This window comes from Oncorhynchus clarkii, chromosome 29 (genome assembly GCF_045791955.1).
Source record: "Oncorhynchus clarkii lewisi isolate Uvic-CL-2024 chromosome 29, UVic_Ocla_1.0, whole genome shotgun sequence".
NCBI lineage: Eukaryota > Metazoa > Chordata > Actinopteri > Salmoniformes > Salmonidae > Oncorhynchus > Oncorhynchus clarkii.
In genome coordinates this window covers 6,584,614-6,707,154 of record NC_092175.1, presented here as the reverse complement: position 1 = coordinate 6,707,154, position 122,541 = coordinate 6,584,614, and the positions used below count along the sequence as shown (strand labels likewise).

The 122,541-nt window shown below is 45.1% G+C and overlaps 2 protein-coding genes and 1 pseudogene across 6 annotated transcripts; 1 reads left to right on the top strand and 2 right to left on the bottom strand.

The window, feature by feature from the left end:
* Window positions 1-1,083: 1,083 nt before the first annotated feature.
* LOC139388467 (secretory carrier-associated membrane protein 1-like) lies at window positions 1,084-20,639 on the bottom strand. Of its 3 annotated transcripts, none has more exons than XM_071135140.1 (9): window positions 20,541-20,639; window positions 10,621-10,698; window positions 8,724-8,834; window positions 7,255-7,366; window positions 6,992-7,120; window positions 5,699-5,858; window positions 5,480-5,581; window positions 5,209-5,326; window positions 1,084-4,921 (listed from the first exon to the last, which is right to left on the bottom strand). In XM_071135140.1, the coding sequence occupies exons 1-9, from the start codon at window positions 20,544-20,546 to the stop codon at window positions 4,772-4,774; spliced, it is 966 nt and encodes a 321-aa protein (XP_070991241.1). In that variant the 5' UTR covers window positions 20,547-20,639; the 3' UTR covers window positions 1,084-4,771. The 3 variants fall into 3 exon arrangements, with proteins under 3 accessions (XP_070991241.1, XP_070991239.1, XP_070991240.1); XM_071135138.1 differs by lacking the exon at window positions 20,541-20,639 and adding an exon at window positions 18,571-18,755; XM_071135139.1 differs by lacking the exon at window positions 20,541-20,639 and adding an exon at window positions 13,272-13,456.
* Window positions 20,640-21,640: 1,001 nt separating this feature from the next.
* LOC139387796 (nuclear factor 7, ovary-like) lies at window positions 21,641-29,686 on the bottom strand (annotated as a pseudogene).
* Window positions 29,687-30,322: 636 nt separating this feature from the next.
* On the top strand, window positions 30,323-91,907 carry LOC139387863 (AP-3 complex subunit beta-1-like). Of its 3 annotated transcripts, none has more exons than XM_071134163.1 (27): window positions 30,323-30,640; window positions 36,186-36,261; window positions 36,536-36,610; window positions 38,209-38,304; window positions 38,843-39,003; window positions 39,117-39,183; window positions 43,600-43,782; window positions 44,437-44,592; window positions 45,869-45,966; window positions 46,091-46,145; window positions 46,625-46,696; window positions 46,791-46,853; window positions 51,181-51,313; window positions 52,160-52,269; window positions 52,392-52,568; window positions 53,423-53,609; window positions 54,939-55,069; window positions 57,323-57,470; window positions 57,580-57,754; window positions 63,876-64,023; window positions 65,635-65,701; window positions 65,857-65,960; window positions 72,417-72,645; window positions 76,988-77,072; window positions 77,469-77,566; window positions 78,490-78,628; window positions 90,941-91,907. In XM_071134163.1, the coding sequence occupies exons 1-27, from the start codon at window positions 30,501-30,503 to the stop codon at window positions 91,092-91,094; spliced, it is 3,327 nt and encodes a 1,108-aa protein (XP_070990264.1). In that variant the 5' UTR covers window positions 30,323-30,500; the 3' UTR covers window positions 91,095-91,907. The 3 variants fall into 3 exon arrangements, 2 of the variants coding, with proteins under 2 accessions (XP_070990264.1, XP_070990265.1); XR_011629228.1 differs by having other exon boundaries at window positions 30,335-30,640; window positions 65,635-65,729; window positions 90,941-91,903; XM_071134164.1 differs by lacking the exon at window positions 30,323-30,640 and adding an exon at window positions 34,091-34,233.
* The last annotated feature ends 30,634 nt before the right edge of the window (window positions 91,908-122,541 follow it).

Below are 122,541 nucleotides of genomic sequence, written 5' to 3'. Positions count from 1 at the left end.
CCACAGGCCACAATCAACAGCCCGGATCAACTATGTGAAGGAAATGTGCGGCGCTGCACGAGGCAAATGGTCACACGCCAGATACCGACTGGTTCTCTGATCCACACCCCTACCTTTCTTCTTTAAAAAAGGTATCTGTGACCGACCAATGCATGTCTGTATTCCCAGTCATGTGAAATCCATAGATTAGGGCCTAATGAATTTAAATTCAGTATATGATAATGGATATTTTTTTCACCTCTACCCTCGTCTGTGGTGGTCTGTAAATCCACAACCTTCTGGCTACTTTGGCTTCTAATGCGTACAAAAGGAATAACAGTTTCTAAAAACGGCATGTCTAAGGCTCTAGTGTCTCTCCTAGGAGTAAAAACGGCATGTCTAAGGCTCTAGTGTCTCTCCTAGGAGTAAAAACGGCATGTCTAAGGCTCTAGTGTCTCTCCTAGGAGTAAAAACGGCATGTCTAAGGCTCTAGTGTCTCTCCTAGGAGTAAAAACGGCATGTCTAAGGCTCTAGTGTCTCTCCTAGGAGTAAAAACGGTAGGTTCTCTGCTATCCACTGTGATTTCATTATTATTTTGGGTTTCGGGGAGGGTCAGGTTAAAATGTATTTTACTGAAGAGAAAATTTATTTTCTCCAGGTATCCATTAAGAAGATAGTTGCCTAGCGAAACTCTATATCTGGTGATCAACTAACGTATTTTGTTATAACGCTTGCCGAGCTGGTGAGTGAGATTGACTCAGCTTTCTGGGTGTTAAGAGAGGTCGCTAACATACAGATGATACTGGTTCAGTCTGCGATCAACTCTGTGGAGGAGTTGAGGCACTTGTCAATCTCTGTCCCAGTCTCGCTCTATCCTGTTGTTTGTTTCCCAAAGTCTGTACCTGTCATCTGTTAAAGACAAAACATTTTATTTCAAAATCAATCAAAAAAGATGTCCATAAAACTCTGGGATTATGAGCCACAACAAGCTGATCAACTACGTTCAGAACTCTCCTCCAGTTCCTTTGATTTCTACTGACCTCTTCTGGTCTACAACTAGTAGTGCAGCTTCAAACACCATTCAGAACAAAGGAGGCTGTGGAGTTGACTTTAGGATTTTATTTAGCGTTAATACAATATACAAAAACAAACTACTCAACATGCAACTTGAAGGAGAGACAGAGCTTCTGTACAGTAAAATTAAATTCAGGGCACCAGCCGACCAGTCGTCAAACTTTACAAAATATACAAACATCATAAAGACTGCTCACTTTCTTTAAATAACTTCAATTTATTCCAGTCAGAAATGAGCAAGACCAATTTCATATTCATTCTCAGTGTTTTCTACCACATACTTGTGTCATTGATTCAAAAAGTACAAGTTAAAGCCACAGTCCATCTCAAGATGCACAGTTCACGTCGCTTACTTCCCCCGACAGACTCTCTCACATTAAGCAGTTGATGCATTTTTTCCCCCCCCCCATTTGTTTTCAAGCCAGCAAATTATTAACAGGAACATTCAGGTGCCATTCGTTTAGATTTTCAAAAGAGGAAGAACAACAATGCAGCTCAGCACACAAACATTCTCTCACGCGCAGGCACACACACTTTCACAGGCATAAACTCAAGACACTAACAAACCTCAGAGAGATGACTATCAGTCTAAAAGGAAAACAGGAAGATCTATATATAGATATTAAAAAAAGGAGCTGAACAACACAAAAGGTATCCAGCAGCAACAGAACGGAAGATCTCAGCATGTCTCTGCCCTGCCCACAATAGCATTCAACTGAACAGCCAGTTATCCTTGTTAAGACTTCACTTTGACTGACACACACACACCACACCAAAATGGTATTACATCACACGCCCCTCCTCTTCATGTCACACTCAAAAAGGTGAAAGTCACAGGCAGGTTCACGGTTTTACACTCAAAACAAGGAAGTTAGAGCTTATGCATGACCTTCTCGACCAACATGATGATGAATAACATACAACTAAGAGGATGACGCACGGAACAAAAAGATAAACAAGCCACTCTCGGATCAGAAGGCCTAAAACACTTGTTGGGGGGGGGGTTGCTCCTTTCACTCAATCATACAATGAATACATGAATACTCAGGCTATCAGCGTCGACACATCCATGCAGCATAGACCAATGATATTACTGGGAGATTTCGCCTGTTCTTGGAGCTTTTGGAGACACAGGGATTACTGGACCGGTTCAGTTTAATGCACAGCATTTTAACTTCAAAACAAGACCGTTTCGTTCACTCACAAACCATAGACTTCTATAATACAGAGAGGCGTAGACCAGAGCAGTGTCCTGTAGATCAGCAAGCTCGGTCATGCACGTAAAGAGCACTGACTGAGGTACTGTATATATCCCCGGGTAGAAAACCTAGGCTAGAGATGAGCCAACTCTCTCTCACTGGAGTCAGTTGTTAGCATACAGCTCAGCTAGCATACATTTGCAGGTCTGAAAGCATCGGGTTTTGGGGGGTGCGTGTGTGATGCGGTGTCTACGTGAAGGGCAACGTTACCACTAAAGCAAGGGACAAGGATAGAGGCTATGACATTTAGGTCGCTGTCATCTGGCTTCTTTGTTTATATTATAAGTGTTATTGAGAACACAAGATGTTATCAAAAGGCAAGACTTAAAAGCTACTACGACATGGCTGTGAGACAAGACAACGTGAGAGGGGGAAAAAAAATCTAACCAAGACACCGAACCTGATTTCTGAGACACTTCCTTGTTTAGAACACGGATGGGTTTACACTCGGATCTTGAGATGAATCAGTCTTGACGATTCCCGAGGTGACAACGTTGGACTGCGCAGCACTCATCAACACTACCAGGTCTCACCACCAGAGGGCAGACTGGTGACCACTGACTGGTGGCCATATCCGCCTGACTGGCGCAAGGTTCAAAACAAGTGTTTTGTTTTCATTAAGTGTTAAACATTTCTAACGGTACTTGGTTAAATCCAGTGACTAAATGAGTCGTGTACGTTTATGGATAGCTACAGCCATTTGAGTCTTGGTGAAGGGAATTGACTTGCATCAGAGGGAGTGACAGAAACTGGATGTGGAACGTACCCAATGTATAGGCCTCGGCATTAACATATAGAGAGATACTAATATTCATATGCACACACACACACACACACACTTCAAGGAAAGTTTGCAAACACTTGTATAGTGACATGACTAAGTGGTGTGGGGTCAGACAGACACAGGACAGGAGTGTTTTAATAAAGCCACTAACACTTGTATAGTGACATGACTAAGTGGTGTGGGGTCAGACAGACACAGGACAGGAGTGTTTTAATAAAGCCACTAGGGTGAGCGGAGTTACAGCCCTCAGGGCAAGATGAGAGGCGGGGGTTGGTGGATGAGACGAAAAGGATAAGACGGTGATGTCCTAAACCTCTAGATTCCACAGGATGTAGATCTGCACTGGGAGCTGGACGGAACTGAACTTAAACACAAGCCTCTCATGTATACTTCCTGCTTTCATCTACTATGACATAATTGGGCTCATCCTTCTAGGTCTCATCCAGAGAGAATGATAGAGGCCTCTATTGGCCAAAAGCCCATTTTAGCATGGGCAGCGCCATTGAGTGCTTCTGCCATTTTAAGCCAGGGGAGGGGGGTTCTACTAAGCTATATGGAATTCTTTTAAGAGGTCATACCAAGGATCACTTTTCTATTTGATTTTGACATTTGAAGACCCCTTTGAAGTATATTTTTTATTACAACATTTTGAGCCTTTGTGCTCTTAGCCCATACAAACTGATTGAATATCATTCACTATATGGAACAGTCGCCCCCCCCAAAAAATCTAAAGGAAGTTTGTGTCTGTCCTATATCAGAAATGAGAAAGAACAAGAAATATGTTGTTGTTTATTACATGCATTAAACCCCTTATTTTTGGCACTAAACAGTCTCCATATATACTTCCATAAATGTTTTAAACTTGTACCGGGGGACCTTTAAGACGAGTCTTGTGAGGCCTGTGGGTGTCCTAGAGCAAAACAACCGACATGTTTGTGATCATGATAGTACCGCTTTTCCACAGAGGGGTATTGTTCGGAAACTGTTCGGAATCTACAGACAGAAGTTGGCAGATCGGCTGTACCGACCTTAGACGAGGCCCAAGATGGTTTGTGGGGGGGGGGGGGGGGGGGGGGGGGGTCGTAGAGCAAAACACCATTGTGTTCGTGAGAGTCCCATCTTTACATAGATTGGTTTGGACTAGAAAACTTTCGGATGCTACGGACGAGTTTGTGAGCAGAACCATTTTCAGGACATCTCTTGGTCGGACAAACGCCGCTCGAGCGCCATCACCTTTCACTGCAGATGCGGAAGTGTGGCATGGGCGCATGCGGTGGACTGAGACGTATCCAATACACCATCTCCCAAGCTTAAACTGACACATTTTTACAGGGATTATTTTATTATGCTTATTATGTTAATGCTAATTAGATTTCCGTGGGGGCGCGGACATCGACATAAGGGGGTTAAAGAAATCAAAAAGTAGTCAACTGGGTCTGTATTATTTTTTTAATGGGTTGTAGCCTCAATGGCGCTGCCCCATGCTGTCACAGACGACTACAACGCCACAGATACAGAGACGAGCCCTCTACCTCGCTCTCTATGGTCTCATCCTAGTCATGCGAGTAGAGCTAGGTTGGGTGGGCAGGGAAGCTTGAGCTCAGCTCGGGAGGGGGGGGGGGGGGGGGGGCTGGATTGGACGGAGTGAAGAAATAGGGCGGGCTCCGAGGGCCAATCAGATCTGTTGCTTGAAGGCTCCGCTGGCGGCGTTGGAGGCGGCGGTGGCAGCGGCGGTCTGGACCGTCTTGTTGGCCATGACGCCCGTGGCGAACTCGGCCTGGGCCTTCTCAAAGCTGGCCCCTGTGGTGCGGTACATGCCATGGACCTGGAGGGATAAGAGGGAGAGGAGGGACAGAGGAGGGGAGAGGGAAAGAGGGAGAGCAACGAAGAGGAGATTATTGAAATGAGGTCTATGAATACCCCAAGTGTTTCTTCATCTCAAAGAACGTGCGGGATGTTCTGATGCCTATGAGTCTAATCTCCACAAACCTGGTGAACAGCCGAGTCACAGTCACCTTATTGATTATGATGACGGATTGTGTGTGTGTGTGTGTGTGTGTGTGTGTGTGTGTGTGTGTGTGTGTGTGTGTGTGTGTGTGTGTAGGGGGGTACCTTTTTGAACATAATGAGCGACATGGCAGCCAGGGCAGTGAAAAGAGCAGCGATGAGGATCATGATGATGCCAACAGGGATGCTCTTATTCAGGCCAGTCAGAGCGGAGATCCACCCGCTGTTGGAGAGAAAGAAGGACAACCAGAGAGAGGATACTAGGTACTGAATCTCTAGCCATAAACAGGGTGAACAACGTAGAGTCTGGGTGATGTCAGAGAACCGTGTCGCCATGTCACTTCCTGTTAAAGTCTGCGACAGTGACTGCCCTCACCTGGCGCCCCAGCCGGAGATGCCGATGGACTGCATCACGTGAACGCCAAACTGACAGATGTACACGAAGAAGAATACAAAGAAACGGAACGAGCTGTCACTCCTGGAGAGAAGAAGACACTGCCGTTTAATGAACAACATCGGAGTGTGTGTGCGCGTGTGGGTATTTTGGGTACATGTGTGTTTGTCTGTGCGCGCGCTCGCTCGTTTCTACACCCACCTGAAAGCTCCGTAGAGGGGTCTGTACCAGCAGACGAAGGAGCAGGGGGTGAAGATCATGAACCAGAGCATGGCCAGACCAAAGTCCACTCCCCTGGTCGCATCCACACAGAACCAGGCCAGACAGCCAAACATGTTGGCGAACAACGTCCCTGTGTGGACTTGAGGGGAACGACAAACACAATACCTCTGATCAGTTTAAATTCAAACGTTGCAGATGGAAATGTAACAGAGCAGATGGAAATGTAACAGAGCAGATGGAAATGTAACAGAGCAGATGGAAATGTAACAGAGCAGATAGAAATGTAACAGAGCAGATGAAATGTAACAGAGCAGATAGAAATGTAACAGAGCAGATAGAAATGCCCGTTGTGTAGAATAGAGATGTGCATCAGCTCTCTAAGTTACATTTCTATGTGAAAGGGAGAGAGAGAGTGCTTGGTACAGGTCCTTTGCCGCATCCCATTCCATCTCTATCTGAAAGGGAGGCCCTGATAGGCTACGTCAGGGTCCTGCCCAGTAACGCTAGCGAAGAACAGGAGGTTAGGAAAAGGAGGACAAGGAAAGATGGCTGCTCAATAATTGAACACCACTGAGCCTGGTGGTGCGCGTACGCAGTCAATTAAATAATTCACACACTGAGCAGAACTCTACCTTGGGGCTATAACAACGGCAGGCCTCTGGGCATTGTGGAGAGTCTGGTGCGCTGCAGTCTACAGACACTTTGGCATATAGCTACAGCGGCAGGACTCTGCACCATACTGAGGCATCTAACACTCACACTCTGGGTGAGAGAGAATACATAACGTGTAGGTAGAGGAGAGTGAGGGGGTGGGTGAGAGCCACAAAGAGGGTAGAGCGAGGACGAGTGAGAGATAAGAGAGTAGGAAGGCACGGCGTCAAGACAGGTTGGAACTCCCCCAGTGCCTCCACCCCCCCACCAGTCACCTGACCTGGTCACATAACCAACCACATGACCTAACCATGTGGGGATGGAATTCCAAGCTGTGCTATTGGCCCATGTCTAATACATTTCCTTTATATTCCCGCTCAATGACCTTTTCATATTTAACAGACTGGCTATATATATATATATATATATAAAAATAAATGGAGATAAGTTTTTTCCCGAAGCTGACGACAAAACTCAGACAGAGGTTCAGGCATATTGAAAGAACAATTCTAAAGAATTCTACATTTACCATACTAGTGTCCGTTTTCCGACGTCACAAGCACTGAGCGGGACGGGTGGGGGGGGAGCAGATGACTTGACAAGAGGGCAGAGGTCACTCACACATCCAGATGTAGTACATGATCTTGACAGTCTTCTGGAACTCCACAGGGATGTCCACAGTGATGTCGTGGTAGAAACAGGGGCCCACGGGGAACTTCTCAGGAAGAGGAGGCCAGTTGTTTTTCCTACCTGAGCCAGAGAGAAAGGGAGCAACGCTTGAATGATTCTGCCAAACATTGCGTGAAGGTTTAGGCCTGACAAAGCTTCTAGGTAGTTTGCACGCAAGACCATTGGTTGAATGTTGTGTGAAGGTTGGTGCCAACCTCCTGATGTGCTGAGCGACTGCATCTCTCTCTCGCGGCGGTCTAGCTCGGCGGCCTTCCTCTCCAGCTCTTCCTGTCTCCTCAGCAGCTCTGTAGCCGCCCACGCCTGCTCCTACACACACACACACACACACACACACTAACATTACACTAAACCAACAAGCGATATACAGTACAGAGAGATGTTATCCAGGCTAGATCACACTCCACATGGCTGACAAGTTGGATTTGACCGAAAACGTTGAACTTCAAGTCAACTTGAAACTGACATTGAGGCAGCTGACTTTTTGTTTTAGTAATGTGTGTGTGTGTGTGTTCGGCAGACTACTGTATCAGCACACAGCACAGTCCCAGTAGTCGTCTCCACCTCCTCTCTTTCCATGCGATTCAGAATAATTTACACTCCGCTTTTAATTCGACTAAAGGCAGATCGCTGTGCAGGCTTCACTAGTGTGTGTGTGTGTGTGCCCCAATTGCAACAACTGCAACAACTGCAGGAAGTAATGGCTGTATTTGATGTTACGAGCCACACTACTGACAAAATGCTGCCCAATGCAACTTTTTTATTTAACTAGGCAAGTCAGCTAAGAACAAATTCTTATTTACACAACGGCCTGGCCAATTGTGCGCCGCCCTATGGGACTCCCAATCACGGCCAGTTGTGATACAACCTGGAATTGAACCAGGGTCTGCAGTGACGCCTCTAGCACTGACCTGCAGTGCCTTAGACCGCTCCGCCACTCGGGAGGCCCCAATCGTTAGAAGGTAGGAAGATTTTTTCAATAGGGCAAGGGACAGGATAGTAGGTCACATGCCTTATTGCCAACTTCCTAGTTGCAGCCTAGGTTGAAGATGACAACGGTTGAGACAACGGGATTCTAATATCCCATATCTCTTTGCAACAATGGAACTAATGCTAGCTCTCAGCAGCGCTGGTAGTTAGCAACGGCGCCGGTCCCAGATTTGTGACGACGTCATCTTAAGCTGTATATCTGATCTGGGTCGCAGCATCCTGATATAATCAATGTGTGTGTGTCAAAACATAAAAGAATGTATATGCGTCAGTAGAGGTAGAAAAAGAGGAAGTAGAATAAGGAATGGTCTTCCTGTGCTACCTGTCTGCTGAGGTCTCTCTATCGCTCTCTTTTCAGCTGCAAACACGAAGTTACACATGTCCCTCAGAAAGCCGAGGCGTAGAGCCCACATTCATGTTTATGAAGCGTCTCTGTGGCTCAGAAGCATCTCCACGCTGTCACAAACAGCTTTTATTAGAGCACGCCACGCTCTGTGGGGAGAGCCTGCTGACAAACCCACCAGAGCATGGTGTGTGTGTGTGTGTGTGTGTGTGTGTGTGCGCGTGCATGGTGTTCCTATGGAAATGCAACGCTACATTGAGCCCTCTTTCTTCAGAGGGGTGGAATAGCACGGAGTGAAAGGGTAGAACAGGATGTGAGGCACGTGTGGGGTACCTGTGACTGCGAGTATGCAGGAGGTTCTTCAGTAGGCTTCATGATGGCTGGTTGTGTGTTGGTGGTGGTGGTGGGGGGGGCCGGCAATTTAGGCGCTGGGCCAGGGTGGACCTGGGAGGGACAAAAAAAATAGCCAGCGTGAGATTGTTAAAATGTAGCTATGTCTCAAACCGTACCCTATTCCCTATGTAGTACAAGCAAACAAGTGTAGCTTGGGTCAAGACAATGTAGTGTACTGAAGGGGGAATAGGGTGTGAACAGCAAAGCAGACACAGTCCGGAATCAGCATCTCCAACCGTTCTTCCGGAACAGAAGCTTTTGAGGAGGGACGAAAAAACATAATTAACACCTGTCATCTGGAACTACGTCACCATCGGTCCTTATCGGTGCTTCTGTTTTGCTCTCAATTCAATTCAAGGGGCTTTATCGGCATGGCAAACATATGTTCACATTGCCAAAGTAAGGGATGTAGATAATATACAAAAGAGAAATAAACATTAAAAATGAACAGTAAACATTGAACTCACAAAAGTTCCACAAGAATAAAGACATTACAAATGTCATATTATGTCTATATACACACGGTGTTGTAACGATGTACAAATGGTTAGAGTACAAATGGGAAAGTTAATAAGCATAAATGGGTTATATTTACATATATTTATTTGTTTGTTCTTCACTGGTTGCCCTTTTCTTGTGGAAACAAGTCACAAATCTTGCTGCTGTGATGGCACACTGGTATTTCACCCGGTACATATGGGAGTTGATCAAAATCAGGTTTGTTTTTTAAATTCTTTGTGGATCTACATAATCTGAGGGAAATATGTGTCTCTAATATGGTCAAACATTTGGCAGGAGGTTATGAAGTGCAGCTCAGTTTCCACCTCATTTTGTGGGCAGTGTGCATATAGCGCGTCTTCTCTTGAGAGCCAGGTCTGCCTATGGCGGCCTTTCTCAATAGCAAGGCTATGCTGACTGAGTCTGTACATAAACTGCTCTCAACAATGGTGTCTCTCACACCTACCCGCCACCTCTCCTCTCACACTGTGCAGTTGTAGGGCAGCCCTCGAAGTGACTTATCAACTGTATGCAGGATTTTCCACTGTGTTGATCTCACCAACCCCCATTGTCTCACCTCTGAGAAGCAGAGGTTACAGCCTGTAGGTCTGATATCTGATTGGAGGTTAACTTTACAGTAATGCTATTGGTCAACAAATCAGATTGAATCCAAACAACTCAGATGCATATAAAAAGGGTCTTAGATTCATTGTTCTTTCTATTACGTGTTCCTGACTTGCTGTGGTGACATCCCCGTCTCTCCCATGAGCAATTTTTAAAACGTTATTAACTAGGCAGGTCAGTTAAGAACAAATTCTTATTTACAATGACGGCCTACCGGGGAACAGTGGGTTAACAGATTTTTACCTTGTCAGCTCGGGGATTCAATCCAGTAACCCTTCGGTTACGGTCGTCCCTCTCATTCCTTCTCTGATCATGCTTAGAATAATGCCTTGTAATCATTTGCAACTTAAGCTTTATGCCTTGTATGTGAATCCATTCATTTAGCAAAGTAATTAAATACACTTGTATTTAGAATTCCATTCTCAGACATTTTTCCCATTGCCTACCTGTTACTGTAACGCGACCCCAGCGCTCCGTTACTGTAACGCAACCCCAGCGTTCCGTTACTGTAACACGACCCCAGCGCTCCGTTACTGTAACGCGACCCCAGCGCTCCGTTACTGTAACGCGACCCTAGCGTTCTTCCATTTTGCTAAAATTAACTTTATGAGTCACATACACATTTTAGTAGGCTAATTACGAGTCGCATGTGAGGTTTTACAGTATCCTATATACACACACACACACACGTCAGATATGACTACACTGTACTCACCGGCTTGGCATCTGTGAAGGGGTTGTACTCTTCCAACCCTGGAGGAGCATTCTGTGTTACTTGGGTCACCGACGGATCCTGCGAGGAGAGGGAACGAGAGAAACTCACTCTTCATTACATATGACACACCGTTCTACAGAATGGATGAGGAGCCTTGAGGGAGTACGTCAACAGGCTACACTCCCCATGTAGTCACCCAAGTCGAAATAATAGACACTCAACTTGACTAGCCTATATGCTGCGTTGCCGCGGTGATGAACGAACTCGGAAGCCAGTCCAGTGTGACCTGAACAGGTCTGTAGTGAATGCTAGCCTAGCCTACATGCATATAGCAAGTTCTTTCAACCCATTCTATGACGTCTGCTTACGAATCAAGCGCAACAAAACTCAAGGGCAGCACCACCACAAGAATCATTTGCCTAACCCGGCCTCTGGTTTTCAACGGCCAACAAGACAGACAAGTACTTTTCATCTGAAGAAGAGAATACAGACAAAAAGACCCTAACAGCAGGCTGACCTTCACGGTCTATAATCTAGGGCCCAATAAAAATACATCTATATATTTTTTTTGGTGTGTTTTTTTTTGCCTAGTTGTGTTTTTTCCCGCTCAATTACGTTTTCCAAGGTTTCTGTTTTTTCAGGTTTTCCCTCTCAAAAACAACTTTTGTATTTTTTTTTTATACCATCAGATTTTTTTTCTTTCAAAACATCCAAACCAAGTTTAAGATCTGGAGAAAAAAAAAAGCTGAACTGAGCACCACCAAGAGACTCCATTTGGTTTGGGGCGTTTCTGTAGCACACATGCAATTGCAGTTTGCTAAACAAATCGCCAATGTATTGACGCAAATAATCATGATATCAGGTAGGCATACTTTGTAGTTAACATTTAATTGAGAATGTTTTTGGGAAAGCTTTTCCACCTATCAGAAGACTTAACATTATTAGCATCCTTTAGGGAGGTCAGAGACCTGGCCGTGTGGTGCTAGGACAACCTCTCCCTCAACGTGATCAAGACAAAGGAGATGATTGTGGACTACAGGAAGACGGAGCACTCTCGTCGACACGGCTGCAGTGGAGCAGGTTGAGAGCTTCAAGTTCCTTAGTGTCCACATCACCAAACTAACATGGTCCAAGCACACAATGACAGTCGTGAAGAGGGCACAACAAAGCCTATTCCCCCTCAGGAGACTGAAAAGATTTGGCATGGGTCCTCAGATACTCAAAAGGTTCTACAGCTGCACCACCGAGAGCATCCTGGTTTCATCACTGCCTGGTATGGCAACTGCTCGGCCTCTGACCGCAAGGCACTACAGAGGGCAGTGCGTAAAACCCAGTACATCACTGGGCCAAGCTTACTTCCATCCAGGAACTCTATACCAGGCGGTGTCAGAGGAAGGCCCTAAAAATTGTCAGACTCCAGCCACTAGTCATAGACTGTTCTCTCTGCTACCGCACGGCGAGTGGCACCGAAGCGCAAAGTCTAGGTCCAAAAGGCTTCTTAACAGCTTCTACCCCCAAGCCATAAGACTCCTGAACAGCTAATCAAAGGGCTACCCAGACCCCTCTTTTACAATGCTGCTACTCTCGATTTATAAATCTATGCATCGTCATTTTAACTCTACCTATATGTACAATTACCTCATTTACCTCGACTAACCCGTGCCCCCGCAAATTGACTCTGCACTGGTACCCCTGTATATAGCCTCACTATTGCTATTTTACTGCTGCTGTTTAATTGTTACTTGTATTTTTAAAATACCTAACACGTTTTTCTTAATGTCTTATAGCATTGTTGGTTAAGGGCTAGTAAGTAAGCTTCTCACTCTAAGGTCGAGCTGTTGTATTCGGCGCATGTGACAAATACCGTTTGATTTGATTATCGCTAATGGCTCCACCGTGATAGACAAACACGCACACAGACAGCGGCTTTCCTGCGTTACAGAGTTGAAGGAAAATATGAATCGCTGATGCATTTTGTTCATGTCTTATGGTAATCTCGGGCATATTAAAACATTTTCTAATCAGTTCAATACATCTAGTTGTTTTCCTACTAAAAGTGCAATACATTTCTTAATGTTGTTCAAATGCGTTTTAATGTCTGGATTCTGTGATTCCGTCCGCGTTCTCTGCTTCGTGGATTTTATTAGGCCCTAATACCCTGAAACTGGCAAAGACGAGATGACTCCAATCATTTTCACCACCACACAGACAGCTTAAATAGGGCAGAGCCCACGAGTTTGTGAACACTTTCCTCTGCTAAGACGAAGGACTCGGTGTGCTGCCGTCACTGGCATGCTGTGCTGTAGTGCAGACACCGACTAGGCTAATTGTTTTATTTAAATCAACCTTTAACCTTCAACCTATGCAGATTCTAGGTTGGTATCAGCGAGTTCAAATTTCAGTTTCATAGGCCACTCCCGTGTGAATCCGGGAGGCTACGACTAAGCTATTTGAAAGTATAGCCCCATAGGTGCACCTCCCGGGACTGCCGCATTGTTTAAGGTGTCTACAGGTTTGTGATGCCGTTCTCTCTGAAACAGAGAATAAAGTAGGGCTTGTAGTGGTGTAGCCCCATCATCTTTGTGTGTGTGCGGTACTGTGCACATGGATACGTGTGTGTGTGTAGGGTGCATTTCAGGTGGCTAGCTCACCATGACAAGTTCACGCATGCAGCATCAATTCAGACGGTACTTCAGTTCAGTGCAGCCCTGTCCAATAACTCCAGTAAAGTAGTCCAGTATAGACCGCTACAGACCAGTATAGTCCAGTTACAGCCAGTACGCTCCAGTATCAGGTCAGTCCGTCCCAGTCCAACCCTTCTCCTCGGCTGTGAGGTTCTGTTCTGACTGAGAGTATCATATCTGTGTGTAACAGGATGCAGGCTGTGCCTTGTCCCGAGGACAGGCATGTATGTCATCAATACTTCAGAGTGCATCGTGATGCATCTTTAATATGGTCCTGATGCACAGCCAGATTGACACACAGTGCTCACGTACAAGCTCGGTACACCCCACGGAACTACACAACTACAGGATAGGCGACTGCTGTTCACAGGCTACATTACAATATAGATTGGGCCAATAATGAACTAGGCCTACCTGTTGGATTTATGTGAACACAACAAAACTCTCTCTGTTAATATTAGAGATAAAAGGAGGGCCTCCACTAGAAGCTGTTAGTATGCCTATTGCTCGAGGGGGAAAAGCGTCTCGCAAAGAGAAAGCAGCAACGTTGACAAACATGCGTGTCTGTGTTAGATAGGCCTACAAGTTCTCTCCCTCCACAACAGTACTGAATGTCCCGTAGGTTTTATGAACGCAATTGATTTGATAAGAGACTACCAGGAAGGAGCAGAAAGTAAGTCAAGGGAAAGCAGCTCATGTAACACTAAGCACCAGCTGTCGCCATGACAGCACCATATGATTTCATGAACTATTGAAGTGAGCCCAGAGTTGCAAGGCATGAATCATTAGGCTTCTGGCCGCAAGGCTGAAACGGGGAGCCAACTAACAATGCCATAACTAGGGCCCTAACAAACAAACAAAAAAAGTTTTTTTTTTTTTTTTTCAGGTTTTCGCTCTCATAAATCACAAAGAAAAACAAGAGTTGGATGTTTTAAGTCCCAAAAATGCTTAAACCACATCAGGAGACCAAGTTTGAGGACTGGGGGGAAAAAATGTAATACATTTTCAGGTGTAGATACCCTTCAATTCACATGAGCACCAGCAAGAGACTTGTTTGGTTAGCACTTAGCAGTGTAGCACACATGTAGCAGTTTGCTTAACAAATTGCCACTGGATTTATGCAAATAATCATGATACCAGGTAGGCATAGGCTACTTTGTGGTTAACATTTAATTAATTTAGAAGGTATTTGGGAAAGCCTTTCCAACTACCAGAAGATGCTTATCATTATTAGCGTCATCGCTAACGGCTAGGTTACACAAAGTGGTAGACAATCGCTCACACAGACATGGGCATTCCTGCGTTGCATCGCCAGAAAGTTTCAGGAAAATACGATTCACTGATGCATTTTGTTAATGTCTTATGATAATCTTGGGCATATTCATTTTCTAATAACTTCAATACATTTCGTTGATTTCCTACTAATAAGTTCAATACATTTTGGAATATTGTTGAAATGTCTGGATTCCGTGATCCCGTCCACATTGCATATTTTATAGGGCTCTACCTAACAGACAGGTTTAGAAATATACATTTTTCCCTGATAGGTTAGCCTAGGCCTAATACAGGTGATACACAGATCCGGTCATTGATCCGGATCTGTGTACCAGTCACTGGTTTTCAAGCCTTTCAATCACTTTCAGAGAAACTGTGTGTGTGCTGTGCACTCTGTAATTTATTGATCCATGAAGTGATAGGGAGAAAAAAAAAAAAAAAAAAAACAGGACAGCAACCCACTAGGCAGACAGGCAGACACCCATGTCCTTTTCCCAAGAGACTGAAGTAACAGACTGAACGACTTGAGATGGTTACACTACAGCCTTCAAGCTCTGAAACCTAACGGTTCTAAAATCTGACCAATCTTGTTTGTTCACACACACGTGGGATTCCCCGGAGACCTGCAGCAGTACAGACGTAACAGAGAGGGACTAATCGTGTATAGCCAGATAAATAATTGACTGTTTTACGTGGTGCGGTGTTCAGCGGCAGCTTTAGTGTCGAGTTACACACACACACACATTTCTATACAGCACAGTTAGGCTAGCTGTGGGAAGTGCACCATTCATTCCTTCACAAACAATAAAACCCATGCTTACGATCAATTATCGATACTCCTTACACATAAGCATCAACCTACAGACCGAGCCACATCATCCAAACAGCAGGGAGGAGGGGACCCATTTTCCCAGAGGGCAACACTGCAGCTTCCTGGAGTGACAGAGCAATGATTAAAGGACCAGAAAGGGCAGTGTGCATGTCAGAGGGCGAGCGCCAGCAAGCAACCTTGCAGTGAGTGAACTATAATTTAATTGATAGAGAGAGAGACAGAGCGAGAAAGGGATGAAGGATAAAGAGAGAATGAAGGATAAAGAGAGAATGAAGGAAGGCAGAAGCTTCTGTCTAAAACAGGGAACACCAACGAGCCAGGAAAGTAGCCTAGCCTAAACAACACAAAGCAAATGGAGTGAGCTGTGCTTATGAGGATCAAAGACCGTTTCTCCCTGGTGAGCCACCGTCTACAAAAAGACACATCTAAGTAATACCATTTTCATAATGAAAGCAAGGCAACATGTCATCTTACAACCGCCACAGCAGCCGGTATCAAAGCGTGATTTCCTGGAAAGAAAATGTAGTGGGATCACAGAAAATGATGTGACATTATAACAGAACATCAAATGACTGTAGGCATCCATGTTGTTTTGAAGAAATGGCTGAGACTGGAATAGAGTATTTCATCTGTCAATCACAATGTGACCTGTCCTGGATTCCAAGACAACAGCTGGAACAATGGATGTCCCAAAGAGTGGGATTATCATTCCCAGAACCACTGACAACAAAAGCCCCCCCCCCCCCCCCCTCCCTCCCCGCAATGCTTCCATTCACCCACTCTTCAAATCCCTTGGATTGTTTATTTCAAATAAATCACACACACATTGCTATATCATGAAGATTGTGCTCGGACTTCTAATCTGTAGCCTTGTATACAGGGTAAATGAACATGGTAAATATAAATCTAGCTGGTTTGTCTATATAAATCGGCAGGACAGAACGGTGGCGGCGGGGATCAAGGACAGGCCACATTGTGAGTGAACTCTAATATTAAGGAAGTCTCGAGGTTCTGCTTGCCCGAGTTAGAATAACTCATGATAAGCTGTAGACCATACTACTTACCAAGAAAGTTATCAACATTTTTCGTAGCAGTCTATTTACTACCACAAACCGATGCTGGCACTGAGGCCGCACTCAACAAGCTGTATAGGGTCACAAGCGACCAAGAAAACACTCACCAAGGTGCAGCGCTCCTAGTGGCCAGTGACTTTAACACAAGAAAATTGAAATCCGTTTTACCTCATTTCTACTGAAACTAGAGGTGAAAAAAACTCTAGACCCAAACACAGAGATGCATACAAAGCTTTCCCTCGCCCGCCATTTGGCAAATCTGACCATAACTCTTACTCTTGCTTATATTCAAAAACTCAAAACAGGAAGTACCAGTGACGTGCTCAACACGGAAGTGGTCCGATGAAGGAGATGCTAAGCTACAGGACTTTTTCGGTAGCACAGACTGGAATATGTTCTGGGATTCATCTGATGGCATTGAGGAGTTTACCACATCAGTCACCGGCAACATTAATAAGTGCATCGTCGACATCGTCCCCACAATGACCCTACGTACATATCCCAACCAGAAGCCATGGATTACAGGCAACATCCTTACTGAACTAAAGGCTAGAGCTTCCGCTTTCAAGGAGCTGGACACTAATCCAGATGCTTATAAGAAATCCAGCTACGCCCTCCGACAAACATGCAAAGCGTCAATACAGGACCAAGAACGCATCCTACACGGGCTCTGGCGCTCTTCAGATGTTGTAAACGTTCACGTATTACAAAGGGAAACCCAGCCGCGAGCTGTCCAGTGTCACTATTTAACTATATTTTGACTCATCACATACAATACTGTTACTGTTTATTATCTATCCTCTTGCCCAGTCACTTTATCCCTACCCATATGCACATATCTACCTCAATTACCTTGTACCCCTGCACATCAACTCAGTACTGGTACACCGTGTTTATAGCCAAGTTATATTTACTCAATGTGTAATAATAATTTTATCTATTTGATGGGAAGGACCCGTAAGTAAGAATTCCACTGTTAGTCTACACCTGTTTACAAAACATGTGACAAAAGTTGATTTTGAAGATTAACCTGCATTGTGTCAGTTGGGAATGGGTGTATTTTGGACATGTATAAAGCTACATTGTTGCCCCATAACTATACAATTTTTCAACAATTCGGGTCTGATGAAGTCTCATCATGTAGGCCCTGGGCTAGCTGCCGACCAACCTCAACGAGTTGTCCTTAAATTGAAAAACTCACATGTAAACATTAGTGAAAGAATCATCAAGAGATGAGGCAACAGTTAATGTTACCTTTGTGTGAATAATGGCAGACCCTATACGCTGCCTCTGTCTACCTAGTTAACTAACTATCAGATGTTAAAACACTTCAGGTGTCAAGACGCACCCCAACAACAGATAGGTGACAAGTCATAAAATAGCTAACGTTTGCTAGAAGTAGCAACTAGAAAAATGATGCCTGGCTGAACAGGACACAAATTGATAACTCCACAATTGAATGGCAATAAGCGACATCATCATCTAGCTTGGTTGCTAGTTAGCTATAGTTTGTAAATAAATTGCTTGATACAACGTTCTCTTTGTTTAAAGTAACGACTTGCTGAGGTTAAATGTTTGTTAGCAAGTGCTACAGTTAAGCAATAAGGCACGAGGGGGTGTGGTATATTGGCCATATACCACCAACCCCGAGGTGCCTTATTGCTATCATAAACCTGTTTCCAACGTAATTAGAGCAGTAAAAATACTTGTCGTCATACCCGTGGTTTACGGATATACCATGACTGTCAGCAAATCAGCATTCAGGGCTCGAACCACCCCGTTTATAATGAACGTTAGCTAGTTAGCTGGGGCGTAAGTTATTCATTACGCAGCTTCTGTTACAAAACGTTTCGAAGCAAACGAAACCGGGAGGGATCTACCTGCATTTGCTCAAAAAAAAAACTCGTTTTAAATGCAAAAGCAACTGTTTAGACTAATGATGGGATAACTGCTGTCATGCCAAAGGAAACGACTTGACTGTCATCGCTAGAAAGCTAGCTAAATTCAATTAAACATAACTGACATTAGCAGGCTAACAAATTAGCATAGCCAAATGACATACCGGCGAGTTAGCTATTTCACTTACCTGAAAAGGGTTATTGAATTCGGGGTCCGCGAACGGGTTGTGGTCGAAATCTGACATTCTACTTTGATGACGTCTTCAATTGTTAAAAACTGATTTAGTCTCGTTAAAAAAAATAATGAGCTGTACTTCAAAACAATGGCTGCAGCCAGCACCAGCTAGTCTGGACGCGGCTTGCTTTGAGCATCAGCAGCAAAATGGCAGGATCTCGGAAGTGATGTCTGCTTTGCTTGCCCCTGTAAAATGTGATCAACATCAATGAGTACGGCTACATGTACAGAATAATATAATTATTGTGGATTGTCAGATTAAAATAATAGTTCGTGTACATGCTTTGCAAGAAGACGGATTTCCCTATTACTAATGCTGTTTACACGGACACATCTGAAATCAGACCACTTGATCAAAATAAACATTCCATGTTATTTTTTGCAAGGCCTATTTGATTCGGAGTTCAGACACCCCTTCAAATTAGTGGATTCGGCTATTTCAGCCACACCCATTGCTGACAGGTGTATAAAATCGAGCACACAGCCATGTAAGTTCCATAGACAAACATTGACAGTAGAATGGCCTTAATGAAGAGCCCCTTAGTTCCAGTGAAGGGACATCTTAACGCTACAGCATACATTCTAGACGATTCTGTGCTTTCAACTTTGTGGCAACAGTTTGGGGAAGGCCCTTTCCAGTTTCAACATGACATGCACAAAACAAGGTCCATACAGAAACAAGTTAATGGTTTGTTCAGATCGGTTTGGAAGAACTTGACTGGCCAGCACAGAGCCCTGACACTTTTTCACATTCATTTTGTGAATTGTTTGCCCTTTAATTGTACTTCTGTATTTTGATCAATTCTTCATTACATACATGGAACAAAAATATAAAAGTGTTAGTTCCATGTTTCATGAGCTGAAATTTTCCCCCATTTTCCATATGCACAAAAAGCTTATTTCTCACAAATTTGTTTACGTCCCTATTAATGAACATTTCTCCTTTGCCAAGATAATCTATCCACCTGACAAATGTGGCATATCAAGAAGCTGATTTAACAGCATGATCATTACACAGGTGCACCTTGTGAAGGGGACAAAAAGCCACTTTAAAATGTGCACTTTCGTCAAACAACACAATGTCACAGACAAAGGGGTGCTGTTTCACACGCTCAATGCTTTATCTTAGATTGATGCATCTTTCTGTCGTTGTGCATCTCGGTCAAATAAATTATAAATACTTCAATATTTTATTTGGACAAGGAGGTAGGGTGGGGGGCGCCCATTACAGCGACACCTATTACCGGCAATAAATCCTAGACAATAGTGCAGCTCTAGCGTCCACTACCGGCAGCTTAGGCTAATAAGAGGGAGGCTTGCGCTACCGGTGCTGGCACATGCGTTCTGCCCCTGAACAGGCAGTTAACCCACTGTTCCCAGGCCGTCATTGAAAATAAGAATTTGTTCTTAACTGACTTGCCTGGCTAAATAAAGGTAAAATAAAAAAATAAATGCGCAGATCAAATACACAGCTAGAATGCTGATTCATCTGTTTACATGTCCTAATAATTCTAAAGATTGCTCAGAAAACCAGGTTGTAATCAGCGTATGCTTGCTTTGTTTCTGACCTTTTACGCCGATTAAGATAAGCAGAGTAAAGTGGTTTAATGACTATTGCCATGCTCTGCCTACTGCCATAATCAGTTTAATATTGAATTATTAGTGCGCATGTAAACATACTCAATCACTGGTCAGCTAATCAATGAATCATCATCATTGTAGGGTTATTTTGAGGGCTACATGGAGTATTCTTCAGGGAATTATTAAATGCATTCGACAGTGGCAATGAAATATAACAAAATAGTAATCTCTATATGAGCAATGTACTGTATCTGATGACGCAATCCCAATAACATTTTTTTCTAATTTCCTTCATCTGCACTGATCTGGAAACATGGGACAGGAAGTCTAATATGAATTTACCTTCATCTGTTCAGTTCTCTCAGAAGGAGACAAGGAAGCGATTTCCAATCTATCTAGATGCAGCCTGGTCACAAGAGAAGGGTGACCACAGGGTATCTCCAAGAAAGTCCTAGCTAGCCTCAAGCAAAAGGAAACTGAAGAGAAAAAAACTGGGTAAATCAATGAGTATCCAAATGTTACAGCACAGAAGATACCGACCCTACCAGTACGCTTGTTTACTGAGCTGCACTGGGTCGTAGCGCAATCCTGGTTACATTAAGACACTGTGGAGCCGGCACCAGATAAATTCAGAAAAAAATATCCCTTTATCCACACTGCTCCATCCAGAAGATTGAAATACTGCTAGCTAGCAGTAGCCACAGCAGCCATTATGAAATAGCACGTCGCAATGAACAATGTTCCAAAATGGTTGAGGTGGCTACTGTTAGCTAGCATGAGGACGAAAAGGGCAGCAGTATTTCAAGCTTCTCGATGTATCAGTGTGGATACAGGTAACATTGAGTACAGAGGCATATCCCATTCCTGCACTGAAGTACGTTTTCCGACCCATATCTCACACCAGGCTTCACAGTGTCTTAATGTAACCATGACTGCATTCTGACCACAGTGCAGCTCACTAAAAAAGTATAACGGTAGGGTCAGTATCTTCTGTTCTCCTTTTGCTGATATTGGTGAACATGGCTGGCTGAATGTGCTTTTATTTCACAGTCAAATTAAGTCAGCAGTTTGCAGTCATGCCTAATCAAATACTGGTCCATTGCTGCCATCTACAGTAACAGACATTCTTCAGGAAACAAACAGTTTCATTGATGAAACAGTATTATGCTGAGCTCAGATCCAGATGGCAGCGTTTAGAGATTTATCAGAATAATAATAATAAAGAGTGACTTGTGTCCGATTAAAAAATTGAATTGTTTTAATCATGTCTTAATGGACTCATTAACCTTTACATAAAACATTCTCTTCTCTCAAGACAAAGAAAATGGCACAATGAATGAAAATATATCTTGGTGACATATCAACATGAAACATCAACTAAAATCCTAATGAACAGAGCATTTTTCTTACAACAAATGCCACTGGTATCAGCTGGTTATGACTGCAGTTCCACTGAAAAACATCAAAAGACACCAGTTTTCGTGATCTGAAAATGACAAAGAAGCATTCTTCTTCAATTCATCTTCATTGTCAGAGTCCGGATCGGCTTTACACTTGACAGGTGATATCACTAAAGTGACCTCTCCAGGTAAGATCGTCAGAGGGTATCAGCTGTTATTACCAAGATGTGGAAAGACTCTCTCAGTAAAAGTGTGTGTGAACGTGTGTATATGTGTGGCATTATCAGGGTTAGAGAATGAGAGTGTTCCTTTGTCCTAGTCCAGGTGCACTCTAATTGTCCTGGTATAGTCTACAGTGAGGAAAATTTGATCATTTGGTGGGGGAAAAGCTTTGCATGTACCATACAAGTGTGTTAAACCCCAGAACTGGTCTCTAGTCTTTATTTCTCCCTTCCTCGGGGCAGACTCTAATAGAACACCCACCATCCACTCTTCATTTTCCCCAACCACAACATCCTAAGTGTGTAAGCCTGAGTCAAAGCCCTCAGAGCCCAGGACTGAGGGCCATTTATCAAACCTCTCTGGGTTGTCAGGAAGCTGCATGCTGCGCTCCAAGTGTGTGCCAATGGTAAGCTCATCAGACAGGACAATTTGTGAGTGTTGGGGTCCAGAATCACAGGATCTGAGTGGAAAGATCAGAGATACTTTAGACTTAAATCAGTGGTTGATTTTTTGTTGTTGTTGGTGTTCTCGTTGTTTGCACCCTCTTCGGTCTTCTTGTTGACCCGACAATGAACAGGTCAAATTCCAAGTAGTTCCCTACTCTCAGTGATGGAGTTAGCTTGTACATTACATAGTAACATTTGTATGCCCTAAGCCTTAGGCAAAGGCACAGAAACCTGTTGGTTAATGTGTACACCTGGGTACCAAGGCACATACCAGTGATAGTATTTTTCAGAAGAAATAAACTTCAGCGGTAAAAGTATTTACGAGTGATATGGAGAAAAAAAAATCAGCTGCATTTTTCCGAGTCGCTATCAAGATCATATCGGTTTGTAGAAAATTAGGGCTGTCGAGTTAATGGCATTAGTTAGTCGCAATTTTAGAATTTGCACAAATTTGGCCCTCATTTTTTATTTTATTTTCCATTTAAAAAAAAGCAGTGCATTGAGTTACAGGCATACTATGTTTTGACTGTAAGGGACGGAACTCAATTATCTACATCTAAATGTTAATGGAATTTTTACCATGAACGACACAAATGTCACTGTAACATACAACTATTAATCCTCCCAATGTTTAAGTAGGCCTACTTTCTCTTATCAGTGCTCTTGAAGTAGTGTGACTATAGGAACAAAAAGAAATTGCTTTATGGATACAAAAGAACGAGGATCTTTTAAACTTGTCCAACAATGTTATGAAAACTCTGTAGCCATCTGTACTGTTCAGATCATTCTAGTCTTCCACTCTCCCTCCCTCCCACACCCGCTCTCTCACTTACTCTTTCACACACACACACACACCCCTCTTGCAAATGCAGCCTAATGTACCTTTGAAGCATCTCTTTGAGTAGCCCAACCTGGTCACCGAGCATTTCATATTATTCTGTACGTAAATCCAAGACACTCCATTTAGTATGATACGTTACATTTCGTATGGTCTGTATTCACTAGTGGTTGTCCATCACCCTTTTAGTATATATAATATGTTACAAATTACAATTCGCATTAGATATATACTTTTCGAATTATATTACAAATATTATGCATTTTCAAAATGTACAATATGTTACGAATTCTAGCTGGGTGGCTAACATTAGCTTGGCTAGGAGTTAGGGTTAAGTTAAGGAGTTAGGTTAAAGGGTTAGGGGAAGGGTTAGCTAACACGCTCAGTGGTAAGTAGTTAAAGTTGCTAATCAGCTAAAATGCTAAAGTTGTCGGTGATGAGATTCGAACTCACAACCTTTGGGTTGCTAGACATTCGCGTTATACATCCACCCCGACAAACCACCCTCCTTTTTGTTGTTGTTGAGTAGCCTATTCCTTTTCAGTTCTTCCTGTGCCATCCAAATTTGTGCATAGCCTAGTCAGTGGTCAAGTTATCAGGTTGCTAGCTAGCTAGGTAACATGACTAGCTGGATAAACAATGTTTATTATCAAACCCCAAAATACCGGCTTGCGACTAGTTTAAAACGGCCCGTGACATGCTCATGAATTCACCACAGAAAGAAGAAAAAAACATCTCGATAATATTGGGCATAACTTTGACATGAGTTTGGCAAGAGGCACATAGTCCTCAGTAACGTAAAGGGGTTGTCACTAGTTACCATAGCCACAAAGTTATAAACACCACCCATTTCAAATGTTTGTTTTCATGAAAGCAAATGTTTATCATACATTTTTACGATATATAGGCTATATCGTAAAAGTGAATGAAAAGAAAATTGTGCTTTTGGTCGTAGTTTAAGGTTAGGCATAAGGTTAGCGGTGTGTTTAATGTTAGGTTTAGCCAATTTTGACTTTGGCTGTGGTAACAATAGACACAATAATGTAAAGGCGCAAGCATTGAATGTAGGCAAAGACTATGGATATATTGACAAGATAAATGTCTCTCCACCCTAACAATGGGAATCGTAGTCCACAAAGCAGAACAGCGGGATGTCTAGCTCCCGGCTATCCTTTCTTTGGATTGGTGGATACATCCCATTATTGTAATCCTTTTTTGAATATTTGATCAGAGGTTGTTGACGTCAACCGCCTGTATTCAATGGCGATAAACGCTATGCTACTAGCCTCATACCACGAATATGCATAGCCACCTCCAATATAAAGTGTTTTATCTCAAAGTTGCCGTGATGTCATGTGTCATATACAGTGCATTCGGAAAGTATTCAGACAACAAAAATGGTCACTCGGACAGAGCTCCAGAGTTCCTCTGTGGATAGGTGAATCTTCCAGAAGGACAACCATCTCTGAAGCATTCTACCAATCAGGCCTTTATGGTAGAGTGGCCAGATGGAAGCCACTCCTCAAATGAAATCACATTTTAATTGTCACATACACATGCTTAGCAGATGTTAAAACGGGTGTAGCGAAATGCTTGTGTTTCTAGCTCCAAAAACAGTGCAGTAATATCTAACAATTCACAACAATACACAACCTAAAAGTAAAAGAATGGAATTAAGGAATACATCAAAATTAGGATGAGCAATGTCGGAGTGGGATAGTGTTCCATTATTAAAGTGGCCAGTGATTTCAAGTCTATGTATATGGGGCAGCAGCCTCTAAGGTGCAGGGTTACATAACCAGGTGGAAGCCGCCTAGTGATGGCTATTTAACAGATGGCCTTGAGATAGAATCTGTTTTTCAGTCTCTCGGTCCCAGCTTTGATGCACCTGTACTGACCTCGCCTTCTGGATGATAGTGGGGTGAACAGGCAGGGACTCGAGTGATTGTTGTCCTTGATGATCTTATTGGCCTTCCTGTGACATCGGGTGCTGTAGGTGTCCTGGAGGGCAGGTAGTTTGTCCCCGGTGATGCGTTGGGCAGACCTCACCAACCTCTGGAGAGCCCTGCGGTTGCGGGTAGTGAAGTTGCCGTACCAGGCGGTGATACAGCCCGACAGGATGCTCTCAATTGTGCATCTGTAAAGGTTTGTGAGGGTTTTAGGGGCCAAACCATATTTATTCAGTCACATGATAGCCCGCTTGGAGTTTTCCAAAAGGCACCTAAAGGACTCACAGACCATGAGAAACAAGATTCTCTGGTCTGATGAAACCAAGATTGAACTCTTTGGCCTGAGTGCCAAGCGTCACATCTGGAGGAAACCTGGCATCATCCCTATGGTGTATGATGGTGGTGGAAGCATCATGCTGTGGGGATGTTTTTCAGAGGAAGGGACTGGGAGACTAGTCAGGATCGAGGGATAGATAAACGGAGCAAAGCACAGAGAGATCCTTGATGAAAACTTGCTCCAGAGTGCTCAGGACCTCAGACTGGATCGAAGAACACAAAGAAGACAACGCAGGACTGGCATCAGGACAAGTCTCTGAATGTCCTTGAGTGACCCAGCCAGAGCTCGGACTTGAACCCGATCTAACATCTATGGAGAGACCTAAAAATGGCTGTGCAGTGATGCTCCCCATCCAACATGACAGAGCTTGAGATGATCTGCAGAGAGGAATGGGAGCAACTCCCCAAATACAGGTGTGCCAAGCTTGTAGCATCATACCCAAGAAGACTCAAGGCTTTAATCGCTGCCAAATGTGCTTCAACAAAGTACTGAGTAAAGGGTCTGAACACTTATTTAAATGTTATCAGTTTTTACTTTGACCGTTTTTGCTTTGAAATTATGGGGTATTGTGTGTAGATTGATGAGGGGAAAAAAACAATTTCATCAATTTTAGTATAAGGCTGTAACGTAACAAATTGTGGAAAAAGTAAAGTGGTCTGAATATTTTCTGAATGCACTGTATATATATATACCAGTCAAAAGATTGGACACACCTACTAGTTCCAGGGATTTTCTTTATTTTGACTATTTTCTACATTGTAGAATAATAGTGAAGACATTAAAACTATGAAATAACACATATGGAATCATGTCGTAAGCAAAAAAAGTGTTAAATAAATAAAAATATATTTTATATATGAGATTCTTCAAAGTAGCCACCTATTGCCTGGATGACAGCTTTGCACACTCTTGGCATTCTCTCAACCAGCTTCATGAGGTAGGCACCTGGAATGCATTTCAATTAACAGTTCTGCCTTGTTAAGATTTAATTTGTGGAATTTCTTTCCTTTTAATGCGTTTGAGCCAATTAGTTGTGTTATGACAAGGTAGGGGTGGTATACAGAAGACTGCCCTATTTGGTAAAAGACCAAGTCCATATTATGGCAAAAACAGATCAAATAAACAAAGAGAAATGTCAGTCGATCATTACTTTAAGATATGAAGGTCAGTTAATGCGGAAAATGTCAAGAACTTTGAAAGTTTCTTCAAGTGCAGTCGCAAAAACCATCAAGCGCTATGATGAAACTGGCTCTCACAAGGACTGCCACAGGAAAGGAAGACCCAGAGTTACCTCTGCTGCAGAGGATAAGTTCATTAGAGTTAACTGCACCTCAGATTGCAGCCCAAATAAATGCTTCACATAGTTCAAGTAACAGACACACCTTCAAGGGAGAATCAGGCCTTCATGGTCAAATTGCTGCAAAGAAAACACTACCAAAGGACCAATAATAAGAAGAGACTTGCTTGGGCCAAGAAACACGAGCAATGGACATTAGAGCGGTGGAAATGTCCTTTGGTCTGATGAGTCCAAATTTTAGATTTTTGGTCCAACTGCCGTGTCTTTGTGAGACGCAGAGTAGGTGAACGGATGATCTCACATATCGCATGTGTGGTTTTCACTGTGAAGCATGGAGGATGAGGTGTGATGGTGCATTTCTGGTGGCGCTTTATTTAGAATTCAAGGCGCACTTAACCAGCACGACAACCACAGTATTCTGCAGCAATACGCCATCCCATCTGGTTTTCGCATAGTGGGACTATCATTTGTTTTTCAACAGGACAATATGACCCAAAACACACCTCCAGGCTGTGTAATGGCTATTTGACCAAGAAGGAGAGTGATGGAGTGCTACATCAGATGACCTGGCCTCCACAATCACCCGACCTCATCCCAATTAAGATGGTTTGGGTTGAGTTGGACCGCAGAGTGAAGGAAAAGCAGCCAACAAGTGCTCAGCATATGTGGGAACTCCTTCAAGACTGTTGGAAAAGCATTCCTCATGAAGCTGGTTGAGAGAATGTCAAAGTTGTAATCAAGGCAGAGGGTAGCTACATTTTTATTTGTTTAACACTTTTTTGGTTACTACATGATTCCTATGTGTTATTCTTGGTTTTGATGTCTTCACTATTATTCTACAATGTAGAAAATAGTAAAAATAAAGAAAAACCCTAGAATGAGTAGGTGTGTCCAAACTTTTGACTGGTACTGCACATACACACATCAGTATTCCATCAAATAAACCTCATGAGGCAAATAAGCCATTCAGGTTTTTGTTGACCAAATTTGACACTCATTGATCTCCATACAAAAACTCCTTACCTGGTGGGCGAAAAAAACAAGAGAAAAAACGCCACCTGTTGGAGGGAAACAGATTTTCCACCGAAAATCTGGTATGAGGATAGTAGCAAAGCACCTCTCCATTGAATACAGGCGGTTGACCTCAACAACCCTCATCGAGTATTCAAAAAAGGATTACAATAATGAGATGTATCCACCAATCCAAAGAAAGGATAGGCAGGGGCTAGACAGCCCGCCGTGACACTTTTTGGACAACGACTCCCATCGTTAGGGCGGAGAGACATGTATCTTGTCAGTACATCCATAATATTTGGCCTCTCTTCCTCTCTGCTGTAGCTGTGCTCCATGTCATATTCTGCTCCTAAAAGGGTCCGTGCGGAAACACGCGCGCTTAAAATGTTCTGTGCAGTGAAGAAATGGAGACGCGATTAATGGCATCAAAAGAAATTTGGTGGCAAAAAAACATGTCACTCTTTAACAGGTTATTAACGTTAACAGCCCTACATAACATTTTCACTTTTCTGTTCACTTCCAAAGCTCTGTGAAGTCCAGACAACTGCTTGCGGATTGCCCATTGGGCCAGGTCAGGTTAACAGGAATAATAAACCTATCACGATATGCCTTGCTCATATCAATATCATATCTAATTATCAATATTGGTGTCCACCACCAGTATTTACTAAGATTTAAAAAATGGATACAAACTGTAAGTGACAATCCCATTCCTCTGCATCTTCTCCCAAGCTTTGAACTGCAGATTGCCCAGATGTTTAGCCACGTCAATCAGTGCTCCTGAGACCAGCTGTGTATCTGGATCAGGCAGTGTGCACTGGGCTCTGGAAGAATATTCAGGAGTCAGTGGCGGTTCAGAACACAGAGAAGAGAGAGACCGGATGCAGCTCACTTACCTTTCCATTATAGTCTTGTAGTTCTGCAGAAGAACAGACTACCAGATTTAATTATGTTATTTATCTATCACTATTTATCAGTATAAATGCACCAAGAAATCATGTTAACTTAGAGCAGTCCTGACCTGAAGGAATGAGGTGTCTTAATCTCATAGCTCATCCTCTATAAGCTTAAATTGTGTTTACAAGTGATGACATCTCTTGTCTCAACTGGTCAATCCTATTAACCATTGCTGAAGTCTTCACAAACTGTTCCTGCCTCAGTGTGTCAAACCTGGCCTTCTCTTAATCTCTAAGAAACTGCGGAAACTCCTTGAATTCATGCTTGATCTCGATCTCTGCGTCTTGGAATTGTCTCTGGAGACAGTGGGAGAACTGTTATTACATTACTGGAATTCTCACATTTCATCCAGAAAACCAATTACCTGGTCTGGTTGACGGACTCTGGTCTGATTTTAGCTAGCCATCGGTACAGTAGTGAATGAATCAGTCCTACTACAGAGTCTAGCTGTGAAAAATTATAATTTAGCCATCTCTATCAAACATTTGGCAACCAAATGCAAACATAATTAAATATTGATCTAATACATTATTGCTGCTTTCTCTGATATTAAACTCAACGTCGTCCTACTGAATGTGAGGCATTGTGGAAGTACAGATTTCTGTAGCTTCTTTGAAATACTTTAGCATCTCCTGCAAGGGTTTTAGTGCTCTCTGGTGTTCACCCTGAAACGAAAGAACACCTTATCTTACAGTAGAATAATCTGTATACAGTATTTAAACACCTCACATAGAAAATGTATTATGTTCAATAAAAACGTGACTCTGTAAAACGCATGTCTTTACGTCGTACCTTCTCCTTGAGGCCCTGAACAGCTTCGTCTATGGGGCAGCGGCCATGACTCTTGTGTTTTCTAGAAGATTGACACACTAAACAGATGGGCTGCTTATCCTCCAGACAATAGTACTTGAATTTCTCACCATGCAGAGCACTTTAGACTCTCCTCAAGGTAGGCCTCACACAGGTTCTATAGAGCCAGGTTACAGGGAGGATTACCCATTGAAAATCTCTTTCTGCAAGCGGAGCATTCCCGAACCCCCTTCAACTCCCAGCATTGCTGCAGATAGACTTTACAAGTAGCTGTGGCTGCTCCATGGTAGGAGGACAGGATTCTTGAAGACGTCACAGCACACAGTACAGGTGAAATCTTCCTCTGGAAGAGATGATCTAGGACTTGAAGCCATTTTCTCAGCCCCTTCCAAGCTCCTAACGTTAGCTACATGTGGAAGAAGATGTGGGTATTTAGACAGACAGCTAACCATCTAGCTCTGAAGTTTACTTCAACTCCAGTTTCTTGCGCCAACTACATTACAAAAATACTGGGCGCTTTCGTTTAGCCCGCACGCACGTCACTGAGTACACCCCTAAACTCATTTGATTGGCTTGCGGCCAACGTTACCACGGCAACGGGGCTACCACAGCTGCAAAGTCAAAATAGGCTATCGTAAAAATGTATGAAAACTACAATTAGCCTTTTGGTTTCATTTACGGTTAGGGTTAGGCATAAGGATAGCAGTGGGGTTAAGTTTATGGTTAGGGTTAGGGTTAAGTTTAAAATACAATTGTAAGAGGTTAATTTAACAAATGGGCGGGGTGTAAGACTTTGTGACTGTGGTAACTATGGAGGACTGATTTCTCTTCCCCCTGTCATGTGACTTTGACACGAACGTACCCAACTCATACTTCCGGTACTGCGTGGATACGAGGAAAAAGTTGCACGTTAAGGACTAAGTTTTATTTTGCGCTTCTAATTGTCATCATCAAACTGTTAACGACTGAGATTTTGTTTCCGATAGTTTTACTTTATACAGTAAATAATTCTGTACATTTGTGAAACGTCAAATGTTGAGCATGTCGACGAACAACTTGTCGTACAACGACCAAGGAGGATCGGATTCAGCGGTGGAGGTTGGTCAGGAGACTACCCCGACCTCCTCCAATGCTGGAGCTGGATTTGGCCTGTTCAGCACCAACTTTAAAAAGTAGGTAAATTAGCTAGCAAGGAAACATTTTATTAACCTACTTGTGTGTAAACTGTGTTTGCAACTTAATTTGATATCTACGATGGATGCTAGTGGTAACTAGTTGGCTAGATAAACAGCTGCATCTCTATGGTAGCTTCACGGTTTAAAACGCGTTTGTTGACAGCAAGCAATGTTGCCCTGTGTTTGGAATACATGTTTACATGAACAAAAAAAGCAACAAGTTGACAAAGACACCACCAGACATTTTCTCTAACATACATATATTTTACATTCAACAATGTTTTTCCACCGCGTCCTTTTATGTTTGTAGAGTTGTGCGAGGTCAATGTATTCTAAAATGAACATCGACTCTGTTGTAGTTAGTCTGGCTACCCAAGTCAATTGATGTGGTTCTCCAAGGTCCTCGGTACAACGCCGGTTTAAAAAAAAATGCCCCATCTTCTTTCCCCTCATTGTCATAAACTCAAGTGATTAGATAAGTGCCAAACAGTAGCATATCATTGAAATATTGTTTAAAATCCTTGTAAACAACCCATTTTAAATACATTGGATAAAGTGAGATGAAAAGGACCCGATTACGTGTAAAATGTGCTCTATGCCATCAATCAACATCACGTGACGATACCACCAGAGGGCAGTTCCATCACTAGGTCGGCCAGCCTCATCCTGCAGTCATGCTGTGTCTTTTACTGTAAATCAGGGCCTGTATTCACGTAGGATCTCAGAGAAAGTGTGCTGACCTAGGATCAGGTCCATATAGCCTTAATCTTCTTCATTATGATCTTGAATACATGCCCAGTAGTTGACTTATTCAGCTGTAGGATTGGGTTTACTGTAAATCAATGTTTCCCAGACCGTGGCCTTGGAGTTGGGATCAGTTATAATTTCACTATCCGTAGGTTAGTCTTTCCCCAGGTGGCTCCAGACAAGGCCTCAAGTCACTGTCTTCTCTGAAGGCCATTTTCTCCCACAAAGTCACTTACTGTTAGTTTGTCTTTCTCTACACCTGGGCATATTTCCCTTGTAGTCCTATAAGTTCTAGCAGTTTTAACCCATAGAAAGGTCTCATTGAAAATGTTTGCGTTGTGCTCATGTCATCGTTATACGGTGGAATGTCTACTGGTATGTCTGTTCCATGGAGTCTAGTGCTGCTCTTCATAGCAGCGGGCAAAATAACACTTTCAACCATCTGTCACCGTCGAGCAGTGACTTGCGTCAGCCTAATATTTGAACGTGGTTTGGCCCTAAGTCAATCTCTTAAGTCCTCTCACATGATCAGATGGTTGGTCTGTTCAGCAGCGAGGCAGGGCCAGTAGGCCAGGTCTGGTAATGGAGACTAGATGACTCTTGGTTGGGCTGCTGGAGCCTGCCGGGCTTGAGGGGTGTGAATGATTCCACTGTCCACACACAAACGATGACACACAATGCCTCTGCTTTACTATGAGATCTAGTAGGGAGTCTGTCCTATCAGTATCACATCTTAACATAATCTAGGCTTTTGTCAGGCATTCATAAATTCACTCGCTCTATATTCACCATGAGCCTAATTCCCTTCATATTATAGTGTTCAAATGAAGAGGTTTTTTTGTTCTGTACTCCCCAAACTCAAGTCTGACTGATAGCGTTGTTTATGAAATCAACCCAGTAGTCCCATATGGCTCGTGTAAGGGTAGGTGGAGTTTTTATCATATTGGTTCAATCCTATTATTTCTTCAGGAATAGCTTGAGGAGGATCATGGGGTTGATTTCTGAGAATATGTTGCTCTGTGTAGTTCTCTATCTGCGCTGTGATTGCACCATGACACTAGATGGCAGACTTGAATGGTAAGTCAGAAAGCAGCGAAACCCTGACGGAGTTTTTATGTTTTTAAATGAAGCTATCGTCAATGTTACGTGCCCTTTGACGTATGTGCATTTTAATGGCCGTAACCTTAACCCTCTCTTGCACTTTATTGCTCCTAAAGATATCAATAGGTGGCCTTTTTATGTTAGTCAGCTTTCTCCAATGAAATGAAACCACAGTCTGTTTGCTGTTTGGATAATGTCATGTGACACAGTCGGGGTCTAAGTCACGTTCCTGTAGATTATCCAGTATTGGCTGGGCTCTTGTTACCTCACGGTCCACTCTACTGCTCTGGCCTTGACAGAAGCACAGCAACATGTGACTGGCTGGTTGTCCCCAAGTGATCAGCTGCTTCCTAAAGCGCCATATTATTTCACTGCGGTTCAGTTTCCCATGTTTTTTATAGGGCCTCCATGTGATGTCAGATTATGTGTTGGGCTATATCAACTGAGCCATGTCCGACAACGTTGTCATCCTGGTTATAAACACTAGAGGACATGGCAGACGGTAGTAGGCTAAATAGAGTCAGCTGATTGGAGCTGTTTACAGTGCTTTATCCTACTGGTCGTTATGTGAATGAATGACCAGGCTGGTTGGTTGTAGACTTGCTTGCCAGTCTTGAAAACCTGGAAAAAGAGACTAGGCTGGTTTTAAACATGAAAAGAGACATGTAGAGTTGTCGGGGTGTCGTTCTAACTCTGTGTGGTTCTTCTGTTGGCCCTTGAAGGGCACTGGGCAGGCGTGAAGCATTGTGCTGTGGACAGAGGTGGTGAAAGCTGCTCACTGTTTACCCCGAGGCCGATAAGGCCCTCCCGTTTCCCCTGGAGGAAGTGGCCACAGGCAGAGAGAACCAAACTACCACCCAGCTACACACAGACGCAGAGAACAAACAGTACGGTCAGAGGAGAGAAGGAGAAAGTAGCCCCTGTCCAAGAGCTACAGATCCATCAGGCAGGAAACCTCAACCCGTCTCTGGATTGCATTTACGAGTCAGTCTACTAGTAGCCATTTAAAAGAGGGCCACTTCATCTTGCCACTCCTGTTATCGTCTTAGAGCTAGGGATGTGGTGGGCTCTTAATTGCTTTAAAGCCTGATACTTGAGATTTAAGGAGAAGGTGCTGTCAGTCACAGCTTCAATTTACAGAGAGGGAGAGAGCATACCATAGAGGGCATGCGTAGTGTCTGTGTGTGTAGCAGAACCACTAATGCTAGATCATTAGCCGGCAGAATGGGTATCCTGTGACCACTACAGTTGGTCGCTGCCTGTGAAGGGCAAAAGCGGGTTGGAGGGAAGTAGCCACAGGGAACGTTACAACCAGCTGACAGTCAGGAAGTGTGTGTGTGGACTCGCGGGTATAACTGGATGGCCAGGGGGAGCTCTGTCTGTGCCAGGGCGAGGGCTGGAGTTTTAGCCAGCGTCGAGGGCATCCTGTGACGACTCTTATCAGCTGAGAGAAGAGCGAGGAAGACGGACAGAGAGAGGAGAGCAACAGACGGGCCTGTAGATGCTGTAGCATTTATGAACGGTCTGTGAAGGGCAAAGGCGGGTTGGAGGGAAGTAGCCACAGCGAACGTTACAGCCAGCTGACAGTCGGGGAAACGTGTGTGTGTGGACTTGCGGGGACTGTGAGGACAGCTCTGCTGTCTGCTGAGAATGTCCAGCTCACCTTAAAGACCAAACTTCGCCAGGAGGAGCAGCACCCTCACGCACGCCAATGGAGGCCCCGACGAGACACCCACCAAACGGTACTCTACAGAAGTATCTGATCACATGCTTTGTGTGTGTCTTTTCAAGTTTACAAACTTGCCTAGTTTCCTCATCTCTCTAGCTGATTATTGATTGTGACATTATCGTGAGTCACAGCGTGACTTTCTTTTCTCTGCGCCTGGCAACAACTCCCAATATGGTTAATTTGTGTTTTTCATTCGCTCTCTACCCGTTCTTCTCATGTTGTTCAATGTGAAACATCTGCCTGGTGTGTTGTTGAACCCAACACACTTTTTTTTTCTCTCTCAATTCAATTCAAGGGGCTTTATTGGCATGGGGAAACATATGTTAACATTGCCAAAGCAAGTGAACTAGATAATAAACAAAAGTGAAATAAACAATAAAATGTAACAGTAAACATTACACTCACAGAAGTTTCAAAACAATAAAGACAATCCAAATGTCATATATATATATATATATATATATACACACACACACACAGTGTTTTAACAATGTACAAATGGTTAAAGGACACAAGATAAAATAAATAAGCATAAATATGGGTTGTATTTACAATCGTGTTTCTTCTTCACTGGTTGCCCTTTTCTCGTGGCAACAGGTCACAAATCTTGCTGCTGTGATGGCACACTGGTATTTCACCCAGTAGATATGGGAGTTTATCAAAATTGGATTTGTTTTCGAATTCTTTGTGGATCTGTGTAATCTGAGGGAAATATGTCTCTCTAAATATGGTCATACATTGGGCAGGAGGTTAGGAAGTGCAACTCAGTTTCCACCTCATTTTGTGGGCAGTGAGCACACAGCCTGTCTTCTCTTAAGAGCCATGTCTGCCTACGGCGGCCTTTCTCAATAGCAAGGCTATGCTCACTGAGTCTGTACATAGTCAAAGCTTTCCTTAATTTTGGATCAGTCACAGTGGTCAGGTATTCTGCCGCTGTGTACTCTCTGTTTAGGGCCAAATAGCATTCTAGTTTGCTCTGTTTTTTTGTTAATTCTTTCCAATGTGTCAAGTAATTATCTTTTTGTTTTCTCATGATTTGGTTGGGTCTAATTGTGCTGCTGTCCTGGGGCTCTGTAGGGTGTGTTTGTGTTTGTGAACAGAGCCCCAGGACCAGCTTGGTTAGGGGACTCTTCTCCAGGTTCATCTCTCTTTCTCTCTAACCGTACCTCTCTCATTGAGTGGCCAGAACACTTTCTCTCTCTCTCTACAATCAATGACCTGCTGTGTGGCTTCACATTCTTCTGTGGAAGGGTAAGGGTCGTGTAGGCCTGGCTGGGTTAACATCATGTGAGATTCTGCTTGTTCTCCGGGTTGAAGGTGTTTCCATAGCAATGCTGTGATATTTTGAATGCGTCCGCTTGAGTGTGGCGGTACAGTAAAGGGATGAATTGTTGAAGCGGTTGTTGATAGAGCACCGTAGACCACGTGGAAGAGTATCCTAAGAAAATAGGTCATCTGAGACCCTGTATTTTTTTCCCCTTGCAGTCGTTTGACGTTGATGAAACTAGAATGGTTCTCCTACCGGTATGTGTAAGCTACTCTCTCTTGAAAATGGCTGTTCTATTGCGGAGAGGTTCTCCACATGACTACCAATTTCTAGCAGGAGCCAAGTTTAATGCAGGACATAATGCTCTCCATAGATCAGTATTAGTCTGGGTCTTGGCAGACCTTTGGCCTGTCTCCCACTAAGGACACGGCTGGAGATCGATCAAGTCTGGCTGCATATCTTCTTTTTTTTGTGCGATAGGATTGTAATTTAATCAAATGACTCAAATCTCTGTTATAAGTGTGCCACAGTTTTCCAGTCCCAATTCGATGACCTTCTTCAACTCATTAGCCTAATGAATTTGACCCCGGCGGACGTGTAGAGTTCTTGGCTACACCAGTGGGAGTTCTCAGGTGTAAAGAAGGCCGTCCACTATACAAAATTAAAAAGCAGTCTGATCTCTTTCTCCTCTCCACCAGGAATGATGACCTTAAAGAGATGCTGGAGAGCAATAAGGACTCACTCAAACTGGACGCCATGAAGAGGATCATTGCGGTGAGCATCACCTGCACACACACACACTTCAAGGCCAAAGGTCTGCCAAGACCCAGACTAATACTGAAGTGCAGTGCATTCTCAGTTCAGAGTGTACTTTGGTGTTCCCGTCTCAATAAAATTAGGCCAATTTGTAAATTCCTAATTTTGAAGAATTGGTGAACAATTTCCAAAGTGCAATTTACAGTGCGGTTCGTTGCTGTGGTATATTGTATGTGCAGTGTTAATAACACATTGAAAACTGTTAAACATGCGAGGGGTGTTGTGTCCACAGCTGATCGCCAAGGGGAAGAATGCCTCCGAGCTGTTCCCAGCTGTGGTGAAGAACGTGGCCAGTAAGAACATAGAGGTATGAGTTCCATTCTGTTTGCATAACGTTTAGTAGATTCTATCAAAGACAAGACGGATGAGGTCCCTCCTTCTGCCAGGAGGAGACCACCGAACCACTGCCTGGTAATATTGATCAGCAGAATAAACAGGCTGTATGAGGGGCAACCTGTGAGGTGTGTGTGTGTGTGTGTGTGGCAGGGCAGCCCATGGTAGGGAACTGGAGCATGTGGGTGGGGGTAATTGGCAGAGGAGAGCCTGTGGCCACGTCTCCTCCCTCTCTCCCTTCACACACACCAGATGCTAGGGTAGTGCTAGGTCCCTCGTTGTGGCTCTCTCACGCTCTCTCTGTCCTCACCTCTCTGCGGGCAGCTCAGTCACTCTGTCTCTCTTGTCGTCCCTCCCCCCACTCTGCTGCTGTGCTGTGTGTTATTGATTGTCTCTAATCAGAAAGCAGCACTGGAGGACACAGAGTATTGACGGACTCGTGTGATTTAATATCAGGATGCTTTGTTTACTTCAACCAGCACTAGCAACAACAACCTGAGACTTGAAAGCCCTGAGGTGTGTGTGTGAGCGGGAAGGTGGGCTATATGGAGTATGGTTATTGGTATTTGATAACTGATCAAATAATGGAAATGAAATCATTAGCATATTTGATTACTATTCCTAATTTTGAGCATCTATTTTCTGCAACGTTTTTGATAAGATGTGATTCCCCTCAGACAAGGCCAGATGGGTTATGTCCCTTCTTAGACTCAGTAATGATGTTAATTCACCCACTAATCACAGCAATGATGATTGAAAACCACAGCTGTACGCCGCATAACACTGAAGTGAACCAGGGCCAACCTTTAAAGGGTTACTTAGAGATTTTGCCGGTGTGGCCCTTTATCTACATCCACCAGAGTCCGATGAACTTGTGGATGCCATTTGTCTGTGACTGTCCAGTACGAAGGAAGTACGAGGTTGTTTCGTGAGCCGACGCTAACTAGCGTCAGCGCAAAGGGCCCGGAAGTGTATGGCGTATCTGGCAAGACACCCATAGACTTCCAGTCGTTCCGCTAATGCTAGTTAGCAGTTGCGCTAGTTAGCAACTTCCTTCATACTGGAGTCTAGACTTAGAGACATAAAAATGGTATCCACAAGTTCATCTGCCTCTGGAAGTAGATGAAGGAGCTGGCAGGAGGAGTGTGGTGGCTGCACTCATTCATACTCATTGCCAAAATCACAAAGTATCCTTTTTAACTCAGTCGGACACTGGACAAATATTAGCTCAGTCTCTGCTACGTGTGAGGAGCGAGGAGGGGGAGGAAGGCAAACAGAAACATTCTGAAGTCAAATAAAACATTTTAGCTCATTCTCTGCTCTCCCCGAAACGACATGCCATCCAGACTAATAATATCCAACAGGAACACTTTCTACCTCCGCTTTCCCCCCCTCTAAAACAACCAGCCCAATAAATACATCCGAGGTCTAGCCAAAGCCTCATTCTCTCCACTGTGTCAAAGAATAGTGTTACCTAAACAATTTGGAATGTGTACTGAGCTCAACCCAAAAGTGAATCTATAGACTTGGGATTTCTTCACTGACTAAATTCAACATGTGTGTGTGTTCCAGCTGAAGAAGTTGGTGTATGTGTACCTGGTGAGGTATGCAGAGGAGCAGCAGGACCTGGCTCTACTGTCCATCAGCACCTTTCAGAGGGCCCTCAAGGTAACACATGTGGTGTGTGTGTGCACAGCAGGCTTTGATGCAGAGCTGTTTTTTTGTAGTTGTGTTTTACCATTTTGAATTCCCACACACTCATACAGGTCTTGAAAGAAAGTGTCATGTTTGGTATGTACGTGTATAAAGGTGTGTGTGTAGGGCTATTGAGCCATTTTAAAGAGAGGCTGTCTGTCTCTCTGTAAGTTCTGTGGACAACAGAGTTGTGTTTTTAGACAGCCCACCCCGTCACCCTGATGTGTCTCAGGACCCAGAGCTGCAAAACCCATTTCAGCCCCTGCTAGCTCTACACCATGCTTCACTTCCTCCGTGTGTGTGTGGTACTGTATCATGTCTTCAGTATCTCTTAACCCAAACCACATGAGAGATTTCTGTCTCCAGTCCTTTTTATTTTTTTCTCTTTTACTCTCCTCACTCTGTCTCATTGTGTACATCTTTGCAGAAGTGTGTGTGTGTGTGTGTGTGCTCGTGAATGTGTGTTAAGATAATCCTTATACCCCCCCCTACCCCATCTGTCCTCTACCAGGACCCTAACCAGCTGATCAGAGCCAGTGCTCTGAGGGTTCTGTCCAGTATCAGAGTCCCCATCATCGTTCCCATCATGATGCTGGCCATCAAGGAGGCTGCCTCCGACATGTCCCCTTACGTCAGGAAAACATCCGCCCACGCCATCCAGAAACTCTACAGGTTGTGTGTGTGTGTGTGTGTGTGTGTGTGTGTGTGTGTGTGTGTGTGTGTGTGTGTGTGTGTAAGTAAAGCAATGGAACTGGGAGTTGACTCAAACCGTTCCTTCTCCTTAGCCTGGATCCGGATCAGAAGGAGCACCTGATAGAAGTCATTGATAAATTGCTGAAGGACAAAAGCACTGTGAGTAAAACCGGCTCCCATTACCAGCTAATCCAAGTAAGTTTTGGGGACGGTCACATGTTTTCATTGAAAACATAAATGACTACAACCAGATTCTAAAGTGTGTAGAAAGATAAGGGAGCTATGAAATGTATATATTTTTTTACAAGATTATCTTTGAGACTAAAGATCACTGTAATAAAAACTAGACGGTCAGGGAGAATCTAAAATTCCCCAAATTTCATTACATCCCGGGGGGCCCTCATTATTTGAGTCACTCAGATGGTGTAAGAACGTGGCATAAGCCATGACAAAATGTTTAGGGGTGCAGGAAACCAATTTTAAAATGGTAAAATGTTCTCTCCGCCCCATGGCAAAATGTTTAGGGGTGCAGGAAACCAATTTTAAAATGGTAAAATGTTCTCTCCGCCCCATGGCAAAATATGTAGAATTGCAGGAAATTAGGTTTAAAACAGCAACATTTTGTCTCTGGTGCCAAGAGGGCCCCCTCCCCGACGCTAACTTTACCACCAGTGTTTCCCCACAGATCATTTTGTCCCAGCAGCGGAGACCGCATGATATGAACAAAGCAGTAATAAGGATGGATTAAATTGGATTCACTCTGAATCAGTTTTCATCTATTTCATTCATTTGATATCAGACGGGTTCAGCAGTCAGTCCTTACTCAATGCATTCATTCAAACCAAATGCATGATGTCACTGGTCTACTAGGTGCAGTACTCCCAACCAGCCACCAGAGGGTAGTCCAGTCCAACAGAAATGTCCCCCCCCCCCACCGCCCCTCTCACTCTCTCTCGTCTCTCTCTCTCAGCTCATTCACCAATGCCATGCTTTGTTAGCGCCCACTTAAATCCACACATCTTCAGATGCTCCTAGTTAACTGTCGATTTAGAAAGGCATTCTCTCACTGATGCTGGTGTCACCTTAATTTGCTTTCTAAGGCCAAGTAATTTTTTTTTCTCCTAGATTAGCCTGATGGCATTCTCCAACTCCAGTGTTTGAAGCACAAATACAGCGTCTCCTTCCACTATTAGGCTAATAGATGGTGCATATTCTCCAGAAGGTCACTATAAATGCGTATGGTCACTATAAATGCATACGCTCCCATAAAGGCTAGTTAAAATAATGTAAATTGTGCACGTGCTGAAGTTAGCATATAGAATGCCCTGTGCATGTTAGTAAATACAAGCCATACACGGCCTCTCTCTCTATCGCAATTAGTTATTCATTGCATGCATCTCTCATTATATAAAATAACCCGTAGCACTAAAGGGGGGGGGGGGGGGCAGGACCAGATGCATAGCATATTTAGCTTCAGTCACTAACGAAGATAGATGATTTCTCCCCATTGAAACACTCTCTCAATGAGGCTGGCTGGCTGGGGGACACCGAGAAAGGGCACAGTCACACAAGTCCGTGCGCTGTGTTTTGGACTGGAAGAAAAAGATTAATAAGACCGGAATGCTAATGTCTTTTTTTAAAAAGGTATTTTTATATATATATTTTTTGTGTGTTATGATTTGTTATTAGAATTTCAGAGAGCTTCTATACCAATTTATTTACTGCCAGTTTTAGCTCTTTGCTTTCTGTCGGTGATCTATCGTGGTGTTTGTCCTGCTATTCAAAGGACATCTGCATTTATATGGATACAATTCACTTTATCTTGACCAGAGCATCATAAGAACCATCTTTGAATGTATTTTACGAATGCCTTGAATTACCTGTTTTATCACCGTTCATCCCACAGTAGTATTTCAAATCAAACTTTATTTGAAGTGCATTTACAAAAGATGTCTTACAATATACACTTGGCAGACTAGGCTTTTTATTTATTTTTGCCTGGAGGAAAAATAAAGCTGTAAGCTTATATTCCCCTTCACTTTGAGATAGGAAGTTGCTATCATTCTGGAGAGTGAGAATCACAGGCTGACCATGTAGATATGGACTGTGCCCACATGAGTGTCTAGGGCAGTATATAAAGCTGAGGTGTCCCAAACATGCGGCCCAGGAGCCAAGTGTGGCCCGCCACCATCCGTGTCCCCTACCTGTGCCCCAAAACTAGCCTCCACGCTTATTAGAAATGATTGTACTTTGTAAGAAATAAGAATTATCACCAATGTGGTGAAGTCAGTTATGTTCGGTATGTTACAATGTAAGTATATTTGGGGGGAGAGAAAATATATTTGACTGTCTCTGTTGTAGCTTTCATGACATTGGCCTGAACGGTGATGGCCCCTTTACGCCAAATGAGTGTGACACCCCTGGTTAAAGACAGGATGGTGGTAAGAGAAGGGCTGTAGAGGGAGGGGGGGGGAGAGAAACACAACACAGGAGGTTGTGCAGCTGTTTTACTGTGATGGATCTATTATCCAGCCATTACAAGATAAATGATCGATCCCTCCCATCCCGCCGCCCTGCCTCTCCCTGCACCTCCTGCAAAATTGAAATGAGAACAGGGAGGAGTGTGTGTGTGGTAGTGTGTGGTATGATTAGAGGCTAGGTGGGATGCCCATTCATTTAAGAGAAAGAGGAGGGAGGAGATGGAAAAGGGGGAGAGGATAGAGCGAAGGCAGGGAGGGTAGGCCGACCGACCCTGCGCCGTGCCATCAATCAAGGCGGCGCGCCGTCTCTGGCGTGATGACCCAGCACTCGCCGCCTCCCTGGCGCCCTAATTAGAATTCATGACAAAATAGATGCAAGGAAATGGTTTGGGCCCTTCATAATTTTATACCAAATTTATTGTTATTAGAGGAACCATTTGCTTAGTGTGATTTTTCCATTACTGGCTTGTCACGTAGTGTAGATAATACGGTGGAAGTGGATGGGGGAGGGGAGGGAGGGAGGGATGGATGGTTGTGGACTCCATAGATTGGGGTGTCAGTTTTGTTGATGGCGCGTGTAGTTTACCTGCGTCTAATGGGGGAAGTTGAGAGGGAGATGGGGGGGGGGGGGGGGGGGGGGGGGGGGGGATAATGCACAAAGAGGCGGAGGCAGGCCCAGAGACACTGTAATAGGCTGAGAGAGAGAGACAGACGTCGAAGGGAACATAACACAGGGCTGAGATACTAGGAACCTCTGTGTGTCCATTGATGCACACAGGCACAATTTTCGCAAAGTTCCTGTTCATTCCTGTCAGTACTTTACTCCAATATAAGGGCTATGCACTAGATGAGGTTTGCGGAGTTGGAACTTTACATCAAGCATCTGTTAGTTCTGAGACCAACCGCGCTGTGCATGACAATTAAAAGCCACACATACATTTCCCAACTAGGCCCCTTTCCAATTATAAACCACACACATCCGTTAAACTCTGCTTATATGAGGTTTCTTAATTGCTTGCTAAACCAAGTGTTTAAACAATGTCTCGGTTTTGATTTGTTTCGCCCATGTTTATTGTTTTTTTTACGAACAGCTTGTTTTTTAATGTATTTTTTTAATGTAATTTTGGTTGCGAAGTTAGGCTAATTCCAAACACGTGTTTCACCTCTCACCTTTTTCTATGGTTTTTACCAGTCGTTTAGAAGCCTACTCCCTAAAGCTGTCCAGATTGTTGAATGATTAGCGCTTCGGGTTCCTAGCTCCCCAGTTGTCAGAGGGCCTCAAACGCATACGCGCACACACCTACGCAATCAATGCAGCTGCACGGCAGGGATGATGGGTAAATGTACAGGGTTTCCACAGGGGCCACCAGGGGCCAGTCTTTTCTAATGGGAGAGACCGGATTCCGCTACCCCTCTCCTCGCCGACTCCTTCCTTGTCCCCCCTCGCCTCTCTGCGTTAATGCTGTTTGCATATTAATACACAGCCATGTCAATCAGTCAGTCTGCCAGCCAGCAGCGCTACAGGAATAGAACACGGACCAGACAAATGGATTTTTCTCCCAATAAAATGTACTTGATTGCCTCCCTTTCCTCCCTCTCTCCCCTCCATTCTCCCATTTCCCCCTTTCTCTTGTCTCATGAATAGAACATTCAATTAGTTATGAGCTGAAGGGAAAAATTAAAAGTCTGTGGTGAAATGTTTTGGCTGTGTGTGGGCGATTTTAGAAGGATGCCTTTTACCATGGTGATGCCAAATTAGATTTGTTCAGTAAAGACTTTAAATGCGGTAATTTTCCACCCAGTTACTCCTCTCCTGTTTGGTGCCTGGCTCTTAGATTATAGCTAACTGTTCATAAACAAAATTCTTGCTCTTAGATCATGAAGTACACTGTCTTTCTAACCAAGACGTAACCAGGCCTTTCGGTAGGCCGTCATTGTAAAATAAGAATTTGTTCTTAACTGACTTGCCTAGTCACATAAATACACAGACAATGGTCTCAGGCTAAAGCAGGGCTGCCCAAGTTGTATCCTGAGAGTTACTGGGTGTGCAGGATTTTACTCTAGCCCTGCAGTAACCCAACGTCTCCCCCTATAGCTGGTAGCGGGCAGCGTGGTGATGGCCTTTGAGGAGGTGTGTCCAGACCGTATTGACCTGATCCATAAGAACTACCGTAAACTCTGCAACCTGCTGGTGGACGTGGAGGAGTGGGGTCAGGTGGTCATCATAACCATGTTGACCCGCTACGCCAGGACGCAGTTCACCAGCCCCTGGAAAGAGGTGAGAGATGGGAGGAAGAAAGATGGCGGCGGGTGGGGGGGGTCAGGTTGACACAGCGCACCAGCCTGTGGAAAGAGGTGCGAGATGGGGAGCGAGGGAGGCGAATAAGTGGTTTGTATCAGAACGGCGTCGTGTGGCGTGAGCTCTAATGAACGTTTTTTCATTTAGATTTGAGATGATTGAGATGTAGTGGCTTCTCTTGAACGTCTCATCAGCGAACAAGGAAAGGGCTCAGTTAGGGACTAAACGCCGGATATCTATCTAATGTCATTATTGCTTCAGTGTGACGAGTGAAATATAGCCTATAGTAAATGAATCAAAAAAGACTAGGGAGTCATTTGTCAGTCAGTGTGTTTTATTTTTTGTTTACTATTAAGTTATTTCAATAATGAACAAAGCAACCCTACGCAAGATGTGCTGTCAGTGTCCATCTGTTTTGTCATTACTTGACGAAGGTCAGAGGAGCAAAATGTTAGCGCGGTTAAAAAAAGTGATAGTTAGCGAGCGCACTTCTCCAACTCACCTGCAAGCAATTTCTAGATGTGCGTATGCATCTGGCAGGCGTTGGCTAGCAGGCGTTGGCTAGCAGGCGTTGGCTAGCAGGCGTTGGCATGTATGCGGTGAATAACAATGAAAGACACGTGTGTGTTTCAGGACGGTCTGTTTGAAGAGAACAGTGAGACGGCGTTCTATGAGTCTGATGAGAAGAAGACGAAAAATGGGGACGAAAAGAAGTCCTACATGATGGACCCCGACCACAGACTGCTTCTGAGGAACACCAAGCCTCTACTACAGAGTAGAAACACTGCCGTGAGTCTCACCACACACACACTGCTCTGAAGCACACTGGTCCGAGACTCTCTCTCACAAACAGATGCATAACCACACACGCATCCAGTGTTGACTGCTGTTGAACCTGCTGGCTGTGAGGGATACAGGCAGCCTTGATGAAGGCGTCTGAGCATGGGGTTCTGTTGTCACTCCTTCCGCACAGCTGTCTCCGGAACCGAGGCTACGCCACGACTGATGCTGCACACACACACACTGAGCAGGTCTCATCACCCAGGAGACTTAAGGTCTGTGCGGCAGTGTAGCAGCGGGAGGAAAAATGGTCCCAAATGAACATGTTGATTTTAAAATGTGACGTGTTGTGTCTTTTTAACAGAGAACGCGATGCGGCCCTCCGCCGAACCGTCACGTCTTCCAGATGTGACTCCTCAGTCCTTACTCTGGCTGTCTGTTACCTTCTAAATGTGACTCCTCAGTCCTTACTCTGGCTGTCTGTTACCTTCTAAATGTGACTCCTCAGTCCTTACTCTGGCTGTCTGTTACCTTCTAAATGTGACTCCTCAGTCCTTACTCTGGCTGTCTGTTACCTTCTAAATGTGACTCCTCAGTCCTTACTCTGGCTGTCTGTTACCTTCTAAATGTGACTCCTCAGTCCTTACTCTGGCTGTCTGTTACCTTCTAAATGTGACTCCTCAGTCCTTACTCTGGCTGTCTGTTACCTTCTAAATGTGACTCCTCAGTCCTTACTCTGGCTGTCTGTTACCTTCTAAATGTGACTCCTCAGTCCTTACTCTGGCTGTCTGTTACCTTCTAAATGTGACTCCTCAGTCCTTACTCTGGCTGTCTGTTACCTTCTAGATGTGACTCCTCAGTCCTTACTCTGGCTGTCTGTTACCTTCCAGATGTGACTCCTCAGTCCTTACTCTGGCTGTCTGTTACCTTCTAAATGACATTCCTCACATTACAAAAAAACGCTTGACTTTGGTGTTGCTATTTGATATATGGAGCTTTTTAAAGAGCTTTGTGTCCTGAGGGAGGATGAAAGACCCGTCCTACACGAGGAGGAGATACACACAGACCTGGGATCAGGCAGCGCTGTATCGTCTTGCCGAATCCTAGGGTCTGTGACGCCAAACAATGGCGTGACAATGACCACAGGACTCGGCAAGACGGCACAAATTCAACTGGGACCAGGCTAGATAGGGGCATGACTGGAGTTGAGAAACAACCTCCTGTATCTGAGGCTAGAAGGGCCATGTTAGAGGGGGAAAAAACAAGTTGACGTCTGTCGTTTCAGGTGGTGGTGTCAGTAGCTCAGCTGTACTGGCACCTGGCTCCTAAACACGAGGTCGGCGTCATCACCAAGTCACTGGTCAGACTGCTCCGAAGCCACAGGTACACCCCAACCCCTCTCTTTCCGTTTTTTTCTTTCTCTTCTCTCTCCCTCTCTGTGTGTCTCTATTGTGAGGACAAAAAAAAGGGCACTCCATAATGTTTCCCCTCTGTCTCTCCCTGTCAGAGAGGTGCAGTACGTTGTGTTACAGAACATAGCCACCATGTCTATCCAGAGGAAGGTAAGGCTCGAAACATGGCTCCTCTCTTCAGTGTCTGCTGCGGGACAGATAATGGTGTGTGTGTGTGTGTGTGTGTGTTACCTGTTACTGTTTTACTAACGGAGTGGCTGCGTGACCGGATTGTCTGGACACCTCTTGCCCGAGAGCTTAACCACCGTACCTTCATCGCCAGACGTACTGTAGCACATGCTCAGAGGAGAGACCATTCTCTCCCGTTGTCTGTGGTTATAAACGGCATGGTCGACCATGTTGCATGCACTTTGTCCGTTGTAAACGTCACGATTGTGACGATGTGGACTGCTGACTTCAGTTGTGACTATAATAAACGACACGTTGGGCGAACTTTTCCGTCGGTTTTGAACGAATAACATTGCAGTATTACAAAGCGGTGGGCGGAGCCGGGCAGTTTAATCCAGTCGCTCGGCCTCTGCCTTTTTTATATTATGAAGTATCATTATGGATTTATGTTCTCTCGCCAGGGCATGTTTGAACCTTACATGAAGAGTTTCTATGTGAGATCCACAGATGCCACTCACATCAAATCGCTCAAGGTAAGCTCCCTCGTGATGACCAAGCTAATGTAAAAGTAAACCATGAGATGAGGTCAGGTGTGTGTGTGTGATCAGACCCATCTTGTCTCCCCAGCTGGAGATCTTGACCAGCCTGGCCAACGAAGCCAACATCTCAACCATCCTTAGAGAGTTCCAGGTAAGTCTCTGTCTCTGTGTCTCTCTCTCTGGGTTACATTCTGTCTCAAATTCAAGCTGCTTTATTGTCATGAAAAACATTGTCAATATTGCCAAAGCAACAATGTATACAATATACACTGCTCAAAAAAATAAAGGGAACACTTAAACAACACAATGTAACTCCAAGTCAATCACACTTCTGTGAAATCAAACTGTCCACTTAGGAAGCAACACTGATTGACAATACATTTCACATGCTTTTGTGCAAATGGAATAGACAACAGGTGGAAATTATAGGCTTTTAGCAAGACACCCCCAATAAAGTAGTGGTTCTGCAGGTGATAACCACAGACCACTTCTCAGTTCCTATGCTTCCTGGCTGATGTTTTGGTCACTTTTTAATGCTGGCGGTGCTTTCACTCTAGTGGTAACATGAGACGGAGTCTACAACCCACACAAGTGGCTCGGGTAGTGCAGCTCATCCAGGATGGCACATCAATGCAAGCTGTGGCAAGAATATTTGCTGTGTCTGTCAGCGTAGAGTCCAGAGCATGGAGGCGCTACCAGGAGACGGGCCAGGACATCAGGAGACGTGGAGGAGGCTGTAGGAGGTTAACAACCCAGCAGCAGGACCGCTACCTCCGCCTTTGTGCAAGGAGGAGCAGGAGGAGCATTGCCAGAGCCCTGCAAAATGACCTCCAGCAGGCCACAAATGTGCATGTGTCTGCTCAAACGGTCAGAAACAGACTCCATGAGGGTGGTATGAGGGCCCGACGTCCACAGGTGGGGGTTGTGCTTACAGCCCAACACCTTGCAGGACGTTTGGCATTTGCCAGAGAACACCAAGATTGGCAAATTCGCCACTGGTGCCCTGTGCTCTTCACAGATGAAAGCAGGTTCACACTGAGCACGTGACAGTCTGGAGACGCCGTGGAGAACGTTCGGCTGCCTGCAACATCCTCCAGCATGACCGGTTTGGCGGTGGGTCAGTCATGGTGTGGGGTGGCATTTCTTTGGGGGGCCTCCATGTGCTCGCCAGAGGTAGCCTGACTGCCATTAGGTACCGAGATGAGATCCTCAGACCCCCTGTGAGACCCTATGCTGGTGCGGTTGGCCCTGGGTTCCTCCTAATGCAAGACAATGCTAGACCTCATGTGGCTGGAGTGTGTCAGCAGTTCCTGCAAGAGGAAGGCATTGATGCTATGGACTGACCCGCCTGTTCCCCAGACCTGAATCCAATTGAGCACATCTGGGACATCGTGTCTCGCTCCATCCACCAACGCCACGTTGCACCACAGACTGTCCAGGAGTTGGATGCTTTTGTCCAGGTCTGGGAGGAGATCCCTCAGGAGACCATCCGCCACCTCATCAGGAGCATACCCAGGCATTGTAGGGAGGTCATACAGGCACGTGGAGGCCACACTCACTACTGAGCCTCATTTTGACTTGTTTTAAGGACATTACATCAAAGTTGGATCAGCCTGTAGTGTGGTTTTTCACTTTAATTTTGAGTGTGACTCCAAATCCAGACCTCCATGGGTTGATACATTTGATTTCCATTGATCATTTGTGTGATTTTTGTTGTCAGCACATTCAACTATGTAAAGAAAAAAGTATTTAATAAGAATATTTCATTCATTCAGATCTAGGATGTGTTATTTTAGTGTTCCCTTTATTTAAAAAAAAATAATCTAAGTATTAAACTAACTTATAACTAAATAATGGTCATCTTCACCATTTACATCAGTACTACAACTACTATCATCATTACCACTACCACCACCATCATTAAACTGCTACCATTACCACCCATACCACTACTATTTGGAATGATAAACAATAATAATAGTAGTAACAACAATCGTAATAATAAGTAAGTTACTGCTTACTATGCAGATGTTATTATTCAGTGTCCCTCAGGCTATGGCAGGCAAGTGCATATTTGGCTGCAAGAGGAGCCATTGCTCCTTCGCCCATGAGTATTAGTTTTAGTTTTTCCTGTGTAATACGTTCAAATTTGGAATAAATGTAGTCATTTCTGTGAATAATGAATCTCTTTGAGGAATATTTATCACAGTAAAGGATAAAGTGCATCTCTGTCTCTACCTCCCCTGTCATGCAGTGACCACATACACGCTCCTCTTTGCGTAGCCATGTCTTTTTATGTCTGCCGGTTTCTATTGCCAATTGGTGGTCACTCAGCCTGTACTTGTTAAGGATCTGTCTCTGCTTCGTATCTCTGACATAGTAGAGAGTAGAGATAATCAGCTAATTCATATTCTCTGTTTAGGGTCAGATTGCAATTTAGTCGGCTTTGGGATTTTGCTTCGTTTTTCCAATGTTGTAAATATGATTCATTTGATTGGTTCATGATTTTGTTTATTGGAATTCTTTCCCTTGAAGCAGTGCTGGTGTCAGCTTGGTTGGTGAGGTCCAACACCAGCTGACTGAGAGGGCTCGTTTCTGGGCTCAGCTCTTGGGTTTGAAGTGCTTTAACTTGCAGACTTGAACTTAGATGTAACCAAAATTTAATGATCTTTTCTGTATTTTCATTACTCCTGGAAAGCGGCCTAATTCTGCCCTACATGCATTATTTGGTGTATTTCTCTGGACTTGTAGAATTTTCCGACAGAATTCTGCATGTAGGGCTTCAACTGGATGTTTGTCCCACATTTTAAAGTCCAGTTTATTGAGTGGCCCCCAAACCTCATTTCTGTGTAGAGCTATTAGTAGGATTACACTGTCAAATATTTTGGTCCACATTCTAATTGAATGTTGATTTGGAATCATTTCATTTTTATTGCATACATTGCTCTGCGGGCTTTTTCTTTGAGTGCATTCACTGCCATATTAAAGTTCCCCGATGCAGATATGGTCAGACCAAGGTAGGTGTGTTCAATTATGGTGTTGTTCAGGGTGAATTTATATTTGTCCACCAGACATGTTTTTTGATTTACGTTTTTTGTAAATTTACTACCAGGGCCCAATTATGGCAATATTGCTCTAGAATATTAAGGTTCTGTTGAAGACCTTCTTTGGTTGGTGATAGAAGTACCAACAGCATATAGCAGGTATTTCACCTCTGTTTCAAATAGTGTTAGTCCTGGCGCTGGAGAATGGTCCAACATGTCTGCTAATTCATTGATATAAATGTTGAACAGATTTGGACTCAATCTGCAGCCTTGTCTCACACCTCGACGTTGTGAAAATAAATATGTTCTTTGGTTTTTGATTTTTAAAGTCAATAAAGCAAGCAAAGATTTTGCCCTCTTTTTTGTTTTGGTGGACGTGTTTATTAATTAGTGTGTGTAAGGTGTATATATGGTCAGTAGTGCGATGGTTAGGGAGAAAGCCAATTTGATATTTACTTAATATTTTTTTTTCTTGAAGAAAGGTTTGAATTCAAAATGCTACAGAAAACCTTTCCCAAGTTGCTGTTTACGCAAATTCTCCTGTAATTATTGGGGTCTGATTTGTCTCCACTTTTGTGGATCGGGGAGATGAGCCCCTGGTTACAGCCAGAAGTTAAAACCATGTTGAACAATTTAAGCACAGCATTTTGCAACTCAGGTGTGCTCTTTTTCAGCATTTCATTTCTGATGTTATCTAGACCACAAGTCTTCTTTGATATTATAGATGTGAGCTTTTCATTTAGTTCTTGTTGGGTTATTGGGTAATCTAATGGAATTTGGTTGTTTTTAATGACTGATTCAAGGAAGTTCCATTTTCTTTAATATCTAATTGGTTATGTTGTAAGTCTTTTTGTGGGATGTTTTTGTATAGATTATCAAAGTACGTTTTCCAAATTCCTACATCTTGTATGGCTAATTCTAGTGGCTTTGTCGTGCTTAAATGGTTCCACATGTCCCAGAACTGATTTTGGTCAATTTACGTTTTAAATTTCTTGCGTTTCAGTGTATGTTTATACAGTTTCAAAGTATTCATATCGTAGCTCTGGGTTGTTTTGCTGCTTATGTTTTTCATTTGACATTTGTCTTAGGTGTTTTCTAATTGTTTTACATTCATTATCAAACCATTTTTCAGAAACCTTTTGTTTCTGATGTTGCATTCTGTCTCATTTTGATTCTCTAACATTCTCACTCACTCACTCACTCACTCACTCACTCACTCACTCATTCTCTCTCTCTCTCTCTCTCTCTCTGATTCTGTTACATTCTCTCTCTCTCACATTCTCTCTCTCTCTCTCTCTCTCACATTCTCTCTCTCTGATTCTGTTACATTCTCTCTTTTTCAATATCCTTTTCCGTCACTGGCAGTGGTTCCACATATATTATCGCCTTTTTAGATACAATGAATGGCTCCACCTTGTGCTTTGATTTGAACAGACTTATGTGAAGAGCCAAGACAAGCAGTTTGCAGCCGGTACCATCCAGGCCATCGGCAGGTGTGCCACCAACATCTCTGAGGTGACAGACACCTGCCTCCAAGGACTGGTGCTGCTGCTCTCCAACCGAGACGGTACGGAACCACTGACCGATTTGATTGATTGATCGACTGATTGGTTCTCTTTGTCCAGAGAATCAGTCGATCGGTTGTCTTTGTCCTTTGGATATACCCTCTCTTTTGTATATATTGTTTTAACCTCTTAGATGCGAAGTCTCCAGTTTGGGGCACTTGCGTGGTTCTGGTAGTATTTGTTCTAAATGGATATGTGGACAGTATGTGGACACAACACCTGGCTGAACCCTACTTCACAGCCACTAACACTGCATATGCCTGGAATCCTTACACCCTAACGCAGCAGGAGAGATTGGTTTTGTAGCTCTAGCACATTCAGAAAGATGTTTTTGTTGTTGTCAGGGACAAGATTAATATGAGATGAAAGGCGAGTCCCTAACGAGTTTAGGAAGCTAAACTAGAGCTCTCTTTCTCTAACACATTATACAATAATGTATTTAACAGTTATACAGTCTTATAGTTAGTCATTTTATAAATTGATTATACTATATTTAGTAAACGTAATTTCACGCCTTTTTCATACTTTTGTTCAATAGGCAAAACATCATACACAATATTTCATATTTTTATTATGTTTGTACTGTGTACTTCAGCTTGTGTCCTCAAGTGACTACACCTCAGCAATTTATTAAAAAAATTACCAGAAAGGTGATATTTTAACCTTGGAGTATGCAGCAACAATCCCCCAAAAAGTAATGATTTATCATGAGGGCCATAAACAATAACTAGTAACTGTTTATGGCCCTTCTCATGATAAATAATTACTTTTGGGGGATTTCGTATATATTACATTTTTTGATTACATTTAGTTACATTTTGAAATCGAAATGTATCGTCTCCTCACAGAGACGGTGGTGGCTGAGAGCGTGGTGGTCATCAAGAAGCTTCTCCAGACCCAGCCCACCCAGCACAGTGACATCATCAAACACATGGCCAAGCTCTTCGACAACATCGCTGTACGTCTACCGCGACCTCAGTGCGTCTGTGTACTTGCTCTTGCGCCCGAGCGAGTCGGGACTCAAAATGCACCCCCCCCCCCCCCCAAAAAAAAACAGACTAACCCCTCTTGTGTGTCAAGGTGCCGATGGCGCGGGCCAGCATCCTGTGGCTGATGGGGGAGTACTGTGAGAGGGTCCCTCAGATCGCCCCCGACGTCCTCCGCAAGATGGCCAAGAGCTTCACCTCCGAGGAGGACATCGTCAAGCTGCAGACTGTCAACCTGGCTGCCAAACTCTACCTCACCAACTCCAAACAGGTACATTAGCCTACGCTAAACAGTAGGTACACCGAACAGTCGAGTCGGCAGTACACGTTGGAGCGTTATTCTGCCCTAACATAATTCATCTTATTCAACTGTTATTATCATGGAAGTAAACAACGTCATTAGCCTCCAGTTTCTTGTTATTTGGCTCCCACAATCGAATTTTCCCCACTTCCTTAAGTGCAAGCTTTAACATTGCGCGGCGTGCCATTGCCTTGCCTCTGTTTGGTAACTACAGATCCGTTCTATCGGATGCAGAGCAATATGGCGGCCAGGCTGGGTTTAATGACCACACTGCAGATGCTGCCGCCTCAAATGAGCACGTTATTAGACCTCTTTCCCCTTGCTAATGTTTCAGAGAGATGAGGGCTGGGAGGGAAGAGAGTGGGATGGTGAGAGGGCTGGGAGGGAAGAGAGTGGGATGGAGGGAAGAGAGTGGGATGGAGGGAAGAGAGTGGGATGGTGAGATTCGAGGCAGACGGAGAGGGAAGAGGTAAAAAAATGGGGGGTGAAGAAATAGTGAGAGAGTGGTAATGTCGACCTTCTGGGGTCGTAACTCTTGGTTTTTATACCTCCCTGAATAATATATGCTAAAGGCAAGCGCTCCCCATCTCGGACCATAAACCCACCTGGCACAGAGAGAGGTTGTCACTCATACGGCTGGAGAGGGGGAGCAGACTGGAGGAGAACAGTGTGTTTGTATGAAGAAAATGTAGTGGGAAGCACCATACGGATTCATGAGCTTACCTTAATGGAGCTATGTGCTTCTTTCTTTCTCTCCCTCTCCTCCTTCTCTTCCCCCATATCTCCCTCTTTCCCTCCGTACTTCTGTCTCTCCCAACACCCAGACCAAGTTGTTGACCCAGTACATTTTGAACCTGGGGAAATATGACCAGAACTATGACATCAGAGACCGCACGCGCTTCATCCGCCAGCTCATTGTGCCCAATGAGAAGAGCGGCGCACTCGGCAAGTACGCCCGCCGCATCCTGCTGGCGCCCAAGCCGGCGCCCGTCCTCGAGTCCACATACAAAGGTACCTTTGGAAGTAGTGCACTAAATAGGGAATAGGGTGCCCTTTAGGAGACACACGGGTGTTTTTAATATGCTGGTGTGAGTCTGTGAATGGCAGAGGGTCCAGGGCCCTCTCTCTCTCGGCTCTGATGAGATGGGTGAATTATTACCTGGCTAATGATAACCTTTGAGATGCAGATAACACACACACACACACACACACACACACACACACACACACACACACACAGTTCACTTGAATCCAGATGAGAGAAAGACAGAAGCAGCCTCCGAAACATTATTATTCTGCAGTGGTCTCTGCGTCTACTAGATGTTTATGGAAAACGTTACCACTCCTGTCATTCTTAATATTCACCCTTTTAACTCTTGATTTCTTTTCTCCCTCTCTGCTTCGTTAGAGAAGGCCGACCTCCCCAGGCACTTTGACTGATTACACCTCCTATATTGACCATTAGGGAGGGAGAATCGTTTTACTCTTGTGCGTGTGGGCTCCTGGACCCTTTTTTAAACAGCAGTGTGTGTGTGTGTATACAGTGACATTTCAGAGTGTTTAATGCCAATTACTCTCTGTCCTGCTGATTGAGAGAGCACTGCTGTGACATTGAGACCCCTGCCTCTCTTTCTCTATCCCTTTCTCCTCCTCCAATTTTTCTCATTATGTTTCTCCTCCCTCTTTTCTCCTCTCCCTCCTCCAACCCCCCCCCACCCCCACCATTTCCCCTTCGTCCTCTCACCCCCTCTCCCTCCTCCAACCCCCCCACCCCCACCATTTCCCCTTCGTCCTCTCACCCCCTCTCCCTCCTCCAACCCCCCCACCCCCACCATTTCCCCTTCGTCCTCTCACCCCCTCTCCCTCCTCCAACCACCCCCACCATTTCCCCTTCGTCCTCTCACCCCCTCTCCCTCCTCCAACCACCCCCACCATTTCCCCTTCGTCCTCTCACCCCCTCTCCCTCCTCCAACCACCCCCACCATTTCCCCTTCGTCCTCTCACCCCCTCTCCCTCCTCCAACCACCCCCACCATTTCCCCTTCGTCCTCTCACCCCCTCTCCCTCCTCCAACCACGCACACAATTTCCCCTTCGTCCTCTCACCCCCTCTCCCTCCTCCCACCACCCCCACCATTTCCCCTTCGTCCTCTCACCCCCTCTCCCTCCTCCAACCACCCCCACCCCCGCCATTTCCCCTTCGTCCTCTCACCCCCTCTCCCTCTTCCAATGTTACTCATTATGTTTCTCCTCTGACATTTTCCCTTCTCTTTGTCTACCATTTTTCCTTTACTTCCTCCCTCTCTCCGTCTTCTCCTCTCCCCTCCATCACTCTCTGTCAGACCGTGATCGTTACCAGTTGGGAACGCTGTCCCACACCATCAACACCAAAGCCAGCGGCTACCTGGAGCTCTCTGATTGGCCTGCTGTGGCTCCTGACCAATCAGTGAGGAACGTGGAGGTGATTGAGCCGGTAAGGATCCATCTTTACTTCTACTGCCCGTTCCCGCTCATCACCCAGGCCCTACACCAAGGGTGGCCATGGTCAATTCAGACATTTTAATACACTATGAATACAAGCGTATGTGGACACTCCTTCAAATTAGTGGATTCGGCAATTTCAGCCACACCCATTGCTGACCGGTGTATAAAATTGAGCACAGAGCCATGGGAGCTCCATAGACCAACATTGGCAATAGAATGGCCTTACTGAAGAGCTCAGTGACTTTCAACGTGGCACTGTCATAGGATGGTACCTTTCCAACAGTTGGTCAAATATCTGCCCTGATAGAGCTGCCCCGGTCAACTGTAAGTGCTGTTATTGTGAAGTGAAAACATCTAGGAACAACAGCTCAGCCGCAAATTGTTAGGCCACACAAACTCACAGAACGGGACCATCGAGTGCTGAAGTGAGTTCAAAACTGCCTCCGGAAGCCACATCATCAAATAGCTGTTCGTTGGGAGCTTCATGAAATGGGATTCCATGGTCGAGCAGCCGCACACAAGCCTAAGCTTACCGTGCACAATGCCAAGTGTTGACTGGAGTGGTATAAAGCTCACCGCCATTGGACTCTGGAGCAGTGGAATGGCGTTCTCTGGAGTGATGAATCACACTTCACCATCTGGCAGCCCGACGGACTTATCTGGGTTTGGCGGAAGCCAGGAGAACGCTACCCGCCGCAATGCGTAGTGTCAACTGTAAAGTTTGAAGGAGGAATAATGGTTTGAGGCTGTTTTTCATGGTTCAGGCTAGGCTCCTTAGTTCCAGTGAAGGGAAATCTTAATGCTACAGCATACAATGACATTCTAGACGATTCTGTGCTTCCAACTTTGTGGCAACAGTTTGAAGGCCCTTTCCTGTTTCAGCATGACAATGACCTCTCCCAACATCAGTGCCCGACCTCACTAATGCTCTTGTGGCTGAATGGAAGCAAGTCCCCGCAGCAACGTTCCAACATCTAGTGGAAAGCCTTCTCAGAAGAGTGGAGGCTGTTATAACAGCAAAGGGTGGACCAACTCTATATTAATACCCATGATTTTGGAATGAGATGATGAGCAGGTGTCCACATACAACACCAGTCAAAAGTTTGCCCACCTACTCATTCCAGAGGTCTAATTTATTTTTACTATTTTCTACATTGTAGAGTAATATTGAACACAAACTATGGAATCATGTACTAACCAAAAAAGCGTTAAACAAATCAAAAATATATTTGAGATTCTTCAAAGTAGCCACCCTTTGCCTTGACAGCTTTGCACACTCTTGGCATTCTATCAACCAGCTTCATGAGAAATGCTTTCTTGTAGGAGTCCCAACATATGCTGAGCACTTGTTGGCTGCTTTTCCTTCACTCTGCGGTCCAACTCATTCCAAACCATCTCAATTGAGTTGAGGTCAGGTGACTGTGGAGGCCAGGTCATCTGACGCAGCACTCCATCACTCTCCTTGGTCAAATAGCCATTACACAGCCTGGAGGTGTGTATTCGGTCATTGTCCTGTTGAAAAACAAATGATAGTCCCACAAAGTGCAAACCAGATAGGATGGTGTATCTGCAGAATGTTGTGGTAGCCATGCTGGTTAAGTGTGGCTTGAATTCTAAATAAATCACTGACTGTGTCACTGGCAAAGCACCTCCATGCTTCACGGTGAAAACCACACATGCGGAAATCATCCATTCACCTACTGTGTTCATGAAATTTTCCGAAGTGACTGACTTTCATGTCTAAAAGTAGTGATGGACTGTTTCTCTTTGCTTATTTGAGCTGTTCTTGCCATAATATGGACTTGGTCTTTTACCAAATAGAGCTATTGTCTGTCTGTATACCACCCCTACCTTGTGTTGTGACAACTGATTGGCTCAAAGGAAAGAAATTCCACAAATGTACTTTTAACAGGTGAAGCTGGTTGAGAGAATGCCAAGAGTGTGCCAAGCTGTCATCAAGGCAAAGGGTGGCTACTTTGAAGAATCTCAAATATAAAATATATTTTGATTTAACACGTTTTTGGCTACTACATGATTCCATATGTGTTATTTCATAGTGTTCATGTCTTCACTATTATTCTACAATGCAGAAAATAGTAAAAAAATAAATAAAGAAAAACCCTTGAAATTAGTAGATTTGTCAAAACCTTTTGACTGGTACTGTACTTCTTGTTTCAATCTTTCCTTACTTCCTCTTACTGTACCTCCCTTCCTCTGACCTCACTTCCTAATCTGTTGCCAGGTGAAGGAGTGGGCTCCGTCGCTAGGGAAGACTGGAAAGTCCAAGCTGTCCAAGTCATCAGATGATAAGTTCTACTCTGACTCTGGAGAGGAGAAGGAGAAGGGCTCAGGGAGCAGTAGCAGTGATGACAGCAGCAGCAGTAGTGAAGGTCTGTTTGGCCATGTGTGTACCATAAAGTAGAATGTTATTTTGTGAGTGTTTGCAATGCCAGTCAAGGTTGTATTCATAATCGTACGAGATGAACGTGTGTGTGTTAGAGTCAAGCAGTGAGGCGGAGAGCGATGAGGAAAAGAGCAGTAGTCAGAGCAGTGAAGAGTCCGACAAGTCCTCCAGCCAATCAGAGAAGAGTTCCAGTGAGTCCGACTCTGAACAGAAGAAAACAACTAAGAAACCACCACAGAAGAAGACAGTCAAACCAACGGCCAAAGACAGGTACTATAATGAATTATTCAACACGTATAGTTGCGGTTAAGTGTGTTGGCACCTTTGTACGATTCACTATTTTAGTGCTGAGGGGCTAGTGCCTTCTGAAGTCGGCTCAGTCTTTGAACAATCCTCGCGGTTTTTGATTTGGGTTTCGATTCATATATTTTTTGCAATAAATGCATTAAGTCAGTTGAATTCCGTAACGACACAGAATACAACTATTAATAAAAGCCCATTGCTGCTTATCGCTTATTTGTTTTTTTTTCACACGACTTTACTTTAATAAAATAGTTTTTAGTTGGCTATGTTAAATAGCTGTTTTAGTATGATGGTGACTTTAGTAGCAGTTTCATTAATAAAAGTAATGACTTCCCATCCTTTATCACATGACTTTAATAAAATATTTCAGTTGTGTAATATTACATTATTTTCTTATGATGACTTTGGTATTTCATGCCGAGTCATCACACCTCTGCTCAGGCAGTAGCAGCCACCATCTATTGCTCTGCTCCCCAATGAGTCATCCTAGTTAGGCTAGCTAGCTGGTGGACGAAATCACTATTTTAGTAGTTCTTCGAAGTACGTAAGGCATACCTTCAAACCTGTTTGTAATGCCAGCTATCAGTCAATTCGATGTATTGTTGGCTAGAGATGGGGCTACCTCACGAAGCAACTGTTTCCATTTCTGTCCCACTCCCTCATGTCACGCTCTTCTCTCTTTCTCGTGTGTCTGTGAAGAAGGCTACGTAATGGCCATTGTAGTTAAGTACCACGTTTTCTGCGGTAAACTTTGTTGAAAACTACAACTTTGTTGAAAACTACAAAAAGTCCAACAGTGCTTTGAGCTCACAGAAAATACCAGAACTAAATGGAATTAGAATCATTGAACAGACGTTGTTTTTTTTGTTTGTTGTTTTTTACCGGAAATAAAACGACATTTCAGCACTATATTTATTCAAAATGTTGAAATTCAAACTTTTGGTTTCCATGTATTTTTGTTTGATTTACAGCTGCACAGGACCAAGAAATTCAAATGAATTTGGTTGGAGGCAAGTGATTATCGTTTACTGTGTAATTCGTCTCCCCTGTGGTAAATAACCGTTCAACTAGTTTTGAAAAGAGGAACTTTCTACTTTATTGTGCTCCACTGTGAAGGGCTCTCATAACGGCAGTGCAGCTGTGGATTGGTCATTTAGCTTCCTGTTGGTAGCAATGAATGAGATCTGAGACATTACTGTTGAACACAGACACACACTGGCAAATTTAGTCCCTGACACGTTCTATTTCACTCTCTCACACAATGCTCTCTCACACGTACACACACCCTACCTGCTCGCGCTGTGTGACAGGCCGGCAGCTGACCCTGTTCCCTCCATTAGAGGGTGTAATTAGACCAGCTCACCCCAGTGCTTCCCACACACGCACGCACCCACACATGCTATACCCACTATCCCACACACACTATCTCGCTCTCAAACACACACACAGTAATTATCCCAGCTCACCCCAGTGCTTCCACAACAAACACAGCATAATGCCCTCATTACGGCCCAGTCATTCCAGGCAGGGCTTAATCAGGCCCGCTCTGATTTATATCGCTTTTTCCTGTTCGCAACAAATGAAATCTGTAGGCCAAATTAATACTGGCTTCTCATCATCGGCCAAGTTAAAAAGCCAGTTACCGTCACAATTCTGCTCGTTAATTTAACAGCTGAAAATCCCAGGCAGCCCGAGTAAACACTCATTATCAGGACAAATTGGAGAGAGAGAGATGGAAAGAGGAGAGAGAGCGAGCGAGGGAGGAGGAGAAAAAAGTTTCAACGAAAGCGATATTAAATTAAGTGGGCAAACCAAAACAGATTGATCTTGGTTGTTCTGACAGAGTTTTAGCATGAGCTCCAGCAGACTGCAGTACGCGGTGGGGGTGGAGAGGGTTTTGCTTCCAGTGCCTTTAATGGATAGATTCATACCACGTACCCCTTTTTATAATGAAACTTTTCATGTTTTAATAAACCCAAGTTGATGTTATATTTCAATCTGTGTTAGACGGAATCCGCGGTAGGGGAAACGGCGCCACCGTCTGCCCCAAGGCCGTTAAGTTTTGTTTTTGTTGACGAAGTGGAGGTGAGGAGCATCGCACAACGTGAAATCCACATGTCTTTTCAGTACATATTCTGCTGTTTGATCACGCGTGCAATGATGTCGGAGGGGGAAAAAAAGCCCGTATTCATTGTTTGTCGTAACTTGTTTGTTATATAGCAAACGGTAGTGGCAGTTTCACCGCTAAGGATTCCATATTACTTTTTTATCCTCCCATGGAATAACCCTTCAAGATGCACTCCTTAATCTCACAGGTACATATAGAAGACACTCGTGGAGTTTTGGATGGCGGTTATTGGCCAGCCAATTACTTTTGGCTGCAACTCCTGGCTACATGTGCTGCCCATAGAAAGTCAATGATTTAATAATGGTTTAATGGCATAACGGGTGGACTGGCGGCCATTGCCAGTGTAGTAAAAAGGGGACCATCGAGTTGTCCCAGAAGCTTGGGCGCTGCACAAAAACCTGTGAACCCAGACAGATGGTGTGATGGGTCTGCAGCAAGAAAGATGTTGCATAAAGTTTACTTCAGTGTACTCTGTTGCGAGTGTACCCATAGGCTAGGTTGAAGATGACAAATGATATGTTTTCCACCTAGCCTATAGGAGCACAGCAGGAAGTAAAAGCACGAAGTGCACCCATCAATCTGTGCTTTTAAAAAAAATATATATATATATTAACAACAAATCAATACAGAAAGTACATGAGGGAACACAAGTGTATATATAGATTATAAACAATGGACAATTGAGCTAGGGGGTACAATATCACATTACACAAGGACCTTAAGGGACATACATACATACACGTATAATTCTAACAGCTTTTTTGTTAGTAGAGTATTTAATTGTCTTAAAATACATTTCATTTCTTTTTTTAGGGTAAGAAAATTAGTTTTTTTTTTTGTAAATTTACATTTGTGAATATGAAATTTGTCCAAAAGAATAATGAAATTAATTACATGAAAATGTTTCAGCTTATTCCTATCGTAGGTAAAGAATCCAAGCAGTACATCTCTCCACATTAGTGTTAAACCTTCATAAAAGTGTTCAATTATAAATCTACTGATGTCTTGCCCCAGTTTTCTTACATGAATACAATGCCAAAAAAGAAGCAACACTTTCTGGGTGGTCATTACAAAAAGGAGCAATTTGAGTTGACGTTTTCCTTAAACTTCTTCATATAGTGGTTGGCAGGATCATATTTATTAATAATTTTAAATGAAACTTCCTTAATTTTGTTAACAAGTAGGTATGTGTGTGGCAACAGCCAAACTTTTTTCCAACAGATATTATCAATAAATCCTTTCCAATAAGGTATAGGTGTTCAACATCCTGCTGAAACAAGGTTTGCATCGCTCTGTTGTTGAATGGACCAAAAGAGAAACAAACATATTTCCTACTGATGAGTCAACAGGGTCAATAGAGGGTAGGCTCTGAGGGTCAGGTCTTGACACGTTCCTGAATAACAGGGCATCACCTGAGGGAATGGCATCTAAAACAATTGAAAAATCTTTAGGTGTTACAGGGACCTTGTAAAGAATTCCTTTATAACTGAGTAAAAGACCCTCTGCATTTACCAGTTGGCTCACCAATAGGATATTATTTCAGAACCAATATTCTAAAAACAGAAGTATGTTTATACAATATATCCTGATTATTCCATATATAATATCTGTGTGGAGAAAAGTTGTGTTTATAAATTAAGGACCATGACAAGAAAACCTGCCGATGAAAAGCAGAAAGTTTCACTGGAACTTTGTCAATATTATAATTCCAAAACAACATGAAGTTAAGGCCACCAAAAGTGAGACATGATGAGGAATAAAATTCCAGATAGAAGTGGGTCTTCTTAGGAATTGTTTTATCCAATTGATCTTAAAAGTATTATTTAAAGTAGTAAAGTCCCGAAAATTCATTACAACAGTTTTCCTAATGTAATGGGTACATTTTCTCCAAAGACCAGATGCTTTTCAACTTTCTATCTCCTTGCTTATTTTACTGTCAAGATAGAGTGCCATATGTTAGTCTAGAGATACCTTCGGCCTTGGTTATTAGGACTCTACCTTTTAAAGATAAGTCCCTCTGTAGCCATTGATTTAGATTCTTCTGGGGGTTTTTAATTAGAGGGTTCAAATTTAGTAAGCCTGTAGACTTTTGATCCTTTAATGGTTATGCCTAAATATGTAAGTTATTCCTGTACTGGAATACCATAATATGAAGGTGTCACACAATATTTGACAGCCATGAGTTCACATTTATTAATGTTAAGATATAGACCAGACGCTTTGGAAAAAGATTGTATCACATTGATCGATATGGGAATTTGGTTAGCGTCTTTCAGAAAAAGTGTAGTATCGTCAGCCAGCTGGCTTATAACCATTTCTTTACCAGGTATGGAAATAACTTGTACAGGGATATTATTTAAAGAATTTGCAAGAAGTTGGGTGATTTCATAAAAACAGGTACGGAGAGATAGGACAACCTTGCCTAATTCCTCTCTTTAACTCAAATCTAGGTGAAGTGCCATATTTCAATTTGATAGAGCTGTTACCATTTGCATAGAGTCTTAATAGCCTTGCAGAAAAAATCCCCAAAGCCAAGTCTCTCAAGGGAGTGGAAGAGGAACTGATGCTCAACTCTATCAAATGGTTTATAAAAATCAAAAAATAATATGAAGCTATCCTCAGTTATTAGGTCTGAGTAGTCAAGTATGTCTAATACTAGTCTGACATTGTTAGAAATATAATAATCTCCAACTTTGATGGGTTCATCACACTGTTTAGATTCTATATCACTGATAGAGTGAACATTATTCAGTGAGTTAAAAAACATATATGTGGATTCCTGACAGTACGTAGAGCTATACAATTTTCTGTAAAAATTGCTACAGTATTTTAGCGATTTAATTTTTGGTCATCTGTAATAACACCATCAATGTTTAACTTGTGGATAGTGTTATTTTTAGAGTGAAATTTCTCACGTCTAAAGAAATAGGATGAATTCTGTTCTCCCTCCTCAATCCATTTTTTCCTAGATCTAATAAAGGCTCCTTTTGCTTTTAATTTATATATATTATCCAGTTTATTTTGTAACTCAATTAGTTCCATCTTCTCCTCCCCCAAGAGGCCGGCTGGGGACCTCTGAGAAAGGGAAGTTATCTTAATGATCACCTTTTCCTCCTCAGCTCTTCTGGTCTTAGCAAGATTACTACCATATTTTCTAAGGTATTTAGACACCTCAAATTTCAAGAGCTCCCAGTTCTTGCAATAAGATTTTTCTTCACAAGCCCTTTCCCAAAAGTGTGAGAGCAGATCTTTAACCTCAAATTGAACTATATCATTATTTAATAATGAGCTATTTAGCTTCCAGTAGGATGCTCTACCAAGTGTAGTATCAGGGGTAAATATTTTGATATCAATATAAAATGTCCCTTTGGTCTGTGAGGGGAGTAGTACAAATATTTGTAGTAACACACTCACTGTCAATACATTTTGGATATAAGCCAAAAATTCCCATCAATCTGTGCTGAGATTTGTTGATTCAACTCCACTGACAAAACGAAACAGAGACAATCCATTGCACGAGCCACATCCGTTAACTGTAATTGGAATGAAAATGTTAGATGGAAATTATTGCCTCACACTACCAGGCAGCCATTGCGAGTTTACCAGTCAACTTGCCTGGGTTAAGGGGTACCGAGCCAGTTTTACTCATTCTATTTCTGTGTGCTGTTGCTGCGGTAAAGGGGGGCGTTGCCTAGGCAACCGAAGACTTGGAGCAAACAACACCTCGCTGGTTTCAGCTCGGAGCAACAAATTGTTACAACAGTCAACCACAAGAATGTCCATCCCGACGTCCCACAACAACAACAAAAAAATAAGAAATCACAACGGTTATTTTATTTCCATGACTGTCTTCAGCCATAACCGTTGGTTATACAGTAATTGTACCAGCCCCCAGTCGTATTGTGATTAGGCAGTTGTAGCTCTCTGACACCCTTTCGTGTTATTTCTCCTCCGTGTCAGTGATTCGGACGAGAATGGGAACGTTGCTAAAGAAACCAGCAGTTCGTCTGCAGAAGAGACCTCGTCTGGTTCCGAATCTGGGTCCGACGCAGACTCCCATTCAGGCACCGAACGCAAGAAGAAAACCAAGTCTAAAGCCAAACCCAAGGTGAGACATCCAACCGTGAGGGCAACCGCTTGCTGAGGGCTTCAGTTTTAGCATGGTTAACACCTCCAGAAATAACCCCTGGTGGGGGTTTTCCTTTATCTGCAGCGGATTTGAATTGAGGCCATGGTCTGAGTCTGAACAGATGAACTTCTGTTGACTTGTGTCCAATCTGAGCTCTTCTCCACACTGTAAATAAGAGTGTTTGAACCAACCTTCTGTTTGTCATAGTACAACGCTATATAATGTGTTAGCGTGAACCGTGGGAGAATCTCAATTGCATCCTCTCTCCTCACCACCTTCTCTCATCCCATTGGAGGAGAAGGTCAGATGGGAGGGACTTCTGGCTTTCTCATCCAATGGGTTTTGAGAAGGTGGTGAGGAGAGAGGACGCGAGGGAGTATGCAATTGAGACTCTCCCACGTCTTTCTCCGAGCTAGTGGAGGCCGAGAAATCAGATTCTACACAGTGGAATAGGATTTGGTCTGCTTCTTTGCAGTGTCATCTTCCCCATCTACCCCCCCCCCCCCCTGTCTTTTCCTTCACTCATCCTTCCCTCTCTGTCCCTCCCTCTTTCGTTCTCTGCTATGAAATTCTAATTTTGCATACTTTGCTTCTGTGACCTATGCATCTCTCTTTTCCTTTGCTCTTCCACTTTCTTTCACCTCGCTCACTCCGCCTGCAAACAAGGGTTCCTTCTCTATTATACCGCCACCAAGCATCAATCAGAGACAATCTGATAAGATACGCCCTCGAACTTCATTGTTTGTTTTCACTATTACACCTTCTCTGTCTCTCTCTCTGTCCGTTAGTGGATCCCGCAGTAAGCAGAGTGGAATTATACTGTTCTTTTATAAGATGTGAACAGGGCCGTGGTTGGTTAGGAGGGCATGGAGAGCGAGAGAGAGCCGTAAAAGCGCTCTTATGTTTAATAGCGTTTTTAATGTTGCCCGTTTTGTAGTGTAGATCTGGTGACGCACATCCTAATATTCTGAGTCGCCGTTTGACAAGCCTGGCCTAGTGGTTGGAGGTAGAGTCACTAGAGTGCATCAAGTTGTGACGGGACGCACCTCATGGCTGGCCCATGCAGATCAGAAACACGCTTCAGATGTACTGTGTGTGTGTGCGCACAGCAGCCTGAGAAATAGAATTGATCTCGAATTGAATTTTATGTACATAGCAGATATGTTTAGAAATGTCATGTTACATTGGATAGACGCTGTCAGTCAAATTTAGGTACGCCCCCCCCCCCCCCCTAAACAATACATACAGCGTTTACTTCCAATATTCTGCTTGTCATCTTTTCTCTCCTCCACTTGTTCCTCTATCTCTTTCATCTATATCCTTCATTCGTCGTGCCGTTCATGTTGAAACATTTATCTAAAAAGGGGAAACTGTGTATATGTTATGATATACCGTTCTGTACTCTGCCAAGTGTGTTTGACTATAGATGTATTTCCCAATCCGACAGAGACCTAAGGGTCGCACATTTTGAATTAGTATTTATTTTCGTTACCCAGCACCTGTTCCAAGCCTGTGGAGATCTGTATGCTCTAGAGACAGTTTGTTTCTCACATAGGTTTCTGGTTCTCTCTCCCCCCTCCCCCCCCCTAGATGGAGGTGAAGTCAACGAAGGAGGTGTCCTTGTTGAAGGAGGTGTCCCTGTTGGATTTGGACGACTGTACGTTTTCTGTCTGCGCTACAGCAACGTAACTGTGAACAATACATCCAACTGTAGTCATCACAATGTTTCCACTTTCATCCTAAGTGACTTACAGTAATGCGTGCATACATTTTACTTAAGGCTGGTCCCCGGGCCTTCTCTTTGTCCTGTAGTCACTCCTACACCAGTGACCCGGCCCAAGATGTCTGTCCTCTCTCCCAGCCTGCTCGGAGACCTGGAAGGCCTGTCTCTCTCCAACATCTCCTCCACCATACAGGTGTGTGTACTGTCTGTGTTGGTTTGTCTATCCCTCCCTCTGTAAGTCCACTGGGTCCTGTGTGTGTGTCTGGTTGACAGAGCTTAGAGAGAGAGACAGCATCCAGTAGTGTGTCTCCTGAATGAATCGGGTCTCTCCGGGGGCTGAGATATCTCCTCCTGAGGTTGGCTACTGACTTTTTTTCTTCTCCTCCCTGAACATATTTAGTACTCCTCTCCTCCTCCCTATCCCTCCCTCTCATCCTCTCATCCAGGTGCACTGCTCCGATGCCAAACTCCGTCCATCCGTCTCTCTTTCCACCTCTCTCTGTCGCTCTTCCCCTGTCGTCCCTGCACAGCGTGTCTGTGCGTGACGCTTGACCTTTCTCCCCAGTGTAACAACTGTCTTTTGGTTTGAGATTTATGTGCGCGCGTTGGCCTCGCGCTGGTTTAGCTGAGGACCGTGTGTGACCAACCAATCGGCTAATCCATTAGAGAGCCGATATGTCCCCATAACGTCGCCGTACGGACCCGTAAAATTCCCGTTTACTTTCCTTATCTTAGCTACAAAGAAGTTCCCTCATGTAGCCAGTCTTTGTGTCTTTTTTTGAATTGTTCTGTCATCACTCGTCCAAGGCGTGTGTGCGTGCGTGTGTGTGTGTGATTGACAGCCCTTCCCAGGTCTGTCTGTATGCAGAGTGGTGTGTGTACTGAAAGGTGAAAGCCCGGGCAGTAATGGAGAATAGAATTGCAGATTAAACAGGGTGCTGTTTTCACATCAGCGTCTGATTTGAGAGTCAATCCTATGCATACATACATGATGGCCATCAGGATTCATAGACTGGGGGGTAAATAACCTCAAAACCCTCTATTGCTACTTACTTTCAAAAGCGTACGAACAGACACACACACACACACACACACACACACACGAGCAGTGTCACCCACTCACTCACTATCTCGCTCTTTCTCACACACTTACCCTGTGTCCTTTCTATATCTCACCAATCCGCCCGCAGAAGCGGTGTGTGTCTCAGCTGAGCGCTTCGGCCCTTTTTTTGAGAATTACTGCCTGGTTATCAAAGATATTTACATTAACCCTGGTCACTGTCTCTGACCCCCCCCCCCCCCCCCCTCTATCGTCCTCTCTCCTCTCCCCCCTCTTTTTCCCTTTGTCTCTCTCCCCTTTCTCTCTTTTCTCTCTGTCATGCTCCCTCTCTCTCTAATAACATTTTGACATTAGAGGATCTCTCAAATGCCTTTTAAACCAACCCACCCTGCCACACACACTCTGTCCGTGTGTGTGTGTGTGTGTGCGGGGGGTTGACTAAGGCTGATAACGTTTCGTTCATAATTAGCATTGGGCGAATGGGGCTGCGTTGGGGGGAAATTGAACTGTCAGCAGCAGGGCGCGGGCCGTTTGACCCCATCACACCTGGAGGGGGCCATCATAATTTGTTCATTTGGTGCCCATCAGACGGGCCTCTCCTCCCCCGTCTCCCCTCTCTGACCTCCTCGGGTGTGGGCGCGATGGGTTAAGGTCTAATTATGAATCAGCAGTGGGCCGGGAAAGGCTGGAATATAGCAGCCCTGCCCTCCACACACCCCTACCTGCCACTCTCTCTCTCTAACACACACACACACACACACACACTGGCGGGGTATAAAGAGGTTTAAATGCCCTGTAGGAAATAGTGCAATATGCAACCGGTTGGTTTTGATGGGATGTGGCTGGGTGAGTGTGTCGGTTGTCTGTCTGTCTCTGAATCAAGTCCCTGATGCAAAGGCTTCAATTGAACTGGTGTACTGTGCCGTAACTATCCATGCTGATTTGAAAGTAACCAGGTGAGTCACTTAAAACAAAATCCCATTCGGTGAGGATTTACCCCAGATGCACTAACCTCTCTCGATGTGCTTTGGGCTAACTAACTCTTGTTGGTTTAATATGGTTGTAGGTGACTGTAGTGACATCTAGTTGACTCCTTCTAGTCAAGGTCTTCTGATAGGCTGACTCAATTAATTGTCCTGACTGGGGGGGGGGCAATTACAATCAGACACACGTCCCTTACACCCCTTTCTCTTTCTCTCTGTCTCTCTCCGTCACACAATCTCACAACGTGATGAAATCCTCTTTTGGAAGTAACAAGCCGCCACTGTCACAAAAGCAGAAATGGATTTTCAATACGTCCTCATACATCTCCTAACACGCACTCTTTCTCTTTAAATTGGACATCTTATGCGTCCACATGCTCGCCAGACGCCCGGTTACGGTTAGCCCCTTTTTGAATTTGTCAGCGGGATTTTCAGGTCATTTACCAGAGAGGATGCTGGGAGGGAGTGAGCGCGTCGTCCCTGTGTGTGTGTGTATCCGGGCTCTGAAGGTGACTGGCGTGTGTGTATCATCCATCACAGTAGCATCCTTTAAGTTGAGACCTAATAAAGCCTCTCAATCAACTTCCTCCCCCCATTGTCAGCTTCCCTCAAGTCCAGGAGAGCCAAAAAGAGCGACACTGTGTGTGTGTGTGTGGAGTCAAGGTTACATCCCTAGCCTGCTGTTATTTACACTTTGGGTCCGGGGGATGCCTCCGGTGGCGGGGGGTGCGTTAAGCCGTCACTGTCCGTTGTGTGAAATTGGTGATGATAAGCGCTTTAAAGCCCTGTCCTATCCTGCATCCCTCCCTCTTCTCGGGTTGTGTTAGACAGGACCTTGAGCGCGGGTTGGAGGCAAGGATGTGCTTGTCAGGAAGGTAAATCTGCTTTGTGACGGGGTGGCAGACGTTATGGGCAGCTTTATCGACAGCGACTGCTCTGACACGGACAAAAGTGGCCCGATAAATTCCCCTCGTTGGCGTGACGGGCGAGTGTGAGGAGGGCGCCACGCCGGCAAATGTTTGTTTGACCCCCCCCCCTGTCTATGTCCGGGATGTCTGAGGGTACGCAACACAGAAACGTCATGTCAAGGCTGACTGTTACCAGAGGTTTGAGAACCTCTTCTGTGCCGTCGTATGAAGACTACCACCTCTTCTACTGTGTTTTTTAAAATGTTTTTTTTTTAAACAAGGCAAGTCGGTTAAGAACAAATTCTTATTTACAGTGACGGCCTACCCGGGGAACAGTAGGTTAACTGCCTTGTTCAGGGGCAGAACGACAGATTTCTACCTTGTCAGCTCTGGGATTCGATCTAGCAACCTTTCAGTTACTGGCCCAACGCTCTAACCACTAGAGCCTGTATTAAGACCCTTTGACTGTGATTAGCCTGTTTCTGTTTACTAAAGTAAGCAGTGTCATTGAAGGCAGAGTCAGTTAGGGACCCGGGACGGTAACGCCCCAGAGACGGCACGTTTGACTTCCAGTTCTTCAGCACCCGGTTGCATTTCAAACCTGATTCTCCACACTCACACGCCATGACAGTCCTGAGAATGTTTCACACACACCTCTTCTCTCCTTTCGTCTGATCCGCCCACCTCCTATCTCCTGTCAAACAACGCATTTCTAACACCTCTCAAAACCGGGTTTGTGTGTGTATTCCCATTTCAGAACTGAGTTATATTCGCCCCCTCGTTTCACACGTTTGTTTTTCTTGGGCCTGTTTTATCTTGCTTGTTGACACTTTTGACGGTTGCGTTGTGAGATTTCTCACACCTTTCTATTGTCGTCGTACCCCCCCCCCTCTCAAGCGCTCTCCCCCCCCCCCCCCCTCCTCCCCCCCCCCCTCCCCCCCCCTCTCGAGCGCTCTCCTTCTCCATCCCTTCCCCTCACTTCCTTTCTATCCCCCTCACTTCCTTTCTATCCCCCTCACTTCCTTTCTATCCCCCTCACTTCCTCGCTCTCCCTTTCCCCCCCTCACTTCCTCGCTCTGCCTCCCCCCCCCCCCTCACTTCCTCGCTCTGCCTTTCCCCCCCTCACTTCCTCGCTCTGCCTTTCCCCCCCTCCTCACTTCCTCGCTCTGCCTTTCCCCCCCTCACTTCCTTTCTATCCGCCTTTCCCCCCCTCACTTCCTTTCCCCCCTCACTTCCTTTCCCCCCCTCACTTCCTTTCCCCCCCTCACTTCCTTTCCCCCCTTACTTCCTTTCCCCCCTCACTTCCTTCCCCCCCCCCTCACTTCCTCGCTCTGCCTTTCCCCCCCTCACTTCCTCGCTCTGCCTTTCCCCCCCTCCTCACTTCCTCGCTCTGCCTTTCCCCCCCTCACTTCCTTTCTATCCGCCTTTCCCCCCCTCACTTCCTTTCCCCCCCTCACTTCCTTTCCCCCCCTCACTTCCTTTCCCCCCCTCACTTCCTTTCCCCCCTCACTTCCTTTCCCCCCTCACTTCCTTTCCCCCCTCACTTCCTTTCCCCCCCTCACTTCCTTTCCCCCCCTCACTTCCTCGCTCTGCCTTTCCCCCCTCCTCACTTCCTCGCTCTGCCTTTCCCCCCTCCTCACTTCCTCGCTCTGCCTTTCCCCCCTCCTCACTTCCTCGCTCTGCCTTTCCCCCCCTCACTTCCTTTCTATCCGCCTTTCCCCCCTCACTTCCTTTCCCCCCTCACTTCCTTTCCCCCCTCACTTCCTTTCCCCCCTCACTTCCTTTCCCCCCCTCACTTCCTCGCTCTGCCTTTCCCCCCTCCTCACTTCCTCGCTCTGCCTTTCCCCCCCCTCACTTCCTCGCTCTGCCTTTCCCCCCCATCACTTCCTCGCTCTGCCTTTCCCCCCCGCACCTCACTTCCTCGCTCTGCCTTTCCCCCCCGCACCTCACTTCCTCGCTCTGCCTTTCCCCACCCCCTCACTTCCTTTCCCCCCCTCACTTCCTTTCCCCTCCCTCACTTCCTCGCTCTGCCTTTCCCTCTCGCTCAGCTTGTCGAGGTAAAGGCGTGGCACCAGCAACCGCAGGTGTAACGGTGGGATTTGGGCGTTAACTACTCGTTTTAGTGTTCTGTCACTTTACTCAATCATTAACGCGGTTGATATCCGTGTGTCTGTCTGACAGAGGCGGGGAGGTTCATGTTAAGTTGTTGGAGTTATGGGCGTTCTATAGCCTAGTTAGTGTATATATAGCCACGATAGTCCTGATATTTAGTTTCGACAGCCACGCCGTCTTTATACTCTGAAGGCAGCTTGGCTGTCGCAACGTTGGTTGTAAAATGATTGCATCTGAGTGTGCAACTCTCTCCTTTTTGTTTTTCAAGTGTTCTACTCCGCTAGCCAACACCTCGCCGAAACAGGTGTGCGTTTGTTTCGTGTCCTGATAGTTTGACAGTTGTGTTTCTACTGCATGGCTGGGCTGAGTGTCAACAGGGCAGCCTTTTACTGCTCATGAGGATGGAGCCACAAAGCAGCAGCGTTTTACTCCCCTATTCGCACGTAGATGCGACATGAGTGGTTACACATCAATGTTACGAAATGCTACTTTTCAACCCTCCATTGGAAAGTAGCGTTTTGATTTTTGTAACCGTTGTTGATGGCGATATTGCAATGCAGGGTCGTTTTGTGCCTACGCAAAGTGTTACGAAACCACCGAGCCGACTTAGGTTGATTTGTTTTGGCATGGAGCTTAATTGTTGTTGCGCCCGTCTTCGTCTGTGACGTAGATGACTTGTACTGCAACACGTCGGCCTAGGTGCACGTCCATGTACAATGCTAATGTAGGGTTGGTCCTCTTGAGTCGAGAGGAGGCCGTCGCCACTGTCAAATGGGCGAGTCGAGCCGGTTTATGCACCGGGAATAAGAATGAAAGGAACAGAGTAAGAGCGGGACCATGCTAATGCAGGGAACGGGAAAATAAAGAACAAGCAAAACACTCCAAAGATCAAGGAAAACCACTCCTCTTAAACCCAAGAATGTCTCTCTAAAGTGTCTTCTCCTCATGGCATGGTGTTTTGTCCTGCCTTTCTGTGCTATGGTAATTCCATTTTCTGCCGGTGAAAAGGTAAAAGCTCTGTTTAATGGAGAGTTGAATGGCAGGCCTCTACTGTTCCCATTCATTAAGCCTGAGCAGTCCTTCAGCCTGCCATCAGGCCCACTCACTACTAGCCTGCCTGATTGGGGAATAATACCAATAATAATACACTGGGTTTATATGGGGCTTTTCTAGAACAGTGGAATTGGCCCTTTTCAGGGGAGAAAGGTTGTGTTTTAATGAACAGAGCTAGGCTTAAGTTGTCAACAAACCCTCAGTTCTTTTGCGGTCGAAACAAAATCGAAGAGCATAACCACTGAATTGTAGATGGTGAATACATATTGAGTGCTGGGCCTACGCTATCGACCAGCAAATGAAAAGAGTAAATAAGTATTTGTATGTGTACCTTTTACAAAGACCATGTCGGTCAGTTATCAACCAACCTTTTTTTAAGATCATACCTTCTTCCTAGTGCCTGTCCTCTTGTCTGTGGTCCCGGTGAGCGCTTACACGGTTTTGTCTCAAAGCAAGTGCCTGTCTCGCTCTCTCTGTTTTCTCTCTGTATCCTCACCCCCTGCCCTCTTTCCTGTGACGCCCTCCTCCTCCAGGTGAGCGGCCCGGCATTTGTCCCCGAGAAGAGCCATGACCTGCTGCACCGTATGACTGGTAAAGGTCTGTCAGCCCAGTACCAGTTCCCCAGACAGCCCTGTCTCTACCAGCCCACCATGGTCTCAGTCCAGATCAGCCTGACCAACACCACTGACCACCCTCTGGAACAGATCCACATTGGAGACAGGGACCCCACAGGACTCGACATGCACTGCTTCAATGCTATAGGTGGGTTAGATAACGTAATACACTGCTTCAATACTGTAGGTGGGTTAGATAACGTAATACACTGCTTCAATACTGTAGGTGGGTTAGATAACATAATACACTGCTTCAATACTGTAGGTGGGTTAGATAACGTAATACACTGCTTCAATGCTATAGGTGGGTTAGATAACGTAATACACTGCTTCAATACTGTAGGTGGGTTAGATAACGTAATACACTGCTTCAATACTGTAGGTGGGTTAGATAACGTAATACACTGCTTCAATGCTATAGGTGGGTTAGATAACGTAATACACTGCTTCAATACTGTAGGTGGGTTAGATAACATAATACACTGCTTCAATACTGTAGGTGGGTTAGATAACGTAATACACTGCTTCAATACTGTAGGTGGGATAGATAACATAATACACTGCTTCAATGCTATAGGTGGGTTAGATAACGTAATACACTGCTTCAATACTGTAGGTGGGTTAGATAACATAATACACTGCTTCAATACTGTAGGTGGGTTAGATAACATAAAACACTGCTTCAATACTGTAGGTGGGTTAGATAACATAAAACACTGCTTCAATACTGTAGGTGGGTTAGATAACATAAAACACTGCTTCAATACTGTAGGTGGGTTAGATAACATAATACACTGCTTCAATACTGTAGGCGGGCTAGATAACATAATAGAGTGCATTCAGAAAGTATTCAGACCCCTTGACTTGGCTGGCTGGGCCACTCAAGGATATTCAGAGACTTGTCCCGAAGCCACTCCTGCGTTGTCTGGGCTGTGTGCTTAGGGTCGTTGTCCCGTTGGAAGGTGAACCTTCGCCCAAGTCTGAGGTCCTGAACGCTCTGGAGCAGGTTTTCATCAAGGATCTCTCTGTACTTTGCTCTGTTCATCTTTCCCTCGATCCTGACCAGTCTCGCAGTCCCTGCTGCTGAAAAACATCCCCACAGCATGATTCTGCCACCACCATGCTTCACCGTACGGATGGTGCCAGGTTTCTTCCAGAAGTGAAGCTTGTCATTCAGGATAAAGAGTTCAATCTTGGTTTCATCAGAGCAGAGAATCTTGTTTCTCGTGGTGCCTTTTGGCAAACTCCAAGTGGGCTGTCATGTGCCTTTTACTGAGGAGTGGCTTCCGTCTGGCCCCTCTACGATAAAGGCCTGATTGGTGGAGTGCTGCAGAGATGGGAGAACTTTCCAGAAGGACCTCCATCTCCACAGAAGAACTCTAGAGCTCTGTCAGTGACCATCGGGTTCTTGGTCACCTCCCTGACCAAGGCCCTTCTCCACAGATTGCTCAGTTTGGCTGGGCGGCCAGCTCTAGGAAGAGTCTTGGTGGTTCCAAACTTCTTCTATTTAAGAATGACAGAGGCCACTGTTCTTGTGGACCTTCAATGTTGGATAAATGTTTTGGTAATTCACTGCTTCAATACTATAGGTGAGTTAGATCCTTTTTGTCATGTAGTGTATGTGGATACCTGCTCGTCGAACATAATGTCATTGATTTTGGACTAATATGGAGTTGGTCCCCCCTTTGCCGCTATAACAGCCTCCACTCTTCTGGGAAGACTTTCCACTAGATGTTGGAACATTGCTGTGGGGACTTGCTTCCATTCAGCCACAAGAGCATTAGTGAGGTCGGGCACTGATGTTGGGCGATTAGGCCTGCCTCACAGTCGGAGTACCGATTCATCCCAAATGTGTTTGATGGGGTTGAGGTCAGCGCTCAGTGTAGGTCTCTGTGTATGGACACAGCGCTCAGTGTATGGACCTCTCTTTGTGCACGGGGGCATTGTCATGCTGAAACAGGAAAGGGCCTTCCCAAAACAGTTGCCACAAGGTTGGCAGCACAGAATTGTCTAGAATGTCATTGTATGCTGTAGTGTTAAGATTTCCCGTCAATGGAACTAAGGGGCTTAGCCCGAACCATGAAAAACAGCCTCAAACCATTTTTCATCGTCAACCAAACTGAAGTTGGAACCGTGCATTCTTGAAGGTGGTGTTCTCCTGGCATCCACCAAACCCAGATTTGTCTGTCAGATTGCCAGATGGTGAAGCATGATTCATCACAGAGAACACGTTTCCACTGCTCCATAGAGAAATGGCGGTGAGCTTTACACCGCTCCAGCCGATGCTTGGCGTTGTGCCTGGTGATCTTATGCTTGTGTGTGGCTGCTCGGCCATGGAAACCCGTTTCATGAAGCTCCCGACGAACAGTTCTCCTGTGTTGACGTTGCTTCCGGGGGCAGTTTGGAACTCGGTAGTGAGTGTTGCAACCGAGGACAGACTATTTTTAACGCGCGCTTCAGCACTCAGCGGTCCCGTTCTGTGAACTTGTGTGGCCTACCACTGAGACGTTGTTGTTCGTAGACGTTTCCACTTCACAAAACAGCACTTACAGTTGACCGGGGCAGCTCTATCAGGGCAGAAATTTGACAAACTGACTTGTTGGAATAGTTGCGTATTATGACGGTGCAACATTGAAAGTCACTGAGCTCTTCAGTGAGGTCATTCTACTGCCAATGTTTGTCTATGGAGATTGCATGTCTGTGCGCTTAATTTTATACACCTGTCAGCAGCAACGGGTGTGGCTGAAATAGACAAATCCACTAATTTGAAGGGGTGTCTATACAGTTTTGTCTATATAGTGTGTCTTCATAACACACACACACACACACAAACAAAAGAAAGGGGGGGGCCAAGATGAAAAGGTGTGCGCTCAAGCGCGTTAAAAGCATCAATTGGCTGTGGATTGATTGGGCATTGAAGGAACTCCGGCAGCCAAACACTGGGTAATTAGGATCGATTGAGCTTAGAGTGTGGGTGTGCGTGAGAGTGGAGTTGCTTTTCATATTGAGCAGGAGAAAGTGAATGCAGACAGAATACCTTACTTTACCCCACAGTGTATTTAACCTCATAAAGACGTTACAGACGAGCGCTTGACTATTCCTACAGCAGCATAGCCCACAATGTGTTACAATAGATCTGTCTCTTCTATATGTCAGCATCTACTGGACTAAAGTCCACGTTTCTCTTAAAACTCAAATGGAGAGGGAGAGAGTGAGACAAATGGGAAGATGGTGATGGAGGGATAGAAAGCAGCTTTGAGAAGAGTGGAGAGAAAGAGAGTGTATGATGGCTCTGGTGTCCAGGGTCCTCTCCTCTGTGTGACAGAGTTCCGCTCCGCAGAGACACAGAGAAACACTTGGTTGCTCAGGAGACCGTGGAGGATCCTTCTCTCTCCTCTTGGCCTATGACTCCCTCTTTCTCTCACCCCTCGGTCTCTCAGATCTCTCTCTCTGCTTCATGTCTTTCTCTCTCCCCTCGGTCTCTCAGATCTCTCTCTGCTTCGTCTCCCCCCTCCCCTCGGTCTCTCAGATCTCTCTCTGCTTCGTCTCTCCCCCTCCCCTCGGTCTCTCAGATCTCTCTCTGCTTCATCTCCCCCCCCCTCCCCTCGGTCTCTCAGATCTTTCTCTGCTTCGTCTCCCCCCCTCCCCTCGGTCTCTCAGATCTCTCTCTGCTTCGTCTCCCCCCTCCCCTCGGTCTCTCAGATCTCTCTCTGCTTCGTCTCTCCCCCTCCCCTCGGTCTCTCAGATCTCTCTCTGCTTCATCTCCCCCCCCCCTCCCCTCGGTCTCTCAGATCTTTCTCTGCTTCGTCTCCCCCCCTCCCCTCGGTCTCTCAGATCTCTCTCTGCTTCGTCTCCCCCCCCCCTCCCCTCGGTCTCTCAGATCTTTCTCTGCTTCGTCTCCCCCCCTCCCCTCGGTCTCTCAGATCTCTCTCTGCTTCGTCTCTCCCCCCCCCCCCCCCCCCCTCGGTCTCTCAGATCTCTCTCTGCTTCGCCCCCCCCCCCCCCCCCCCCCCTCTCCTCGGTCTCTCAGATCTCTCTCTGCTTCATCTCCCCCCCTCCCCTCGGTCTCTCAGATCTTTCTCTGCTTCGTCTCCCCCCCTCCCCTCGGTCTCTCAGATCTCTCACCCCCCCCCCAATCTCTCTTCCTCCTTTATACATATCCATCTCACCCTCTTTCACTATTTCTCGCTCTCCTCTTTAGACCCTGACATTCTCTTTGACAACCCTGTTGTTTTGGAAATATGCTACTCCTTCATTTTTTGTGTTCTGTCTTTCGTCTCGTTGTGGAGGATGAGATTGAAGGATGGATTTGTCACACGTGGTGGCCTTGCTTTGTGAAGTAGAAAACACAAGTGGCGTCTGCATGCCTGTCTGTTCCACTCTAATGACCTCTCCCTTTCCCTCTCTTCGTCCTCTGCCCCTTCCTCCTCTGCCCTTGTCACTCACTCCTCTATTTTCATCCTCCTCTCCTTCCTTCTCTCCGTTCTCAGAATGTCTGCTGCCAGAGGCCTCGGTGACTGTGTCTTTGGGCGTCGACTTCAACGACTCAACACAAGCAGCCAACTTCCAGCTGTGGTAAGATACTCTGGCGTCGAGTCGTTTTTAGACAGTGAGGCTGAAACAGCTATAGCCTCTTCTTCCTCTTTCCTATCCTGCTATTATTCCAGCTGTAGAAGGAACCTCTCCTCATTTTCTTCTCATCTCTTCTCTTATCCATGTCTCTGCTCGCTGATCAATAGGTTGATCAGAGAACCTGTTTGGGACCGAGCAAATCAATCTTTCCTAAAATGCCAATCGCCCAGTGTGTTTTGCATGACAATCACAACGGAGATGGAGAGAACGTCAAACACGCACGCAGCTGTACACACACACACACACACACACACACACACACACACACACACACACACACACACACACACCACTAATTTACGAGGGGCTTGTTGGTCTGTCGTCCTGTTTGTCCATCAGTACGAAGGAGGACCAGTTCAGTGTGTCCATCCAGCCTGCCGTAGGAGAACTCTTCCTACCCGCCACCATGACCGAACAGGACTTCCGCAAGGAGCAAGGTAAGTTATCATACGCTGTTAAATCCCGAAAAATAAATAAATATCTGAATCATTATCTTACACAATCAGACAGAACATTAGCTGCATTATCGTCACCGTGACCAATCGCGGGTGTTTAGGATTAGTCACTGTGAAAGATGTGTGCCTTAGTCCAAGCAGCAACATATGTAGTGTGTAGGTAATGGCTTCGTAAGTGGGGCCAATAATGACTGGACTGCTTTCTATGGAGGCTTTCTATCAATTGAATCAATAAGAAACATTCAACTTTGATTCGCCTCCCAAGAGTGGTTGAATATCTTTTACACACACACACACACACACACACACACACACCTCACTCTCCTGTGAATATAAGAGGCATTGAGAGAATGCAGCACTCTTAAGTGCCTGCTAAATGCCTTCCTCGTCTTATTAATTCATTAACGAATCTTCATTCACTATAGTCCTATTCATAGCAATCAGAGGGAAGAGGATAGGAGACCGAACGGCTAGAATTAACCCGCCCTTCGCTTTTTAAAGATGATTATTTCAACCAAACCACTTTACTTCTCTTCAGGTGGTCTTTAGAAACAGATTTGTTGTTATTTCGACCTGAATGGGGTATTTTCCCATGGCTAACTTGTGCCCCCACCACCCCACTCACTCTAAACTCCATCCCTCCCTCCCCCAGTCCTCATTAAATGCTCTTTCTGGAGTGTTGGGAGCTCTTGTGTTGTCCAAAAGTGCACTTTCTTTCTTCGTCTCCTTCACAGTCAAGCTCTTCAGAACTAGGTTCATTTCCTGTCATTTGTCACAATCAGACTTGCTGTGTGTGTTGTGAACAGTTAGTTAGTGAGGATTCTTCTTCCGCGCACCTGCAGCGCAACCTCCTCGATGTGATGCGAGTGCATCATTTCACTTGTTTCTGTTTCTCACCCAATCAGGGAAACTGCTGGGCATGAACGAGAGCTCGGCAACCATCACCATGGCAGCAGAGAACACGACCCGCCAACCAATCAGCAGACAGGTGGCAACCGTGGCCAACCTGGGAGTGGTTCCATCCGGTCAAGACAACATCCACAGGTGAGATGTGTGTGTGCGTGTGAAGGCTTGTTGTGTAATTGGGGTACACATGGTGTGCTAATGAGCTTCCTCCTCTGTCACGCACACCCACACACCTGACGGATAATTACCCCTCCCTCTGGCTCTTTCTCTCGCTCTCTGTTTCCTTATGTCTCTTTCACTTCCTCTCTGTCCCTCTTCCTGTCGCTCCTTTTATCTTTCCCTCTGTCTCCCACTCTGTCCCTCTTTCACTTTATCTTTACCTCCCTGTCTGTCTCTCTATCCTGGATGTCCGTCTCTCTCCCTCCTTTCCTTTGTCTCCCCCGTCTCTTTCTGTTTGAGCGAGAGGATGAGTAACAGGGAGGGGAATGCGGGAGAGGATGAATAAGAGCGCGCGAGAGTGGAAGAAAAAGAAGAGAAGGGGATGGAAAAATAGAGGGGGGTAGAAAAGGTGAGGGAGAGTGGGAGGGAGATGATAGGAGACACCAGCACAAGGTTACAGGGAGCTGGGAGGAGAGGAGAATCAGTGGAAATCAATGTTAGCCGGTGGGAGAGGCCTGCCTCCAATAACCCCATACTTCATTTAGAATAACCAATAGGACAAATGACTCTGGACTATCAATCTCTGTCTCCTGGCTGGCTGACGACTGGTGAGGAAGCTGCACTCTCCTCACCGTCCCTTAATGATGACACGCTCTCTTCTGGTCTCACAATGATGACCTGGGCCTGTATCCACAAAGGGTCTCAAAAGTTCCTAGGAATTCCTGTTCACCTGTTGTTTTTTTGAAGACAAAAAAAATCCCAGCTCAGAGTTGGTTTTAGGATGGTCAGACAAACGGTTCAGACAAACGGTTCAGACAAACTGAGCCAGGAGTCAAATCACCTCCTAAAAGTATCTCAGCTGGTCATCACGACAGTTTGAGGTATTGCAATGGAAAGGTGACAACCAAAGATACAAGGAGCATCTATATGCTTCTTCCTCTGATCGAAATAGAGTATGGTGGGTGCTAATTGACATTGTTGCAAATGATGGGGAATAACCAATCCCGATGAGGCATCGCCAGCTTGATTGTGAATGTACATCCAAATGTTGCGATGGTAAACCGTTTTATATCATTTTCACCTGACATGACCACTTTGCCAACTCTTAATTCTTGGTTAATATGTTGGCATGCATAACCTTTAAAAATGTTGGTGTGGCTGGCTTTTGGGTTAAGCAAGCAGTGTCTCAAGAAGCAGTGCGAAACACAACCCTGCCAAGCCGGAGGACGCACGGCTCTCGACCTTCGCCTCTCCCGAGTCCGTACTGGAGTTGCAGTGATGGGACAAGACTAACTACCAATTGGATATCATGAAAAGGGAGTTTAAAAAAGTTTCAAAAACAGAAACACCTTATTTACTTAAGTATTCAGACCCTTTCCTATGAGACTTGAAATTGAGCTCAGGTGTTTCCATTTATCATCGATGTTTCTACAACTTGGAGTCCATCAGTGTTAAATTCAATTTATTGAACTTGATTTGGAAAGGCACACACCTGTCTATAGAAAGGTCCCACAGTTGATGGTGCATGTCAGAGCAAAAACCAAGCCATGGGGTCGAAGAAATTGTCTGGAGAGCTCCGAGAGACAGTATTAGGGAAGGGTACCAAAACATTTCTGCAGCATTGAATTTGCCCAAGAACACAGTGGCCTCCATCATTCTTAAATGGAAGAAGTTTGGAACCACCATAACTCTTCCTAGAGCTGGCCGCCCGGCTAAACTGAGCAAGCTGGGAGACTAGTCGGGATTGAGGGAAAGCTGACCGGAAAGTACAGAGAGAACCTTGATGAAAAGTCTCAATGTCCTTGAGTGGCCAATCCAGAGCCCAGACTTGAACCCGATAATGACCATCATTATGTTTGGAGGAAAAAGGGGGAGGCTTGCAAGCCGAAGAACACCATCCCAACCGTGAAGCACGGTGGTGGCAGCATCATGTTGTGGGGGTGCTTTGCTGCAGGAGGAACTGGTGCACTTCACAAAATAGATGGCATCATGATGCGGAAAATGATGTGGATATATTGAAGCAACTTCTCAAGACATCAGTCAGGAAGTTAAAGCTTGGTTGCAAATGGGTCTTCCAAATGGACAATGACCCCAAGCATACTTCCAAAGTTGTGGAAAATGTCTTTAAGGACAAAGTCAATGTATTGGAGTGGCCATCACAAAGCCCTGACCTCAATCCTATAGAACATTTGTGGGCTGAACTGAAAAAGCGTGTACGAGCAAGGAGGCCTGCAAACCTGACTCAGTTACACCAGCTCTGTCAGGAGGAATGAGAAGCTTTTGGAAGGCTACCCAAAACATTTGACCCAAGTTAAACAATTTAAAGGCAATGCTACCAAATACTAATTTGAGTGTATGTAAACTTCTGACCCACTGGGAATGTGATAGAAATAAAAGCTGAAATAAATCATTCTCTCTACTATTATTCTACCATTTCATTTTCTTAAAATAAAGTGGTAATCCTAACTGACCTAAAACAGGGATTTTTTACTAGGATTAAATGTCAGGGATTGTGAAAAAGTGAGTTTAAATGTATGTAAACTTCCGACTTCAACTGTATATAGGGCAGCTGCTTCTAATGTGCTAGTGATGGCTGTTTAACAGTCTGAGGGCCTTGAGAAGGAAGCCGTTTTTCAGTCTCTCGGTCCCAGCTTTGATGCACCTGCACTGACATCGTCTTCTGGATGATAGTGGGGTGAACAGGCAGTGGCTCGGGTGGCTGTTGTTGTTCTAGATTATCTTTTTGGCATTCCTGTGACATCGGGTGCTGTCGGTATCCTGAAGGGCAGATAGTTTGCCCCCGGTGATGCGTTGGGCAGTCCGCACCACCCTCTGGAGAGCCCTGCGGCTTCGGGCGGTGCAGTTGCCGTACCAGGCAGTGATATAGCCCGACGGGATGCTCGCAATTGTGCATCTGTAAGATTGAGGGTTTTAGGTGCCAAGACAAATATATTCAGCCTTCTGAGATTGAAGAGGCGCTTTTGCGCTTTCTTCACTACACTGTCTGTGTGGGTGGACCATTTTAGTTTGTCAGTGATGTGTACTAGAGGTCGACCGATTAATCGGAATGGCCGATTTTCAAGTTTTCATAACAATCGTAAATCGGTAATTTTAAAAAATATTTAAAAAAAAAATAAATATACCTTTTTATTTAAATAGGCAAGTCAGTTAATAACACATTCTTATTTTCAATGACGGCCTAGGAACGGTGGGTTAACTGCCTTGTTCAGGGGCAGAAAGACAGATTTTCACCTTGTCAACTCGGGGGATCCAATCTTGCAACCTTACACTTAACTGTTACGCGAATGCAGTAAGCCAAGGTAAGTTGCTAGCTAGCATTAAACTTATCTTATAAAAAACAATCAATCAATCATAATCACTAGTTTTAACTACACATGGTTGATGATATTACTTGTTTATCTAGCGTTGCATATAATCGATGCAACGCTGGGGGATGATTTAACAAAAGCGCATTTGCGAAAAAAGCACAATCGTTGGACGACTGTACCTAACCATAAACACCAATGCCTTTCTTAAAATCAATACACAGAAGTATTAAACGTGCATATTTAGCCAAAAGAAATCCAGGTTAGCAGGCAATATTAACCAGGTGAAATAGTGTCATTTCTCTTGCGTTCATTGCACGCAGAGTCAGGGTATATGCAACAGTTTGGGCAGCCTGGCTCATTGCGAACTAATTTGCCAGAATTTTACGTAATTATGACTTAACATTGAAGGTTGTGTAATGTAACAAGAATATTTAGACTTAGGGATGCCACCCTTTAGATAAAATACCGAACGGTTCCGTATTTCACTGAAATAATAAACGTTTTGTTTTTGAGATGATAGTTTCCGGATTTGACCATATTAATGACCTAAGGCTCGTATTTCTGTGTGTTATGTTATAATTAAGTCTATGATTTGATAGAGCAGTGTGACTGAGCGATGGTAGGCTGCAGCAGGCTCGTAAGCATTCATTCAAACAGCACTTTCGTGCGTTTTGTCAGCAGCTCTTTGCAAGCACATCGCTGTTTATGACTTCAAGCCTATCAGCCTAATGGCTGGTGTAACCGATGTGAAATGGCTAGCTAGTTAGCTGGGTGCGCGCTAATAGCGTTTCAAATGTCACTCATTCTGAGACTTTGAGTAGTTATTCCCCTTGCTCTGCAAGGGCCGCGGCTTTTGTGGAGCGATGGGTAACGCTGCTTCGAGTGTGACTGTTGTCGATGTGTTCCTGGTTCGAGCCTAGGGAGGAGCGAGGAGAGGGACGGAAGCTCTACTGTTACACTGGCAATACTATAGTGCCTATTAGAACATCCAATAGTCAAAGGTATATGAAATACAAATGGTATAGAGAGAAATAGTCCTATAAATACTATATTAACTACAACCTAAAACCTCTTACCTTGGCATATTGAAGTCTCATGTTAAAAGGAACCACCAACTTTCATATGTTCTCATGTTCTGAGCAAGGAAGTCAAACGTTAGCTTTTTTACTTTACTTTTTATTTTTTTCAGAATTTCTCTTGTTCACTTTTTCTTGTAAACTCACCGAACATTTTATTTGGTAGCTACCAGCTTGTATTTTACTTTATGAGCTTTTCAAATTTTTTAGCTAACAGCATCTGTGATTTTGCTATTCGTTTGTGCTGATTTGGATAGCATTCTGTTAGTCCTAATGGGATTTTCTAGCGCCCCCTTGTGTGCTATGCCGGTAATACCATAAATTCCTGTATGAGAGGAGGATGGAATGACAATATGAAAATCTGGATGCCACCAAAGCCTACCGAAGAGCCTCCCCTTCTGTGTCTGCAGAGCTGAAGGGGTCAGGTATATACTGTAAGGTTAGATGGAGCCATCTACGGTTTCCTTCAGATCTGAAAATCCCAAATGGAAGGTTGGGTTATGTCGATGCTGCACAACTACTAGTGCTCACAGACAGACCCACAGACTAATGCTTACAAACACACACAGTAGGAATGAGAGGGATCGATATGAGTGGATACACACGCTGAGAGCTCATTGTGGAGGTCACTTTGCATTAATATTACTGTGATGGAGGTGACCTCCACTAGGACCCCCTCTCCCCAGGGACAGGCCTCTCTGGCCTGGGCACCAGCACATCCATGCCTGGGGGTCAAGGTTTAGAAATAATGATCTGAAAATGGTATCATGTGATACCATTTTATATTATTTTGTGGTGCTTTACTGCACACACACACACACACACACACACACACACACATCTACCTCTCAGACATGTAGTCCCGTTAATCACCAGCAGGGTGCAGCCCTGTTGTAACCGAGGAAACCCAAACCACCACTTCAACACAGCCCAATTGATTGCTGGAAAGGAGGCTGGCAATAAATCAAGCAGAAAAGCAAATGTAGAAAAAGCTGTTATTGTTTGTGTCTAAACAGGAGGAATATAATAAATCTGCTCTATTTTTCACTCAGTTTGAAAGCAAATTTGATTGTATTTGTATGCTTTGGTTGGTTAGAGACCTTCATTTTTAAAAGTGCACCTTTGGAATTGTAAGCTATGTTTTCGCTTTGCTTCAATATAATCGTTTCATATCCAGTTTTTTTTTTTTGTTTCCATTTGGCGATGACTGATATACGAAGTTAAATACAAATAAACGTTTTGTCCTATTAAATGAAATGAATGAGGATGTTCAATATGTTATTCCATTATTTAAATAATCATAACTGTCATCGTTTATTTGATAATACCAACAATTTGCAGTCTAAAGAACTTTCCTGGCGTCATAATATTAGTTTTATTATTCTGCAGCTTCCAATTTGTGTTGTGGTTTTTGAACTTTATTGCTGAATGTGCAACCAAATAAGTATAGCTGTGAGCTGCAATGAACGGGGTTCACAGGATGACAAAGGGGGAAACAAAGTGGGCACGATCATGTAGGAACTATCGTCCTTAAAGTGCAACCAGTGGAAGCATTACCGTGTTTATCTCTCAATACCACAAGGATGATGCAAGTTAAGTTTTGTCTGTAGGTCTGATGACGCAGGTAATTGTTCTTAAAGTGTTGCGATTATACACAAATTATGGGCTAAATTTGACGAATGGTTTAGGTTAAGATTTGTGAAATATTTTCTGTATTGGTGTACAGTGCATTGGGAAAGTATTCAGACCCCTTACCCTTTTCCAAATTGTTACTTTACAGCCTTATTCTAAAACTGATTAAATCATTTTTGAGAATGTATTATTTGTATTTTTTTTAAATACTGAAATATCTTATTTACATAAGTATTCTGACCCTTTGCTATGAGACTTGAAATTGAGCTTGGGTGCATCCTGTTTCCATTGATCATCTTTGATGTTTCTATAACTTGATTGGAGTCCGCCTGTGGTAAATTCAATTGATTGGGCATGATTTGGAATGGCACATACCTGTCTATATAAAGGTCCCACAGTTGTCAGAGCAAAAACCAAGCCACGAGGTCGAAGGAATTGTCTGTAGAGCTCCGGGACAGGATTGTGTCGGCACGGATCTGGGGAAGGGTACCAAAACATTTTTGCAGCATTGAAGGTCCCCAAGAACATAGTGGCCTCCATTCCTAATTGGAAGAGGTTTGGAACCACCAAGACTCTTCCTAGAGCTGGCTGCCCAGACAAACAGAGAAATCGGGGGAGAAGGGCCTTGGTCAGCGACCAAGAACCCGATGGTCATTCTGACAGATCTCCATAGTTCCTCTGTGGAGATGGGAGAACCTTCCAGAAGGACAACCATCTCTGGAGCACTCCACCAATCTGGCCTTTATGGTAGTGGCCAATCCGAAGCCACTCCTAAGTAAAAGGCACATGACGGCCCGCTTGGAGTTTGTCAAAAGGCACCTACGGACTCAGACCATGCGAAACAAGATTTTCTGGTCTGAAGAAATCAAGATTGAACTCTTTGGCCTTAACGCCAAGCTTCACGTCTGGAGGAAACCTGGCACCAGGTTCCACACGGTGAAGCATGGTGGTGGCAGCATCATGCCTGGTGGATGTTTTTCAGTATCAGGTACTGGGGCACAAGTCAGGATTGAGGGAAAGCTGAATGGAGCAAAGTTCAGAGATCCTTGATGAAAACTTGCTCAGGATCTCGTGAGAGTGTTATCAGTTTTTTTTTTTTTTTTTATATTTAACATTTGCAAAAATGTCTAAAAACCTGTTTTTGCATTGTCATTATGAGGAATTGTGTGTAGATTGAAGTGCCGCATGAAGAAAAAAAATATCTAACCCATTAAGGGATACTATGGGATTTTGGCAATGAGGATGGATACCGTTTTTTTGTCAATGCGTGCAGTTTGAAGGAAGTTGGTAACTAGCGCAATTGCTAACTAGTGTTAGCGCAATGACGAAGTCTATGGGTACACTATATAGACAAAAAGTATGTGGACACCCCTTCAAATTAGTGGATTTGTTTATTTCAATCACACCCGTTGCTGACAGGTGTATACAATTTAGCATACAGCCATGCGATCTCCGTAGACAATTGGTAATAGAATGGCCAAACTGAAGAGCTCAGTGACTTTCAACATGGCACCATTATAGGATGCCACCTTTCCAACAAGTCAATTTGTCAAATTTCTGCCCTGCTAGAGCTTCCCAGTCAACTGTAAGTGCTGTTATTGTGAAATGGAAACGTCTAGGAGCAACAACGGCTCAGCTGCGAAGTGGTAGGCCAGACAAGCACCCAGAACGGGACCGCTGAAGCGCGTAGCTCACTAAAAATCCTCTGTCCTCAGTTGCAACACTCACTACCAAGTTCCAAACTGCCTCTGGAAGCAAAATCGGCACAAGATCTGTTTGTCGGGAGCTTCATGAAATGGGTTTCCATGGCCAAGCAGCCGCACACAAGCCGAAGATCACAAGGCGTAATCCCAAGCGTCTGGGGCTGTTTTTCATGGTTCGGGTTAGGCCCTTTAGTTCCAGTGAAGGGAAATCTTAATGCTACAGCGTACAATGACATTCTAAACGATTTTGTGCTTCCAACTTTGTGGCAACAGTTTGGGGAAGGCCCTTTCCTGTTTCAGCATGACAATGCCCCCGTGCACAATGAGGTCCAAACAGTGTGAAAGAACTTGACAGGCCTGCAAAGAGCCCTGACCTCAACCCCATCAAACACCTTTGGGATGAATTGGAATGCTGACTGCGAGCCAGGCCTAATCTTCCTTCATCAGTGCCCAACCTCACTAATGCTCTTGTGGCTGAATGGAAGCAAGTCCCCTCAGCAATTTTCCAATAGCTAGTGGAAAGTCTTCCCAGAAGAGTGGATGCTATTATAGTGACAATGGGTTTACCAACTTCATATTTACTCTGGCTATGGAACCCTGACCTGTTCATCGGACGTGCTACCTTGTCCCTGACCTGCTGTTTTTGACTCCCTTTCTTTCGCACCTCCTGTCTTGACCTCTGAATGACCCTGCTGGTCTTCTATGAACGTTTAAACATCTTCAAGAACAATCTGGCCTTAATGGCCATGTGCTATCTCCACCCCTAGGAGCCTGGTTCCTCTCTAGGTTTCTACCTAGCTTCCTGCCTTTCTAAGGAGTTTTTCAGAGCCACTGTTCTTCTACATCTGCATTGTTTGGGGTTTATGGCAGGGTTTCTGTATAGAACTTTGGCATCTGCTGATGTTAAAAGGGCTTTTATAAATACATTTGATTTGAATGCCCATGATTTTGGAATGAGATGTTCAACAAGCAGGTGTCCCCATACTTTTGGTGATGTAGTGTGCCTGCTAGCATGTCTGTGGACATCTGCCTGCTAGCATGTCTGTGGACATCTGCCTGCTAGCATGTCTGTGGACATCTGCCTGCTAGCATGTCTGTGGACATCTGCCTGCTAGCATGTCTGTGGACATCTGCCTGCTAGCATGTCTGTGGACATCTGCCTGCTAGCATGTCTGTGGACATCTGCCTGCTAGCATGTCTGTGGACGTCGTCATTTTTATACTAGACACAGAGAGCTAAAGATGGCATCCACAAGATCATCTGACTCTGGGGAAGTAGATAACGGGTATCCCTTTTAAAGACTAATGAAATGAGTCTCTAAATCCAAAATCTGGCGTGAATCTGATGTGTGGTTCATGAGGAGATGATTATTTTGAGTATTACAGATGCAGAGAATGAGTCTTTTAATAGTTTCCTTGTCTTATGTCAATACCAAATTTGGTTTGGTTCATTATAGTGATAAGTTTCAAGTTGATAGAACATTGTTTAGGGGATTTACAAAGGATTTCAATGGAAATGTGAAATCGGATTTCCTGGTTGATCAATAATCAATACCTTAGCTTATCTCGAAGTTAAGAGACATACCACGGGCCTACATACCAAATTTGTGTTATTTGGACTTATGGTTCATGAGACGTTTTTCCAAATATTTTCAAAAATGTCCAAGGAGGAAAATCTATCCTGGAAGACCTTATGGGTCCTTGAGGCAAGTTCGTTCAGCATGAGGAAAGACGCCAACATACAAAGTTTTAAATCGAGGTCAAACGATGTGACGGATAGGAGGGTTTAAGTGAGGCTTGTTATAACAGCTCCCCCTGTAGGCCAATCGGTGCCATTATTTTTGACCAAATTGCTTATGGCCTCTACTCTCTGTGTGCCAAATTAGTTACTTGACCGTGTAAAGAAAATAACAATGGGTATTCACAGCTTTGCTCTGAACCCCTAAAAACAGTGGTAGCAATGGTTATTTATGAACAACCAATAACAATGTATGTGTGAGTACTCCCCAACCCCAGCTCTGCATTAGTTAACACATCTGTCCTTGTGAAGTTGAATATATCCACAAAATGCAAAGCGCTTTGAGCACCTGGAAAAGCTCTATATGAATCCAACCAGGCATAATTGTGAACTATCTCAGAGCCAGTTGGTTGTGGTGGGTGGCAGACTGAACGTTGTTCTTCCGGACCCAGCCTAAGGTTGAATGTAAAGGTGAAGCCCACTTAGTGTTTGCATGGTGGAGGAGAATGGAGGGAGGGATGGAGGTGCAGGGGAGGCAGATGGCAACAGGGTGAGGCTCTTTCCATTGAGGAGAAACACAGATAATTGGAGAGTGATGCTTAGCGGCAGCCTGGCGATCGATGCCAATCTCCCCTCTAAGTCCAGGGGTTATGATTTTCTTTTCATACACTGCAATTAATCGAGTGTTTAGCCCCACACACGCCTGCCTGAAGAGAGCACGGGCATACCAATGACCTGGTTTAGACCACCATCACCCCCGCTGAGCGCTCTCTCTGTGGTTGTGTGTGTGTGTGTAAGTAAAGAGTTGGGTCACGTCTGGTTTGTAAATGGATGCTCCTCGGGTCTCCACTGTGTGTGCCCCGTTATGATTTTTCTCCTCTAGTCGTGTGTGTGTGTGTGTGTGTGTGTGTGTGTGTGTGTGTGTGTGAGAGAAATCAGAACCAGGCAGCATCCTGCCCTGAGGCCTTCAGCACAGAACTAATGGATCAAGTAATTGTCCGCCACTACCAAACTGACCTGTACAGAGAGAACACACACAAACCAAACTCTCTTAGAAGTACACACCATCCAGTGACAAATCCAACAGTCTTCCCTGGGCTGCAGTGTTCCAACTAGTGTCTCCAGAGAGAGAGAGCGAGAGCAGCCTCAAAGAGCAGCCTCGGGGCAGTGTTAGTGTTAATGATAGATTTATATCCTAAACCCATTAACAAAGCCACAGGGACCACACACACACACACACCTCAGGCTGCTGGCATGGAAAGAGGCTAAAGCACAGAACACATTGGCTAGGTAGGACTTTTTAAAAACACTAGTTTGCAATTACATGTGATGTCCTGTGATAAATAACAAAGTTGGCAAAATTACATATTGAGGCCTATACAACTGCTGAACTTACATCACACTTTTTGGCTAATACTTCATATTTAACAATAAGAGAAAAGGGAAGAGTGGAGGGAGGGAGGGCAAGGTGGGTGAGGGAGAGAGGGGCGAGGGATTAGTGGTGTTTTCAGTGGAGTGTGTATCCTGTTGAAGTGGCTAATATTTTAATTAAGTCTGAGAGGACTGTGAGAGCTGCCTGATAAACTCCCTCTCTTCTGTTGATGGTAATTTAGCCGCTCCCCAGAGGCACAGCCAGACACACTACTGTGTGTGCGTGCCACAGTGTGTGTTAATTGGTGGTCGTGCCGTTTATCTGTACCCGGTGACGGTGACAGCTGGTGACCCCTGGTCCTGCCTACAGGCTCCGCACCAACTCGATCTGCTGTGAGGGGCTCCTCTCTCCTCTGCTCTTTACTGGGGTATTATCAGGCCTGAAGGAGGGTCTTTGTGGGCTGGTTGTCAGTCCTAAGAACGGTTATTTGTGAGGCCTAACCAGGGGCAGGCAGGGGGTCTTTGTCCCAGGGATGTAGTGCTAAACGGAGGCAGATGGCTGGGTGGTGTCAGCCTGTCAGCCACGTGGGGCTCCAGAGGACCAGAGGGAACAGGAGAGAGGGGGCTCAGCCCAGGCCTGTCACCCTAAATAGGGGCTGGGTCACCCCGGGTCAGGGCCCCTGCTTGGCTCTTGTTAGCACCCTCAATGGGCACCATGTGCACCCTATTTTGGTCCCCTGTCTGCGGGGCTGGTGTCCTAGGAAACTGGGCTGCTGAGAATTCTCCCAGGGGGAAGGAGGGGTGGGGGCTGTTCCTCAGGGGCCCACACTCTGGTCTCAGATTCCCCACACTGGGGAAGAAAGGGGTGAATGTGTTTGATTGACAGAATGGTGTGTCTCCTCCCTAATGGCTTTTTAGTTAGCTAGATAATACTCTCTCTCTCTCTCTCTCCTGTCTCTCTCTCTCTCTCTCTCTCTCTCTCTCTCTCTCTTCTCCCACTCACTCACACACCTTACTAATGCTGTGTAATTGCAGGATTTGTCATGTTTTGGAATGTTTCTTAGTTGAGGATTTATGACGGGCTCGGTGTGCATAGGCAGCTGGCACCCACATTGATTTTTAATTTCATGCAGTTTAGTTATAGGTCAGCTATTCAGCCTTTACTTTGGTCCCTGAACTTGGAGTACTAGCCCCAGATTAGACTAAATGTGTGTTCAGTAATTCTCTTGTATCCAGTCAGTCATGTTACCCTGTATCTACTCATTCCTGTAACCATTTCTCGTGTACTTAGTCTGTCCTGTTACCCTGTCTTCTACTGTATATCTGGTCCGTCATGTTACCTGTTCTGTAACCCTCTCTCATATATCTATTTGGTCGTGCTACCCTGTAACCCTTTATCCAGTCCGTGTTGTAACCCAGTCTCCGATCTCCTGTTCCCTGTAGGTTTGCTGGTAAGACGGCCAGTAGTGGAGCTCTGGTGCTGGTGACAGTGGAGCTGAGGGAGTTGTCTGCAGCTCTGATCACCATCAACACAGAGAAGAGTGTCATGGGCCCCATGCTGCTCCGAGACCTGAAACGTGCCCTGGCCTGGGCCTAGAGCGCCCCCTAGCCCCAGTCCTCCAACACACAGAGAAAAACACCGCTGCCATGATGACATCTCCATCTCATTCATCCAAAAACACACATGCACAATGTCTTTCTCTCTCCCGATGTCTCATTTTCTTCCTCTCTTGCATTCTGTCACACACATACCCACTTACATGCAGGCAAGGAGATCTCAGAACGGCTCCAGAAATGTTTTTGTTTCTGTTATTGCTTAGAGAAAAGCACTCCTAGATTCCTTATAGCCTTATTTAAATACTGTTATTGGAATTTGAAACCTCCTGAAGCGTTTCAAGAGCCAAAAGCCAAGACGAATGAACTACCATGATGCTATATAGTGTATGACATTGATATAAACAAGATAGTGCTTATCTTTTTAGCTGACGGTAGCCTAGCGGTTAGAGCGTTTGTCTACTAACCAAAAGGCCGCTGTTTGTCATACCCCAAGCCAACAAGGTGACAAATATTTGATGTGCCCTTAACCCTGATTTGCTCCTAGGGCGCCGTACTACTATGGCTGACCCTGTAAAACAACACCTATCATTCTACTATGGCTGACCCTGTAAAACAACACATTTCACCCCACCTATCTGGTGTGACAAAATTTCAAAAATCCCACTGTTACTGTGCCTCATCTATTCCAAACCCTACTGTTGTTTTCAACGGAGCAACGCCTGTGAAGTGCCTTTATAAATGAAGAAAGCTATGTTTTTTTTTTTAGGGAACCAAAAATGTGTTTATCAATCATTGAGGTCTGGTCACTTATGGTGAAAAGAACTGAGTTTATTAAAATGGTTAAGTGAACGAACAGTGTTTTGTCTCTTGATGGCGGTGCGTGTGCTTTGGGTTGGTGTGTAGAGTTGTGGTGCAGTGTGTTTGTGTGTAGGGTTACTTTATAGAGTGTGTGTGTGTGTGTGTGTGTGTTGGGTTGCGGTGCTTTGGAGTGCAGTGTTACTGGCTGTGTGTTGGGATTGTGTAGTGGTTGGTCTGTGGGTTGGATTAGTGTGCAGTGTTACTGGCTGTGTCTTGGGATTGTGCAGTGGTTTGTCTGTGGGTTGGATTAGGGTGCAGTGTTACTGGCTGTGTCTTGGGATTGTGCAGTGGTTTGTCTGTGGGTTGGATTAGGGTGCAGTGTTACTGGCTGTGTCTTGGGATTGTGCAGTGGTTTGTCTGTGGGTTGGATTAGGGTGCAGTGTTACTGGCTGTGTTTTAGGATTGTGCAGTGGTTTGTCTGTGGGTTGGATTAGGGTGCAGTGTTACTGGCTGTGTCTTGGGATTGTGCAGTGGTTTGTCTGTGGGTTGGATTAGGGTGCAGTGTTACTGGCTGTGTTTTAGGATTGTGCAGTGGTTTGTCTGTGGGTTGGATTAGGGTGCAGTGTTACTGGCTGTGTTTTGGGATTGTGCAGTGGTTTGTCTGGGTTGGATTAGGGTGCAGTGTTACTGGCTGTGTTTTGGGGTTGTGCAGTGGTTTGTCTGTGGGTTGGATTAGGGTGCAGTGTTACTGGCTGTGTCTTGATTGTGCAGCAGTTTGTCTGTGGGTTGGATTAGGGTGCAGTGTTACTGGCTGTGTCTTGATTGTGCAGTGGTTTGTCTGTGGGTTGGATTAGGGTGCAGTGTTACTGGCTGTGTCTTGATTGTGCAGCGGTTTGTCTGTGGGTTGGATTAGGGTGCAGTGTTACTGGCTGTGTCTTGATTGTGCAGTGGTTTGTCTGTGGGTTGGATTAGGGTGCAGTGTTACTGGCTGTGTCTTGATTGTGCAGTGGTTTGTCTGTGGGTTGGATTAGGGTGCAGTGTTACTGGCTGTGTCTTGGGATTGTGCAGTGGTTTGTCTGTGGGTTGGATTAGGGTGCAGTGTTACTGGCTGTGTTTTGGGATTGTGCAGTGGTTTGTCTGGGTTGGATTAGGGTGCAGTGTTACTGGCTGTGTTTTGGGGTTGTGCAGTGGTTTGTCTGTGGGTTGGATTAGGGTGCAGTGTTACTGGCTGTGTTTTGGGATTGTGCAGTGGTTTGTCTGTGGGTTGGATTAGGGTGCAGTGTTACTGGCTGTGTTTTGGGATTGTGCAGTGGTTTGTCTGTGGGTTGGATTAGGGTGCAGTGTTACTGGCTGTGTCTTGATTGTGCAGCAGTTTGTCTGTGGGTTGGATTAGGGTGCAGTGTTACTGGCTGTGTCTTGATTGTGCAGTGGTTTGTCTGTGGGTTGGATTAGGGTGCAGTGTTACTGGCTGTGTCTTGATTGTGTAGCGGTTTGTCTGTGGGTTGGATTAGGGTGCAGTGTTACTGGCTGTGTCTTGATTGTGCAGTGGTTTGTCTGTGGGTTGGATTAGGGTGCAGTGTTACTGGCTGTGTCTTGATTGTGCAGTGGTTTGTCTGTGGGTTGGATTAGGGTGCAGTGTTACTGGCTGTGTCTTGGGATTGTGCAGTGGTTTGTCTGTGGGTTGGATTAGGGTGCAGTGTTACTGGCTGTGTTTTGGGATTGTGCAGTGGTTTGTCTGTGGGTTGGATTAGGGTGCAGTGTTACTGGCTGTGTCTTGATTGTGCAGCGGTTTGTCTGTGGGTTGGATTAGGGTGCAGTGTTACTGGCTGTGTTTTGGGATTGTGCAGTGGTTTGTCTGTGGGTTGGATTAGGGTGCAGTGTTACTGGCTGTGTTTTGGGATTGTGCAGTGGTTTGTCTGTGGGTTGGATTAGGGTGCAGTGTTACTGGCTGTGTTTTGGGATTGTGCAGTGGTTTGTCTGTGGGTTGGATTAGGGTGCAGTGTTACTGGCTGTGTCTTGATTGTGCAGCGGTTTGTCTGTGGGTTGGATTAGGGTGCAGTGTTACTGGCTGTGTCTTGATTGTGCAGTGGTTTGTCTGTGGGTTGGATTAGGGTGCAGTGTTACTTTGTAGTGGCTTTGTGTGCAGTGTCAAATAAAATTGTATTTGTCACATGCACCGACTACAACTTTACAGTGAAATGCTTACTTACTAGCCCTTTCCCAACAATGCAGTTAAAAAGTACCGGTACTGAGCCAACAACTGCTCCCACAGTTGATTTCTTCAAACCAAGCTGCTTACCTATTGCAGATTCAGTCTTCCCAGCCTGGTGCAGGTCTACAATTTTGTTTTTGGTGTCCTTTGACAGCTCTTTGGTCTTGGCCATAGTGGAGTTTGGAGTGTGACTGTTTGAGGTTGTGGCAGGTGTCTTTTATACTAATAACAAGTTCAAACAGGTGCCATTAATACAGGTAACGAGTGGAGGACAGAGAAGCCTCTTAAAGAAGAAGTTACAGGTCTGTGAAAGCCAGAAATCTTGTTTGTAGGTGACCAAATACTTATTTTCCACCATAATTTGCAAATAAATTCATAAAAAATCCTACAATGTGATTTTTCTGGATTTTTTTTTTTCTCATTTTGTCTGTCATAGTTGAATTGTACCTATGATGGGAATTACTCTCATCTTTTTAAGTGGGAGAACTTGCACAATTGGTGGCTGACTAAATAATTTTTTGCCCCACTGTAGAAGGAGTACCGGTACCGAGCCAATGTGCAGTAGTACCAGGTAGTCACGAGACTGTATAGGAGTACCGGTACCGAGCCAATGTGCAAGAGTACGAGGTAGTTGAGGTAATATGTACATGTAAAAGTGACTAGGCAATCAGGATAGATAATGAACAGAGTTGCGTGTGTGTTGGAGTGTCAATGTAGTGTGTGTGCATAGTCCGTGCAAAAATAAAGATGTCAATGCAAATAGTACAGGTAGCCATTTGATGAACTGTTCAGCAGTCTTATGGCTTTGGGTTACTGGTAGAAGGTGTTCAGGAGCCAAGCAGTTGCCATACCAGGCGGTGATGCAGCCAGTCAAGATGCTCTCAATGGTGCAGCTGTAGAACTTTGATCATCTGAGGGCCCATGCCAGTCATTCAGCCTCCTGCGGGGGAAGAGCCGTTGTCGTGCCCTCTTCACGACTGTTTTATTGTGTTTGGACCATGATCTGTCCTTCGTGATGTGGACACCAAGGAACATGAAGCTCTCAACCCTCTCCACTACAGTCCTGTTGATGTGAATGGGGGAGTGCTCGGCCCTCCATTTCCTGTTGTCCACAATCAGCTCCTTTGTCTTGCTGAGGGAGAGGTTGGTGTCCTGGCAGCACACTGCCAGGTCTCTGACCTCTTCCCTATAGGCTCTCAATGTTGTCGTGATCTGGCCTACCACTGTCGTGGAGTCGGCAAACTTAATTTATGGTGTTGGAGTCGTGTACGGCCACGCAGTCGTGGGTGAACACGGAGTACAGGAGGGGACTAAGCACGCACCCCTGAGGGGCCCCCGCTTTGAGGGTTAGTGTGGCTGATGTTTTGTTGCCTACCCTCACCACCTGGTCAGGAGTGATTTGTTTAGTTCTTGGTGGGCATTATGGTGTTGAACGCTGTAGTCAGTGAACAGCATTCTCACATACAGTAGGTATATTCCTTTTGTCCAGATGGGAAAGGGCAGTGTGGAGTGCAATAGAGACTGTGTTATCTGTTGGGGCGGTATGCGAATTCGATTGGGTGTCTGGGATAATGGTGTTGATGTGAGTCATGATCAGCCTTTCATGGGTACAGATGTGAGTGGTACAGGGCGATAGTCATTTAGACAGGTTGCCTTGGCGTTCTTGGGCACAGGGACAGGTTGAAAGTCTCAGTGAAGACACTTGCCAGCTGACCAGCGCATGCTCTGAGTATGCATCCTGGTAATCTGTCTGAATGTTAACCTGTTTAAAGATCTTACTCACATCCGCTATGGAGAGCATGATCATGCATAGAAGGTATTTAGCTCCTCTGGTAGGCTTGCGTCACTGAGCAGCTTGCGGCTGGGTTTCCCTTAGTAATTCCTAGTAGTTTGCAAGCCCTGCCACATCCGACGGCGCGGATCTTAGTCCTGTATTGACGCTTTGTCTGTTTTGATGGTTCGTTGCAGAGTGTCACAGGGTTTCTTAGAAGCGTCCGGATTAGCGTCCCGCTCCTTGAAAGCGGCAGCTCTGGCCTGTTCGGTCGGATTACGGTGCTGTGTGCATTTGTGGTTTGCGTCTGGCTGCGTTTTGGGTCCGAATGTAGTGTGTGTTGGGTTTGGGAGAGGTGTTGCTGAGTGTGTTGAGTATGGGCGAAGTGTGTGGTTTGCATCTGGCCGTGTTTTCCGGCTCATAAGCGAGGTGTCTCCGAGGGCTGTAGAGAACACCTGTCAGATCATCTGTCAGCGCTGCACCGCTAGCATCCATCACCTCTCCCAACGTACCCATTCCACCTGCCAGCTGTTCCCAGCACAAACACACACCATGGCACATCATACACACACACACACATCGACAGTAGATACACACACACACGACAGGCTGCATTCCCACCTCTACATACGTATACCCCATTGCACGTACACACATATGCACTAAAATATAAACGGTACTAACACACACTAATGCCGTCTTCCCCTTGCACAGACAGCCACACTGTGTGCTGCTACTGTAGCTGGCAACTGTGGGAAAACGGCTTGATCTTCCATTATGGTGCAAGCCGTTAAGGCCTACTGCAGCCGTAACTTACAGCTCACTCTGAGCTACAAACACACGCGTTGGCATATAAATCTGGAGCTTTTACACTCCCGGCATGGTGACGTTTTTATGTCACATTTAGAGAGGGAACGGTCTGATGCTGATACACGCCGACTCGGGCAGCGAGGGACGAATGTGTTTCACTCTGCTGTCGTCTTCACAAACACACCTCCATCACCACTCTGTTGGTCCTAATGGAACTAGACCATTAGGCTGGAACACATAACAACCCATTCTATCTATTCTGTCGAACATTAGGCATGCTATCAGGGCTATAAGTACCACGGTCGGTTTCTAGTTGGTTTTAGAGTTGCTCTATAAATCAGCTGTATTCTTCCCACACTGACTGCTGGTTCGTACATGGACCTAGTGAGGCTGAGCCGAAGTCATGTATGTTTGCCTTCCACATTTCTCCCACTATGAAGAGAGTCACAGTGTTGTTATGATGAATGTGTTTTTAAGATGCGCTCATGTTCAAATTCACTTTATTAGCAACTTATAGGAATCTGCTTTGTGTGAGCGGCTGCGTTTGAACTGGGATTGACTGCGGGTCACAAGACTGTGTAAGGCCGCTTCAGTACTGTGAAAACAATTTCCCTTCGCGTTCGGTCATTAGGGGTGGCGTAGAAAAGAGCATCTTCGTGGTAGAGTTGTTTGACTAATGGAGTGTGTGTGTTTGAGAGGACCTTACATCTGTACATTGACTAGATTGGTATTTCCCATTAAAACACAAATCATGAAATATGGGAGAAAGAGAGTAGCCATTTATCATGTGATAACAACCAAATAAAGCTAACTCAACTAGCAAGGTGGCTGACTACCACACCCATGTTCATTTAATTCATCAGAATGGCTGCATGGCCGGGTTCTCTGGACGCTTCTTCCCGATTTGAAATAAACAAACCTTCTGTGCATGTGCTACTTTACGTTGAAAGGCATGTTCGTCTTTGTCTGCTGTTACTCTAATGGCCTATTACAAACAGTATTACAAACAAGCAGGACACAGTCTAAGTAGCGATTTAGTGTTCTACATTTTTTCATATTCATTTTATCTATTTATTTTCACCTCAATAAAACAAACAGTTATTTCTGGTGAGTTTGCTAAATTTAAGCAGGATAGCGACATAACGCCGGTAGTTGTGTTGATAATGGTTTTCATCTGACCAGCTACATGGTCTGACTCTGATTACTGAAACGTAAACAGAGTCCTAATTATACCAGGCGTCGGTGGCTGTTTGTCTCCTTGTTGTGGTCGCCACGGCAACAGCGCCACATCTACTATCTCAAAGTTAAGTTCTCTTCCCTAATTTGATGTAGGCAGCGACTGAGTTGTGTGATTGTAGCTAGAGGAATGGAAACGACATGGAGAATAGCTAAACTGAGCCTTCGTGGTTCTGTATTCAATGTCTTTGACTGAGTGTTAGCCCTCATAAGAAATTGTATATAGGCTGAGACGGACAAACTAAGCGAACACACACACACAACCGCTAGTCTAGCTTGTAGGCGTTGCTACAGTGGCAGTGTGGATGCGTGTGTAGCCTCTCCCTGTGTGTCTGATCCTTCTCCCAGGTTGGCACCAGCTATAATGGGCTGGGGGGGGGCTGCCTCTCTCCCTCCTCACCCCTCTGGTCGGTGGTGACAGCTTGATTTTGTGCTCTCTCAGGGCAGCAGAGCGGTGACATGAGGGGCCTGTTAATATGGACTGTTCGTGGTGACTTGGGGTGGGGGGTGGAAAGAGAGGCTTCCATTTAAGGAAACCACCTTTCTTACTGCCAATTTGAGGGAGGGGTGAATGGAGGGATGGGGTAGTGGGGGGGTAGAAGGATGGATAGAAAGGGTCCCGGACAGACAGTAAAGGAAACGGCTGCCTGACCTGAGCAGAGAAGGCACTTCTAATTAACCACAGTGTCTCCCTCTGCCTTCCTCATCAGATGACAGGGAGACAGATGTGCCGACACACACGCTACAACTCAAAGACACCTTCACTAGCAGCTTGCACTAGCGCACCTTTGCATGTCAGTGATATACGGTATAATACGGGGCCATTTCAAAGCCTAAAACTGGACTGAAAGGTGATGTTTGAACCTTTTTAGGTCTTTATACGTACACTAGCAGAAACGGGGCCTCCTCTCCAGACGCCTTCCTCACATTCAGACCTCCTGCTCTTCTTTCCTCGCCAACGTCAAAGCTTTTCCTTTTCGTTCCATCCTCTTATTCTAGCTGTACATCAAGCCATCTATTACAGCAGCTGTATTTGAAGTTGTACATTGAATGTCCCTCTCTTTCAATTGCATTTGTTTTAGCCAGACTCCCCGCATTGACTTCTCCTAAATATGATAACAAAATCAAGGGAAATAGTTGCAAACAGGAACTCACACTTTTAGGCAATGCGTAGACCATTTGCAAACCACAATACTTAAATGTTGATTTTATTCATTTGTGAGGTGAAGTGGAACAGTAACAGAAGCGCGATAACAGAATAGGGTGTAATGAATACTGTGTGTTGGAGGTAAGTGGAAAATGACACATCTACACCAAATACAATCTTCTGCCCCAAACCCATCTCTGTCTGTAACCAGGGGACCCCTGGGGATGGTGATTGTGGTGATTAGTCTTAAATGGATGCTTCACTGCTATTGTGTCTCTCCTTTATTGTAATTAGATGTTTTTTTTCCCCGCACTGAAGTTTATTTTAAATGCTGCTCTGAAGCGTGGAGCCTAATGAACTACATGTCCCCCCACAGAAATGTTCAATCAGCTCCTTGTTAGGACCACAAGACACATTCAGGCTTTCAGTACTTTAGATTTTCCCGCTGTTACTTTACATATCTATCTGCTGTGTGGAGACGAGTAGGGGAGGAACATGTTCTGTAAGAATAAGGGGGGGGGGGGGTTTGATGGAGTGCCCATGCACACACACACTCGCACACTGATGGAAATGTCCATGAAGTGATAGAGCAACCCAGTCTCATGAGCTATACGTTCAATGTAGAAGAAAAACAAAATAGAAGTAGTTGCATTTTAACAACAAACAAATAAATGTTCAATGTTAATGTAGCGTGTCAACTTTCCTTTTATTACGGACGTGTAAACCATTTAGAAAGTAGAATTTCATGTGAAGTGTTACCGAACCCAGGTATTTGAGGAGCAGCATGCAGTCAGGTGCGGTTCTCCCTCCCCCTCTCTCCTGCCCGTGTCTCTTCTCTCTGCTCTCTAAGTGACTGCACCATGGAAACACAGAACGCCTTTATGATCGCTCTATGTAAGAACCCCCCCACCCCCCACCCAGTTCTTAATTAGCGTTTGATTGTGCTGTAAAAATCAGCGGAGTGCATTAAAGAGGGATCAACGCAGTCCAAACGGAGACTGGCTTCATTAACGAGGATGGGGAAATAAAAAGCTTGAGTGTGTTGATTCAAGCCGAGGTAAACACATTTTGTGCCTCACCTACACACTCACTTTATTTACTGCGACCATCACTTATCTGCAAGCAGCGAGGATCTCGGGCACAAGGTCCCTGACAGGTTAAAATGAGTTAATGTAAGTTAATAAGTTAAAAGGGGTGAGAGGAAGGTGAGTGCCTTTTAAAGTGCTTGCCTGTCCTATTCAGGAGCAATTTGGGCCCATAAAGGCTTGCACTAAAACAGACTCCGTCTGAGGTAGTGGAGTGTTAGCGACACAAAAGACACATAAACCTCTGTGATTCACGCTCACAAAAGCCCCGTGGCGGTTCTCCTGTCCAGGCAGGCCCCTAATGAAGACCTGTATTTCACAGCACCTACACAATAAAGCGGAGTGGAGTGCTCAGGGCTGGTACTCTGCCCGGCCTATACAAGCACTTTGCATCTGCCTCTTCCTCCCTCTTCACTCTTGACTCTAAAAGCCATAGCAGGGGGTGAGATAAGACACAACCAGGCAATATCTATTTGGGTTGATCCGCCATGTTGCTTTTTAAATTAGGGGACTCATTGATAGACAATTAGGGTTGTTAAGGCTCTGACCTGAGATACCGAAGTGTGTGTGTGCTCACATGCTCAAGAGCCAAGGTGAAATTCAATGTTCTCCCAGGTTTCTCTCCTTATCGGTAGATGACTTTAAAAAAAGGCCCCTATGGGCAACGGTAAGCGCTGTCAAGCAGACCAGCAGTTTGCTAGGGCGTTGTGGACAGGGATGGTGGATGGGCATAAGATGCGAGCTCCGGCTCCGAGGGTCGGTTTCCAAGTCCTAGGCACTCGTTTTTATTTTGGGGTCTTAATCCTGCCCCCAACCTTAACCCTTAACTTAACCATTCGGAACGAATGCCTAAACTTAACCTTCGAAATTGTACGTTTATGGGCAAACGTTGGATTCTGAAGTGAGACTGTGAGAGCTTGTTTGTGTGTGTGGTGCCTTTGTATTTTTTAAGGATCCCCATTAGCTGCTGCCAAGGCATCTGCTACTCTTCCTGAGGTCCACCCAAAAACTATCTTTTGGTATTTGTTTCAATAGTCCATTGTTGACATGGTCCCAATATGTTTTGCTTGTTAGCGGTCAAGTTTTCAAGATATGTAACTTTCAAAATACAGAAATCATCTCCATGTGATGCCTTTTGCATCATATGGTGCTACGTTTTGCATTATAGGATGCAAAATACATTATACAGGGACGATTTTGCATCTTGGAAACGTGATTGCTGACAAGCGAAACATTTTGGGACCATGTCAACAATGGACTACTGAAACAAACACCAAAAAAAAAAAAAATTGGGGGGTGAAGTTCTCCTTTAAGGCAGTTATGTACAATTGGAACATTAACATTACATTTCACAACAGATTTCACAACACATTAAATGTGTGCCCTCCGGCCACTATCCCAATACCACATATCTACAACACAAATTCATATGTACGTGTGTATAGTGCGTGTGTGTAAAAGCATGAACAAATGCAAAGTGGCTACAAAAGGTACAGAATACTTTAATTTGCACCAAAGGAAAAGGGAAATTGGGAAGCTGATTTTATTAAAGAAGCACATGTCTATGTTAATGCAAGGCACATGTTAATTCTGTGGGTATTTTCTTTCTTGTGAACTGAGAACACTGTGTACTGTACATAGTGTGACGGGAAGCAGCAATGCAGTCAGAACCATGGACCCTTCCAATGGGGTTTCTGTTTTATAGTCTATCATTTATACAACACAACAAGAAATGAGGGACAACATGATTTTTCGTTCCGTATTAAAGTGTAAAGATGACAAATGTTGGTCAATATGACAGAGCATTTGACATTTTGTTAGTCACTCTATGAATGGTGAGAAGATTACTAGAAATTCTATTGGGAACCAACCATTAGCCTACTATAATTTATAACACAACACGCTCTCACAGTCTCACTGCTGTATTAGACGTTTCTCCAAATGTCTAATTGAGAAGGTTAAGGTTTTGGTTAACGTTTCGGTTACTGGCCCAACGCTCTAACTGCTAGGCTGTCCACCTTCTGATCCAGAATGGTTAAGGTAAGGGTTAAGGTTTGTGATAAGGTTAACACAAAAAAAAATTAAAACAACATTCAACCTTCTGATCCAGAGTCATGAGATTACGCCCATCATCCACCCCATCCACAACACCCTAGCAAAACCCAAGCCTACTTGATGGTAATAGCGCTCACTGTTGCCACTAGTGGCCGGTTTTGAAGGCATTTACCGACGTCCTCAAGACATGGATAGACGTCCAATTTCGAAGTCACTCGAGTGAACTGCCTGTGGGAACAACCAGCTCAAACAGTGCCAAACCCATTCCAAGCACAACCACCCACCAACCTCGCCAGATCAGAATATGTTTTACAAATTGCCTATTTGTGTGAAAACTTTAGAACCGATCCAGCAGGGGACTAGGCTGTATAGCGTGTCCATGGCGGAGAACTCCATTTTTAGCATGGAGCGGCTGGACATTATGTCACGGAAGTGCGCGCAGAGTCATTAATATACCTCCTCCCTGCTCCCTCTCTTTTCAGAGGCGTGAGGCCTCCCGTCCCAGTGCCTCCCTCCATCCATGCAGCTCTCATCTGAATGCTAATTTCCTATTTAAAATCCACCCTCGCGCGCGGGGATGGGGTGTGTAGGGGGGACTGAATGATTCTTCTAGAAACCACAGATGTAGAGTATCAAACCCTGGCTGCTGCTGGCCGCTCCTCGTGCTCTGTCGCATTCAGGACCAATTAATTAACCCGCGGGGCGAGCAGGTACCCTACTCCTGCGGTGGCCACAGGCGGTGGACTTGCTAGCGCTCTCAGATTTAAATGCACATCTCATTTTCACGCGATGAGCACGCATGCACCGCACAGCCAGGCACTTTTGTGTAGAGGGAGAGAAAAAAGCACAGTTTTGATACCCCTCCATCCCTCCTTATCCACCCCTTAATCCCTGAGGTCCATGGCCTGCGGTTTGGAGGATCTCAGGGGCGGCTCGTGGGACGGTCCAGTCGATCAGCAGTTTTCGAAACGCTTTTTAAAGGGTTCTATTGTTCTCTCCACGCACCCGCCTGACTCTCCATAGAACGGCTCAAATAGAAAGTGACTGGCCTTTAATTGAAGTGGTCGGTAAGCAGTTGTCATATGGAAATATTTGAATAGAGATTATGTACGGCACTTCACTCAAATCCACTCCGTTTAGAGAATTAGAAGTAACCTATTTGGAAGGGCAGCGGCGAAGCCAAGGGGATTATATAAATGGACTATATTCAGACAATTAACACTTTAACGAGATCAGGAACAGGCTGGTTAACATTTGAAAGGAGTTCGGGGCACTTCGGTAGAGACCGTCTCGCATGGTGAATGACAGATGTGTCATAATAGCCTACCAGGGATTACTCGCTTTAATAGTTGTAATTTTGTCACTCATCACGCCTATAAATCCTGCTTCCAAATCACATATAAATGGACTACCAGAAAATAAGTCCACTGTAGCCTAAATAAAACAGTAGCCATATTGAAAAATGTTACTAATCGTCAATGTCATCTAGTTTTTATTGCAAATGATTTCTTATCTACTTTTCCAAACAACAACAAGGAAAAGCGGAAACAGCAGGCAGTGTAGTTTATATCGGGTTTAGTTTATATGGCATCCCTAATCATGGCGTTTCCAATTGTATGATTTATGTTGGGTCTCTAAATGTAGGCTATGATTAGGGGGCTTGGTGGTGGCGAGGCTTGGAGCCGAGTGCAGTTTGGATGTCTCCATGAGGCGATGCAGTAAATGGGCGTTTTATTTATTGCCGTGCCAGGGCCCCCCTTAGCGGAAGAGCGCTCTCCCAAATTGAAATATAGCGGAGTTTACTCTCCTGATTAGGGCCTCACGCAGCCCAAGGCTATCATCAAACAGAGAAGCCCCGCGCGCTCTGACACCTAATTGCGTGTGGATTAATGTGGTCGAGAGTGACAGCGGTAAAGCCTCAGTCTCATTCCCTCCCTCCTCTCCACCCCTCGCTCCGACACAATAACCACCAGCCAGACAGCAGGACCCTAAATCGAGGACTGGCCTTTTTGATAAGGACTTGTGCTAAAAAAGAACATCCTTGGGACGTCAATACTCAAAACCCTAACCTTAACCCCTACCCTTACCCTAACCTTAACCATAACCATAACAATAACCATTACCTAACCCTAACCTTAACCCTTTACATTTGAACTGCAATGGGGTAGGGACGTAATAAAACGATTAATCCATCTCCGATGGGTAATTTATTTGATTAGGCTACATTACGTTTTGAGAAGCGATTATGAACATTTTTAAATATAGGCCACAGACAGACCCATGTATTGCCAAATTCTATGAATGGCCTCTCCGAAAAGGCACACGTTTCCCAAGAGCCAATGTCAGGTGTAGTGTCAGGAGACACTTGAATGCTCAGATGGTTAGAGAATACATGTATTTTAAAAGACGGTGATATAAACAGCACTTGGGGGGGAAAGGCGGTTCAGATCAAACTCTGACCCGCCACTGTTATGACAGGTTCCTTAATTAATTCAGCAATCTATAACAAGATGATTAAAAGCAGGCCTACGACCGTAATTACATAATCAACTTAGAATATTGTTCGCTTCAGATCTCGAGCCAACCGAAACGACTGCAGGCTTACACGTGCAATATTGTTATTTTGCTACTTTTGATTCAGAGTTGTTTATTGTGGGCACATGGTGGAGATCCCAAGTGGTACATTTTTGTGTGTTGAATCATCAAAAAAGGCAAGCGGGGGTTGCGTTCAATTCGTTGTTTTCCATTGAAACGTTTCAGTAGGCTACCATTTCAGAACCACGGCCAGCGACAGAATTGGGGGCTTGTCTGATGTTCAGCACCACACGGCAGTGGACAGCGATGGTCTCAGGTGAAGCTGCAAATTACTAGCCTCTCTGGAAAACCCCATTTAATGGGAGAAGAGGCCTACACAGCCAGAAGGAGTTGGCTCCCGGTGCTACTCTTTTCATCCATACTGGCTTAAACCTCCGAATTGTAAAAAAGGAATAGGCCTATATCTGCGAATAATTGCAACAGACGTCTCCAGTGAAACTGCATCTACAAATAGCTCAAGTTCATTGAAAAGCCATTCAGGGCTACCCTGCCTGCCTCTGCCCCTCCGGGTGAGAAACACCGTTAACCTGAACGGAAATGTGTCTGCGGCGCACGGCCCTGGAGGAGCTCACCTGAGCGTTGCTGTGCAAACCGGAGAGGGCTCCCATAAAGTCGCGGCATGCTGTGACCTTTACCGTAATTCATCAGGCGCCGCGGTGACAGGGAGGCCCTTCACGCGCCGATAATTTGATTACTATAACATCTGTAACATCAATAATGTCTGATGAGATTGTTTTGCGCAACCAAACATGCAGAGGCCGTAAAGGATGGAGAGAGAGAGAGGGAGGGAGAGGGGGAGACCGCGAGAAAAGTACGAGTAAGCGAGAGAGAGAGAGATATGGAGGGGTGAGAGGGGAGAGATGGGTGTCATATCGTCATTGGCGTTGAAGCCACAGCATAAGGGCACCTAGCCATTAACGTTGAAGAGGGTAGGATTTTAAAGGTGACGTCTTCCTCAGACGATGATGATGGCGACGACGATGGTTATGATGATGATAGTAATGATGATGTAATGACACACGTCATGAAAATGTGTGTGTGTGTGTGTGTATGTCCCCATTATGCATGAATCTAAACTGTTTGGCTCGGCAGCAATTAAACATTTATCCAAACCAACATTAATCAATGAAGCATTATGCCTGATTACCATCAACATGCTCTAACTGCCATGGACAGACAAGGAAGCATCGGACAAGAGCAAACTAACTAGCCTATCCCTGCAAAACAAAGTGCATTGAGAGCGTGCCGCACTCAGGTCTTATTTTGGGCCTCATTGTGCGCACGTGCATCTCCCGAAGCCCAGTTCCCAGGTTTCCCCTCACACTCAGAGAGAGAGAGAGAGAGAGAGAAATGTGGCGGATATAAATGTTTTGCCTAACTAGAGGAAACATCGCTGCCGCTAACCGATCGCCGGATCCATTAAGCTAATTTATTAAACGCAATTTGCCTTGTGTCATTGGGCTGTGTAGCGCTGCAGAGAGAGAAGGTTGAAAACGGGGAGACAAGGGGCCGCTGGCGGGATAGCAGGGGAACACGGTTCTGACACACAGAATTAGAGGCGAATTAAGAGCCTCAATGAAGAGGTGGTTCCAGGATAAACATAGAGGAAGAATAAGCATTTCACTGTAAGGTCTACCTACACCTGTTGTATTCGGCGCATGTGACAAATGGTATCTGATTTGAGAGAGCGATAGACAGAGAGGAGGGGACTGAATGGCTGTTCAGGTTTTACCAGAGGTTGGGTGTCAAACACAGAATAGCCTCCACCTGTAATATATTCAAATAGCCTACATAGGCCTATGCCATTAGCAATCGGTGACATTGGTCCGTCTTCTGCAGCCTGTAAACCTGCATGACTTATTCAGTGACTTTAGGCCTGCAGGTATAGTCTATTTTTCATAGCCTACTTCAGAATCCTGGATACATATCCACTGTGACTTGAGCTCGTGCTTGGCAGCGTTCCCACTTGCAGGTAATCAGGATTAGCACGTTTCTCTGCTGGCTAATGTGGTCCTAGTTGTTTTACCCACGCATACAGCATTAAATCATCCCGCAGTTTGTTTTGCAACCCCCTTTGTTCTGCTCGGAGGGTTCCACTCATGAGGGTTCCCATCGTTCTGGTTCCACTATTAGGCATATTTAAGGCGCTCTGTAACAAGGCTCCTGCCTCATTTTCCCAAGGTTGCCTTATTTGTTGTGCAAACCCACACCAGCTTTTTGTCTCAGCAGTCATAACTGTTAATGTTACATTGGGTGTTTGATATTTCATCAGTTTAACCAATATTGTTCCGAGATAACGAATGTAAAATGAAACCGCATGGAACGCGTTCGAATTCCCTTAGAAGGAGAAGAGTAAAAAAAAAAATCCCATTCACCGTGGCTATTAGCTTGGGTGATTTCTTTTGTGTATGTCAGAAAACAAGAAGGCAAGAAACAGAATATGGGCTTTATTTTTCTATTACCAAACATTACAATCGTATTTCCATCACTGCACCGTTAAGTAATTTGCGAGAAGAAGAAAAAAGCCGATGGACTCTGGCGGCATGCTCGTGGCATGTGTTTAAACCCATTACTTTGCCTTTTAATCAAACCGCGCGCTCGTGTCAAAACGCGCTATTTTCGCAATGCATCTCCTCGCGCTCGTTCCAATTCACCAAGTGACCTTGAAAATGTTTGCTCTCCTAAACGTCTTCTCCCGCTCCTTCCCTCTCTCTCTCCCTCCTTCCACCCTCTCTCCCCCTTTCTTCTCCCTCAGCCTCTCCAAACCTCTCATCCATGTCTGCCTACCGGGGAAATACACATCCGTGTGAAACGGGAGAGCGCGTATTGGCAAAGTAATCTATTTTTATAAGGTGATAATGATAACGATGATGGTGCATGGGGAAGAAAGCTTGGATGTGTATGAGAAACTTCGAGCACACTGACACTGCAACAGACTGTAACAGACTCCTTCCCGCCTGAACTAAAGTGCCATATCGAAACCAGAATTCATTCACACCTTGAGCCTGAGTGCCTCAAGTCTACATTTCACGATTTTAATCGAGTTATCTAGATGTATTTATGTTACATAAATCATGATTAACAGAAAGAATTAGATTAATATTCGCCATAATTGTTCCACCGATGTTATCACCCCAGTCTCCAGGCCTTGATAATGGATGGGCCTACTATATTAGTAACAATTACACTGGTGATATCAATTGATTTAACCCGAGCGAACATGGGTTAGTGAATTCAAGCAACGCAATGTGAATTAGGCTTATAGAAAATACTTTTTTTGGCTGTACGTGGTTCTCAGTGGAGATAGCTAGTGTGGGCCTATTGGTATGTTTCACACCGACAAAAAACGTGCCTCTAAAATAGGCTATTGTTGTTCCAAGAGCTTGCCATGCACGGTTTGTGTGTGTGTGTGTGTGTGTGTGTTGATAGGGGGGGGGGGGAAACAGCAACATTCGGCCATATGATTTATCGCAATCCGGGGAAGGCAGCTCCAGTTTTGGGCCTGCGCTGTCCTAACGCATTTCGCCTCAGCCATCAACCGTGATTAAACGCCTGCTGTTGCCGGGAAACAAAACGCGCTAATCCAATATGTATTTCTGACATATTAAATATCACCCAATCCCCTGACATCACGCGCCGCTTTTCCGCGGGATGGAATTCTAAAACATATTTTTCTAATTTATGGACGGACGATAAATCAAAATTAAGCATGCGGACAACGAAATATACATCAGTGCAAACTGACGCTGAAGCAAGCTCATAGGTATATAGGCAACGTGCCCGGAGACAGCGGGAACATATGCTCTGTTTTGTGGTAGCAAGCTGTGTGTGAGCTGAGCCGAACTATGTTCTGTTCTGTGGATACACTTGTATGCCGAGGCCACTCTTGTTACCTAGGAGCAGATGGCTTCTCTTGAAACTCTTGTGTTAAACTAGGAGGTTATTGCAGTCCTAGTCCTACCTACATCTGTAAGAGACCGTGACAATATATCTTGAAGGTTAATGTCATTGCATATTGACATTAATTAGGCTTACTGAAATATCAAATGGGAATCCCTCTTAAAATAAGCGAAAGGTCAAATTAAAAAACATCCAATGTTTTTAGAAAACTGCACCGCAGAAAAAGTTCAGATGCTTTGAATTGCCTCCGTCTCAGGGAAAAAAAGGCTATTAATCCAGCTGTTTTGTATTTAGCCTAATTCATGAATTTGCATTGTAATGTATTAAGGCATACGCATCAGCACGTATTTCTGTGAGACCGGTCCCTACACACAGGCCCGAGTTAGAGGCAGGGGGTAAGGAGGGGAAATCAAATGGTGTAAACGTTATCATTGGAGAATGTCTATAGAGCCCTGAAATAATGCATCCAGATATAGGCTCATACCCACAAACAAATAACATGTTAGTCCAATATCATGGATCCGTATTAAGCACAGTGCTTTCCCTTTTGCAGTAAAACGATACAATCCGCAGAGAAGTGCAGTTTCCTTCTGTGTAATATAACACACTCAGCACAAACACACAAACACACTGCTAAACCTCTACTACAGATTTGTCACTGATGTTGAGATAGATCCCCTGGCCTACACTCACTTTCTCTCTCCCTCTCCCTCCCTCTCTCTGTCCTCTCACCTCAGAATGTTGTTACCATGATGACAGACACCAAAGAGCACGCGGCGGGGTCCACTCTCCCCCTCCGCCACTGTCCTCCGTGCGGTGTGACACTCATTGTATGTGACTCCTCAATTCCGCTGCTTCCCCGAATCTCCTGCCCATTCCTAACGCGCTGTGAGCTATCTGGTCAACTAGCGTTTTTGTCGCTTCTCTGCCCACTGTGCCCAGGTAATGGATCTGCCGGACCCGTCTGCTGTGCGGAAAATATCAGAGAAAGACGCATACACACATGCCGGAAATGATACAGGCCCTATCAAAAGGCAGAATTGTATTCCATTTGTTGCATCTCTGCCCCTTAAGGTAACCTAACTATGCTAAAAATGGCCTCCATATTAGTGGGCATGTTTAAAAATGATAGGCCTGCTGTGAAGTTTCTTCTGTCACCACAATGACCCATTACAGGATAACGGAAAGGCGAACCTGGGTAATTGTTTATAGTGGCCTTTAATGAATGCATAATGATCGCATTTCATGCTTCCTAATGAAAATAAAGTATATTTTCAGGCGTACAAAGTTTGTGGCCAGTATGGCGGGTAATTCGCGTAATGTTTTGTTATTGATATTTATGTAAATAATCAACTATTCTTAATTCAATCATTTAAGAGAGATGAAAACGTTTGAATAGCACACGGGAATTGATTTAGCTTGTGGAAAATGAGGGCGACAGTAATTTCCAGCACCATGGACAACGTGCGTGAAAAAAGAGACGTAATTCCGGCTAAATTTGCTCACTCAAATCTCGCATTGTGTAGTCATAAATCATTCGGTGTTATTTGAATGCTTTTGAAAATAAATCCACGTTTTTCCACAGTAACGGGACTTTCATACGCTCTGTCATTCGGCTGAACTATTGGACTTGTATTCTTTGTAATGATGAATTTAACCGAGATGTAAACAGGACTGACTCTTGGCCTCCAACCTGAAACTATTTTCTCGTATCTCTAGATCTTTTCTTTTCTCAATATTCGATAAGGGTTCTTTCTATATGTACATGCCAAGCCTATTATGTTGCGTAATGAAAATGGAGGAACTTTTAATGTGAGATGAGCAGTTAACGGATAACCAATTCATCGGGCAGTTAAACATGGAACGATGATATTTGTCCCCCAACGGGTGTTCAAAAAACACATCACCATGTCAAAATGTAATTTCAGAAAACAAAAACAGTAGGCCAACAAAAAGATAAATAGAGAGAAGGAGAGTGAAACATGTAGACATTCCTATCTATTCAGCGACTTTCATGTCAGACAGCACAATTTAAAGGCGACGTCAATGTCCAGAAAATGAATGCTTGCTTCATATATAATATTCATTTCCCTGACAAATTGCCTTCCTTTTCCTAACATGCTTCCCCGTGGCTCCACTTACCTTCTAGGAAGCAGGGTGCTATTTTCTATTTTGCAGTATTTGTGAAGCAAGCCATAACAACACAAGCTCATTATGTGATGGGCCCTTTGCATACACAATACAAGTCATTCCTTCCACTTCATATTTTCTTATTTGTTTATCAATCATTTGTGTGAATTACAAATGAAAAGTCCTCTGAATAACATAAATGTACATTCACTAAGGGCCTATATTTCCTGAATGTGGAGACTTAGTATAGACCGACAAAATGAGGCATCTTAATTAAACCAGTGTGTGTATATGTTTTACTGCCTGACCATTGTCCTTTTTTTCTGTAAAGTATCTTATCATGCCCCCTGCTTCTCTCAGAGAATGGATTCATGGAATATGTACGGATAATGTGTTTCAGAAAAAGTGTGTGATCCGCGAGCATATATACAGTTGAAGTCGGAAGTTTACATGCACTTAGGTTGGAGTCATTAAAACTAGCTTTTCAACCACTCCACAAATGTCTTGTTAAGAAACTGTAGTTTTGGCAAGTCGGTTAGGACATCTTGTTACGGTGCGTGAATGAGGACCCAAAAGCGAATTAACTTAAACAGAGCTTCTTTAATTACCAAACATAGGTAGGCTCAGACGGACCGGCAGATTCCGACAGGACAAGACAAGGTTACAGCAAACATGACGACAGTCTGGTTCAGGCATGAAACACAACAAACAAGAATCCGACAAGGACAGGAACAAAAACAGAGAGAGATATAGGGGACTAATCAGAGGGAAAAAGGGAACAGGTGGGAAAAGGGGTGACGAGGTGGTTAGGAGGAGACAAGGCACAGCTGGGGGAAAGAGGGGGTGGAAAGGTAACCTAACAACGACCAGCAGAGGGAGACAGGGTGAAGGGAAAGGACAGAGACAAGACACAACATGACAGTACATGACAGTACCCCCCCACTCACCGAGCGCCTCCTGGCGCACTCGAGGAGGAAACCTGGCGGCAACGGAGGAAATCCTCGATCAGCGCACGGTCCAGCACGTCCCGAGAGGGAACCCAACTCCTCTCCTCAGGACCGTACCCCTCCCAATCTACAAGGTACTGGTGACCACGGCCCCGAGGACGCATGTCCAAAATTCTACGGACCCTGTAGATGGGTGCGCCCTCGACAAGGATGGGGGGGGGGGGGGGGGGGGGAAGACGAGCGGGGGCGCGAAGGACGGGCTTGATGCAGGAGACATGGAAGACCGGGTGGACGCGACGAAGGTATCGCGGAAGAAGAAGTCGAACTGCGACAGGATTAATGACCCGAGAAATACGGAACGGACCAATGAACCGCGGGGTCAACTTGCGAGAAGCCGTCTTAAGGGGAAGGTTCTGAGTGGAGAGCCAAACTCTCTGACCGCGACAATATCTAGGACTCTTAGTTCTACGCTTATTAGCAGCCCTCACAGTCTGCGTCCTATAACGGCAAAGTGCAGACCTGACCCTCTTCCAGGTGCGCTCGCAACGTTGGACAAAAGCCTGAGCGGAGGGGACGCTGGACTCGGCGAACTGAGATGAGAACAGCGGAGGCTGGTACCCGAGGCTACTCTGAAAAGGAGATAGCCCGGTCGCAGACGAAGGAAGCGAGTTGTGGGCGTATTCTGCCCAGGGGAGCTGTTCTGACCAAGACGCAGGGTTACGAAAAGAAAGACTGCGTAAGATGCGACCAATAGTCTGATTGGCCCGTTCTGCTTGACCGTTAGACTGGGGGTGAAAGCCGGAAGAGAGACTGACGGAAGCCCCAATCAAACGGCAAAACTCCCTCCAAAATTGAGACGTGAATTGCGGACCTCTGTCCGAAACGACGTCTGACGGAAGGCCATGAATTCTGAAAACATTCTCGATGATGATTTGTGCCGTCTCTTTAGCAGAAGGAAGCTTAGCAAGGGGAATGAAATGAGCCGCCTTAGAGAACCTATCGACAACCGTAAGAATAACAGTCTTCCCCGCTGACGAAGGCAGTCCGGTGACAAAATCTAAGGCGATGTGAGACCACGGTCGAGAAGGAATAGGAAGCGGCCTGAGACGGCCGGCAGGAGGAGAGTTACCGGACTTAGTCTGCGCGCAGACCGAACAAGCAGCCACGAAACGACGCGTGTCATGCTCCCGGGTGGGCCACCAAAAACGCTGGCGAATGGAAGCAAGCGTACCCCGAACGCCAGGGTGGCCGGCTAACTTGGCAGAGTGAGCCCACTGAAGAACGGCCAGACGAGTAGGAACGGGAACGAAAAGAAGGTTCCTAGGACAAGCGCGCGGCGACGGAGTGTGAGTGAGCGCTTGTTTTACCTGCCTCTCAATTCCCCAGACAGTCAACCCGACAACACGCCCCCCAGGGAGAATCCCCTCGGGGTCAGTGGAGGCTACTGAAGAACTGAAGAGACGAGACAAAGCATCAGGCTTGGTGTTCTTAGAGCCCGGACGATAAGAAATCACGAACTCGAAACGAGCGAAAAACAGCGCCCAACGCGCCTGACGCGCATTAAGTCGTTTGGCAGAACGGATGTACTCAAGGTTCCTATGGTCAGTCCAAACGACAAAAGGAACGGTCGCCCCCTCCAACCACTGTCGCCATTCGCCTAGGGCTAACCGGATGGCGAGCAGTTCGCGGTTACCCACATCATAGTTACGTTCCGACGGCGACAGGCGATGAGAAAAATACGCGCATGGGTGGACCTTGTCGTCAGAGAGGGAGCGCTGAGAAAGAATGGCTCCCACGCCCACCTCTGACGCGTCAACCTCGACAACGAACTGTCTAGAGACGTCAGGTGTAACAAGGATAGGAGCGGATGTAAAACGATTCTTGAGGAGATCAAAAGCTCCCTGGGCGGAAACGGACCACTTAAAGCACGTCTTGACAGAAGTAAGGGCTGTGAGAGGAGCTGCCACCTGACCGAAATTACGGATGAAACGACGATAGAAGTTCGCGAAGCCGAGAAAGCGCTGCAGCTCGACGCGTGACTTAGGGACGGGCCAATCAATGACAGCTTGGACCTTAGCGGGATCCATCTTAATGCCTTCAGCGGAAATAACAGAACCGAGAAATGTGACGGAGGAGGCATGAAAAGTGCACTTCTCAGCCTTCACAAAAAGACAATTCTCTAAAAGGCGCTGGAGGACACGTCGAACGTGCTGAACATGAATCTGGAGTGACGGTGAAAAAATCAGGATATCGTCAAGGTAAACGAAAACAAAGATGTTCAGCATGTCTCTCAGGACATCATTGACTAATGCCTGAAAGACAGCTGGAGCGTTAGCGAGGCCGAAAGGAAGAACCCGGTATTCAAAGTGCCCTAACGGAGTGTTAAACGCCGTCTTCCACTCGTCCCCCTCCCTGATGCGCACGAGATGGTAAGCGTTACGAAGGTCCAACTTAGTGAAAAACCTGGCTCCCTGCAGGATCTCGAAGGCTGAAGACATAAGAGGAAGCGGATAACGATTCTTAACTGTTATGTCATTCAGCCCTCGATAATCTATGCAGGGGCGCAGAGACCCGTCCTTCTTCTTGACAAAAAAAAACCCCGCTCCGGCGGGAGAGGAGGAGGGGACTATGGTACCGGCGTCAAGAGCTACAGACAAATAATCTTCGAGAGCCTTACGTTCGGGAGCCGACAGAGAGTATAGTCTACCCCGGGGGGGGGTGGTTCCCGGAAGGAGATCAATACTACAATCATACGACCGGTGTGGAGGAAGAGAGGTGGCCCTGGACCGACTGAACACCGTGCGCAGATCGTGATATTCCTCCGGCACCCCTGTCAAATCACCAGGCTCCTCCTGTGAAGAAGAGACAGAGGAAACAGGAGGGATAGCAGACATTAAACATTTCACATGACAAGAGACGTTCCAGGAGAGGATAGAATTACTAGACCAATTAATGGAAGGATTATGACAAACTAGCCAGGGATGGCCCAAAACAACAGGTGTAAAAGGTGAACGAAAAATTAAAAAAGAAATGGTTTCACTATGATTACCAGAAACAGTGAGGGTTAAAGGTAGCGTCTCACGCTGAATCCTGGGGAGAGGACTACCATCCAGGGCGAACAAGGCCGTGGGCTCCTTTAACTGTCTGAGAGGAATGTCATGTTCCCGAGCCCAGGTCTCGTCCATAAAACAGCCCTCCGCCCCAGAGTCTATTAAGGCACTGCAGGAAGCTGACGAACCGGTCCAGCGTAGATGGACCGACAAGGTAGTGCAGGATCTTGAAGGAGAGACAGGAGTAGTAGCGCTCACCAGTAGCCCTCCGCTTACTGACGAGCTCTGGCCTTTTACTGGACATGAAGTGACAAAATGACCAGCGGAACCGCAATAGAGACAGAGGCGGTTGGTGATTCTCCGTTCCCTCTCCTTAGTCGAGATGCGGATACCTCCCAGCTGCATGGGCTCAGCACCCGAGCCGGCAGAGGAAGATGGTAGTGATGCGGAGAGGGGGGCGACGGAGAGCGCGAGCTCCTTTCCACGAGCTCGGTGACGAAGATCAACCCGTCGCTCAATGCGAATAGCGAGTTCAATCAAGGAATCCACGCTGGAAGGAACCTCCCGGGAGAGAATCTCATCCTTTACCTCTGCGCGGAGACCCTCCAGAAGACGAGCGAGCAAGGCCGGCTCGTTCCAGCCACTGGAGACAGCAAGAGTGCGAAACTCAATAGAGTAGTCTGTTATGGATCGATTGCCTTGACATAGGGAAGACAGGGCCCTGGAAGCCTCCTCCCCAAAAACAGATCGATCAAAAACCCGTATCATCTCCTCCTTAAAGTCCTGATACTGGTTAGTACACTCAGCCCTTGCCTCCCAGATTGCCGTGCCCCACTCACGAGCCCGTCCAATAAGGAGAGATATGACGTAGGCGACACGAGCAGTGCTCCTGGAGTAAGTGTTGGGCTGGAGAGAAAACACAATATCACACTGGGTGAGGAACGAGCGGCATTCAGTGGGCTCCCCAGAGTAACACGGCGGGTTATTGATTCTGGGCTCCGGAGATTCGAAAGCCCTGGAAGTGGCCGGTGGATCGAGGCGGAGATGGTGAACCTGTTCTGTGAGGTTGGAGACTTGGGTGGCCAGGGTCTCAACGGCATGTCGAGCAGCAGACACTTCCTGCTCGTGTCTGCCTAGCATCGCTCCCTGGATCCCGACGGCTGAGTGGAGAGGATCCGAAGTCGCTGGGTCCATTCTTGGTCGGATTCTTCTGTTACGGTGCGTGAATGAGGACCCAAAAGCGAATTAACTTAAACAGAGCTTCTTTAATTACCAAACATAGGTAGGCTCAGACGGACCGGCAGATTCCGACAGGACAAGACAAGGTTACAGCAAACATGACGACAGTCTGGTTCAGGCATGAAACACAACAAACAAGAATCCGACAAGGACAGGAACAAAAACAGAGAGAGATATAGGGGACTAATCAGAGGGAAAAAGGGAACAGGTGGGAAAAGGGGTGACGAGGTGGTTAGGAGGAGACAAGGCACAGCTGGGGGAAAGAGGGGGTGGAAAGGTAACCTAACAACGACCAGCAGAGGGAGACAGGGTGAAGGGAAAGGACAGAGACAAGACACAACATGACAGTACATGACACATCTACTGTGTGCATGACACAAGTCATTTTTCCAACAATTGTTTACAGACAGATTATTTAACTTCTAATTCACTATATCACAATTCCAGTGGGTCAGAAGTTTACATATGCTAAGTTGACTGTGCCTTTAAACAGCTTGGAAAATTCCAGAAAATTATGTCATGGCTTTAGAATTTTCTGATAGGCTAATTGACATAATTTGAGTCAATTGGACGTGTACCTGTGGATGTATTTCAAGGCCTACCTTCAAACTCAGTGCCTCTTTGCTTGACATCATGGCAAAATCAAAAGAAATCAGCCAAGACCTCAGAAAACAATTGTAGACCTCCACAAGTCTGGTTCGTCCTTGGGAGCAATTTCCAAATGCCTGAAGGTACCACGTTCATCTGTACAAACAATAGTACGCAAGTATAAACACCATGGGACCAGGCAGCCGTCATACCGCTCAGGAACGAGACACATTCTGTCTCCTAGAGATGAACGTACTTTGGTGCGAAAAGTGCAAATCAATCCCAGAACAACAGCAAAGGACCCTGTGAAGATGCTGGAGGAAACAGGTACAAAAGTATCTATATCCACAGTAAAACAAGTCCTATATCGACATAACCTAAAAGGCCGCTCAGCAAGGAAGAAGCCACTGCTCCAAAACTGCCATAAAAAGCCAGACAATGGTTTGCAACTGCACATGGGGACAAAGATCGTACTTTTTGGAGAAATGTCTTCTGGTCTGATGAAACGAAAATATAACTGTTTGGCAATAATGACCCTCGTTGTGTTTGGAGGAAAAAGGTGGAGGCTTGCAAGCCGAAGGACACCATCCTAACAGTGAAGCACGGAGGGTGGCAGCATCATGTTGTGGGGGTGCTTTGCTGCAGGAGGGACTGGTGCACTTCACAAAATAGATGGCATCATGAGGAAGTAAAATTATGTGGATGTATTGAAGCAACATGTCAAGACATCAGTCAGGAAGTTAAAGCTTGGTTGCAAATGGGTCTTCCAAATGAACAATGAACCCAAGCATACTTCCAAAGTTGTGGCAAAATGGTTTAAGGACAACAAAGTCAATGTATTGGAGTGGCCATCACAAAGCCCTGACCTCAATCCTATAGAAAATTTGTGGGCAGAAATTAAAAAGCGTGTGCGAGCAAGGAGGCCTACAAATCTGACTCAGTTACACCAGCTCTGTCAGGAGGAATGGGCCAAAATTCACCCAACTTATTGTGGGAAGCTTGTGGAAAGCTACCCAAAACATTTGATCCAAGTTAAACCATTTAAAGACAATGCTACCAAATACTAATTGAGTGCATGTAAACTTCTGACCCATTGGGAGTGTGATGAAAGAAATAAAAGCTGAAATAAATCATTCTCTCTACTATTAGTCTGACATTTCACATTCTTAAAATTAATCGGTGATCCTAACTGACTGAACTTTTTTCTAGGATTAAATGTCAGGAATTGTGAAAAACTGAGTTTAAATGTATTTGGCTAAGGTGTATGTAAACTTCAGACTCCAAGTGTAAGTATGTACACTGAGTGTACAAAACATTAGGAACGCCTGCTCTTTCCATGACATAGACTGACCAGGTGAATCCAGATGAAGGCTATGATCCCTTATTGATGTCACTTGTTAAATCCTCTTCAATCCGTGTAGACGAAGGGGAGCAGACAGGTTAAATAAAGATTTGTAAGCCTTCTGACAATTGAAACATGGATTATGTGTATGTGCCATTCAGAGGGTGAAGGGGCAAGACAAAATATTGAATTGCCTTTGAACGGGATACAGCATTAGGTGCCAGGCGCACCGGTTTGTGTCAGGAACTGCAGCACTGCTGGTTTTTTCACACTCAGTAGTTGACCGTGTGTATCTAGAATGGTCCGCCACCCAAAGGACGTCCAGCCAACTTGACACAACTGTGGGAAGCATTGGAGTCAACGTGGGCCAGCGTCCCTGTGGAGGCTTTCGACACCTGGTAGAGTTCATGTAGACTGTCGTTTTAAAATAAGAATTTGTTCTTAACCGACATGCCTAGCTAAATAGAAGTTAAATGTCCCAACAAATTGAGGCTGTTCTGAAGGAAAAAAAGGGACAGAAAAGACCTCAATATTAGGAAGGTGTTCCTAATGTTTTGTACACTCAATGTGTAATTGTCTGTTTGCATGTGTATGCGTGCTTGTGTGTATACTTACATACATGTGTGTATTTGTTTCCATTTTTCTATTAGCGCGTATATATATATATATATATATATATATATATATATATATATACAATTGGGAGGGGGGGGGGGGGGGGGGGGGGGGGTGACAGGTAGCCTAGTGGCTAGAGTGTTGGACCAATAACCAAAAGGTTGCTAGATTGAATCCCAGAGCTGACAAGGTAAAGATCTGTCGTTCTGACCCTGAACAAGGAAGTTAACCCACTGTTCCTATGCCGTCATTGTAAATAAGAATTTGTTCTGAACTGACTTGCCGAGTTAAATACAAAAAAATATACAGTGCCTTCAGAAATTATTCAGACCCCTTGACTTTTTCCACATTTTGTTATTGTAAAATGGATTTAAAAAAATCCTCAGCAATGACAAGGTTTTCAGACATTTCAGAAAATGTATTAAAAATGAAAAACAGATACCTTATTTACATAAGTATTCAGACCCTTTGCTATGAGACTTGAAATTGGGCTCAGGTGCAGCCTGTTTCCATGAATCATCCTTGAGATGTTTTTAACACTTGATTGGAGTCCAGCTGTGGTAAATTCAATTGATTGGACATGATTTGGAAAGGTAAGTCTATATAAGGTCCCACAGTTGACAGAGCACAGATCTGGGGAAGGGTACCAAAAAATGTCTGCAGCATTGAAGGTCCCCAAGAACACAGTGGCCTCCATCATTCTTAAATGGAAGAAGTTTGGAACAACCAATACTCTTCCTAGAGCTGGCTGCCCGGCCGAACTGAGCAATCAGGGAAAATAGCCTTGGTTAGGTAGGTGACCAAGAACCCGATTGCCACTCTGACAGAGCTCTTTGGCCTGAATGTCAAGCGTCACTTCTGGAGGAAACCTGGCACCATCCCTACGGTGGAACATGGTGGTGGCAGCATCATACTGTGGGGATGTTTTCAGCAGCAGGAACAGGGAGACTAGTCAGGACCGAGCAAAGATGAACTGTGCAAAGTACTGAGAGATCCTTGATAATAACCTGCTCAGGACCTCAGACTGGGGTGAAGGTTCACCTTCCAACAGGACATCGACCCTAAGCACACAGCCAAGACAACGCAGGAGTGGCTTCGGGACAAGTCTCTGAATGTCTGTGAGTGGCCCAGCCAGAGCCCGGACTTGAACCTGATCGAACATCTCTGGAGATACTTAAAAAAGCTGTGCTGTGACACTCCCCATCCAACCTGACAGAGCTTGAGAGGATCTGCAGAGAAGGATGGAAAAAACTCCTCAAATACAGGTGTGCCAAGCTTGTAGCATCATACCCAAGAAGACTCAAGGCTGTAATCGCTGCCAAAGGTGCTTCAACCAAGTACTGAGTAAAAGATCTGAATACTTATGTAAATGTGATATTTCAATATTTTATTTTTTCAATCAATTAGACAACATTTCTAAAAACCCTGTTTTAGCTTTGTTATTATGGGGTATTGTGTGTAGATTGATTGAGGGATGCAAATGCAAAGTTAGAATAACAAATGTGGAAAAAGTCAAGAGGTCTGAATACTTTCCAAAGGCACTGTATACGCTCACAATTTGCTTAAGCGTGAGTGCAAGCTTGCCTTTCTGTGTTTCTCTGTGTGTCTAAGTGAAAGAGAGAAATAGTGTGCAAGACCAGAGATGATTTTTCACACGTGTTTCGCTCCAGCCTCTTCCCCCTCCACTACAGAGGATCTAATCAATCTGCCAGCTATTAAGTTTCTTAATTGATAATGCATACTAATTAGGCCGGCCGCAGTTACTTTGGAGACTCTGAGGAGGTAATTGTAGGCTCAGGTCCAAATGGAGTTTACGGCAGGCTGTGCCAGGTAAAAACCCATTAGGGTGAGGGGGAGATGGGGGGAGGTTGAGAGGAGGTTGAGAGAGGAGTGGAGGAAGGGGGAGGAGGTGGGGGGGAAGAGGTTGAGAGGAGGGGGAAGGATGAGAGGAGGTTGAGAGAGGAGTGGAGGAAGGGGAAGGAGGGAGGAGGTGGGGGGGGGAAGAGGTTGAGAGGAGGGGGAAGGATGAGATGGAGAGGAAGAGGAGAGAGAAAAAGGGTGGAGAAAAGGAGGAGAGGGAGGATGGGTCAACTCCTATGTCGGTCTACAGGTACAGAGATCTCCTCTGAACTAGATGCTCTAATTACGGTTTTCCATTGTGTCACTAGATGAGAGAGTTTAGCTACAGTTGAAGGCGGAAGTTTACATACACCTAAGCCAAATACATTTAAACTCAGTTTTTCACGATTCCTGACATTTAATCCTAGTATGTTGCTTCAACACATCCACATAATTTCCCCTCCTCATGATGCCATCTATTTTGTGAAGTGCATCAGTCCCTCCTGCAGAAAAGCACCCCCACAACATGATGCTGCCACCCCCCGTGCTTCACGGTTGGGATGGTGTTCTTCGGCTTGCAAGCGTCCCCCTTTTTCCTCCAAACATAATAATGGTCATTATGTCCAAACAGTTCTATTTTTGTTTCATCAGACCAGAGGACATTTCTCAAAAAAGTATGATCTTTGTCCCCATGTGCAGTTGCAAACCGAAGTCTGGATTTTTTTATGGCGGTTTTGGAGCAGTGGCTTCTTCCTTGCTGAGCGGCCTTTCAGGTTGTGTCGATATAGGACTCGTTTTACTGTGGATATAGATACTTTTGTACCTGTTTCCTCCAGCATCTTCACAAGGTCCTTTGCTGTTGTTCTGGGATTGATTTGCACTTTTCGCTCCAAAGTGCGTTCATCTCTAGGAGACAGAACGTGTCTCCTTCCTGAGCGGTATGACGGCTGCCTTGTCCCATGGTGTTTATAGTTGCGTACTATTGTTTGTACCGATGAACGTGGTACCTTCAGGCATTTGGAAATTGCTCCCAAGGATGAACCAGACTTGTGGAGGTCTACAATTTTCTTCTGAGGTCTTGGCTGATTTCTTTTGATTTTGCCATGATGTCAAGCAAAGAGGCACTGAGTTTGAAGGTAGGCCTTGAAATACATCCACAGGTACACCTCCAATTGACTCAAATGATGTCAATTAGCCTATCAGAAGCTTCTAGGCATGACGTAATTTTCAAACGTTTTCCAAGCTGTTTAAAGGCACAATCAACTTAGTGTATGTAAACTTCTGACCCACTGGAATTGTGATACAGTGAATTAGAAGTGAAATAATCTGTAAACAATTGTTGGAAAAATGACTTGTGTCATGCACCAAGTAGATGTCCTAACCGACTTGCCAAAACTACAGTTTGTTAACAAGAAATGTGTGGAGTGGTTGAAAAAACTAGTTTTAATGACTCCAACCTAAATGTATGTAAACTTCTGACTTCAACTGTATTTAAGTCATAGAGACTGGGCTGTCATCGGTTTACAAATAAATAAAAAAAACTGGTGATGTGTGTGTCCTGCTAGAATAGGCAATAGGCAACTCCAGTCCTCGGGGTCTGATTGGTGTCACCCCCCCCCCCCCCCCCTATCCCTAGCAAACACACCTGATTTTAACTAATTACATTCTAAACTGAAGATCATGATTGTTGATTATTGGAGTCAGGTGTGATAGCTGGGGCTGGGGCAAAAGTGTGATGTGTGTCTATTTGAAATGTGGATCAGAGGGCTGCTTGTTAATTGAGACGGCTGTGGCGTGTGTTTACGTCTCGCTCAGTGTCAGCCTGACGACCCTGTAACCCCTCCGTCAGTCCTGGGAACAAACAGACAGGCACTGAGGGAGGAACTTGTTAAGAACATATTCCACACTACAGCATCGCTCACTGTCTTTGTCACAAAGAGAAGATGGGAGAGGAGAGAAGAGAAAATGAGCAAGGCAGTTCTCTCTGTGATCGGTGTCATGGTTCGCGTCGCAAAGAAACATCCGAAAAGCAGTACATTTATTTTTACAAAAGCTGTATGTGGTGGGACTGAAGGACCTATTCTTTCAAACAGGATATCTAGAGGTTTTGGAATAGGAGGAAGTGACA

Bases quoted from the DNA above. Each gene is read 5' to 3' on its own strand.
- LOC139388467 (XM_071135138.1), bottom strand. From the start codon at position 18,627: ATGTCAGATTTCGACCACAACCCGTTCGCGGACCCCGAATTCAATAAC. The intron at 5,859-6,991 runs GTGAGTGACCTC...GTTCCCCTCAAG, and splicing joins CATGTACTACATCTGGATGT to TCCACACAGGGACGTTGTTC. The intron at 4,922-5,208 runs GTACCCCCCTAC...TTATCCCTCCAG, and splicing joins CGCTCATTATGTTCAAAAAG to GTCCATGGCATGTACCGCAC.
- LOC139387863 (XM_071134163.1), top strand. From the start codon at position 30,501: ATGTTGAGCATGTCGACGAACAACTTGTCGTACAACGACCAAGGAGGA. The intron at 39,184-43,599 runs GTGAGTAAAACC...CTCCCCCTATAG, and splicing joins TGCTGAAGGACAAAAGCACT to CTGGTAGCGGGCAGCGTGGT. The intron at 77,567-78,489 runs GTAAGTTATCAT...TCACCCAATCAG, and splicing joins GGACTTCCGCAAGGAGCAAG to GGAAACTGCTGGGCATGAAC.